At 44.2% G+C, this 135,980-nt stretch overlaps 1 protein-coding gene and 2 non-coding genes across 3 annotated transcripts; 2 read left to right on the top strand and 1 right to left on the bottom strand.

Annotated features, from left to right (window-relative positions):
* Window positions 1-30,435: 30,435 nt before the first annotated feature.
* On the top strand, window positions 30,436-30,576 carry LOC114816595. Its single transcript, XR_003764393.1, has one exon. It is a non-coding gene; the product is annotated as a small nucleolar RNA SNORA7 (small nucleolar RNA).
* An 11,138-nt stretch (window positions 30,577-41,714) lies between these two features.
* Window positions 41,715-41,853, bottom strand: LOC114817687. Its single transcript, XR_003765542.1, has one exon. It is a non-coding gene; the product is annotated as a small nucleolar RNA SNORA7 (small nucleolar RNA).
* Window positions 41,854-46,717: 4,864 nt separating this feature from the next.
* Window positions 46,718-108,129, top strand: NCEH1 (neutral cholesterol ester hydrolase 1). Its single transcript, XM_029069993.2, has 5 exons — window positions 46,718-46,897; window positions 87,176-87,404; window positions 88,250-88,319; window positions 99,880-100,051; window positions 106,512-108,129. Exons 1-5 carry the CDS (start codon window positions 46,760-46,762, stop codon window positions 107,127-107,129), a joined length of 1,227 nt encoding a protein of 408 aa, XP_028925826.1. The 5' UTR covers window positions 46,718-46,759; the 3' UTR covers window positions 107,130-108,129.
* The last annotated feature ends 27,851 nt before the right edge of the window (window positions 108,130-135,980 follow it).

The following is a 135,980-nucleotide window of genomic DNA, read 5'->3' as shown; positions in this document are numbered from 1 at the left end:
GGCCGCACGCTCCCCGCTCATTGGTCGGCGCCGCCGTTCGAACGAGCCCAACGGCTCCGTTTGTAAAACGCCGGAGGACCAAGTCCCCGGATGGGCCCAGAGCAACGCCTGCTCTGTCCTGCCAAGCCCGGCCACAGGGCAGCCGGGCATTCAGCCATTCGTTCGGGCGCTCGTTCCTTCGTTTCTTCCTTCCTTCGTGCGTTCATTCGTGCGTTCATTCATTCATTCGTTCCTTCATGCGTTCGTTCATTCATGCGTTCATTCGTTCATTCATGCATGCATGCATGCATTCATTCGTCCATTCATTCATTCATGCATGCATGCATTCATTCATTCATTCTCCCTACTACCCTTCCTTTCCAAAATCCTAGAACGAGTCGTCTACAATCGATGCTTAGAATTCCTTAACTCCCATTCTCTCCTAGACCCCCTCCGATCTGGCTTCCGTCCCCTCCGCTCTACCGAGACTGCTCTCTCTAAGGTCACCCATGACCTCCTTCTTGCCAAATCCAATGGCTCCTACTCCATTCTGATCCTCCTTGACCTCTCTGCTGCCTTTGACACTGTCGACCATCCCCTCCTCCTCCATACCTTATCTCACCTTGGCTTCACGGACTCTGTCCTCTCCCGGTTCTCCTCTTACCTCTCTGGCCGGTCATTCTCGGTCTCCTTCGCTGGAGCCTCCTCCTCCTCCCATCCTTTAACTGTTGGAGTTCCTCAAGGGTCAGTTCTTGGCCCTCTTCTGTTCTCCATTTTCACTCACTCCCTCGGTGAACTCATTCACTCTCACGGCTTTGACTACCATCTCTACGCAGATGACACGTAGATCTACATCTCCGCCCCTGTCCTCCCCCGCTCCCTTCGGGCTCGCATCTCCTCCCGCCTCCGGGACGTCTCCACCTGGATGTCGGCCCGCCACCTAAAACTCAACATGAGCGAGACTGAGCTCCTCATCTTCCCTCCCAAACCCAGTCCTCTCCCGGACTTCTCTATCACCGTCGATGGCACGACCATCCTTCCCGTCTCTCAGGCCCGCGATCTCGGTGTCATCCTTGACTCGTCCCTCTCGTTCACCCCACACATCCTTTCCGTTACCGACACCTGCCGGTTTCACCTCTACGATATCGCCAAGATCCGCCCTTTCCTCTCCACCCAAACGGCTACCTTACTATTACGGGCTCTCGTTATATCCCGGCTAGACTACTGTGTCGGCCTTCTCTCTGACCTCCCTTCCTCCTCTCTCGCCCCGCTCCGGTCTATTCTTCACTCCGCTGCCCGGCTCATCTTCCTGCAGAAACGATCTGGGCATGTCACTCCCCTTCTTAAACAACTCCAATGGTTGCCTATCGACCTCCGCTCCAAACAAAAACTCCTCACTCTAGGCTTCAAGGCTCTACTTCACCTTGCCCCTTCCTACCTCTCCTCCCTTCTCTCTTTCTACCGCCCACCCCGCACGCTCCGCTCCTCCGCCGCCCACCTCCTCACCGTCCCCCGGTCTCGCCCATCCCGCCGTCGACCCCCGAGCCACGTCCTCCCGCGGTCCCGGAACGCCCTCCCTCCTCACCTCCGCCAAACTGATTCTCTTCCCCTCTTCAAAACCTTACTTAAAACTCACCTCCTCCAAGAGGCCTTCCCAGACTGAGCTCCTCTTCTCCCTCTACTCCCTCTGCCATCCTCCTTTTACCTCTCCGCAGCTAAACCCTCTTTTTCCCCTTTTCCCTCTGCTCCTCCACCTCTCCCTTCCCATCCCCACAGCACTGTACTCGTCCGCTCAACTGTATATATTTCCATTACCCTATTTATTTTGTTAATGAATTGTACATCGCCTTGATTCTATTTAGTTGCCATTGTTTTTACGAGATGTTCTTCCCCTTGACTCCATTTATTGCCATCTCCCCCGATTAGACTGTAAACCCGTCAAACGGCAGGGACACTCTCTATCTGTTGCCGACTTGTTCATCCCAAGCGCTTAGTACAGTGCTCTGCACATAGTAAGCGCTTAATAAATACTGTTGAATGAATGAATTCATCGTTCATTCATTCGTTCATTCATGCATGCATTCATTCGTTCATTCATTCATCGTTCATTCATTCGTTCGTTCATTCATTCAATAGTATTTATTGAGCACTTACTATGTTCAGAGCACTGTACTGAGCGCTTGGAATGAACAAGTCGGCAACAGATAGAGACCAGAGCCCACTGACGGGCTCACAGTCTAATTGGGGGAGACGGGCAGACAAGAACAATGGCAATAAATAGAGTCGAGGGGAAGAACATCTCACAAAAACAATGGCAACTAAATAGAATCAGGGTGATGTACATCTCATTAAACAAAATAAATACATTCATTCGTTCGTTCATTCGTTCGTTCAATCATTCGTTCATTCGTTCGTTCATTCATTCGTTCGTTCATTCATTCGTTCATTCATTCATTCCTATCATCCCCTCAGCACTGTACTCGTCTGCTCAACTGTATATATCTTCATTACCCTATTTATTTTGTTAATAAAATGTACATCGCCTTGATTCTATTTAGTTGCCATTGTTTTAATGAGATGTTCATCCTCTTGATTCTATTTATTGCCATTGTTCTTGTCTGTCTCCCCCGATTAGACTGTAAGCCCATCAAAGGGCAGGGATTGTTTCTATCTGTTACCAATTTGTACATTCCAAGAGCTTAGTACAGTGCTCTGCACATAGTAAGCGCTCAATAAATACTATTGAATGAATGAATGAATGAATAATAATGTTGGTACTTGTTAAGCACTTACTATGTGCAGAGCACTGTTCTAAGCACTGGGGTAGATGCAGGGTCATCAGGTTGTCCCATGTGAGGCTCACAGTCTTCATCCCCATTTTACAGATGAGGTCACTGAGGCCCAGAGAAGTGAAGTGACTTGCCCACAGTCACCCAGCTGACAAGTGGCAGAGCTGGGATTTGAACCCATGACCTCTGACTCCCCAGCCCAGGCTTTTTCCACTGAGCCATGCTGCTTCTCTAATTAGTGAGTGCTTACTATGTGCAGAGCACTGGGCTAAGCACTTGGAATGGACAACTCAGCAACAGACAGAGGCAATCCCTGCCCAATGATGGGCTCACAGTCTAAGCAGGGGAGACAGACAGCAGAGCAAAATAGACCAAAACAAAACAAAACATCATCATCTAGATAAATAGAATCATAAAGATATACACCTCATTAACAAAATAAATAGGGTAATAATATATACAAATGAGAACAGTGCTGAGGGGAGGGGAAGGGGGAGGAGCAGAGGGAAAGGGGTAGCTCAGTCTGGGAAGGCCTCCTGGAGGAGGTGAGCTCTCAGTAGGGCTTTGAAGAGGGGAAGAGAGTTAGTTTTGTGTGGGATACCAAGACCCTTATTCAAAATAAATGCTCGGAGTCGTCTCAAGGTAACAATCAAAAGAGTTTTATTACGGTTCTTGCAAGAAGCGGGGACAGTCCCGGCTCCGACAAATCGGAACAAGGAGTGCCCATTTTACAGAAGCAGAGCAGCTAGTTAAATCGAGAAAAGACAAAGAACCCCCCCATCTCCTGTTGGTTTTTGTTTTCATTGGTTGGGCGAAATTCCTTTCCTGATTAGGGAATTTTTGCCTAGTTTGTGTTTCCAATGGTCAGGTGGTCTCAGGGGGGGGGAATGTAACCTTAGTCTAGTATTTCACCATTTTCAGCTAACTGAGGATACCTCAGCACTATGGTCAGCCATTTTATCCCACTCAGTTTGGCGAAGGAGAAATCCCCAACTGTGGCCATAGCAACACCTGGTTTCCTGTTCCCGGAGTGCTTGTCGCTCTCCCTTCATTCATTCAGTCAGTCACTCGTATTTATTGAATGCTTACTGTGTGCAGAAGACTGTACTAAGCGCTTGGGAGACTACAATACAGCAATTAAGAAAGACAATCCCTGCCCCTCCATCCCTCCCATCTATCAGAAGCAACACAATCAGGACCTAGATCCTGAGGAAAATTCCCCTAGACACAACCTGGCCCTGTTGATTCCAAGTTGCTATTGTTAATAATTATGGCCTTTGTTAATAATAATCATGATGATGTTTAAGTGCTTACTATGTGTGGGCAGTCATCCATTGATTCCTTCGATCTTACTGTATGCAGAGCACAGTACTAAGTGCTTGGAAAGTACAACTGAGCAATAAAGAGAGACAATGGCTCTCATACTGTTACAGGCTCTCATAATAATATCCCGGCTGGATTATTGTGTCAGCCTTCTCTCTGATCTCCCTTCCTCCTCTCTCGCCCCGCTCCAGTCTATTCTTCACTCCACTGCCCGGCTCATCTTCCTGCAGAAACGCTGTGGGCCTGTCACTCCCCTCCTTAAAAACCTCCAGTGGTTGCCTATCGACCTCTGCACGAAACAAAAACTCCTCACTCTAGGCTTCAAGGCTCTCCATCCCCTTGCCCCCTCCTACCTCTCCTCCCTTCTCTCTTTCCACTGCCCACCCTGCACGCTCTGCTCCTCTGCAGTCCACCTCCTCACCGTCCCCCGTTCTCGCCTATCCCGCCTTCGACCCCTGGCCTACGTCCTCCCGCTGTCCTGGAATGCCCTCCCTCCTCACCTCCGCCGAACTAACTCTCTTCCCCTCTTCAAAGCCCTACCGAGAGCTCACCTCCTCCAAGAGGCCTTCCCACACTGAGCTTCCCCTTTTCCTCTGCTCCCCCTCTGGCCCCCCCACCTCCCCTCAGCTAAGCCCTCTTTTCCCCCTTTCCCTCTGCTCCTCCCCCTCTGCCTTCCCCTCCCCTCAGCACTGTGCTTGTCCGCTCACATGTATATATTTTTATTACCCTATTTATTTTGTTAATGAGATGTACATCCCCTTGATTCTATTTATTGCTATTGTTTTGGTCTGTCTGTCTCCCCCATTTAGACTGTAAGCCCATCAATGGGCAGGGACTGTCTTTATCTGTTGCCGATTTGTCCAATCCAAGCACTTAGTACAGTGCCCTGCACATAATGAGCGCTCAATGTTGCTATTGTTTTTGTCTGTCCGTCTCCCCCGATTAGACTGTAAGCCCGTCAGAGGGCAGGGACTGTCTCTATCTGTTACCGATTTGTCCATTCCAAGCGCTTAGTACAGTGCTCTGCACATAGTAAGCGCTCAATAAATACTATTGAATGAATGAATGAATAAATAAATAAATACTATTGAATGAATGAATGAATGAATCCCTGCCCACACAAGGTTTACAGTCTAGAAGGGGAGAGACAGACATTAAAACAAGAAAAACAGGTATCGATATAAATAAATAGAATTATAAATATATGCACAACGAAACAAGTAAACAGTCATCGATATAAATAAATGTAATTAAAGATATACACATATCAATAAGTGCTATGGGATGGGGGGAGAATAAAGGGAGCAAGTTGTGGTGACAAGGAGGGGAAGGGGAGCTGATGAAGAGGCGGCTCAGCCTGGGAAGGCCTCCTGGAGGAGGTGAGCTCTCAGTAGGCTTCAAAGGGGGCAAGAGAGTTAGTTTGGCAGATGTGAGGAGGAAGGGCATTCCAGGACAGTGGTAGGACATGGGCCAGGGGTCGACGGCGGGACAGGCGGGAACGAGGCCCAGTGAGCAGGTTAGCAACAGAGGAGCAACAGAGGAGCGGAGTGTGCGGGCTGGGCTGTAGAAGGAGAGAAGGGAGGTGAGGTAGAGCGGGCAAGGTGATGGAGACCCCTGAGGTCCGTGCTCTATCCACTATGCCATGCTGCTTCTCTAATCGCTTACTGGGTGCCAAGCACGCATTCATTCATTCAATCATATTGTTGAGCACTTACTGCGTGCAGAACACTGTACTAAGAGCTTGGGAGAGTACGATATAACAACAATAACCAGACAATTCCCTGTCCACAGTGAGTTCACAGTCTAGAGGGGGAGGCAGACATTAATATAAGTAAATAAATAATTTACAGATATATGCATAAGTGTTGTGGGGGGGGGGGTTAAATAAAGAGAGGAAGTCAGGGTGATGAAGAAGGGAGTGAGAGAAGAGGAAAGTGGGGCTGAGTCAGGGAAGGCCTCTTGGAGGATATGTGCCTTCAATAAGGCTTTGAAGGAGGGAGAGTCACTGTCAGGTATGAAGAGGGAGGGTGGGCGAGATGCCGGCAGCTAGATAGACGAGACTGAGCCATGTGAATTAATGAATTCTCTAAGGAAGTGGGTGTAGATGGAGAATAGAAGGGGACCCAGAACCAAACCTTGAGGGACCCCACCGTTGGGGGTTGGGAGGGGGAGGAGGAGCCCATGGAAGGAGACTGAGAATAAGCAGCCAGAGAGATAAGAAGAGAACAAGGAAAGAACAGTGTCAGTGAAGCTCAGATAAGGTAATGTTTCCAGGAGAAGGAGGGGGTTGACAGTGTCAAAGACAACTGAGATGTCAAGGCAGAGTAAATAATAATAAAAAATAAATGATGGCATTTGTTAAGCACTTACTATGTGCAAAGCACTGTTCTAAGCGCTGGAGAGGATACAGGGTGATCAGCTTGTCCCACGTGGGACTCACAGTCTTAATCCCCATTTTAGAGATGAGGTAACTGAGGCACAGAGAAGTTAAGTGACTTGCCCAAAGTGACACAGCTGATAAGCGGCTGATCCGGGATTTGAACCCATAACTTCTGACTCCCAAGCCCGTGCTCTTTCCACTGAGCCACGCTGCTTCTCAATTAGGATAGGATGGAGTGCCTTAGTACGGGCATTGTACTAAGCGCTGGGGTAGAGACAAGCAAATGGTGTTGGTCACAGTCCCCGTCCCATTTAAGGCTCATAGTCTTAATCTCCATTTTACAGATGAGGTAACTGAGGCACAGAGAAGTTAAATGACTTGCCCAGTGCTTGCAGTAAATGACTTTCTTCTCTATTATTCATCACTAAATGCCGCTGGGTACATTCATGTTGGGTAGGGATTATCTCCTTGTGTTGCCGAATTGTACTTTCCAAGTGCTTAGTACAGTGCTCTGCAAACAGTAAGCGCTCAGTAAATATGATTGAATGAATGCATGAAAATCGTATTTATTAAGCCCTTACCGTGTGGAGAGCATTGTACTAAACCATTGGGAAAAGACAATACAACAATAAAGAGTGACGATCCCCACCCACACAGAGCTTGCAGTCTAGAGAGGAGGAGACAGACATCAATGCAAATAAATAAAATTACAGATATATATTCATTCATTCATTCATTCAATAGTATTTATTGAGCGCTTACTATGTGCAGAGCACTGTACTAAGTGCTTGGAATGAACAAGTCGGCAACAGATAGAGACAGTCCCTGCCGTTTGACGGGTTTTCGGTCTAATCGGGGGAGATATACACATATAGACATATACACACATTTACAAATATATGCACATATATATTTATATATGTGCTGTGGGGCTGGGAATCAGGGGGAAGAGCAAAGGGAGCAAGTTAATGTGACACAGAAGGGAGAGGGAGATGAAGAAAGGTGGGACACAATGAGTGCTCAGAACACTGCTTGACACATAGTAGGTGCTTACCAAATGCCATAACAGGTATAACATATATTATATAACATATAAAATATAAAAATAACCTGTCTACCTATCTTATACACATAGTATCTTATATTAGGATATAGCTTGGCTCAGTGGAAAGAGCCCCGGCTTGGGAGTCAGCAGTCATGGGTTTTAATCCCAGCTCCGCCACTTGTCAGCTGGGTGACTTTGGGCAAGTCGCTTCACTTCTCTGTGCCTCAGCTACCTCATCTGGAAAATGGGGCCCCACGTGGGACAACCTGATCACCTTGTATCCTCCCCAGCGCTTAGAACAGTGTTTCGCACATAGTAAGTGCTTAATAAATACCATCATTATTATTATGCCTGTATATGTATATATGTGTGTATTATATATCCATTGTTGAGTAGGGATTTTTCTCTATCTGTTGCCGAATTGTACTTTCCAAGCGCTTAGTACAGTGTTCTGCACACAGCAAGCGCTCAATAAATATGATTGAATGAAGATAAATATACCTATCCTAGTCCCACGCTGACAAATAATACGGAGAAAGAGGGCATTCTACTCAGTATGAGACTTGTGAGCAGAAGCTGTAGATACCAGAGCCTCTCATTAGCACAAGTTACTTTGAAATTCCTCCATGATTATCTGCTCCTCTCTCTGGAGAGATTTATTTTTAAAGCAAACTCACCTTTGCCCTACAGTCATATCCTGCAACTCCTTTGGGTGGAGAATGAGGTGAGAGGGCTGTTCTGTGCCCTTGTAGTGGAATTGGTATTTTTTAAGAGCTTACTCCTCCAAGCACGCGGGTACAAGGTAAACAGATTGGACCCAAGGCCAGGCCGGCAAAGAGCTCACAGTCTAATTGAGAGTAAGCAGATTCGTGGAACCGTAGGTGAAGAACAACGTTAACAGTGCAAAGAAATATAAAATAAATCAGCTAAACACAGTTCTTGGAGGGAGTCCTCGAGCTCCAGGCATAATATGAAACTGCCGCAGACTTCCCAGCTTTCCATCATATCCGGAGATTTCTTCTTTGCTGGATCACAGTAATACTAACATTTAAGCATTTATTCTATAGCAGGCCCTACGTTATGCATAAGGGTACACAAAAAATAATCAGCTTTTTAAGGTATGACTTACAGGAGCTCCAGGGCCTGCCCATCACATACATGGATGACATCCCACCATTAGCAGCAACGTGTTGGAATATGAATGACAACTAGAAGCAGCAGCGTGCCTCAGTGGAAAGAGCTCAGTCTTGGGAGTCAGAAGTCATGGGTTCAAATCCTGGTTCTGCCGCTTGTCTGCTGTGTGACTTTGAGCGATTCACTTAACTTCTCCATGCCAGAGTTACCTCATCTGTAAAATGGGGTTGAAGACTGAGAGCCCTACGTGGGACAACCTGATCACCTTGTATCCTCTCCAGCACTTAGAACAGTACTTTGCACATAGTAAGTGCTTAACAAATGCCACCAATATCATTATTTATTAACTAATTTTTTTGCCAAATAATTTTTCATAGTAATAATAATAATAATTGTAGTTCTTATTAAGTGCTTACTCTGTGTGAGGCACCATACTAAGCTCTGGGCTAGACTGAGATAATCGGGTTGGAGACAGTCTTAATTTTATTAGTGATGTGTGTGTATATATATATATCTATAATTCTATGTATTTATATTGATGCTATTGATGCCTGTCTACTTGCTTTGTTTTGTTTTGTTGTCTGTCTCCCCCCTTCTAGACTGTGAGCCCGTTGTTGGTTAGGGATTGTCTCTATCTGTTGCCGAATTGTACTTTCTAAGCACTAGTACAGTGCTCTGCACACAGTAAGTACTCAATAAATATGATTGAATGAATGGAGGCCAGTAGCCCCAGTGTCCCTGTCAGTCACACTATATCGAGCTGATTATTTTGTCACTTGGGTTTCCTCTCTGGTACTGTCCGTGCTTGTCCCTGCAAACACTACTCCATTCAAATGAACTAGTTTTTGTTCATGGGTTTGGAAAATATGCTGGAAGAGGGAAAGGGTGTGAAGAGAGAATCTCTGAGTGGGACCCTTCCAGGAAAGATTCCTGTCAGAAAGAGTTTCATTAGCCCAGAAATGCAGTTTTGCTTTTATTTTCAACCTTGTCTTTCCTTTTCTCTATTTTAAATCTTTCAGTTCCCCTGATTTTTAACTACCCCATTCCTAATACTTCTAACTCTGCTTGGCCCAAATTTGTATCATACTCACTGATCACCTCTAAAACAGTGACAGCAAAATAACTACTATTGGGCTACTGCTGGTCCTGAAAAGGCACCTTAGAGGTCAATTGTTCTATGGCTACACACTGCACCTGCTACCCATGATGGACATCTTAAACTGGGCATCCCTCTAGTCTGTAAACTCCTCCCTCTAGTCTATAAAATCATCTTTCTGGTTTGGAAACTCCTTATTTTATGGTATTTATTAAACACTTACCGTGTATCAAGTGGAAAAGATGCGTGGCTTAGTGGATAGAGCACAGGCCTGGGCGTCAGAAAGTCATAGGTTCTAATCCCAGCTCTGCCACTTGTCTGCTCTGTGACCTTTAGGCAAGTCACTTCACTTCTCTGTGTCTCAGTTACCTCATCTGTAAAATGGGGATTTAGCCTGTGAGCCCCACATGGGACAGGGACTGTGTCCAACTCAATTTGCTTGTAACCACCACGGTGCTTAGTACAGCGCCTGGCACACAGTAAATGCTTAACATATACCAAAGTTATTATTATTGTTCTAAGCACTGGGGTAGATACAAATTAATTAGGTTTATCATAGTCCCTGTCTCACGTCGGGCTCACAGTCTAAGTAGGAGGAAAAACAGGAGAACTGAGGCACAGAGAAGTTAAATTATTTGCCCAAGGTCACAGAGCAAGTAATTGACAGAGCTGGGAATAGAACCCAGGTCTTCTGACTCCCATAACAATGCTCTTTCCAATAGGCCTCACTGCTTCTCTCCTTCTCCCTGTGGGAAGGATCATCTATACCAACTGTGTTGAATTTGTACTGATGCAGGTGTTTAGTATACAGTGCTTGGCACACAGTAAGCACTTAGCAAATATTGATTCATTCAGTAGTATTTATTAAGTGCTTACTGTGTGCAGAGCACTGAACTAGCACTTGGGAAAGTACCATACAACAATAACTAGTGACATTCCCTGACCACAATGAGCTCACAGTCTAGAGCGGGGGGAAACGTACAGCAATGCAAATAAATAAAATTACAGATATATACATAAGTGCTGTGGGGTTGGGAGGGCAGGGAAAGAGCAAAGGGAGCAAGTCAGGGCGATGCAGAAGGGAGTAGGAGAGGAGGAAAAGTGGGGCTTAGTCAGGGAAGTCTTGGAGGCGATGTGCCTTCAATAAGACTTTGAAACGGTGTAGAGTAATTGCCTGGTGGATTTGAGGAGGGAGGGCATTCCAGGACAAAGGCAGGACGTGAGCCGGGGGTCAGCGGCAAGACAGGCAAGATTGGGGTACAGTGAAAAGGTTAGTGCTAGAGGAGCAGAGTGTGTGGGCTGGGTTGTAGGAGAGAAGCAAGGTGAGGTAGGAGAGGGCAAGATGGTGGAGTGCTTTAAAGTCAGTGGTAAGGAGTTTTTATTTGCTATGGAGGTGGAGAGACATAATAATAATAATATGGGAAACAGGTGATAGAGGGCTTGATGATTTTGTGAAAAACATCACCATTATTAAAATATCCCAAGTGAATTTCCTACTAGCAATAGGATATTTTTTCTCCTAAAGGTCTAGAGAATCAATCGATCTTTTTTTAATCAATCATATTTTTTGAGCACTTACTGTGTGCAGAGCACTGTACTAAGTGCTTGGAAAGTACAATGCAACAGAGTTGGGAATGGGCACTACCATGATGGCATTCTAATTGAAGAGACTGAAGTATCATTTAACAAAATCCTTAGTGACTGCTCTACCCAACTAAGAGTTAGTTGATAAGGGATTAGAAAATGGCCTGCTATATTTTCATGTGCTCAGTGTGGGACAAATTACTCATCACTACCACTCACAAGGATCAATCAATTAAGAGTATTTACCAGTGCTTAGAACAGTCCTTGGCTCGTAGTAAGCACTTAACCAATGCTATTATTATTATTATGTATTTACTGTGTGTAGAGCACTGTACTAAGTGGTTAGAAGAATACAGTAAATTGGTTTGGTAGACTCATTCCCTGCCAACAACAAGCTTACATTCTTGAGGAGGCCACAGACGATAATATAAATAATTAAACTATGAGTATCTACTTAAGTGCTGTGTGACAGAGGGAAGGGTGAACAAAGGGTGCAAATACACATGCAAATGCGAAACAGAAGTGAGTGGGAGAAGAAGAAATGAGGGCTTAGTCTGGTATCTCCTCCTGCCTCCAGGACTTCTCCACCTGGATGTCTGCCTACCACCTAAAACTCAACATGTCCAAAACTGAGCTCCTCATCTTCCCTCCCAAGCCCTGTCCTCTTCCTGACTTCCCTATCACCGTGGATGGTACGACCATCCTTCCTGTCTCTCAGGCCTGCAACCTCGGTGCCATCTTTGACTCGGCTCTCTCGTTCACTCCACACATCCAATCCGTCACCAAGACCTGCCGGTCTCACCTTTATAAAATAGCCAAGATCCACCCTTTCCTCTCCACCCAAACGGCTATCTTACTGGTACAGGCTCTCGTAATATCCTGGCTGGATTATTCTGCCAGCCTTCTCTCTGATCTCCCTTCCTCCTCTCTCTCCCCGCTCCAGTCTATTCTTCACTCCGCTGCCCAGCTCATCTTCCTGCAGAAATGCTCTGGGCATGTCACTCCTCATCTCAAAAACCTCCAGTGGTTGCCTATCAATCTTTGCAAGAAACAAAAACTCCTCACTCTTGGCTTCAAAGCTCTACATCACCTTGCCTTCTCCTACCTCACCTCCCTTCTCTCCTTCTCCAGGCCACCCCGCGCACTCCACTCCTCTGCCTCCCACCTCCTCACCGTCCCCTGTTCTCGCCTATCCCACCGTTGACCCCTGGCCCACGTCCTCCCGCGGTCCTGGAATGCCCTCCCTCTTCACCTCCGCCAAACTAACCCTCTTCCCCTCTTCAAAGCCCTACTGAAAGCTCACCTCCTCCAGGAGGCCTTCCCAGACTGAGCCCCCCATTTCCCTCTGCTCCCCCTTCCCTTCCATCCCCCCATCCTCTGCTCTTCCCCCTTCCCTTCCTCTCAGCACTGTGCTAATTTGTATATATTATTTATTACCCTATTTATTTTGTTAATGAGGTGAACATCCCCTTGATTCTATTTATCTTGATGAATATTTGTCCTGTTTTTGTTTTGTTCTGTTTTGCTTTGCTGTCTATCTCCCCTGTTTAGACTGTGAACCCTTCACTGGGCAGGGATTGTCTCTATCTATTGCCGAATTGTCTATTCCAAGTGCTTAGTACAGTGCTCTGCACATAGTAAGCGCTCAATAAATACTATTGAATGAATGAATGAATGAATGAATGAATGAATGAAAAGCATAAGAATGACAACCAAATTTTTTCCCTGTAAAGTTTTTCAATGTCTCACTGTTTTTGGCTTAGGGAAGCAGCATAGCCTAGTGAATAGAGTCCAGGGCTGCAAGTCAGAGGGACCTGGGTTCTGATACTGGCTCCACCACTGGCTGTGTGGCCTTGGGCAAGTCATTTCACTTCTCTGGGGGCTCACTTCATCTGTAAAATGGGGATTAAGACTGTTAGCCCAGTGTGTGACAGGAACTGTGTCCAACCTGATTAGTTTGTATCTATTCCAGCACTTAGAACAGTGCTTGACACATAGTAAGCACTTAAAAAGTACTATTATTAGTAGTATTACTATTATTATTAGTACAGAGCACAGTACACCGAAGGCTACTTAGACATTTCAACATGGATGGGGTGGATAGAGCAACTTTTAAAAATTGAAGAAATACAAAAATAACAGACAATGAATCTTGAAAGAGTGAATGTATTGATTCAGTAAGTGCAATAGCATATTATATCACTTTTAATATACTGTCATAAATTTACAGGAACTTGTGGCATGTATTAATAAATTGGCTCATTCCAGTCATGGGAAGCAGTGCAGCCTAGTGGATAAAGCATGGCCCTGGGAGTCAGGACCTGTGTTCTAATCCCAGCTCCACCATTAGCCTGCTGTGTGGCCTTGGGCAAGTCACTTAACTTCTCTGTGCCTCGGTTTTCTCAACTGCAAAATGGGGATTCAATACCTTCTTAGACTATGAGCCCCATGTGGGACAGGGACTGTGTGAGACCTTGTTGACTTGCATCTACCCCAGTGCTTAGAATAGAGCTTGACACATAGTAAGCGCTTAACAAATACTATGAAAAAAGGTGCAAACCCCCCCCACCCCCATCTCACTGGCCTGTTAGAAAAGGAATTCTCTAAGTCAGACTGAAAGGTTTTCAATTCTTCAATAATACATGCCTATAATTACTCAGGTACTTTATATTAAGGCCTGCCACCAAACATGGCTTTTAGACAAGGACAAAATCCAGGAAAAAAGGAAGCTTCGTAGCTCAGCACTTTTGAAACACTTACAGAATGTACAGCAGAGAATGATAATGATAGTAAAACTCATTTGGAATATCCACTCTTCCACAGTTGCATCTACGTTTGCAACTCCCTGCAGCTCAAAATTCATTTAAGACTTCTTATTTGTACTTTTGCCCAGAATCAGCTACAGCTCATTCTCAAATTCTGATGCTTACATCTGCCACTGTTAGTCCTTAAGAGCCATGTGACAGTTGAAATGTTATTAATCAATCAACCAATGGAACTAGAACACTGTACAATAGAAAAGAGTTGGTAGACATTTCCTTCTCATGAGGAGCTTATAGTGTAGAGGGGAAGACAGACTTTGATATGAATATATAGATCACATATGTGGAAGTAAGTGCTGTGGGGCTGAGGGTGGGGTGAATATAAAGGGCTTAAAGGGTATAGATCCAAGTGCTTAAGGTGACACAGAAGGGAGTGGGAGAAGAGCAAAAGAGAATTTAATCAGGAAAGTCTTCTTAGAGGAAATGTGATTTTAATAAGACTTTGAAGGTAGGGAGAGTGGTGATCTTTTTGTATATTAGGGAGGAGTGCCAGGCCAGTGGGACAACGTGGGCAAGGGGTTGGCACGAGATAGACGAGATCAAGGTACAATAAGTTGGCGTAAGAGGAGCAAAATGTGCAGATTAGGTTGAGGTAGGGGATTAGTGAGGTAAAATATGAGGGGGTGAGCTGACTGAGTCCTTTAAAACTGATGATAAGGAGTTTCTGTTTGATGCGGAGGTAGATGGATAACTGCTGGAGGAGTAGGGAAACATGGACTGAACAGTTTATTAGAAAAATGATCCAGGCAGTAGAGTAAAGAAGGGACTGATGTGGAGAAAGACAGGAGGCAGGAAGTTCAGTGAAGATGCTGATGCAATAGTCGAGGTGAGATGTGATGAATCCTTGGATCGGTGGAGAAGCAGTTTGGATTGAGAAGAAAGGGTGGATTTTATTTATATTATCAAGATAGAACCAATAGGAATCGGTGACAGATTGAATATGTGGGTCGAATGAGAGAGATGAGTCAAGGATAACACTAAGGTTACAAATTTGTGAGCTAGGGAGAATAGTGGTGTTTATAGTCTGCAGTAAAGATGGGGGAATTCAGGATGTGGGTAGGAAGATGAGGTGTTCAGCTTTTGACATGTTTAATTTGAGGTAGCCATGGGACTCGTGAGTAATAATAATAATAATGATAATGACGGTATTTGTTAGGCGGTTACTATGTGCCGAGAACTATTCTAGGCAACAAGATAATTAGGTTGTCCCACGTGGGCTCACAGTCTTAATCCCCATTTTACAGATGCGGTAACTGAGGCACAGAGAAGTTAAATGACTTGCCCAAAATCACACAGCTGACAAGTGGCGGAGCCAGGATTAGAACCCATGACCTCTGACTCCCAAGCCTGTGCTCTTTCCACTGAGCCACACTGCTTCTCATTAGGCAGGAGAAAATGCAAGACTCCAGAGAAGGACAAAAGTCAGGACTGGAGAAGTAGATTTGGGAATCATCCACATAGAGGTGGTAGTTGAAGCTATGGGAGAGAATCAGTTCTCCAAGGGAGTGTGTGTAAATAGAGAATAGAAGGGGACCCAGAACTAGCCTTGAGGGACTCCCACAGCTGGGGGAAAGGTAGAGGGGGCAGAGAAGGAGACTATGAAAGAGATTGAGAAGGGGAAGTCAGAGATATAGGAGGAGAACCAGGAGTGAAATCATGGTGGAATGATGTTTCCAGGAGAAGGGAGTGGTCCACAATATCAAAGAGAGGTCAGAGAAGATTAGGGTGGAGTAGAGACATAGTAAGTGCTTAACGAATAACATAATTATTATTATTACTGATAGATTTGGCAAGAAGAATGCCACTGTTGATCTTAGAGAAGACAGTTTCTGAGGCATGAAATGGTTGGAAACCTGATTGGAGGGGATACAGAAGAGAATTGGAGGAGGGGTAGTGATACGACAGGTGTAGGCAACTTGTTAGAGAAGGTTGGAGAAAAATGATAGGAAGGAGATGGGGCAACAATTGGAGGAAGCTGGAGGTCATTAAGGAGTTTTTTATAAAGTAGGGGATGCATCCATCACTAAATCCTATCAGTCCCACCTTCACAACATTCCTGAAATCCTCCTTTCCTCTCCAATGAAATAATAATAATTACATCATTTAAGTGCTTACTCTATGACAATAATAATGATAATGGTATTTAAGTGCTTACTATATGCCAAGCACTGTTCTAAACACTGAGGTAGATTCAAGGTAATCAGGTTGTCCCACATGGGGCTCACAATCTTCATTCCCATTTTACTGATGAGGTGACCGAGGCACAGAGAAGTAAAGTAGCTTGCCCAAGGTCACACAACTGACAAGGGGTGGAGCTGGGATTAGAACCCACGTCCTCTGACTCCCAATCCCATGCTCCTTCCACTAAACCATACTGCATCCAAACTGCTATCATGTTAATACAATCACTCATCCCATCCCACCCGATTTACTGCATCAGCCTCCTTGCTGGCCACCCAGGCTCCTGTCTCTCCTCATTCCAGTCCATACTTCACTCTGCTGCCCAGATCATTTTTCTACAGAAACCTTCAGAACATGTCATCCCGCTCCTCAAAAAACTTCAGTGTTTGCCCATCCACCTCCTCACTCCTCACCCATTGGCTTTAAAGCACTCAATCTCCTTGACCCTTCCTACCTCACCTCACTATTCTCCCACTACAACCCAGCCCTCACACTTCACTCCTCTAATGCTAACCTTCTCACTGTACCTCGATCTCATCTATCTCACCGCCAATCCCTCGTTCACGTCCTGCCTCTGACCTGGAATGCCCTCCCTCCTCAAATCTGACAGACAATGACTCTCCTCACCTTCAGAGCCTTATTGAAGGACCATCTCCTCCAAGAGGTCTTCCCTGATTTAAGCCCCCCTTTCCCCTTCTCCCACTCCCATCTGCCCTTTATCTCCCCTCCCAGCCCCAAAGCACTTATGTACTTATACGTAATTTATTTATTTATATTAATGGCTGACTCTCCCCGACTAGACTGTAACCTCCCTGTGGGCAGGGAATGTCTCTGTTTATTGTTGTAATTTACTCTCCCAAGTGCTTAGTACAGTGCCCTGCACACAGTAAGCACTTAAAATCGATTGACTTGAATTGAATTGAACGATGAGCCAATGAGGGGGCAGGAGGAGGAAGGGAGGAAGGGGAGGAGCAGGGGAGATTTTAGGGAGATCATGCCTGAAAGTACATGGATAGATGTAGTGGAGTTTGTGGAATAATTTTTTACGGTCTGAAGGTATATGATGGGAAAGAGGGCCTGAAGGACCCCCAGGCCCAGGCAGAGGTCTTTTCTAGTTGCCCTAGATGACCCCTAGATTCTTTACAATGGTATTACGCCTAATCAAACAGAACCAATATATTCCTGGAAGGAATGCCCCTGATAAAGAATAACCACATCCCTGCACTGGTGCAGAATGGCCCAACTTCAGGAATGTAGTTCTTATCACATAAAGCAAGGCATGGGGGAGGTTAGACATCACAAAGCAAGAACAAACCCAAATATCTGGACTGTGGGAAAACGCTGGACTTGATCGGGAGGATACTTCACAAGGCAGTAACACGCCCATAGCCTCCCTCACTCTACTGTTGTGCATGCAAAATTCAAGGCCAAGCCACTTTCTGGGGTAAACCGACATGGCTTCTAAAATGTGCTGTTTACCCCTTGCTATTGAGAATCACCATGAAGCTTTCGGTGCCTCGTTTTCCCCTCTCGGCCTCCTTGTAGAGCCTTTGCACTTACTAAGTGCCAGGCACTGTAATAATGTTGGTATTTGTTAAGCGCTTACTATGTGCAGAGCACTGCTCTAAGCACTGGGATACATACAGGGTAATCAGGTTGTCCTATGTGAGGCTCACAGTCTTAATCCCCATTTTACAGAAGAGGTAACTGAGGCACAGAGAAGTTAAGTGACTTGCCCACAGTCACACAGCTGCCAAGTGGCAGAGCTGGGATTCGAACGCTTGACCTCTGACTCCCAAACCCGGGCTCTTTCCACCGAGCCACGCTGAGATGGATATGCAGTGTCTAGGAATCAGTGTGAAGTATGTAATGGAGAAGGGAGAGTCTGGAAGCAAGGAGGCCAGTGAGGAGGCCAATGCAGTAGCCAAGCCAGGAGATTATAAATGCTTGGATCAGTATGGTTGTCATTTGGATGGAGGTGAAGGGGCAGATCCTGAAACTGTTTCAGAGGAAGAGCCGATGGGATTTGGCCACAGCTTGAATGGGGTACTAGAGGAGAGTGAAGAGTGAGGATAATATCAAGAATGCAGGATTGAGCGACCAGAAGGATAGTGATGCATGATGGAGTGGATAAAGCACAAGCCTGGGAGTCAGAAATTCTAATCCCAGCCACTACTTGTCTGCTGTGTGACCTCGGGCAAGTCACTTCACTTCTCAGTGTCTCAGTTCCCTCATCTGTAAAATGGGGATTATAATTGTGAACCCCATGTGGGACAGGGACTGTGTCCAATCTGATTACCTTGTATCTACCTCAGCGCTTAGAACAGTGCTTGGCACATAGTAAGCATTTAACAAATACCAGCGTTATTATTATTATTATAATCAGCAAGAATCACCAATTCTGATTGGTTTACTTTGATGAATACGATTTTACCTTAAGAAATAAACTAACCCCCAGATATTTTGCAAGGCCATATTACACCTTAGCCTCACCCCATTTATGTAACGTGATAATCACTCATCAATATTGACCTCAGCAAGTCTTACTGTTGAAGAATAGTGAAGTATTCCCACATAATATCACATTATCGAAAAAAAACTACGTTAACTAAAATGATTGTGCAAGTGTAATTACTAACAGATACTTTACTAAGTTATAGTTTTCTTAGTCTCACTGACTAACCACATTTTGGACACTTCAGACACTTTCGTTTTCTACCATTAATACGTATGGTCAGTTCTACCACAAATGCAGCAGGCAGTGAATCCTGACTCCTATCCAAAAGCTACTGCAAAACACTCGAGGAATGTTTAGTAAACAATAACCTAACTATAAACAGATTTTCTCCCAGAGAAAAAATACAGCTGAATTTTTCATAAACAACTTCCAGGCATCAGTGTTTCAACAAATTTGCAAAAACTTCAAACCTTTGGAATACTTTAATCTTGAAATAAACTAATCTTTTTGAATATAACCTTATAGTATGACCCTATAACCTCAAAACAACATTAAGTGCCCTAGAATTATGGCAAATCAATTAAAGCATTTATCACCTTGCTTGCTAGTTCTGTTGTATTATACTCTCCCAAGAGCTTACTACAATGCTTTGCTGTAATAGGCACTCCATACCATTTATTGACTGAATTACAATACAGTAATTACTGAATTACAGTAAGTGTTGATAAAAACCAAACAAGGAGGAAATCATCCATTGTGTTATGTAAACAATACCGCACACAATGCTACAAACTACGAAGAGGAAAAAAGCACAGGAGAGGTTGCATGGACATCAAAGGAGTGAGGGATTTGATTCTATTTCTGTCTCTGCCAGCTATCTATGCTGTGCAACCTCAGGTGATTCACTTTGCTTGATTTTCTTTTCTTTATTGATCTAAAAATGGGATGAATAACCATAACCTGCACAGTTTGAGCTGCTTAGATGGAAATGTTCTTATAATCCGCTAAGGGAGGTAATTGGCCTCTGCATGGGGTGGGTGTTCCACCGAGCCCCCATTTCTGGAGTTAATAGGCCACAATAAGTTCCGCAGGCTCAGGTCATCAATCAATATTAATTATTGAGCGCTTACTGTGCGCTAAGCACTGCATCAAGCTCTTGGGAGAGTGCACTATCAGAGATGGTAGACGTGTTCCCTACCCACAATGAATCAATGGCATTTACTGAGCTCTTCCTGCATGCAGAGGACTGTGCTAAGCGCTTGGGAAAGTGCAATGTAAAGAGTTGGTTGACACGTTTCCTGCCTAAAACGAATCAATGCTACTGAGCGCTTACTGCGTGCAGAGCACTGTGCTAAGCGCTTGGAAGAGTGCACTATAACAAGAGTTTGTAGGCATGTTCCCTATCCACAACGAATCAGTGCTGCTTATTGCGTGCAAAGCACTGTGCTAAGCACTTGGAAGAGTGCACTATAAAGAATTGGTAGGTTCTCTGTCCACAGCAAATCAATGCTACTTACTGGGGGCTTACTGCATGAAGAGCACTGCACCAAGCTCTTGTGAGAGTGCAGTAATAATAATAATATTGTTGGCATTTGTTAAGCTTTTACTATGTGCAGAGCACTGTTCTAAGTGCTGGGGTAGATACAGGGTAATCAGGCTCACAGTCGTAATCCCCATTTTACAGATGAGGGAATTGAGGCTCAGAGAAATGAAGTGACTTGCCCACAGTCACACAGCTGACAAGTGGCAGATCTGGGATTCGAACCCATGACCTCTGACTCCCAAGCCCGGGCTCTTTCCACTGAGCCATGCTGCTTCCCAGTATAACCAGTATAACAGTATAACCAGTGCACACAGTGAGCACTCAATGAATACAAGTGATCTTTTGATTAATCGAGTTCCATGAGGAACCCAGCCCAAAGGAATTAATGATTAGGACTTGTGGTTTGCTCACACTCTTGTCTCTGCCAGTCACGTTTCCCCTGCGACACGCCGTGCAGTGAACGAGTGGGTGGTAGGATGGCAGCATTTTGTGAAGTGCTCGCCAAAGTAATTTGACACGTAGGCCGGCGTGACCACAGCCTGGATTGACAGGACTTGGAAGAGAGTTGCCTTGGTAACTGCTGCGGTGTTTGCTGTCCACGTTTGCTTGCTGTTTTTCAGGATGCCGACTAAGCCCCTCCACCTCACAGAAACCGACCCCCAACAGGGGTTTCTTTGCTCAGAAACCTTCACTGTTGTTGGCTTAACTCAACAAGCAGAACCGGTGCTAATAATAATATAATAATGATGGCATTTTTTAAGCACTTACTCTCTGCTAAGCACTGTTTTAAGCGCTAGGGGAGACACCAGGTAATCAGGTTGTCCCCCGTGGGGCTCACAGTCTTAATCCCCATTTTACAGATGAGGTAAGTGAGGCACAGGGAAGTTAAGTGACTTGCCTGAAGTCACACAGCTGACAAGTGGCGAAGCCAGGATTAGAACCCTTGACCTCTGACTCCCAAGCCTGTGCTCTTTCCACTGAGCCACTCTGCTTCTCTACCCACATCTCCTGATTCCCAGAACAGGAATATTTCCTGCTAAACTGTCAACTCCTTGTGGGCAGGGATCATGTCTACTAACTCTAGAGTACTGTACTTTTCCGAGCACTTAGTATAATGCTCTGCGCACACTCATGCTCGATGAATATTACTGAGCCAACAACAGGGTTATTTTGAAAAGGATAAGCTAGAATATTCATAATCCTGCGTTATTGCTTTACTACAATTCTTGAAAAACAATTTTATCAACCTAACCAATCACATAATTTCTATTATATGATGACTTCTATTCAAAATTTACACAGATGGAGTTAAGGATAATTATTATGGTACTTAACTGCTTATTATGTGCCAAGTACTGTTCTAAGCATTGGGGTAGATACAAGTTAATTGTTCTGGATGCCATTTTATAGTCCCAATCTTGATCACAACCTTCCTCTATCTCAGGACTGCTCCGCCACTCGGGATGATGCCAAAGAGTCACTTTCCTTTATTGTGAGCAAACAACCAACGTCTGAGCCGTCTACTTGCATGTATATCCAGTTCTGTCAGTATGCGTGTTTTCAATATATGTTTTGGCTGTAATATTGTTAGGGAATTACAGAATGTTCATCCAAACAAAGTGAGCCTGTTTACATATAGAATGCTCCACAAGGAACATCAGACACCATGAGTTCTAAAAATGATGATAATAATAATAGTGCTATTTGTTAAGCACTTACTAGGTCCGAATCCCGGTTCTGCCACTTGTCAGCTGTGTGACTGTGGGCAAGTCACTTAACTTCTCTGTGCCTCAGTTACCTCATCTGTAAAATGGGGATTAACTGTGAGCCTCACGTGGGACAACCTGATTACCCTGTCTCTACCTCAGCGCTTAGAACAGTGCTCTGCACCTAGTAAGCGCTTAACAAATACCAACATTATTATGTGTCAAGCACAGTGCTGAGTGCTAGGGTAAATACAAGCTAAACAGATCCCACATAAGCTCGTCCTCTAGACTGTAAGCTTGTTGTGGGCAGGGAATGCCTCCGTTATATTGTTATATTGTACTCTCCCAATTGTTTAATACGGTGCTCAGCACACAGTAAGCGGTCAATTAATATGATTGACTGACTGACATGGGCCTTGCAGCCTAAGTAGGAAGGAAGACAGGGTGTTGAATCCCCATTTTGCAGATGAAACAACTGAAACACAGAGAAGTGAAGTATCTTGCCCAAGGTTGACCAGCAGACAGTATGATTTTTTTTAATATGGAGTTTTATGAGAGCACAAATTGTGGATTTAGAAGTGAATGAATTATATTTAATTATATATTCGATTTATATCTCTAATGATCCCGGAGCCATTTTTACTCTTCAATTAACACTGCAGGCTGTTCTGATGGAGAATGGGCATATGGATTTGTGTGTATGTTATTGTGCTTGGAAAAGACATTTTGCTCTTTATATAAGAATGCTTACTTTACTATGCAGCTACTGTAGTTTCAAGCAGTCTTTTAAGGTTACTGGAAGTTTTCCTGTCAGAAGCAAGCTTCGAGTTAGCAAATACCAAATGGGTGAGCAGAAACACTTGTCAATAAAATAGTGTATGTGTATTGAGAAGCAGTGTTGCTCAGTGGAAAGAGCGTGGGCTGGGGAGTCAGAGGTCATGGGTTCAAATCCAGGCTCAGCCGCTTGTCAGCTGTGTGACTTTGGGCAAGTCACTTATCTTCTCTGTGCTTCAGTTACCTCTCTGTAAAATGGGCATTAGGACTGTGAGCCCCACATGGGACAACCTGATCACCTTGCATCCTCCCCAGCACTTAAAACAGTGCTTTGCACATAGTAAGCGCTTAACAAATGCTATTATTATTATATAGATCAGAATAGTACCTAAAACTGTCCTCAGAGTTAAACTTTGAAAGTTGGATATTGATTCATGTTGATAGACAAATGAATGTTTATTACTGATTATGAGATTGATGTGGTAATTCTTGAACATCGGATTCACAAATTGTTGTAATTTGTTACAATTTATAAGGTGTGCATATTTCAACAGCCGGACTAATATCTTTGAGGCAAAAAGGAAAAAAATAACTTTTGACCAAGGGACAGAATCTTGAAAGAGGTCATCTGTATTTCAAATTACTTGTTTGTGGAAGCAGTGTTTCCTGCTAAACAGTGTTCGCATGATCAAATTACAACCATCATTAATTTAAGCAACGTGTCAATTTATATGTTGGCCTTGTCTAATGCTGCTGAATTTAGGATGGTTTTGTTTCAGTACAAAGTTATACTGTTCAATTTATTGTTTTGGGGGATTTTTTTTCATTTCTATTCTCTCCTTTCCCATAAAGGTTGGCACAAACATTCACTGTCCTGAGCCCAGAGAAGAAGGGGAAACTCTCCCCCCACTTTCTTTCTATTTTGGATGACTTTTCCCCATGTCCAAAGTAGAATGGTCATTTCTGAAACAAAATGAAATCACATTGCATTTGAAATTGTCCTCTGCTAGCCCCTCTTCTCCCTCCTACTTAGGCTGTTAGCCCCATGTGAGGCCTAATTATCTTGTAACTACCCCAGAGCTTAGAACAGTGCTTGGCACATAGTAAGTACTTAAAAAATACCACAGTCATCATCATACAAAGACAGCGTTGCTGATGGCGAGGATGTCTTCATGAGCATGATTCTCTCACACCCTGTGTCCATGAAAATATAGCCATGAAAATATGGCTTTTTAATAATCATATTAATAACAGTAATAATGGTACTTGTTAAGCACTTACTATATGCCAAGCATTGTTCTAAGTGCTGGGGTAGATACAACTTAATCATGTTGGATACAATCCCTCTCCCACATGGAGCTCACCGTCCTAATCCTCATTTTACAGATGAAGTCATTGAGTCACAGAGAAGTTAAGTGATTTGCCCAAGCTCACACAGCAGACATGTGGCAGAGATGGGATTAGAACCCAGGTCCATCTGACTTCCAGGCCCGTGCTCTATCCACTAAACAATACTGCTTCTTTACCCTCAGGGTGAGCATTGCTCAGACATCAAGAGAGTTGTCAAATGGCACTGCTGTCTCTCCTTCAGCAAGAGGTCAAGACTGGGATTAAACTTGTTTCATAAGATTTTAGTTTAAGGTGGGAAGGAGCATCCAGGACATAAACTGGTGAGTCTCTTTTTCTCAGTAGTGGTAATGGTTTGTGGTCAATCAGCCATGTTCTTTTCCCCGTCCCTCCTGTATTCAGTGACACACATTTCAATCGATCAATTGCATTTATTGAGCACTGTACTCAGTGCTTGAGACAGTGCAATATAACAACGAAACAGACACATTCCCTGCCCACAATGAGCTTGCAGTCTACACTGTACAGTGTACTGCCTACATTGTGAGACAGCTGGAGAGGAGGATGGGTGTGCCATCTGCGACCTGGAACACAAATCCCCTGAAACCACAGCAACAGAAGCAGCAGAAACAACATCAACCTCCATTGTGCAACCGGGGTGTCTGTTTGGTGATTCATGGCCAAGGATTTCGTTCTGAGTGGCTTAATTAGATTCTGGTGGCTCCCTGGTAAGCATATAACAAATGCACACCATAGCCCTCAAGCCTCTATTGCCTTCTCACCTGCTGGATTTCCCTCCTGGGTTTCAGGAAATCCTGGTTCTTCTCTGCTCCACTTAAAGCAGAGGTTGGAATCCCACAGATGCCCGAATAATTTTTTTACACCCAACCCACTGAATCTCTCATTTGAACTCAGATCCTTTTATATTTTTTATGATATTTGTTAAGTGCTTATTTTGTGCCAAGCACTGTAGTAAGCCCTGGCACTTGGATTTGCCCTCTTTATTCACCCTTCCCTGAGCCCCACAGCACTTACGTACATTACCGTAATTTATTTATTTCCATTAATGCCTGTAGCCAGCTTTAGACTTTAAGTTCTTTAAAACTTTGTATATATTTGTATATATTATTTATTACTCTATTTTATTAATGATATGTATATATCTATGAGTCTATTTATCTATTTTGATGGTATTGATGCCTGACTACTTGTTTTGTTTTGTTGTCTCCCCCTTTTAGACTGTGAGCCCATTGGTGGGCAGGGATTGTCTCTATCTGTTGCCAAATTGTACATTCCAAGCGCTGAGTACAGTGCTCTGCACACAGTAAGTGCTCAATAAATACAACTGAATGAATGGATAAGCTTAATGATATTAATGGTGGTATTTGTTAAGCATTTACTATGTGCCAAGCACTGTTCTCAGTGTGGGTAGGGATCATGTCTACCAACTCTATTATGTTGTACTCACCCAAGTGCTTAGTATAGTGTTTTGTACACAGTAAGTGCTCAACAAATACCACTGATTGATACAAGGTAATTGGGTAGGACACAGTCCATGTCCCACATGGGGCTCACAGTTTTAATCCTCATTTTACAGATGAAGTAACTGAGACATAAAGAAGTTAAATAATAATAATGATGGCATTTGTTAAGCACTTACTATGTGCCAAGCATTGTTCTAAGTGCTCGGGGGGTACAAGGTAATCAGGTTGCCCCACATGGGAGTCACAGTCTTAATCCCCGTTTTACAGATGAGGTAACTGAGGCCCATAGAAGTTAAGTGACTTGCCCAAAGTCACACAGCTGACAAGAGTCGCCTAAGGTCATACAGCAGACAAGCAGTGGAGCCCAAATTAGAACCTAGGTCCTGGAGTCAGAGGACTCCATGTCCATGCTCTTTCTACTAGGCTACTGTGCTTCTTTCCGCATTCATTCACTCATTCAGTAGCATTTATTGAGCGCTTACTATGTGCAGAGCACTGTACTAAGCGCTTGGAATGTATAATTCGGCAACAGATAGAGACAATCCCTGCCCAATGACAGGCTCACAGTCTAATCACATGTTTAACCTCTCTAGACTGTAAGTTCCTTGGGGGCAGGGAACATGTCTACCAACTCTGTTTTATTGTACTGTCCCAAGTGCTTGGTACGGCACAGAGAAGTCTCTCAATAAATGCCATTGCTTGATCAATTAATTAAACTTCCACAAACTCTAAGACATACTATGTACTCCATAGGTCTCTAGTTAAGCCCTAGCTTCCTGTCTTCATTAAAATTCTGAACAAGGCCCTCAGAGCTTTCCCGAGACCCTGGGTTTCTGAATCCCAAATATCCATAGAACTCATTATTTTTCATAGTTAAAATGCAGTTGTAATAATCAATTCTTCAACATTTAAATCCAAGTTGAATATTTCCATTTCCTCAAAATTTGACCCCAGTTAATTTGTCTGAATGTTCAAATGACATCCTTTGACGTTTAAAAAATTATCCGGGTGACCTTTTATATATTGAAGGAAGCTGACAAGTCAAATAATTCAAATGCTTGGCTTATCATGGGCAAAGGAATCAGATGCTTAAAATCTGACCACTCTCAGAGAGTAAAATGCATGATAAAATCAGTATATTTCTTATCCAGTCCACTAGACTTTGATGAGTTCTTAATATAATCTTATTTTAATTTTATTCTCACAAACTTTCTTAACAATTTTGCATAAATCTTCAATTTTTCCCCAATTCGACTTCACCAGGAGTCCAGTGCTATGGCCTCATCTGACCTAACTACTAATTTGATCAACTGAAGAAATACATGCAGTAGGCACAAAACTATGGAGAATTGGTATTGTTTTGCTGCCTTTAAAGTACAATAGGTTCAAATTCCTGTTTTTAATTGAATAGTGTGTGAATTAACAAGATAAGTTAGAAGGAATCACAAATTCATTCTTTGTTACATTTTTGGGTAACAAGGTAGCCAGTGATTCAGATTCTGATTTTCCATCCAAATTCTTGGATTTTTGATTTTGAAAAGGAAGGGTAAAGTGACCTTTTTTTTTTCATCACAGGAATAGGAACCAAGAGAAGCAGCATGGCTTAGTGGAAAGAGCAAAGGTTTGGGAGTCAGAAGACATGGGTTCTAATGCTGCTTCTGCCACTTGTCTGCTGTATGACTTTGGGCACGTCACTCAACTTCTCTGTGCCAGTTACCTCATCTGTGAAATGGGGATTAAAAGTGTGAGCCCCAAGTGGGACAACCTGATTACCCCGTATCTATCCCAGTGCTTAGAACAGTGCTTAGCACGTAGTATTTATTTATATTATTTTGTTAATGAGGTGTATATCTCCTTGATTCTATTTATCTTGATGATGTTGTCTTGTTCTCTTTTGCTTTGCTGTCTCCCCTGCTTAGACTGTGAGCCCATCACTGGGCAGGGATTGTCTACCTGTTGCTGAATTGTACATTTCAAGCACTTAGTACAGTGCTCTGCACATAGTAAGTGCTCAATAAATACTATTGAATGAATAGTAAGCGCTTAAATACCATTTTAAAAAAAAGCTTTGAAATCATGTAATAAAATAGTTTGTTTGCAAGTATGCATATTTGTTCAATCAATAAATCAATCAGTGGTATTCATTAAGTGCTTACTTTATGCAGAGCTCTGTACTAAGCACTCGGGAGCATACAATACAATGGCATTTTTCAGTAAAAAGTGTGTTGTCCATCCATGCACTGAAATCTGTACCCTTTGGGCACTTGGAATTCACTTGGTGTTCTCCCCTAATTGAGCACCCCAGCGCTAATGTAAAAATACCCTCTAGACTGTATACTCTTTAGGGGCAGGGGACCTTGTCTGATAATTCTGTTGTATTGTACTCTCCCAAGTACAGTCATCTGCATATAGTAAGTGCTCAATAAATACCACTGGTTAGTTGTTTGATTAATTGATACCTAGCTTCCAGTGATTCCTAGGTGATAATAAACCCCACTTTTCTTCATCTCCCACTCCCGTCTGCATCACACTGATTTGCTCCTTTTGCTTTTCCCCCAGCCCCATCCCAGCCCCACAGCACTTAATTATATATGTCATTTTATTGATTGGTATTGATGTCTGTCTCCCCCACCCCCCAACCCCAATCTGTGAGCTTGTTGTGGGCAGGGAATGTCACTGTCTATTGTTGTATTATATTTTCCCAAGCACTTAATAAAGTGATCTTGGCACAGTAAGCGCTCAGCAAATATGATTGACTGAATGAGTAATAATAACAATGTCACTTTTTAAGTGCTTACTATGTTCTTTTTAAGGGCTTACTATGTTCCGAGCTCTCAGGTAGAAATAGTTAATCAGGATGGACACAGTCCCTGTCCCTCATGGGGCTCACACTCTTATCCCCATTTTACAAATACGGAAACTGAGGCTCAGAGAAGTGAAGTGACTGGCCCAAGGTCACACAGGAGACACGTGGCAGAGCCGGAATGAAAACCCAGGTCCCTCCGAGTCCCAGGCTGGTGTTCTATCCGCTAAATTGGGCTGCTTCTCCAGCCCCAGGTAGTGGTGATGGGGATGGCAGAGGAGCAGAGAACAGAAGATCTGCTCTTCCTTCCCCTCCTCTTTAGCAGCACCAATCCTTGTTGCCTCTGCCCCTGCTCCTGTGGTGACTAAACAGTTCCCTGCTTGGGGCATGCCTGACTAGGATTTTCTGGCATGGGCAGACCTATGTGGGCAAGTACTTTTCCTTCACAACTTCATCAAAAACAACTGCTGTCCTTCCTACTTGCTGTTTGTGGCTGTGGCACTTGTAAAGTGGCCTCAGGTGTGCTAGAAGCAGCGTGGCTCAGTGGAACGAGCACAGGCTTTGGAGTCAGGGCTCATGAGTTCGAATCCCAGCTCTGCCACTTGTCGGCTGTGTGACTGTGGGCAAGTCACTTAACTTCTCTGTGCCTCAGTTCCCTCATCTGTAAAATGGGGATTAAGACTGTGAGCCCCATGTGGGACAACCTGATTCCCCTATGTCTACCCCAGCGCTTAGAACAGTGCTCGGCACATAGTAAGCGCTTAACAAATACCAACATTATTATTATTATTAGAATCATCAACAGTGACATTTATTGAGCACTTAGTATGTACAGGGCAGCATAATAGGGGCTTAAGAGAACACAGTGTAACAGAATTAGCAGAATTTGTACAGGGCAAAAGGTCGTTGTAGAAGAGGAAGTGGGGGCAGTCAGTAAATACAACCTGTTCACGGACTTGGGATAGGAGCTTGGAAATGGAGTGATAACTTGAGGGTGTGGTGGTTTCCTGCTGCTGTTCAGTGAGAAGCAGTGTGGGCTACTGGATAGGGCACAGGCCTGGAAGTCAGAAGGACTTGGGTTCTTATTCTGGCTCCATCATTTGTCTGCTATGTGACCTTGGGCAAGACACTTCACTGGGCCTCAAATTCCTCATCTATAAAATAGGGATTAAGACTGTGAGACCCATGTGGGACAGGGACTGTGTCCAACCCGATTTATCTGTATCTACCCCAAAGCCTAGTACAATGGCGGGAGCTAGTAAGCACTTAACAAATACACCCATAACAAGCCCCCGGTTCATACCAAGCAGGACTCTCCTGGAGCAGGGTAGCCTCAGTGACTCATAGAGAGTCAGACCACACCACCAACAGTCAAGGTTATTGTGGAAAGTATTTTATTTAGCTTTACCAACATGCAAGGGAGTGATACAAACACACGCTCACTCACTCCACCAAATGTGCAGTACCAGTTTTCCGGTCAAAGGAGCCCAGTCTGCCAATCCCACAGCAGATGGTTGGGAGAAGTTCCTGGTGACACGGGCTGGCGCTGCAGGCCTCCTCCTTCGCACGCTGCTTCCCTCTCTGTTTTTGAGTGCCGCTGCTTTCTCCTGCTTCTTTTCTCTGCTGCTCCTTCTCTCGAGTGCTTTCTCACGTTTCAAAATAACCACTCTTTCAGAATGACCACCTTTTATCTGCCTTAGGGGACGCAGTTGTGGCTCTACATGGCAGTCATTGATTGGTCCAGGCCCGTTAGTGGGTAGATCAGAGAGAGAAGGTCAAAGCTTCCTCCATGCTCAACCTGCAATCACCTGTCTTCTGGTAGAGCTCATCAGTGCCTCTGTGCGTCTCTTTGTTGTTGCCTGTGGGATCACAAACAGTCACTAGTAAAGCAACTTGTTGCGGGCTCACCACAACCACAACTATTGTTACTATTATCACTCCTGTTGGTTCTAATCTGATCTGAATATCTCATATCTAGCCAGCACTTCCCCTCGCAGGATGGCACCTGGAGAGTTTCCAGTCCTCTACCAATCTCGGCTACGGGAGGGAGAGTCGTCAAGCAGAGACCTGTCCATTCCATTCCTATCTTGGCCAGTGGCTAGTGAGTGGAAGGCAATCTGCAACAAGAGAAGCAGCGTGGCTCAGTGGAAAGAGCACAGGCTTTGGAGTCAGAGATCATGGGTTTGAATCCTGGCCCTGCCACTTGTCAGCTGTGTGACTGTGGGCAAGTCACTTAACTTCTCTGTGCCTGTTACCTCATCTGTAAAATGGGGATTAAGACTGTGAGCCCCACATGGGACAACCTGATTCCCTTGTGTCTACCCCAGCACTTAGAACTGTGCTCTGCACATAGTAAGTGCTTAACAAATACCAACATTATTATTATTATTGTTATTAAAACTCACCCGTGCTGGGCAGCAGCGACGTGGGAGAGAGTTAAGGGTGGAGATTCAAGTTTACTGTGCAGAAGACTACTTCCAAATTTTTATGAAGAAAACTCTATGGATACCCTACCGGAATTGTTACAAATGGAGGTGGGGCTCCAGAGTATAGAACAGTGCTTGGCACCTAGTAAGTGCTTAACAAATGCCATTATTATTATTATTGTTCTGGGAGAGATGTGTCCATGGTATCGCTACGGGTCAGAGACGATTCGACAGCCCAAGACAGTACTTAGCAAACACACCCCTGATCTGTGCCTCTGACCCCTTCCCTTCTCACGTCTTAATATTATTTGTCTCTACTTTTCTTCCCTCCTTGGGTGCCATTTTCAAAAATTCACTCTCTAATGGCTCCTTCCCCTCTGTCTTCAAACATGCTCAAGTCTCCCCTATCCTAAAGAAGTTCTCTAGGGAAACCACCACACCCTCAAGTTATCACTCCATTTCCAAGCTCCTATCCCTATCCTAAGTCCTTGAACAGGTTGTATTTACTGACTGCCCCTACTTCCTCTTCTACAACGACCTTTTGCCCTCTACAATCTGGTTTCTCCCATCTTCACTCACTGTCCATCATCACTGAGGTCACCAATGACCTTCTCTTTGTCAAATCCAACAGTCTACTCAATCTTAATCTTCCTCCACCTGGTATTTGTTAAGTGCTTACTATGTGACAGACACCATACTAAGCACTGGGGTAAATATGAGATAATCAAGTTGAACACAGTCCTCCCATGTGGGGCTCACAGTGTTAATCCCCATTTTACAGATGAGGCAACTGAGGCACAGAGAGTTGAAGTGACTTGCCCAAGGTCACATAGTAGACAAGTGGCAGTTCCAGAGTTAATAATAATAGTAATAAATGATAATATTGGTATTTGTTAAGCACTTACTATGTGCCAAGCACTGTTCTAGGCCCTGGGGTAGATACAGTAATAATAATAATAAATAATGTTGGTATTTGTTAAGCGCTTACTATGTGCTGAGCACTGTTCTAAGCACTGGGGTAGATACAGGGTAATCAGGTTGTCCCCTGTGGGGCTCACACTTTTAATCCTCATTTTACAGATGAGGTAACTGAGGCACCAAGAAGTTAAGTGACTTGCCCAAAGTCACACAACTGACAGGTGGCGGAGTCAGGATTAGAACTCACATCCTCTGACTCTCAAGCCCGTGCTCTTGCTACTTAGCCACACTGCTTTCTCTTACAAGTACAAGGATGACAAAGAAGGGAATGGAAGAAAAGGAGTTGGGAAACATGGACTGAATGTTTTTGTACGGCACGAACCACACCAACAACTATCAATAGTCGATTCCGTCCCGTAGGTCTTCAGTTTCAAACTTTTAGGACCAAGACTCAGCCGTCATTCCCAGCAGGAAACTCCATGGGTAGAATGGAATGGGCCACTCCCAAACCACTGCTTCCACTCAGTAATGTGACCACCTGGGACCACATTTGACTCCTTAAGCAATTCCACCAGTGTCATTTGTGGGCCTTAAATGGCAACCTTGAAGTTCTGGAACAGAAGTTTTTGGGAACGTACAATATTATAGAATTGGTAGCTGTGACTCCTGCCACCAGGAGCTTACATTTTAGACTATAAAGCCTGAGAGAAGAGCTCTTTTTTATGTTGGTATTTGTTAAGCACTTACTATGTGCAGAGCACTGTTCTAAGCACTGGGGTAGACACAGGGTAATCAGGTTGTCCCACTTGAGGCTCACAGTCTTAATCCCCATTTTACAGATGAGGTAAATGAGGCACAGAAAAGTGAAGTGACTTGCCCACAGTCACACAGCTGACAAGTGGCAAAGCTGGGATTAAGTAGATGCTTCAAAAAACTCAAGAAACAAGAGGGCTAAAGCAAAAACCGCACCCAAAACATTAAACCTCAAACATGAGAGCCAACCTGAGCTACGATTTTTTGCTCTACATGATGCAGGGAGTCTTCTCCAGAGGCCTCCTCCATCTTCCACATATCCAGCGTGGTTTAGTGGAAAGAGCACGGGCTTTGGAGTCAGAGGTCAAGAGTTCTAATTCCGGCTCCACCACTTGTCAGCTACGTGACTTTGGGCAAGTCACTTAACTTCTCTCAAGCAGCGTGGCTCAGTGCAAAGAGCCCGGGCTTGGGAGTCAGAGGTCATGGGTTCAAATCCCAGCTCTGCCACTTGGCAGCTGTGTGACTGTGGGCAAGTCACTTAACTTCTCTGTACTTCAGTTACCTCATCTGTAAAATGGGGATTAAGACTCTGAGCCTTATGTGGGACAACCTGATTACCCTGTATACCCCAGTGCTTAGAACAGTGCTCTGCACATAGTAAGAGCTTAATAAATACCAATATTATTATTATTATTATTCTCCGTGTCTTACTTACATCATCTGTAAAATGGGGATTAAGACTGTGAGTCCCAAGTGGGACAACCTGATTATCTTGTATTTATTCCAGTGCTTAGAACAGTGCTTGACACATCGTAAGCGCTTAACAAAATACCATCATTTTTATATCCTTAGGTGAAATCACCATCAGAGATATGTTCTTGGAGCTCCAGCGACAACTTAATATGATTAAACTTAATGTCAATGGAGTACAGATAGTTGTTGAAATGAGGTTTTAATCTCTTTTCAAGTTAGAGTGTTTCAGAAGGTTAAGGTTGTGTAACGAGAGGGATGTTTCAATCAATCAATCAATCAATCAATCAATCACATTTATTGAGTGTTTATTGTGTACAGAGACTGTACTAAGTGCTTGGGAGAGCACAGAATAACAGAGTTGGTAGACAAGTTCCCTGCCAACAAAGAGCTTGCGGTCTAGAGGGAGGGAGGTGGTTGGAATAAGATAAAGTCCACACACTGCAGAACCAAACATCACCAAGTGAGACAGAGTATGAAGCAAAAAAGGCAATAAAATTCAATCGTGCTGTTGAAAACGAGACAAAATGAAGACCCTTATATAAGGAGATTCCCGTATTTAGGTCAACCTTGCTAAACCTTGCTAAGAGAACAGCATGGCCTAACGGGTAGAGTATTGGCCTGGGAGTAAAAAGGACTTGGGTTTTAATCTTGGCTTTGCCACTTGTCTGCTGTGTGACCTTGGGCAAGTCACTTCACTTCTCTGTGCATCAGTTACCTCATCTGTAAAAAGGGGATTAAGACTGTGATTCCCAAGTGGGGCAAGGACTGTGTCTTTTATCTATCCCAGTGCTCAGTAATAATGATAATATTTATGATATTTGTTAAGTGCTTACTAAGTTCCAGACACTGTATTGACCACTGGGATAGATATAAGATAATCAAGTTAGGTACAGTGCCTGGCACAAAGTAAGCACTTAACAAATAGCACAGCTGTTATTAAACTAGTCAGCCTTCCTTGAACCATCCTCAGCTCTATATAGTCATAGTCCACCACCAGAAAATGCTTAGTAAATCTGGCTCTGCCACTTCCCACTGTATGACCTTGGAAAAGTCATTAACTTCTCTGTACCTCAGTTTCCTCATCTGTAAAATGGGGATTCAGTACTTGCTCTTCTGCTTTAATCTGTGAGCCTCGCATGTGATAGAGATGATGTCTGACCTGATCATCTTGTATCTAACGCAGCAGTTAGTACAGTAGCTGGTACATAGCTAGTGATTAAAATATGCCACAATTATTATTATTATTATTACTGTTACTACTACTGCAAGCTCAGTTGAGTTCCCACACCATTCCTGGACTCGCTGTATGATTATCCCAAATGTTACAACTTCAGTGACCAGATTTCCCTTCTCCCCCTGGTCTGACCGTCACTGAAGAAAAAGAACAAGGCTCACAGGCTGCTGTCCTGATTTCTATCAGAAAATAATATAGCCAACTCAACAAATGTAGTTTTATGATGAAATGAAACTGTAATTGTAACTTGCTCAACTACCTGTGGAAATAGTTCAAGAAATAGTCTTTAATTAATGACACAGAGTTAAAGAACCTGAAACCACTGGTTCACAAGGCAGCTTTCCATGTGAAAACCTTCTTATTATTTTACTGTTTTATGTGCCCATATTTAAATGAAAATTTTTTCTTAAGAACTTGGGTTTTCATAGGTTTTGCTATCTCTTCCCTTAACACTGTTAAATTCCTACATAGATTCTCAGAGGCTCTCTCAAGAGATACTACATTTCTCAAGGGGCAGTATAAAGGATCAACCTTACATACTTAACATAACCATAATATAAATGTAGAAAAACAGTTTGTGTAGGTAACAGAACCCTCACACACCCTGAACAGAAAAAAAATCCTAAATTCAGACTCAAAACTCAAAGCTGACATTATTATTATTAATAATAATAATAATAAATGTGATATTGTTAAGCAATCACTACCTTCCAGGCACTGTACTAAGCACTGGGTTGGATACAAGCAAATTGGGTTGGACATGGTCCCTGTCCCACATCCGCAATCTCAAGCTCCATTTTATAGATGAGGCGACTGAGGCACAAAGAAGTGAAGTGATTTTCCCAAGGTTGCACAACTGACAAGTGGAGGAACCAGGGTTTGAACCCATGACCTCCTGATTCCCAGGCCCATGTTCTATCCACTATGCCATGCTGCTTCTCTATTAGAAATTCTATTACATTATTTCATGCACAATACTAAGTTCTTGCTTACTGATATCACTTGTAAATCAAGCTAGTAATTCATAGTCCACCACTTTTCCCATAAGTTCTTTTAATAGCCTATTAGGATTTATTTTTTTTGCTCAAGGCTACAGTGCTTTTGGATGTCATCATTTAACTCTTATGTTGGGCATAAATCCCAAGTAAATTCAATGGGAATGATTTGGTAGGAGTCTGTAAAGTCACTTCCTGCATCAGAAATTTCCCAGAAGGTCATTTTTCTTCCTGAAGAACTTCCACAAGAAGCTTGAATCCCAGTGGTCAACCTAACATTATAGTTTGTCACATGTTTAAATTTGTAGTCATGTAGTTATAGCTTAGTTAATACTAATTTGGCCTGGTTGTGTTCTCAAACCAGTCTACTGTAGTTGATGATGTGATGCAGAATCACCACACATTTAACAGTTTCATAAGCAAAAGCCATTATAAAAACATGTCTTGGTCCTAAACTCTTAGGACTGAGGAACTGCCAGAGGAATGGATTGTCATAGAACTGTAGCGCATAAGAAAGTGGATAAGGGTGCAAAATATCAAGAAGTGCTTGTGAGGTCTTCCTCTCCATTGATCAGCTACAGGCAGGACTAGGAATGGACCTAGGTCTCCTGAATTCCAAAATAATGATTTTACTGCTAGATCTAAAGCAGGGATACCAGTCAAGTTATTGAAATTTTATCAACCAATCATTCATTTCTACTGAGTGCTTACTCTGAATACAGCACTGTTCTAAGCACTTGGGAGAGTACAATATAACAGAGTCAGTAGATATGTTTCCTGTCCACATCAATCTTACAGGCTAGAGGGAAAGACATACATTAATATAAATGAATTATGGATATGTACATAAGTGCTGGGGGGTTGAGGGAGGGTGAATAAAGGGTGTAAATCCAACTAAAAGGATGATGCAGAAGGTAGTGGGATAAGAGGAAATGAAGGTTTAGCTGGGGAAGGCCTCTTGAAGAAGATGTGCTTTTAATAAGGCTTTGAAGGTGGGGAGAGTGATTGTAAGATATGAACAGAGAAGGCTTTCCAGGCAAGAGGCAGAACGTAGGTGAGGGGTCAGCGGCGAGATACATGAAATCGAGGTCCTGGGAGTGAAATGAGAATATAGGAGTGAAGGGTTTGGGCTGGGTTGTAGTAGGAAATCAGAGAGGTACGATAGGAGGGGGCAAGGTGATTGAGCATTTCTGTAAGGAATTTCTGTTTGATGTGGAGATGGATGGACAACCACTGGAGGTTCTTGAGGAGTGGGGAAATATGGACTGAATGTTTTTGTAGAAAAATAATCTAGGCAGAAGGGTGAAGTATGAACTGGAGTGGGGAGAGACAGGAGGATTGGAGGTCAGCAGGGAGGCTGTACTGCAGTAAACTCTAGTGCACTGAAACTGCTCCCACCAAGGTTGTCAACGATCGCTTTCTTGTCAAATCTAACGGACTTTACTTCATCATACTCCTACTTGACCTTTCAGCTGCCTTCGACTCTGTGGTCCACCCTTTTCTCCTGGAATCATTATCCAGCTTGGCTTGTGCAATAATCACAGCGAGATTGGAGAAGGACTTGGATTAATGTGTAGCAGTTTGGATGGAGAGGAAAGCGTGGATTTTATCAATTTTGTGAGGTTTGAACAGACAGGATTTAGCGACAGATTGAATAGGTGGGTTGAATAAGAGAAACGAGTGGAAGATAATGCCAGTGTTATGAATTTGTGAAACAAGGAGGATGGTGGTGCTCTCTACAGTGATGGGAAATTCAGGTTTGGGTGGGAAGATGAGGAGTTCTGTTTTGGTCATGTTTAGTTTGAGGTGTCAGAGGGACATCCAAGTAGAGATGTCCTGAAGGCAGGAGGAAATAGATGGCAGAGAAGGAAAGAAAACAGGGCTGGAGATGTAGATTTGGGAATCTTCTGCATAGAAATGGTAGTTGAAGCCTTGGGAGCGAAGAAGTTATTCTAGGGAGTGGGTGGCAGTGGAAAATAGAAAGGGACCCAGAACTGAATCTTTTGGGATTCCCACAGTTAGCGGGTGGGAGGCAGAGGAGGAGCCTGTGAAAGAGACTGAGAATGAGCAGCCAGGGAGAGAGGAGGAAAACCAGGAGAAAACAGTGTCAGCGACAGGGTAGAAGGCATCTGAGAGATTGAGGAGGATTAGGATGGAGTAGAGGCCATTGGATTTGGCAAGAAGGCGATCACTGATAACTTTGGAGAGGAACAGTTTCAGTGAAAGGGATGAAAGCCAGATTGGAAGAGGTCAAGGAGAGTATTGGAGGAGAGGAAATAGAGGCAGCGGGTGTAGTTAATTCACTCCAGGAGTTTTGAGAGGAATAATAGGTGGCAGATGGATCAATAACAAGGCCGGACTGTGCTCAAGGGACTTTTTTTAAGGTTAGGGAAAACATGAGCATATTTGAAAGCACTGAGGAAGAAATCATTGGAAAGTGAATGGTTGCAGTTGGTGGTCAGAGAGGGAAGAAGTGAGGGTGCAAGCATTTTGATAAGGATGGGGTCAAAGGTGTACATGGTGGGGGTGGATTTTGAGAAGAGGCCAGAGACTGTCTTTTGAGATACTGCTAGGAAAGATGGGAGAGTTGAAGAAGGGTCGGGAGGAGAGAGAGGGACTAGAGAAGAGCAGGGGATAGTTTAGGGAGATCACCACTGATGGTTTCAATCTTCTCAAAAAAGTACGTGACCAGGTCATTAGGGGCAAGAGATGGATGAGGCAAGGGAGAAAGGGTTGTAATCAATCCATTGGTCATTAGCAGTGTGTGAATTCAATCTCCCATTAGAATCTCCCATTACAGAGAATGTGTCACTTGGTTATTCTCTATTTCCTTAATAATATAATAATGCTATTGAATGAGATACAGTGCACCACATCAACTGGGCTCTCAATAAAGGCTACTAATAACAGGTATTCGTTAAGCACTTACTGTGTGTCAGGCACTGTACTAAGCGCTGGGGTGGATATAAGCAAATTGGGTTCGGTCCCTGTCCTATATGGAGCTCACAGTCTCAATCCCCATTTTACACATGAGGTAACTGAGGCTCAGAGAATGATGATGATGATGAGAATGATGATGATGATGAGAATGATGATGATGATGGTATTTGTTAAGCACTTACTATGTGCCAAGCACTGTTCTAAGTGTTGGGTAGATAGAAGGGCATCAATTTGTCCCATGTGGGACTCACAGTCTTAATCCCCCTTTTACAGATGAGGTAACTGAGGCACAGAGAAGTAAAGTGACTTGCCCAAGGTCACTCAGCAGAGTGGCAGAGCCAGGATTAGAATTCATGACCTTCTGACTCCCAGGCCCCTGATCTATCCGCTACAACATCATGGCTCAGTGGAAAGAGCCCGGGCTTGGGAGTTAGAGGTCATGAGTTCAAATCCCCACTCTGCCACTTGTCAGCTGTGTGACTGTGGTTAAGTCACTTCACTTCTCTGTGCCTCAGTTACCTCATTGTAAAATGGGGATTAACTGTGAGCCTCATGTGGGACAACCTGATTACCCTGTATCTATCCCAGTGCTTAGAACAGTGCTCTGCACATAGCGCTTAACAAATACCAACATTATTACAACATGCTGCTTCTCTACCACTATCGTGTGGTCTCAAACTCTTCCACTGCCTCTGAAAAAAGGCACTGTGGTAACCACCGCCTTCCCTCACACCACTGGGGGTCCCCATTCCAGGCACACTTGTCATGGGCAGGGAATGTGTCTACCTACTTTGTTATATGGTATTCTCCCAAGCGCTTAGTATGTTGCTTTGCATTGTAATCCCTCAATAAATATGATTGATTAATTGATTGATGCGCCATTCATGCTGACTTGGGAATGAAAGCTGCTCCCACATGCTTTCAGGATGCGTCTAACACCACCAAGAAAAACATAGTAGTAATTGCCACCTTTCTTCTCACCTCAAATGATGTCTGCATCCAGCATGCTCCCTGTGCTCCTGGATTACTCCATCACTGCTGAGACTTTGAGCTTACTTCGTGTATTTGTATTGTGTTTTTATATTTCATAATAATAAAAATAAATAAATGGTGGTATTTGTTAAGCGCTTACTATGTGCAAAGCACTGTTCTAAGCGCTGGATACAAGGTGATCAGGTTGTCCCATGTGGGGCTCACAGTTTTAATCTCCATTTTACAGATGAGGTAACTGAGACACAGAGAAGTTAAGTGACTTGCCCAAAGTCACACAGCTGGCAAGTGGCAGAGCTGGGATTAGAACCCACGACCTCTGACTCCCAAGCCCTTGTTCTTTCCACTGAGTCAGGCCATAATTGTAGTATTTGTTAAGAGCTTACTATGTGCCAGGCATTCATTCTTTCAGTCGCATTTATTGAGCACTTACTGCCTGCAGAGCACTGTACTAAGCACTTTTGTACTAAGAATTGGGGTAATTGGGTTGGACATGGTCCTTGTCCCACACTGGGTTCACAGTCTTAATCCCCATTTTCCAGATGTGGGCACTGAGGCAGAGAGAAGTTAAGTGACTTGCTCTGAGGTCACACAGCATTCATTCATTCAATTGCAATTATTGAGCGCTTACTATGTGCAGAGCACTATACTAAGCGCTTGGAATGTAACAATTTGGCAATATTTAGATAGAGACAATCCCTGCCCAATAACAGGCTCACAGTCTAAACGGGGGAAATTTAGCGCTGGGGTAGAGCCAAGGTAATCAAGTTGTTGCACGTGGGGCTCACAGTCTTAATCCCCATTTTACTGATGAGGTAACTGAGGCACAGAGAAGTTAAGTGACTTGCCCAGAGTCACACAGCTGACAAGTGGCATAGCTGGGATTAGAACCCACGACCTCTGACTCCCAAGCCCAGGCTCTTGCCACCAGGCCCATGCTCTATCCACTAAACCTGGAAGCAGCAGCGCGGCTCAGTGGAAAGAGCCCGAGCTTGGGAGTCAGAGGTCATGGGTCTGAATCCTGGCTCCACCACTTGTCAGCTATGTTTGGGCAAGTCACTTAACTTCTCCGGGCCTCAGTTACCTCATCTGTAAAATGGGGATGAAGACTGTGAGCCCCATGTGGGACAACCTGATTACCCTATATCTACCCCAGCGCTTAGAAAAGTGCTTTACACATAGTAAGAGCTTAACAAATACCAACATTATTATTAAACCACGTTGCTTCATCACTCCAGATGTGTCTGTCTTCAATCCCTTCTCCCCACTTGAACTCTTAGATTGTAAGCCCTTGGAGGCATAGTGACACTGTATAATTTTCACCCATTTATTGTTTATTATTATTACCCATTTAATATTCTCACCCAGTGGTCTGCAGAATGTAAGCCTTTAATAAATACTATTATAGCAGTACTGGTATTACTGTAACCTTCTGATGGAGATTTTTGTCCACTGTACTTTCCACCCTCTCTTCCACAAGCTCTTACCCAATTAATTTTTCTTCTTTCTGGACCATTTCCAGAAAGATAGACCACCACAGACCACCATTTTTTTTAAAAAAAAACCCAAAACTGTTCAATCTATGTCTCCCCACTCCTCTATTATCATTATTTATGGCATTTGTTAAGTGCTTAACTATGTGCCAGGCACTGTACTAAGCGCTGGGGCAGATACAAGCAGGTCGGGTTGGACACAGTCCCTGTCCTACATGGGGCTCACAGTCTCAATTCCCATTTTACAGATGAGGTAACTGAGGCCCAGAGAAGTGAAGTGACTTGCCCAAAGTCACACAGCTGACAAGTGGCGGAGTCGGGATTAGGACCCATGACCTCTGACTCCCAAGCCCAGGCTCTTTCCACTGAGCCACGCTGCTTCTCCTAAAGTAATTATCCATCCACCTCCACATCAAACAGAAATTACTATCAGCTTTAAAGCCCTCAATCAGCTGACCCCCTCATATCTCATGCACTAATTTAATTCATTCATTCATTCAATCATATTTACTGAGCATTTCTCGTGTTCAGATCACTGTCTTGTCTTATGCTGTCAAGTCATTACCGACCCATAGCGACTCCATGGAAACATCTCTTCCAGAACACCCCAGTCTCCATCTACCATAGTTCTGGTAGTGTATTCACAGAGTATTCTTGGTAAAAATATGAAAGTGGATTGTCACTGCCTTCTTCCGAACGGTAAACTTGAGTGTCTGCCCTTGACTCTCTCCCATGCTGCTGCTGCCCAGCACGGGTGAGTTTTGATTTGTAGAGATTGTCTTCCACTCGCTAGCCACTGCCCAAGCCAGGAATGGAATGGGTGTATGCCTCTGCTTGACTCTCCCTCCTGTAGCCAAGACTGGTAGAGTCCTGGAAACTCTCCAGGTGACGTCCTGAGAGGGAGAAGAGCACTGTCCTAAGTGCTAGCTAAGTACTAACTGCAACCCAGTCCACCAACTCCCTCGCTATATCTTGATCTTGCCTATCTCGCCTTATCATTTAATGAAATCCATCATTTACTGGATGCAGAGCATCATACTAACCACTTGGGAGAACACACAGAGCTGATAGAAATGTTCCCCGCCCACAGTGAACTTACAGTCTAGAGAGGGAGACAGACACTAACATAATAATAATAATGTTGGTATTTGTTAAGCGCTTACTATGTGCCAAGCACTGTTCTAAGTGCTGGGGTAGACACAGGGGAATCAGGTTGTCCCACATGGGGCTCACAGTCTTAATCCCCATTTTACAGATGAGGTAACTGAGGCACAGAGAAGTTAAGTGACTTGCCCATAGTCACACAGCTGACAAGTGGCTGAGCCAGGATTCGAACCCATGAACTCTGACTCCAAAGCCCGTGCTCTTTCCACTGAGCCACGCTGCTTCTCTATAAATTTCTAGACTGTGAGCCCGTTATTGGGTAGGAATTGTCTCCATCTGTTGCCGAATCATACTTTCCAAGCGCTTAGGACAGTGCTCTGCACACAGTAAGCGCTCAATAAATGCGGCTGAATGAATGAATGAATAAATTTAAAAAGATCCAGTTTCACAGATGAAGCAGCACAGAGAGGGAGTCAGAGAAAAGAGGACTTAATGGGGGAAGGCCTCTTGGAGGAGATACAACCTTAATAAGGTTTTGAAGGTGTGTACGAAGGGGAGGGAGTTTCAAACCAGAAGGAAGACATGGGAAAGAAATCAGCAGTGAGCTAGTTGACATCGGGACACCATGAACGAGTTGGTCCTAGAGGAGCCAAGTGTGCCGGCTGGGCTTTCGTAAATCAGTGCGGTAAAGTAGGAGAGAGCAAACTAATTAAATGCTTTACAGGCAATGGTAAGGAGTTTCTGTTTGGTGTGGGGGTGGATGGGCAACTACTGGGAAGTTCCTGAGGAGCTGCGGGATGCGGACTGAACTTTTTTTAGAAAAATCATCCAGGCAGCAGAGTGACGTATGAACTTGAGTGGGGAGGGACATGAGAAGGAAGGTCAGTGAGAAGGATGATGCAGTAGTGGTTGAATCGACGTAGTAGTGCTTTGGATGGAGAGGAAAAGGGCAGATTTTAGCAAAGATGTGAAGGCGGAACTTTTACAATTTGGTGGGAGAGACGAGACGAGGATAACACGGGTACCCCGGCCTCTGCTGCCACCACGGCTGCCAGAATCTGCCCCAGTGCATAGGCGTGGAGGACCTCTCTGTCCCCACCCCGCCACCATTCTTCTCATCCTATTGCCCCTGCTAAAGTACCTGCAGCCACGGAGGAGGTGTGCGTTGTGTAGATGTGTGTGTATGTGGAAGTGCGTGTGTGCATTCGTGTTTATTTTTCCAGGAAGTTTTGGAGCTGAGGAGAGCTGAGGTCTGGGGGTTTGAAGGGAGATGAGTTACCATATCGATGGAGAAATACATCACACTTAGTTGAGCAATCTCTTCACGTGATGGATGATGTCACCGTGCGGCAATGTGAATGATGTCATCTGTATCAGAGGTCAAAAGGAAGTCCTTGGCGAGCTCTGGGCCTCAACTTCGAGATCTGGCTCTGAGTTACATATCTTATTATTTAAGCACTTTGTCAACCACACATCAATTTTTCCTTTCTTTTATACCTGTATTTTTTTTTACATGGCACCAGTACTAAGTTCTGGGATAGATATAATTTAATCAGGTTGGACAATGTCCATGTCCCATGTGGGACTCTCAGTTTAATCCCCATTTTACAAAGGAGATAAGTGACTTGCTCAAGGTTATCAGATCACCCAGTAGACAAGTGGCAGAGCTGGGATTAGAACCCAGGTCCTCTGACTCCCAGGCCTATGCTCTTTCCTCAAGATCACTAGACCACACTGCTTCTCTACCCTGTTGGGTAGAACCTCTGTGACCTCACTCCTTTGGGTCCCTCTGTTTTTTTCATGGTATTTATTAAGCGCTTACTCTGTGCCAGGCACTGTTCTAAGCCCTGGGATAGAAACAAGGTAATTAAATTGGCCACAGTCCATATCTCACATGGAGCTCACAGTCTTAATCCCCATTTCACTGATGAGGTAACTTACACACAGAGAAGTGAAGTGACTCACCCAAGGTCACACAACAGATAAGTGAGTAAGCTAGGATTTGAACTCAGGTCCCCGATTCCCAGACCTGTGTTGTATCTATCTAGGCCAGCACTGTTCTAAGTTCTAAGAACTAAGTTCTAAGTTCTTAGAACACCGTTCTAAGCGCTGGGTAGAGATGAGCTAATCAGGCTGTTACAAAGTCCATGTCCCACATGGGGCTCACAGTCTTCATCCCCATTTTACAGGTGAGGAAACTGAGGCTCAGCAAGTAGCAGAGCCAGAATTAGAACTCAGGTCCTTCTGACTCCCAGGCCTCTGCTCTATATAAAGCAGCATGGTGTAGTGGCTAGAGAGTGGGCCTGGGTGACAGACGTCATAAATTCGAATCCCGGCTCCACCACTCGTCTACTGTGTTATGAATAGAAACTATAACGATGAGAACGGAAGAACTGTGAGCAAGGTTACAGATTATGGCAGAAGCTAGGACGTTCTGGAGAAAATGTGTCCATAAAGTCTCTGTTAATTGGAAAGGACCCGACAGCATTTGATATATCTACTCCTCCCCTCCTCCCCGCAACCCCTGCTGACCTGGCCTTTCCTCTTCTCCCATTCTCTTCTGTGTAACCCTGTCTTGCACCCTTTGTTTGCTTTGCACCCGCCACCCCCCCCGACCCATCCAAAACTTAGGTACATATCTGTAATGATGTCTGTCTCCCGCTTCAAGACTCTAAGTTTGTTTATTGTATATCATTTGTTGTTAGTGTGTCTGTTTATTGTTGTACTTTCCCAAGTGTTTAGTAAAGTGCTCTGCACACCATAAATGCCTCAATAATTACAGTTGAAATGACTCGACTGCATTTGCTATATATATATATATACACATCTCTCTCTCTTTGTCTCTCTCTCTATAAATACATCTCTCTCTCTCTCTCTCTCTCTATATATATATATATACATATCTCATCTCCCACTGCCTTCTGCGTCACCCTGATTTGCTCCCTTTGCTCTTCGCCCCTCCCAGCCCCACAGCACTTATGTCCATAGCTGTCATTTTATTTATTTGTTTTGATGTCTGTCTTCCCTCACTGTCCCCCAGACTGCGAGCTCATTTTGGACAGGGAATGTCTTTGTTTATTGTTGTATTGCGCTTTCCCATGCACTTAGTACAGTGCTCTGCACACAGTAAGCACTCCATAAATATGATTGAATGCATATATATCAGATAGGGAGAGAGAGAACGAAATAGGGAGAGGGAGAGGAAGAGGACAGAAAGAGGGAGAAGAAGGGGGAGACAGAGAGAGAGGGAGAGAGAAGTAGAGGGAAAGAGACTGGAGAGAGAGAGAGGGAAGGAGAGAGGGTGAAGGAGGAGAGAGAGGGAAAAAGAAGAAGAGAGAGGGCAGGGAGCAAGAAGGGAGTGACAGAGGAGAGGGAGAGAGAGTGGAGAGAGGGAGAGAGAGAGGACAGAAAAAGGGAGAGAGAAGGAAAAAGGGAGAAACAGGAGAGAGAGAAGGAGAGAGTGGAGGGAGAGGGAGAAAGAAGGAGAAAGGGAGAGGGGGGAGTGAGAGAGAAAGAGAGAGAGGGAGAGGGAGAAAGAGGAGAGAAGGAGAAAAGGGGAGAGAGAGGAGAGAGAGAAGGAGAGGGAGAGAGAGTGGAGAGAGGGAGAGAGAAGGAGGGAGAGAGAGGACAGAGAGAGAGGGAGGGAGAGGGAGAAGGAAAAAAGGGGAGAGAGGGAGAGAGAGAACAGAGAGAGGGAGTGAGAGAGGAGAGAGAGGGAGTGAGAGAGGAGAGAGAGAGAGGACAGAGAGGGAGAGAAAGGACAGAGAGAGGGATAGAGAGAGGAGAACGAGAAGGAGAAAAGGGGAGAGAGAGGGAGTGAGAGAGGAGAGGGAGAGAGAGAAGAAGGGAGAGGGAGAGAGAGGGAGAGAGGGAGAGAAAGGACACAGAGAGGGAGTGAGAGAGGAGAGGGAGAGAGAGGACAGAGAGGACAGAGAGGGAGAGAGAAAGGAAGGGAGAGAGAGAAGGAAAGAAAGGGAGAGAAAGGACAGAGAGAGGGAGTGAGAGAGGAGAGGGAGAGAGAAAGGGAGAGAGAGGGAGAAAGAGAAGGAGAGAGAAAGGATGAGAGAGGGAGAGAGAGAAGGAGAGAGAGGATAGAGAGGGAGTGAGAGAGAAGGAGAGGGAAAGAGAGTGGAGAGAGGGAGAGAAAGTGAGGAGAGAGAAAGAGGAGAGAGAAGGAAAGAGAGGAATGGGAGAGGAGAGGGAGAGAGTGAGAAAGGGGGAGAGAGAAGGAAAGAGAGAGGACAGGGGGAGAAAGGGAGTGAGAGAGGAGGAGAGGGAGAGAGGGAGGGAGAAAGAGGGGAGAGAGAAGGAAAGAGAGGACAGAGGGAAAAAGGGAGGGAGAGAGGAGGAGAGAGGGAGAGAGAAGGAGAGAGAGAGAGGGAGGGAGGGAGAGAGAGCGCTGAGCTCTGTGGTCTGCGGCGTTGCAGGAGCGTGTTGGGCCGGCAGGGGCCGCTGTTCCGCGGCGGTCGGCCGTCCGCAGTGGCGGCCTCCGTCGGAGCCAATGGCGAAGCGGCCTGAGCGTGGGGGGGGAGGCGGTTGGCGCCCATTGGCCGGAGCCCGACGGCCCCGCCCCGCCCCCGGCCCCGCCTCCATCCCCGCCTCCGGCCCCGCCTCCATCCCCGCCCCCGGCCCGGCCCAACCCCGCCCCCCAGCGGTGAGAGGCGGCTCCAGCCCCTGGGGGAGCGGGGAGCGGGGAGCAGGGAGCATGCGGGCCTCCTGCGTGGCGCTGACCGCCGCCCTGCTTCTGGTCGCCTACTACATCTACATCCCCTTGCCCAGCACCATCTCCAACCCCTGGAAGCTGATGCTGCTCGATGCCACTTTCAGGACCGCGCAGCAACTGGTAAGCTGACGCTCGGCCCCTTCTCATCCCTCCTGTTTTAGCAGCAGCAGCAGCAGCAGCAGCAGCAGCAGCAGCAGCAGCAGCCCGGCCATCCCCGGGGCGATTTCTGCAGCAGCCGCCGTCCCGAGGCTCCGCGGAAAAAGCCCGGGCTGGAGAGTCAGAGGTCTTGGGTTCTAATCCCGCCTGCGCCGCCTGCCAGCTGGGTGACTTGGGGCCAGTCACTTCTCTGGGCCTCGGTTCCCTCCTCTGGAAAATGGGGATGAAAACGGTGAGCCCCTCGTGGGACAATCTGATCGCCTTGTCTCCCCCAGCGCTTAGAACAGGGCTTCGCACAGAGTGAGCGCTTAACAGATACCAACGTTATTATGATTACTATCCGCTGAGCCCCTACTCTGTGCAGAACACCGCTCCCGGTGCAGGGGGAGGTGACCGGCGTCGATCTCTATAATAATAATGTTGGTATTTGTTAAGCGCTTACTATGTGCAGAGCGCTGTTCTAAGCGCTGGGGGAGGTACAGGGTCATCAGGTTGTCCCACGGGAGGCGCCCAGTCTTCATCCCCATTTTACAGATGAGGGAACTGAGGCCCAGAGAAGTGAAGTGAGCCGCCCACAGTCACGCAGCTGACAAGGAGCAGAGCCGGGATTCGAACCCGTGACCTCTGACTCCCAAGCCCGGGCTCTGGCCACTGAGCCACGCTGTAATTCTCTTTATTTACATTGAGGCGTTTATTTGTGTCTCTTTACTTCATCCCATGGTCATGTCCCCCCCCCCTTTGAGATTGGGAGCCCGTTGTGGGTGGGTCTGTGTTGCTGAATGGCACTTGCCCAGCCCTTAGCCCAGTGCTTCGCGCACAGTAAGGGCCCGGTACACGCGATTGGACGAATGGGAAGATCCTGGGTTGAATTCCCAGCCGAAGGACTGGCTCTTTTATTTAGCATTCCCTTTTTCACCCCCAAGCCTTCCTTTAGGAGGCTGGGGGAGGTTGACGTTGGCCTCCTTTCATCTCCAGGCCAGGGGAGATTTTAGCGGCCCAGGGGATTTCCGGAGATATGTATTTTGTTAAAAAAGAGAGCTCTGTCAAGCTTATTTTTCTTTTTCTTCCCGCAGCCATTTTCTAGCTCTGAAAAAGAACGTGTCTGGGTGTATTTTCTCTGACACTCTTTTTCTCCATGGACGATTTGGCTGCATGATGAATAAATGAAAACGATCTCCCCTTCTAGTCTTCCGAGTTCATTGTGGACAGGGATTGTCACTATTTATTGTGGCCTTGCACTTTCCCAAGCGCTTAGTACAGCGCTCTGCGCACAGTCAGCGCTCAGTGGATTGAAGGAATGAATCCTAAGCCTCGCTGTCCCGACCTGATGGATCAGGAAGGGGAGGAGTGCTGTGGCATTCGGTCTTTCTTAAAAGCGGAATTGGATTTGGTGGGTAGCTTTTCTGCCGCTTTGGCTTCTCAAACCCTCAGGGTCTGCCAAACTGTACTTTCCAAGCGCTTAGCGCAGTGCTCTGCACACAGTAAGCGCTCAGTGAATATTAACAATGGTATTTGTTCAGCGCTTACTATGTGCCAAGGACTGTTCCAAACGCTGGGGAGAGATGCAATGTTTTAAGGTTGTCTCACGTGGGGCTCACAAGTCTTAATCCCCCTTTTGCAGATGAGGGAACTGAGGCCCAGTGAAGTGACTTGCCCAAAGTCACACAGCTGGCAAGCGGCAGAGTCGGGATTAGAACCCATGACCTCTGACTTCCAAGCCCGGGCTCATTCTGCTAAGCCACGCTCCTTCAAATACAACTGAATGAATGAAGGTGGCTCTTTGCAGTTCTGCAGTTGCAATCTGCAGGTCTTTGACTTGCTCTTCCCAAAGCACGGGCCCTTTAGTAGTCGGGCTTTGTTTTGCATGATTTGTCAAGGAAACAGCTTCTCCCTCACCCTTTGTCCTTTTCCTTGAAAGGGCTTTGTGGTCATTTCTCCAGCACCGCGGTGTGGGCTTTCAGCTAGGGGTGGGTTTGCCCATGACTGCTGGACTCTTTGAACTGGAATCTTTCATCCTGCAGGTGTAAACAGAAGACAGCCCTAACTTGCATTCCGGAGATTTATTTTATTTTCAGTGAACACATTCTTACTGAATGGCAAAGCAAAGAGAGGAGGCAATGACCACTTGGGCTGAAATTCTAACCTCTAGTTGCCCATTAACCCTGAATTATTCCATGGCCCAGGGCCATTCTTCCGCCTCTGGCTCCAATCCAAGCCTCACTCATATCCTTTTACAATTACACCAGTGAAGCTTGGTCTTTTTTCCTTTATTTTTATATTTTTACATTAAGCGTGATATTTGATCCTTCCCTATCCCAGACCTCTCTGTTGAGGTAATCCCGTGCACTCTTTGCTAGTCGAGCCTGTAAGCGTTTATCAGGAACCCACTAGGATCAAAGCACTGTACTGTATGTTCTATTTGACTTCATTGTACAAGGCACTAGTTATTGTGCGCTCTGGAGTTGCCATGGTGGAATACAACCCCATTTTTTGTTCAAGATAATTACAGTATCAATTAGAGCCCTCCCAATGTACCCCCCCCCCCCCCAAAAGTGAGGCTCTGTGCTCCTCCCTCGGATGAAATTATGCAAACTGGGTGTGATACCCTGCTGGTTATGTGGCACAGATATCTATCCCAACCCAACCATATGCCAGAGATTACCAGCAGCTTTCAGTTTTCTAAGTGTCCCAGCATCGGGGTTGTAGGGTTAAGAAGTGGTATAGCCAAGTAAGAAGAGCTTAGGCCTGGGAGTCAAGGGATCTGGAGTCCTCTAAAAGTAATTATGGTATTTGTTAATAATTATGGTGTTGGTTAAGCACTTATTATGTGCCAGGCACTGTACCGAGTGCTGGGGTGGATACAAGCAACTAGAATTGGACACAGTCCCTGTCCCAAGTGGTGCTCACAGTCTCAATCCCCATTTTATAGATGAGGTAACTGAGGCACATAGAAGTGAAGTGACTTGCCCAGGGTCACACAGCAGACAAGTCACGGAGCTGGGTTTAGAACCCATGACCCTAGAACTCCCAGGCCCCTGCACTATCCACAACACCATGCTCTGGACTCTGTACTCGTTGTGGGCAGAGAATGTGTGTGTTTTACTGTTATATTCTACTCTCCCAAGTGCTTATTAGAGTGCCCTGCACTTGGTAAGCACTTAGTAAATATGAATGAATGAATGATTCTAATCCCAACTCTTTGACACCTGTCTTCCAGGCCATTTTAGACAAGTCATTCAACTCTTCTGGGCCTCAGTTTCCTCACTTTAAAGTTTGGATTTAAGTACTTGTCTTTATCAGTGTCTGATATCTGCCTCAGGATTTAGTACAGTGCTTGGCGCATAGTAAGTGCCTGGGAGTCGGAAGGTCATGTAATCTAATGCCGGCTCCACCACTTGTCTCCTGTGTGCCTTTGGGCAAGACACTTCATTTCTCTGGCCTCAGTGACCTCATCTGTAAAATGGGGATTGAGATTGTGAGCACCACAAAGGACAGGGACTGTGCCCAACCCAATTTGCTTGTGTCCAACTCAGAGTTTAGTACAGTGCCTGCCATATAGTAAGTGCTTAACAAATGCTCCAAATTATTATTATTATTGTTAACAATTACCATTATGATGTGATTATTATTATTGAAGAGGTAACTATCTTCCTTAGAGATGCTGCTTGCAGACTGAGGATGGGTCATTGGTGTGGGAGTGGGTACAGGAAGAGGGATGGGATTCTCTCTTTGTTCTGTTAGTACGGTGAAATCCCCTCCTCATCGCCCCTACTCCCTCCGTCTGCTCTACTCCCTTCCCCGCCCCACAGCACATGTGTATATTTGTACATATTTATTATTCTATTTATTTTATTAATGTGTATATATCTATAATTCTGTTTATTTTGATGCTATTGATTGATGCCTACATGTTTTGTTTTGTTGTCTGTCTCCCCCTTCTAGACTGTGAGCCTGTTGTTGGGTAGGGATGGTCTCTATCTGTTGCCGAACTGTACTTTCCAAGCGCTTAGTACAATGCTCTGCACACAGTAAGCGTTCAATAAATACAATTGAATGAATGAATGAAACCATCTTACACAGTAAATCCTCTTCAGGAGGTAGCATTGGAATGGGTAGTTTCTCCTGGCTATAGAGTTCGCATCCCCTCCAACCCCCCCTTAGAAAGGGTGTTTGCTCTCCCAGTTTTTTTACAGATTTATTCATTCAATCGTATTTATTGAGCACTTACTATGTGCAGAGCACTGTACTAAGCCTTTGGAATGTACAGTTCGGCAACAGAAAGAGACAATCCTTGCCCAACAACGGGCTCACAGTCTGAACATGTCAGAAAGAGATCAGTCTGATGCTATTTCATCAGGCTACCTGTATAAAGTTCAGTTCTGAGAGGTGCTCAGAAAGACCTTTCAAACCCTGTGTAACCTGGGTCTACTGACACTCCAAATTATGTTTGAGAGGCTTGGTCCACTGTGAGCGCACCCTACTCCTGAAGATATGCAGAGGTGTCAGTTTTTCATTCTGAGCATAGCAGTTGGGAATAAGGACTGGGAAGGATAAGGACTGTCTCCCCTTCTAGACTGTGAGCTCATTAGGGGTAGGAATTGTACTCTCCCAAGCGCTCAGTACGGTGCTTTGCAGGCAGTAAGAGCTCCATAAATACAATTGAATGAATGAAAAGGAGGGGACAGACTTCGAAGGACTAAACGGCCAAAACGCAACCACTTGAGGTCTTTTCAGCCCGGATCAGAATCTCCCAGGTCCTGATGAGGAAGATAAGAAACCCAGCCCCAAAAGCTGTTGGGGGTGGGGGCAACCAGCATCTATGATGTGTCTGTGGGATATTGCGTTACGTAGATTTTTTTTGCTCAACTTGTGTTAGGCCAATATAAAATCAAAATAGCTCGCCTTCTGAAATCTTTGTGTGGAGTCATCAAAAATCTTCCCGGTGGAACATTTACAGCCCAAACAGTTTTATGATTTGTTACATCAAAGCGGCTACTACTATCATTAATTTGTTTGCCCTACTAGGAAGGCCGCCATTAATCATTAAGTTTAATACAATTAGGTCAAGAACTCTGTTGGGAAGCAGTGTTGCTGAGTGGAAAGATCATAGGCCTGGCAGTCAGAGGACCTGGGTTCTAATTCCAGTTCTGCCACCTGGCTGCTGTGTGACCTTGGGTAGTCACATAACCACTCTGTGCCTCCATTTCCTTACTGGTAATGCCTGTTCTCCCTCCTGTTTAGACCGTGAGCCTCATGCGGGATAGGGACTGTGTCCAACCTGATTATTCTAAATCGACCCCAGCTTTTAATACAGAGTTTGGCACATAGTAAGCACTTCAATACCATAATTATTATATTAAGTCCTGGGGACAAGCAGGAAGATATGCAGTGAAAATTAGCAGACAGGATCTATGCCCCCAGAGCTCATAATCGCTCATAATCTAGTCGGGAGGAGGTCTACCCTCCTTAAATGCACACAAAGAAAATGGCAATTGTAAAATGTAGTACTAAAAATGATAAGATGAGTAATCTCTCCAGTACAACTACTTCCTTTGGGACAACTGGAGAAACTGAGGTTCTAATGTGCTAACCCAGATGAAGAACCAACTCTACAGCACATACTCCACAATCTTAGGTGATGTGCACAGTTGCTTTCACTCAGCCAGCAGTAAAAAGACCGAAATGTTATGCGCATCTAAATCAGAATTGTAAATTAATCCCTACCGCTGGTGAGTCACTTGGAGATATGATGGATGGACTACTTAAATCCTCTTTTTCTGAGCCTCTGCTTGATTTCAATCTCACAGTAATCTTGGGGAAATTGGTCAAATTACTGTCATGGTTGATAGAGTATTTCTGAAAAACACCCGGTGTGTCAAATACTGGAAAGCCAACCACCCACCTTTTTGCAGTCTCAAGGTTTTTCAGAAAATGCAGCTGAGGGGACTGTGAAGTGGTCATTCATTCAATAGTATTTATTGAGCACTTCCTGTGTGCAAAACGCTGTAGTAAGTGCCTGGGAGAGTACAATATAAAAATCAAGACACCTTTCCTGCCCACAACGGAATTACACTTTAGAGGGGGAGCTTGACATTAATAGAAATAAGTCCACAGAGAGCCCTTCTGTCCTCAGTGATAGTGGGAAGACTGAGAAAAGGCATCGAGGCCAAGGCTTCCCTCCTCTTCCCCCTCAAACTGCCACCTGGCAGGAGAGTAACAGCTATGGCGAGCACAAAGCAGATCATTTGTTCATGATGTTTGGAATTTTATGAAAGAATCGGCTCACTCAGGATTCCTGGGTCAAGCTGTTCTTGACAGTTTGTACTGTTCAGAGTGTTTAGGGGGATTCCTGTCTTTGTTTCCTGCAGAGTGGGAGAAATTCCTATTTTTTCCCCTCTCCTGGCGATTAATTAAATAGTCTCAGTTGCTTGTTTATTCATTCATTCAATCGTATTTACTGAGTGCTTACGGTGTGCAGAGCACTGTAGTAAGCTCTTGGAATGTACAATTGGGCAACAGAGACAATCCTTGCCCAACAACAGGCTCACTGTCTAACCGGGGGAGAGAGACAACAAAGCAAAACAAGTAGTCAGGCATCAATACTATCAAGATAAATAGAATCGTAGATATAGACATATCATTAATAAAATTAATAGTCATAAATAATATATGCAAATATGCACAGTGCTGTAGGAAGGGGAAAGGGGAAGAGCAGAGGGAAGGAGTATGGGGAGGGGAGGCAGATGGAAAGGGAGGGCTCAGTCTGGGAAGGCCTCTTGGAAGAGGTGAGCTCTCAGTAGGGCTTTGAAGAGGGGAAGAGAGTTAGTTTGGCGGATGTGAAGAGGGAGGGCGTTCCAGGACAGCGGTAGGATGTGGGCCAGGGGTTGACAGTGGGACAGGCGTGAACGGGGGACCGTGAGGAGGTGAGTGGCAGAGGAGCGGGGTGTACGGGCTGGGCAGTAGGAGAGAAGGGAGGTAAGGTAGGAGGGGGCAAGGGGATGGAGAGTTTTGCAGCCAAGAGTGAGGAGTTTTTGTTTCATGCAAAGGTTGATAGGCAACCACTGGAGGTTTTTGAGGAGGGGAGTGACATGCCCAGACTGTCTCTGTAGGAAGATGGTCCAGGCAGCGAATGAAGTATAGGCTGGAGCGGGAAGAGACAGGAGGATGGGAGATCAGAGAGGAGGGTGATGCAGTAATCCATTCGGGATATTATGAGAGCTTTTACCAGCAAGGTAGCAGTTTGGATGGAGAGGAAAGGGCAGATCATGATGATGTTGTGAAGGTAAGACCGACAGGTTTTGGTGACGGATTGGATGTGTGGGGTGAATGACAGAGCAGAGTCGAGGATGACACCAAGGTTGCCAAGGTTGCGGGCCTGTGAGGGGAAGGATGGTCGTGCAGTACACCGTGATAAGAAATTCAGGGGGAGGCCAGGGTTTGAGAGGAAAGATAAGGAGCTCAGTTTTAGACATGTTGAGTTTTAGGTGGCGGGCAGACATCCAGGTGGAGACGACCTGGAGGCAGGAAGAGATAGGAGCCTGGAGGGGGGGAAGAGAATGGGGAGGAGGTGTAGATTTGGGTGTCATCTGCATAGAAATGATAGTTGAAGCCATGGTGAGAAGGCCAGGTACTTAAAGGCTGAGAGAGTACACCCAGACAGAAAATCTGAAGTTATTGTTACCTCCTCCCAAGACCATTTACTCTCTAAAGAAGCAGTGTGGAAAGAGCCCGGGCTCAGGAGTCAAAGGTTATGTGTTCTAATGCCGACTCCGCCACTTGTCAACTATGTGACTTTGGGCAAGTCACTTCACTTCTCTGTGCCTCAGTTATCTCATCTTTAAAATGGGGATTAAGACAGTGAGCACCATGTAGGACAACCTGATCACCTTGTATCCCCGCGCTTAGAACAGTTCTTTGCACATAGTAAGCACTTAACAAATACCATCATCATTATTGTTATAAGTAAAATTCCTGCCGTAAAAAGGGTGCCACACATGCAGGTTGTTCATTATGTGCAGGCAAGGAAGTTGAACACTTATTTCTACTTTTGGGCTTCAGGGTGGGACACCCCCCGACCCTAGATGGGTCATCCTCCCTGGTCCTCAAGATAGATCGTCTTGTCTGTATGTTTCTTCGGGGTGGGGAATATGTCAGTTTATTGTTATATTGTACTCTCCCAAGCACTCAGTACAGTGCTTTGCACCCAGTAAGTACTCAATAAATATGATTGAATGAATTGAATGAATTCTCCTACAAAGTGGAAGGGTTGCTTGGCCTAGTGAAAAAAGAACGGGCTCGGATACCACTGATTGATAATGAAATTTAAGGCTCAAAATTCTTTCGAGCCATGTGAGGGTGGTATTTGAAGTTCATTATATTAAACTAAGTCATTCCACATGGGTTCACATAATATGGAAGTTTAATTTATTGCCACATTTTCTACATTTCTTTGAATGATAATCTAGAAAAGAGGTGGTAAAAATACCAATGGCATTTTTTTCCCCTAATCTTTTTTTGACATACCAGTTCGGGTAGAGGTTTTGAACTAGCTGATAAGGTTTTTAGAGAGCCAGTCCAAGCAGATTTGACATTAGCATGACCCCTTTTTTGTGGGATGTGGGGGTGGGGAAATTGGATGACAAATGCATTACAACTGGGCAACAGCCCATCCTTGTTGTTATTCTTGCACTGACACAGTTTCTGGCCAAGTTGGGTGTGGACCAGCTATACCTGAAAAGCTTCCAAATTTGAACAAGCCTTAGCCTCACTGTGGTGATTAAGGTACCGGAATAAAGCTCTGAAGGAATCTTTGAAGAAGCAAGTAGGAAGCATTAAAAAAAAAAATATCTGTCCCAGATTAATTCTTTTTTTCCTCCTGACCTGGAGGCAGGGCACCTCCAGCTTTATTATTCTAAAATCTGTCATTTACTGTAGGAAAACCGAGTTTATGTTCTTATGCACATAAAAATAATGTTGGCATTTGTTAAGCACTTACTATGTGCAGAGCACTGTTCTAAGTGCTGGGGGAGATACAGGGTCATCAGGTTGTCCCACGTGAGGCTCACAGTTAATCCCCATTTTACTGATGAGGTAACTGAGGCACAGAGAAGTTGTGACTTGCCCACAGTCACACAGCTGAAAAGTGGCAGAGCAGGGAGTCGAACCCATGACCTCTGACTCCGAAGCCCAAGCTCTTTCCACTGAGCCACGCTGCTTCCCCTAAATACTATTGAATGAATGAATGAATGAATGTGGATGAGATTACTTTTTTCCCCTCCAGATTTCTATTCTACTTGAAAATTTTTTTCTTTTTGCTCTGCTCTGCTTAATAATACATGTTGAGTACAGGGTACTGTTCACCTGTAAATAATCGTTTGAGAATTGCTGGGTTGCCCCAGTTTCAAAGCCATATCTCTTAGGGAAATATGAAATCCATAAATAACTCCCTAATAAACTGTAATTAAGTGAGCCTGTGTCCACCCTTGTTGCCAGATGGATAATGGGAAGTGCCCTCTTTTATAGGGTGGGTAAGTAAACAAATGAGATAGGTGAAGTGAAGCAATTGACTTTCCAAGTGACACAGAAATATCCTAAATCTCTACCCAATACCGACCTCACTTTGCTAGCTGTAATGCGGTTTTTATTGATTCGATTCCCCACCCTTGAAATTTTAAGTAAATCTCACCTAGACTTCCCCCTTTCAGGGACACATCAGCAGAGTTTCCAGTGCTCTACCAGTCTAGGCTATGGGACGGATAGTCAAGCAGAGGTCTACCTCTTCCATTTCTAGCTTGGCCAGTGGCTAGCAGGTGGGAGGCAATCTTCTGTAAGTCAAAATTCACCCTTGCTGGACAGCAGCAACATGGGAGAGAGTCAAGGGCGGATACTCGAATTTACTGCACAGATTTACCAAGAAAACTCTATGGATCCATTACCAGAACAATTGCAGATGGAGAGCGGGGCGTTCTGGGAGAAGTGTGTCCGTGGTGTCGCTATGGGTCGGAAATGACTCGACATAAGACAAGACAAACCTAGCCTTCAAAATAATTATAGAGAAAACATCTGAAAGATTTAGAGCTGCATAGAGCCCAGGCCTGACTCTGAAAGAATTTTAAAACTCAGACAGTACTGTACTTCTGAAGGTTGCTAATGCTTAGAAGCATAACATGTAGCATGGGTAAAATAGATGTGTGAAATTCTGAGAGAATTTTGCAAGTGGTAAAAATTTCTCATCTAATAGACTTTTGATTGTCTAATGGGCTAATCTATAACGTGGCTGCAACAGAGATTGTAATAATAATTATGGCATTTATTAAGCGCATACTATGTGTCAGGAACTGTACTAAGGACTGAAGTGAATACAAGCAAATTGGGTTGGACACAGTCCCTTTCCCACGTGGGGCTCACAGTCTATATCTTCATTTTATAGATGAGGTTACCGATGCCCAGAGAAGTGAAGTGACTTGCCCAGGATTACACAAGTGGTGGAGCTGGAATTAGAACCCATGACTTTCTGACTCCCCGGCCCATGCTCTATCCACTATGCTTCTTCTTCTTCAATATTATTGAGGAACATTCATGTAATGTTATAAGGTATGCCTCTCTTGGCTGCCACAGTTTTTTGGGTTTTTTTTTAAGAAAATGTCACGGGTCACTTTAAATCTCATTCATGTCGTAAAAAGACACCCACAGTTAATACTTCTAGAAGATAATGTGGGAAACATTTCTTCTAGTCCCCTGGAAAAGAGAAATAAACCAAGTTCTGTTTACATTTCTCATTGTCTGTTTAAGGCTTTGTCTTTGTTTTTCTAAATAATGATAAAACTTCTTATGGAGAAAATAGTTGAAATCAGATAAGATATCTGTTGGCTGCGTTATGAACTCAGTGATTTACTCGCTTGAGATTGTTGGATGGATTTTCTAAATATCAAATTATTGAACAATTTCATGCAAAAGCAAATTTGGGTCTCTGAGTTTTATCCCCATTTATCTGACCCAAAACCTTATTTAGAGCACAACTATATACACTATTTTATTTCATCAGTGATGTTTGTATCATGCTTGCTCAACTCAATTGCGAGTTGGTCCTATGTGTAATTAGTAACAGGAGGTGTCCAGAAAAATGTGGCATTTGACTTGGGCACTGCCAACCTTTTCAGGGAGAGAAGTTCTGGGACTTTCCAACAGGAACTTTAAACTGGGTTTGAGACTAGTATTTTCTGTGACTGTGTTGGCTGATGGCAAATCAATCAATAAATGACATTTATGGAGCACTGTGTACAAAGCACTGTAATAAGCACTTGGTAAAGCATTCATTCGTATTTTTGAGAGCTTACTGTGCAGGGCTCTGTACTAAGTGCTTGGAAAGTACAATTCAGCAACAAATAGAAACAATCCCTAAAATACAGTAGAGTTGGAAGAGACAGTGCCTGTCCATAAGGAGTTTATAGTATACAGGAGAGCTTTTTAGAAATAAATTACCTCCCTGTCCCCCCACCCCCCACTGACCCAGTCTTCCACATAGATAGCTGGAATCAAATATACCTGCCCTAAAACCCATTTTTATTTACTTTAAAAAAGTAAATGGAGTCGGGAGGTCATTGACATTTTGCCTTCAATAAAGGATCTAACTTTGAAATAAAATTTTAAGTTCTTCTGAAATATTGAAATGGTCAATCACTCTATGGCATTTATTGCATGCTCACTGTGTGCTAAACAGTGTATTCAATGTCTTCTATAAGAATGTAATCATTACAAGTAAGTTGCCGTTTCAGGGAAGAGCAATTTTATGTTACTCGCAGGAAGATGGTTGAACTTCCATCTACTTCTAACTGGTTTTTCTTCCTGGCACTAGCCTGGCTTCGGGTATCCTGTATCCACCACAACCGTATTTGGCTCTGCCTGAATCCTAGTGAATGAGTAAAGACAAGTTTCCTCATTTATGTCTTATCCTTTCATGTTGAGGACACTCCTGAAACAATCCATGGTAGTTACTGAACGCTTACTATGTGAAAGTTTTCCACGTGACTGAAAAGACACGTGCAAATTGTGTACCCACAAAGATCGTCCTTTTGTCCTCGTGCACCTGCTGTTTGCAGTGATTGAAACTGTTTTAAGGCCTTTTAGTAAAGCCTCACGAGTTTCCCCCAAACCTCTCCTTTCCAATTGCCATCTGGGATTTTTCTGGGTTACCGGTATTATTATTACTGTATCATTGTATTAAGTGCTTTTTAGATGCTAAGTACTGGGGTAGTTGCAAGATAATCCAATCAGATAGATCTGTCCCAAGGGGCTCACAGTCTAAAAAAGGAGAAAATGACGATATCACCTTTTGATTTTACAGATGAGAAAACTGAGGCCCAGAGAGGTTGTAACTTTAGCAAAGTCACACAGAAGGCCTGTGGCAGAGCTGGGATTAGAAATCTGGTCTCTCCACTCCAGCTCCGTACTCATTTTTTTCCAAGTCACATTTCCTTTCAACTTGTCAAGAACAGCAAACTACAACCTCCTAGAATTGCAGTGTGGCTTTAGCCCACATGATCTCTGGTCCGTGACAGAGGGGAAGTACCAAGAAGAACACCACAGTGTCTGTGCTATTTTTGTAGACCTTTGTAGAAAATTGTGACACTCAGAAGACCTCAGCCCTGGCGGCGATGAGCAAATTTGCCAACCCTATGAAGTCTCCCATTATTCTGAAGTTACTTTGCAGTGGTGTGGCTAACTGGGTCAGAGTTCAAGTGCTTGGCCAGTTTCCTGTTGCAGTAGTTTAAGGAGAGTCCATTTATTTATTCAGTCGTATTTATTGAGTTCTTACTGCATGCACAGCAGTTCCACTTGCTCTTTGGAGCATTCTGGAGCACCTAAACCTGACCTGAGGGCCAGTATTGTTTTTTTCTTATTGAAAGTCCTTGGTACAGTCATTAGGGGTTCTTCTGTGCAGATAACTATGACACAAATGCAGGGAGTATCTCTAGGGACATGGCTTCATGGTCAGATGATCGGATTGACAAAGACAAGATAAAATCAGTAATCAGTCAGTGGTATTTATTGAGTGCTTACTGTACTCTGAGCACTGTACTAAGCACTTGGGAGGGTACAGTACAAGAGAATTAGCAAATATGTTCCCTGCCCATAACAAGCTTACAGTCTAGAGGGAACACACCAGGCCCAACCCCCAAAATGGGTAAGCTTCAAAATCCGTCAACTTTGAGCATCAATAGCTTCTGGTGGTCCCAGCTAAAATATGGGAGGGGGTTATGGTAGCTGAGGTATTTGTTAAGCAATCAATGGTATTACTTTGTCCCCTTACTGTGTACAAAGCACTGTACTAAATCTTTGGGAGAGTACCGTACAAGAGAGTTGTAGACACATTCCCTGCCCACAGTGAGCTTACAGTGTAGTGGGGGAAAGCATTTAGTATGTTATGTGTTTACCATAATGTTGGTATTTGTTAAGCGCTTACTTTGTGCTGAGCACTGTTCTAAGCGCTGGGGGAGATACAGGGTAATCAGGTTGTCCCACGTGAGGCTCACAGTTAATCCCCATTTTACAGATGAGGGAACTGAGGCACAGAGAAGTTAAGTGACTTGCCCACAGTCACACAGCTGACAAGTGGCAGAGCCAGGAGTCGAACTCATGACCTCTGACTCCGAAGCCCAGGCTCTTTTCCACTGAGCCACGCTGCTTCCCATGTACCTAGCACTGTATTAAGCACTGAGGTAGATACCGTATATGCAGATCGGGCACATGTGGGGCTCACAATCTAAGTAGGAAGGAGAACTGGTATTTAATTCCAAGTGTAAAGATGAGGAAACAAAGAAAAGTGAGTTGATTTGCCCAAGGTCACCCAGCAGACAAGTGGCAGAGGTGGCTTTAGAATCCAGATTCCCTGACTCCCAGGCCTGTGCTGTTTCTACTAGACCGTGCTACTGCGAATGTTCCTGATAAATCCTGTGCTAAGGGAAACTAACATTATCTTCTGCCCAGATAGATGCACACTGTCAGGAGAACAGTTCCACTTCCACGTCTAAAAGCATCCTATCCAAAACACATATTTTGTGGAAGAGCTAGGAGCAAGTACACATTTGCCGTACATGTTCATGTTTGATCTATAAAACATTTTTATTTTGCAGTGAAGAACTCCCTGTCCACTGTCATTTTCCAACACTCAAATTCAGTTGCTCTTTTCCCACCTCTTCCAAGTCTTACTGAAGGCACATATCCTCCAGCAGGCCTTCCCTGACTAAGCCCTCCTTTCCTCTTCTCCCACTCCCTTCTGAGTCACCCTGACTTGCTCCTTTTATTCAATCCCCCCTCCCAGCCCCACAGCAACTTATATCCATATCTGCAATTTATGTATTTATATTGATGTCTGTCTCCTCCCTCTTTTAGACTGTAATCTCCTATGGGCAGGGAATGTGTCAGATTATTGTTATATTGTACTATCCCAAGCACCTAGTGCAGTGTGCTGCACACAGTAAGTGCTCAATAAATATGATTGGCTGGCTGAATTCATTCATTTATTCATTCAGTTGTATTTATTGAGCATTTACTATGTGCAGAGCACTGTACTAAGTGCTTGGAATGTACAATTGGGCAACAGATAGAGATGATCCCTGCCCAGTGACAGGCTCACAGTCTAAACGAGGGAGACAGACAGCAAAGCAAAACAGAACAAAACAAGACATCAAGATAAATAGAGTCAAGGAGATATACAAAATAAAATAAAAACAAAATAGGGTAATAAATAATATATTCAAATGAGCACAGTGCTGGGGGGAGGGGGAGGGAGGGGGAGCAGAGGAAAAGTGGGGGGCTCCGTCTGGGAAAGCCTCCTGGAGGAAGTGAGCTCTCAGTAGGGCTTTGAAGAGGGGAAGAGAATTAGTTTGGTGGAGGTGAGGAGGAAGGGCATTCAGGTTAGTGGTAGGACGTGGGCCAGAGGTCTACGGTGGGATAGGTGTGAATGGGGTCGGTGAGGAAGTGAGCGGCAGAGGAGCAGAGTGTACGGGGTGGGCAGGAGAAAGAGAGAAGAGAGGTGAGGTAGGAGGGGACAAGGTGATGGGGAGTTTTGAAGCCAAGAGTGAGGAGTTTTTTTTTTTTTTTCATGCGAAGGTTAATAGGCAACCACTGGAGGTTTTTGAGGAGGGGAGTGACATGCCCAGAGCTTTTTTATAGGAAGATAATCGGGGCAGCGGAATGAAGAATAGATTGGAGTGGGGAGAGACGGGGGAAGGGAGATCAGAGAGGAAGCTGACACAATAATCCAGTTGGATATAATTATAGCAGAGCATGATCATCATAGGTGGGGCTCAGTAAGGTATTTTGGCCAGCCAGTAGGGACGTGGATTTCAGGAAGCTGTAGATTTCAGTTACAAAGGCCTCCAGACTGACATCAAGCTTCCCTGTTGCAGTGGTACCCAATCTGTCCGACGGTGTCCGGTGTCCAGGTGAATCTGAGCATCTCTTATCTTAAACCAGTGGAGATGGTCCTGAGTCCTAAGGGGAGTCTTCATGCAGGATCCCCAAGATATGAATGAGCCCTCTGCTTCTTTGACCTGTTCCTTATGGCTTTCTGGACTCTGTCTGGATCCCGTGCTGCCTCTGGAATGTTCCCCAGGTGCCAGTAGAGGCTTTTATGACTGTTTGAGGTTGGGTTTCCAGGTCCTTAGCCGCCCACAGTGAAAACACCTCAAAGGTCATTTCTTTGTCTTCGTCTTAAAGGGCAACTAGCCTCTTCCCTAAACATGACACGCATGTGCACGCACACACACACACAAAGAAACACCCCAAACCCCATCCATCCTTAGTCTAGGCAGTTTACACTCACTTCTTAGAGTTTTAAGAGTTTAAGCCAAGGTCAGAGGGCTCTGATGTGCCAGAGACAATGGAAACCTGGATCCTCCCTAGGCCAAAATTCAGCTCCACCTGCCCTCCTCATACGATAAATAGGTCTCTCCTTGATACAAGGGGGAGACTTTTCATCCAGAACATTAACTGTGGCAGAGGTAAGAACTAGGGGAAAGAGAGGATGAGACACTGAGCTGATTGTATTATATCAGTACAGGAAGCAGCATGGCGTAGTGGATAGAGCCCGGGACAGGGAGTCAGAAGGACCCGGGTTCTGTTACCGGCCCCCCCACTTGTCTGTTGTGACTTTGGCCAAGTCACTTCGCTTCTGTCTGTCTCAGTTAACTCATCTGCAAAATGGGGATTAAGACTGTGAGCCCAATGTGGGACAGGGACCTTGTGTCTACCCTAGCGCTCAGTACAGTGACTGGCATATAGTAAATGCTTAACAAATGTACCACAATTATTATTATTATTACCCCAGCACTTTGCACAATACTTGGCATATAGTAAGTGCTTAACAAATACCATTCTTTTCATCATTACAACTGTTGTTATTACCTGCCTGAGGGAATGGATTCTAGTTCTGGTGATGCAGTACCACTCACTCTCCCTCTTCCCTTTCAGTCATATTTCCGCTGGGGTACAGAGGGCAGTGAGCATGTAGGAGGAGAGGGTGGCAGAGCACTTGGGATAAGTCCACAACAGGTATTTGTTGAGAAGCATTCATTCATTCATTTAACAGTATTTATTGAGTGCTTATTAGGTGCAGAGCACTGTACTAAGTGCTTGGAATGTACAATTTGGCAACAGATAGAGACAATCCCTGCCCATCGACAGGCTTACAGTCTGATTGGGGGAGACAGACGGACAAAAACAAGACAACTTAATCGCAATTAATAGAATCAAGGGGATGTACACCTCACTAACAAAATGAATAGGGTAATTAAATAGGGTAATAAAAATATATACAAATGAGCACAGTGCTGAGGGGAGGGGAAGGGAAAGGGGGAAAAGCAGAGGGAAAGGGGGGAAAGGGGACTTAGCTGAGGTGAGGTGAAGGGGGAGCAGAGAAGAAGCAGAGGGAGCAGAGGGAAAAGGGGAAGCTCAGTCTGGAAGGCCTCTTGGAGGAGGTGAGCTCTCAGTAGGGCTTTGAAGAGGGGAAGAGAATTAGTTTGGCGGAGGTGAGAAGGGAGGGCATTCCAGGACAGCAGGAGGATGTGGGTCAGGGGTCGACGGCGGGACAGGTGAGAACGGGGGACGGTGAGGAGGTGGGTGGCAGAGGAGTGGAGCATGTGGGGTGGGCAGTAGAAAGAGAGAAGGGAGGAGAGGTAGGAGGGGGCAAGGGGATGGAGAGCCAAGGTGATGGGAGCAGCATGGAGTACTGGATAGAGCAGGGGTCTGGGAGTCACAAGGTCATGGGTTCTAATCCCAGCTCCCCCCACTCGTCTGCTGTGTGTGGCTCAGTGGAAAGAGCCCGGGCTTTGGAGTCAGAGGTCATGGGTTTGAATCCCGGTTCTGCCACTTGTCAGCTGTGTGACTGTGGGCAAGTCACTTAACTTCTCTGTGCCTCAGTTACCTCATCTGTGAGCCCCACGTGGGACAACCTGATTCCCCTGTGCTTACCCCAGCGCTTAGAACAGTGCTGTGCATGCTGTGCACATAGTAAGTGCTTAACAAATACCAACATTATTATTCTCTGTGCCTCAGTTACCTCATCTGTAAAATGGGGATTAAGACTGTGAGCCCCATGTGGGACAACCGGATTATTTTGCTTCTCCCCCTGTGCTTAGAACAGTGCTTGACACATAGTAAGCGCTTAACAAATGCCATCATTATTATTATTATCCAGCGCTTAGAATAGTGCTTAGCACATAATAAGCACTTAATAAATATTATTATGATGATGATGATTTTTGGTGTGTTTGTTTGAGAAGCAGCAAGGCCTAGTGAAAACAGCCTGGGTCTGGGAGTCAGAGGACCCGAGTCCTGATCCCAGCCCCATCACTTGCCGTCATTTTGGTCAGGAAATGTGTCTGTTTTATTGCTGTGTTGTACTCTCCCAAGCACTTAGTAGAGTGCTTTGCACACAGTACAATGCTCAACAAATCTGATTGATTCTCTGTGAGCATGGGTGACTCACTTATGGGTCTGTTTCCTCATCAGTAAATCAGCATTCATAACCCTGGGAGTCAGAAGATAATGGGTTCTAATACTGGCTCCACCACTTGTCTGCTGTGTGACTTTGGGCAAGTCACTTCACTTCTCTGTGCCTCAGTTACCTCATCTGCAAAATGGGGATTAAGACTGTGAGCCCCACATGGGACAGGGACTGTGTCCAACCCTATTTGCGTGTATCTACCCCAGCACTTAGTACAGTGTGTGGCACATAATAAGTACTTAACAAATAACATAATGATGATGATGATAATAATAATAGTCTTTCCCCTCTTTCTCTCCCCCACCTCCACCCCATTTACACTGAGAACCCCACCTGGAACAGGGACTTGTGTCCAAGCTGATTACCTTGTACCTATCCAAGTGCTAAAAATAATGCCTGACACATAGTAAACACTTAACAAATGCTATTACTATTATTGTTTTTCTTATGTATGGTATTTATTAAGTGCTTACTATGTGTCAAGTACTGTTCTAAATACTGGGATAGATACAAATCAATCAGGTCAGACACAGATCCTGTTCTACCTGAGGTTCGCAATCTAATAGGAAGGAGAACCAGCATTGAATCCCCATTTTGCAGATGAGGACATTGGGGCACAGAGAAGTTAATAATAATGATAATTATGGTATTTGTTAAACACTTACTATGTGCTAAGCAGTGTTCTAAGCACTGGGGTAGTTACAAGGTAATCAGGTTGTGCCATGTGGGGATCACAGTCTTAATTCCCATTTTACAGATGAGATAACTGAGGCCCAGAGAAGTTAAGTGACCTGCCCAAGGTCACACAGCAGGAACCTGACAGAATCGGGATTAGAACCCGGGTCCTCTGTTTCCCAGGACTGTGCTTTTTCCACTAGGCCAAGCTTCTTCGAGATTATTATTATTACTATCACTATGCGCAGGACCCTATTGATGATATTCTGGGAATTTAGGAGGGCATTTGCCACCCTTTCCCAATTTTCCAAGCTGCTGTGGTTAGTCATAAGTATGAACCATTAAAGAAAGCATTACTAAGCTTTATCACTACTTTTCACCATCCTGAGGTCATGGGATCCACCTTATGCAAACAGTAGTCCATTCACCTTTGACATTTTTTTATGGTCTTCATTAAGCACTTACTGTGTGCCAAGGTTGTACTAAACACTGGGGTAGATTTAAGTCCAGGTTGGACACAGTCCATGTCCCACACGGGGCTCACAGTCTTAACCTCCATTTTACAGATGAAGTAACTGAGGCACAGAAAAGTAAAATAACTTGCCCAAGGTCCCACAAGCAGACAAGTGGGGGAGCTGGGATTGGAACTCAGATCCTCTGACTCCTAGGACCATGCTGTATCCCCTGGGCTGTACTGATTCTCATAAAGATTTCATAGGCAGGTGAACCTGGGTTTCAACCAGTCCAAAATGCATGCATCCAGGAGGTTCTTCATGCAGTTTTTTTTAATAAGGAATAGCTACATACAAGCCAATTCCTCTCCCTTCTCACCCCCTTTCCAGTCTCTCCTGTTCTGAACATTTTTTCCTGCTTTGCTGGTCCCTCTTCCCATTCTTATTTTCTTTTCCATCTCAAAACAAGTAAAGTGCCTGGCATCTCTCTTAGCCGCACACATGCCCAACTGCCACCTCCAGCCACATGTAGGAAAAGGGTTTGCAGGTACCCCAAACGTAGGAGTGGAGCAGAGAGAAATTAGCTGGGACCCTCCTGGTCACCTGAGTCTCCCCACTCTACAAAATCTTCCAGTGGTTGCCCATTCATCTCCGCATCAGATCAATCAATGATATTTATTGAGTGCTTACCATGTGCAGAGTAGTACTGTACTAAACACTTGGGAAAGTATAGTAAGACAGAGTTGGTAGACGTATGCCCTACCTATGATGAGCCTACAGTCTAGAGACAGAAACAAACTCAGTAGAAACTTCTTATCGTGGGCTTTAATAATAATAATAATAATGATGATGATGATGATGGTATTTAAGTGCTTACTATGTGGCAGGCACTGTACTGGATACAAGCAAATCGAGTTGGACACAGTCCCTGTCCCATATGGGGCTCACAGTCTCAATCCCCATTTTCCAGATGAGACCCAGAAAAGTTGTCACACAGCAGACAAGTGAAAGAGCTGGGTTTAGAACCCATGACTTTCTGTCTCCCAGGCCCATGCCCTACCTACTATGCCATGCTGCTTCCCCTAGAGCCCTCAATCATCTCTCCTCCTCCTATCTTACTTTACGTATCTCCTACTACAACCCAACCCACACTCTCTGCTCCTATAACACCAGCCTACTCACTCTGCTGCCCCTACTGCCTTAAATGACGAGAAGCCAAATCGTTTAGTCCCCAGCTCTTCTCAGAAGCCAGCTCTGAGAAGCAGCATGGTTTAGTCGATAAAGCACCGGCCTGGGAGTAAAAAGGATCTGGGTTCTAATCCCAACCCCTCCACTTGTCTCCTGGGTGACCTCGGGCAAGTCACTTAACTTCTCTGTGCCTCAGTTTCCTCATCTGGAAAATAGGGATTAAGACTGTGAGCCCCATGTGGGATAGGGACCGTGTCCAACCTGATTAACCTGTATCTCCCCCAATGCTTAAAACACTGCTTGGTACATAGTAAATGCATAACAAGTACCAAAATTATTATTATTATTTCCTGGCCTCCCCCCCTGGACTCCCTGATGTCTGCAGTCTCCTCGGGGGCCTTGCTTGAGCCGCTTTGGCTGGTCTGTTCACAGGCTGCTGGCTCTGGGTTTGTTGACTAGGTGGGTCCGATTGGCATCGCCACCCTCCTCCACAGCGACAGGGCTGGTTGCCCTCCTGGAGTCGTAGGCACCGGCTCTGCCACTTGTCAGCTGTGTGATTTTGGGCAAGTCACTTAACTTCTCTGTGACTCATCTGTAAAATGGGGATTAAGACTGTGAGCGCCACATGGGACAACCTGATTACCTTGCATCAACCCCAGCGCTTAGAACAGTGCTTGGCACATAGTAAGCGCTTAACAAATACCATCATTATTGTTATTATTACCAGAGGCTGCCCGGATCCTCGCTGGAGTATCAGGGAGGGAGGGATTCACGGGACGGTGGGCCGAAGGTCACAGCAGCCTGAAGTGGCAACCGATGGGGAAGTGAATGCGTGAGTGTGCAGTGATTGAATTGCAAACCACAAAAATTCTGGAGAGACAGAGGGGAGGGAGCTGAGTTCAGTGAGCAGGGGATGGTCAGAAAAGCCTGCGGAAATAACCTGCCCTTTCCCCTCCATCCAAACTGCTAACATGCCTATCCAAGCACTTATCACATCCTGCCCTGACTGATGCATAAGCCTCCTTGCTGACCTCCTTGCCTTCTGTCTCTCCCCACTCCAGGCCTCGCTTCACTCTGCTACCCAGATTATTAATTTAAAAAAACGTTCAGTCTACATCTCCTAAATCCTCAAAATCCTCCAATGGTTGCTCATCCCTCTCAAATCAATCACTGGTGTGTATTGAGAGCTTACCATGTGTAGAGAATGTACTAAACACTTGGTAGAGTACAATACAACAGAGTTGGTATATATGTTATATATGTTGGTATTTTTTAAGCGCTTACTATGTGCAGAGCACTGTTCCAAGCGCTGGGGTAAACACAGGGGAATCAGGTTGTCCCACGTGGGGCTCACAGTCTTAATCCCCATTTTACAGATGAGGGAACTGAGGCACAGAGAAGTTAAGTGACTTGCCCACAGTCACACAGCTGACAAGTGGCAGAGCTGGGATTCGAACTCATGAGCCCTGACTCCAAAGCCCGTGCTCTTTCCACTGCGCCACACTGCTTCTCTAGATATGTTCCCTACCTACCATGAACTTAGAGTCTAGAGACAGAAATAAACTCAACATGAACTCCTTACTGTGGGCTTTAAAGTGCTCAATCATCTCTCCACCTACCTCCTTACCATATTGATCTCCTTCTACAACACAACCCACATACTTCACTTCTGTAACATCAACCTATTCTCTCTCCCTCAATCTCTTCTCTCTCACCACTGACCCCTTGTCCATGTCCTTCCTCTGGCCTGGACGTCCTTCAATCTTCAAAGCTGAGAGACCGCTAATCTTCCAACCTTCAGAGCCCTCCTAAAATCATATCTCCCTATCTTTCCTGATTAAGCCCCTCATTTTTGCTATTCAGCCCCTGTGCTGGGTCGCCTATGCACCTGGATCCAGCGCTTATTACAGTGCCTGGCACGTAGTAAGTGCTTAATACATACCATCATCATTATTATCTCTACCCCTTAAGCGTTTGATATTCATCTCAGCCTCACAACACTTACGTAAAGTCTTATACCCTGCCATTGCCATTTTTCCTACCTATAATTTATTTCAGTGTTTGTCTCCCTCTCTAGACTCAACTCCTTGTGGGTAGTAATTGTGTTTACCAACTCTATTATACTGTGCCCCATGGGAGGGGTAGGAGGATACATAGAGTTATTATTATTTTTTTTACTTAACCAGTAGGGCTTGTCCATTACATCAAGGCTAGTTCTGGAACAGAACATAAGTTGCATGCAAGCCTATAGAAAAATGCCACCGATATAGCCACCGTTCCCAAGAACCTAGCCTGGCTAGGTCATGGGGTATGCCTTAATTGAAAGCCCCATTAACCTTCTTAGTCAGCTCCAGGTAAATAGTGTTGAGCAAAAGAGTTCTGAACTAGAATAGTTTCCCATAGAATCACCGTCAAGTGCAGTCAAAGCGATATAAATATTTGTTTAAGGTGATAATAAAAACAAAGATAGTAAACACTGTTAACTTTACATGATCATGATAACAGTGTCAATATGTCCTAACAATAATAGATTGTGAATTTAAAGGAATAATATGTGTACACACCTTACATAGTCCTCACAAAGTTTTGCATCGTCAATTTGAAGCTCATCTGCATTCTGGCACTACCAGATTTAAATGATTATGTTTGCTTCCTTCATAAGCGATGCTTAACTACATGTCCTTGTTGCTTCTCAGCCTTACATTATTTGAGATGTCCTTTGAGGTAATGATATATGGTATCTATTTGAAGGATAATGTCAATACAGCGTGTGTGTAATGCACATGGCTGTATGGTGGACCCATCATCACTGGTTTTTATTGAGCACTTACTGTGTACAGAGTATTGTACTATGCACTTGGGAGACTGAGGTACAACAGACACATTCCCTGCCCACAATGAGCTTACAGGCTAGATGGGGACACAGACATTAATTGAAATATATAATTCATGTCCCACTAACAGAATGCACATGTAGGACAAAAGCAGAGCGCAAAGGCCTTGTTAGGAATACTGACATTAAAATCCATTAGTACAGTTACCAAAAAGAGCACCATACTAAGTGTTTGGGAGACTACATTAGAGCTAGTGGATCTGATCCCTGAAATATTTTTCTTTAAAGTTCAGTCCACGTCTCCCTACTCCTCGAGAACTTCCAGTGGTTGCCCTTCCACCTCTGCATCAAACAGAAACTCCTCACCATTGGCTTTAAAACATTTAGTCAGCTCACCCCTTCTTTCTTTACCTGGCTAATTTTATAATTTTACCCAGCCCACAGACTTCTCTTCCTGGGGCTCAATCTTGTCTGTCTCACCACTGACCCCTTTCCCACAATCTTCCCTTTGGCTTAAAACATCCTCCCTCTCTATATACCTCATATCACCCCTCTTCCCACCTTCAAAGCCGTATTAAAATCACATCTCCAAGGGGCCTTCCCTTATTGAGTCCTCTTTTTCCTCCACCCCCACTCCTTTCTGCATCACCCGATGCACTTGTATTTGTATTTGGTATTTGTTAAGCGCTTACTATGTGCCGAGCACTGTTCTAAGCGCTGGGGTAGACACAGGGGAATTAGGTTGTCCCACGTGGGGCTCACAGTCTTAATCCCCATTTTACAGATGAGGGAACTGAGGCACAGAGAAGTTAAGTGACTTGCCCACAGTCACACAGCCGACAAGTGGCAGAGCTGGGATTCGAACTCATGAGCCCTGACTCCAAAGCCCATGCTCTTTCCACTGAGCCACGCTGCTTCTCTTTACCCTCCAAGCATTTGATATTGCCTCCCCCGCCCCGCAGGACAATTGTGCTTATCTGTAATTTATTTATTTTTAGCAATGTATGTCTCTCCCCTCTAGACTGTAAGCTCCCTGTGGGCAGGGAATATGTCTACTAGCTCTGTTGTATTGTACTCTCCCAAGTGCTTAGTACAGTGATCTGTACTGCTCTGTACACAGTAAATGCTTAATGAATACCACTGATTTATTTTAGAGAAGCAGTGTGGCTCAGTGGAAAGAGCCCAGGCTTGGGAGTCAGAGGTCATGGGTTCAAATCCCAGCTCTGCCACTTGTCAGCTGTGTGACTGTGGGCAAGTCACTTCACTTCTCTGTGCCTCAGTTACCTCATCTGTGAAATGGGGATTAAGACTGTGAGCCTCACGTGGGACAACCCGATGACCCTGTATCTACCCCAGCGCTTAGAACAGTGCTCTGCACATAGTAAGCACTTAACAAATACCAACATTATTATTATTATTATTGATTATATATACAGTATTCCTTATTCCTGTGAAATATTTTACTGCTGTGATCCACTAAGCATATTCTGAATCTTTAGTTTCAAACACCTAAGAAATGTAAGAAAGAGAAGCAGCAGGGTCAGTGGATAGAGCACTGGCCTGAAAGAGGGACCTGGGTCTTAATCCCAGCTCCTCCACTTGTTTGCTGTTTGGCCCTGGGCAAGTCACTTCACTTTTCTAGGCCTCAGTGACCTCATCTGTAAAATGAGGATTGTGAGCCATACATGGCATAGGGACTATGTCCAAATTGATTTGCTTGTATTCATTCATTCAGTCATATTTATTGAGAGCTTACTATGTGCAGAGCACTGTACTAAGCGCTTGGAATGTACAATTCAGCAACAGATAGAGACAATCCCTGCCCAACACCGGGCTATCCACCCCAGCATTTACCATAATGCCTGGCACATTGTAAGCGCTTAATGACAATTACCACAATTATTGTTATTACTGGGACACTGAACAATCTTAGAATTCATTCAGTCTTCAGTCGTATTTATTAAACACTTACTATTGCCCTTTCATTTTTAATGTATTTTTTTTTTGAAGGAAAAGTTTAACTCTGCTGGTTGTTCTCGAGCTACCAATTCAGAATTCTGGGTTTATCTTTGTGCCAGCTCGATTCCAGCCTGGCATATCAGGCCAGCCAGGAACAGGTACCATAGGCCACCTCAGGCGTAACCTGTGTGCCTTTGTAGTAACTGAGGGTTCATCAGTTGTGCTGGGATTTTTAGTGAGAAGGAAAGGGATTTTTCCTTTGCCTGGTAATGACAACTGGGGCAAGTGGCTTGGCCATGATTTGCTTAACCTGCCTTTGCTGACTTTTAAAAAATTATTTTGGGGTATTTAAGTGCTTACTCCTTATCAAACACCGTTCTATTTGCTGGAATAGATACTAGTCAACCAAACTGGATACAGTCCCTGTCCCACATGTGGCTCGCAGTCCAAGTTGGAGGGAGAAAAGGTATTGAATCCCCATTTTACAGTTGAGGAAACTGTGAGTTGCCCAAAGTCCCACAGCAGGCAAGTGGTGGAGGCAGGATTAGAACCCGGGTCTTCCAGCTCCTTGGCCCAGGCTTTATTAACTAGACCACACTGCTTTGTATTCTGGCACACCTGGGAGGAGCATTGAACCACTGGACTGTTATTCCAAGAAAGGATGAAGAATCATATCCTCTGGTAGGCTAGGTAATTATCTGACAGGACTGATTTAGATGTGATCCAAATGAATACAAGTAGTAAATTTAAAATATAAACCCGGGATAATACAAGGCTCCACACTCATAAAATTATGTTGCTTGTTTGCACAGAAGTGGTTGAAAAAATGCTATGCAGCTAATAGTCCATGTTCCTTATGTCTACATACGGGTTTTTGGGAGGTTTTTCCCTTGCCACTTACAGAGCTTCTCATGCTAACTGGAATTGCTTTTTTTGCATTGTGTTCTTTCTGATTCCTCTATTGATTGCAGTCAGTGGTATTTATTGAGTACTTACCACGTGGTGAGCCCTTGGCAGAATACAGTAATGTTGTAAGACTAAGCCCCCGCTTCCCTCCCCATTGCCCCAACTCGTTCCCTTTGCTCTATATCCCCACCCCACTGCACTTGTGTATATATGTATTCATTCAATAGTATTTATTGAGCGCTTACTATGTGCAGAGCACTGTACTAAGCACTTGGGATGAACAAGTTGGCAACAGATAGAGACGGTCCCTGCCGTTTGAGGGGCTTACAGTCTAATCGGGGGAGATGGACAGACAAGAACAATGGCAATACATAGAGTCAAGGGGAAGAACATCTCCTAAAAGCAATGGCAACTAAATAGAATTGAGGCGATGTACAATTCATTAACAAAATAAATAGGGCAATGGAAATATATACAGTTGAGCGGATGAGTACAGTGCTGTGGGGAAGGGAAGGGAGAGGTGGAGGAGCAGAGGGAAAAGGGGAAAAAAGAGGGTTTAACTGCAGAGAGGTAAAGCGGGGGTGGCAGAGGGAGTAGAGGGAGAAGAGGAGCTCAGTCTGGGAAGGCCTCTTGGAGGAGGTGAGTTTTAAGTAGGGTTTTGAAGAGGGGAAGAGAATCAGTTTGGCGGAGGTGAGGAGGGAGGGCGTTCTAGGACCGCGGGAGGACGTGGCCCAGGGGTCAACGGCGGGATAGGTGAGACCGAGGGACGGTGAGGAGGTGGGCGGCGGAGGAGCGGAGCGTGCGGGGTGGGTGGTAGAAAGAGAGAAGGGAGGAGAGTTAGGAAGGGGCAAGGTGATGTAGAGCCTTGAAGATCTAGAATTATTTTTATTTATATTGATTCCTGTTTACTTGTTTTGATATGTATATATCTATAATTCTATTTATATTGATGCTATTATCTCTTGTTTACTTGTTTTGATGTCTGTCCCGTCTCCCCCTCCTCCTAGACTGTGAGCCCGCTGTGGGCAGGGATTGTCTCTCTTTGTTGCTGAAATGTCCTTTCCAAGCACTTAGTACAGTACTCTGTACACAGTAAGTGCTCAGGAAAAACGATTGAATGAATGAATGAATAAATGATGTTGGGTAGACACCATCCCTGCCCTCAAGGAATTTACAATTTAGTGGATTGTATTATTCCAGGTTCTTTTTTTCTGCTATCATAGTCTCTCAGCACCCCTTTCCCACTATTTGAGTTTCATTATGCTCAAAACATTTGTCTGCATTACTTGTTTATGTGCTTCTGCCTTGTTCCTCCACACAGCAGCTGTGTGGGTAGTACAGCTATCATCCCATAATCACACCTCCTCCTAGAGGCCTTTGCATACTAAGCCTCTCATTTCCCTGATTCACCTTCCCCTCTGCATCGTCTTCACTTGGCTGGGTACCCCTTAACCACTCTGATACTCACCCCAGCCCCACAGCACTTATTTACTATCTTTAAACTCTGCTCTCTCCCCCTGCATTAATCTACTTTAATATTTCTCTCCCTTCTCTCCCTTTCTCTCTCCTTTAATATTTCTCTAGGATCCTGAGAAATCTGCATACTTCCTTAAAAAGCCACCCATGATATCACATTATGCCCCGTGTCTGGGCCACATTATGCCACTTGAGGGAGGAAGGCATAATGTCTGGCATAATGTGACATCATGGGTGGCTTTTTAAGGAAGTATGCAGATTTCTCAGGATCCTAGAGCGGTTCTCCATGGGAATCCCAAAATCCCTTCCTCCCTCAGGACGGGGATGGACACATACATGTGTTTGTGCTCTCTCTCTCTCGCTTACTCTTGCTCTCTTTCCATAACCTTTATATTCCCCTCCTAGAGCAGTGTGAAGGTTAGTGCTATGGAGGGTAGTTTGGTGTTAAAAATAAAAAGTGGCTAATTATTAATGACAATAATAATACTAATAATTGAGGTATTTAAGTGCTTACTATCTGCCAAGCATGGTACTAAGCTCTGGGGAAGATACAAGATAATCAGGTCCCACATAGGGCTCACTGTCTAAGTAGGAGAGAGAACAGGTATTGACTCTCGATTTTGGAGATGATAGATAAATATATGGTTGGTGCAAAGAACTGGGTTGGTAATGGACGGGGGATGCGGGACAGTAATTTATTTAATCAAATTTTTCGCTGTGTGCAAAACACTGTTACTAAGCAGTTGGAAGAATAAAATATAATAAAAATAGACGCATTCCTGCCCACAACGAGCTCACAGTCCAGAGACTGTATCTAAGCCGTGTATGTTGTTTCTACCCCCAACATTTTAATACAGTGTCTAGCACATAGCATACAGTTAACAAATATCATAAACATTATTGTTCGAGTAGTGAAATACATTATGGATTGGAGAGGGGGGTGATTAGACTGTAAGATGGTTGTGGGCAGGGAATGTGTGTGCCATCTCTGCTGCATTGTACTCTCCCAAACACATAGTACGGTGCTTAACACGTGACAATCTAAGCGCTCAATAAATACCATTGAGTGATGGATTGAACAGGCTGATGCCTGAGTTAAACTGGTTTATGACAGGTGCCTGAATCAGAGTGGTGGCTGTCTGACTGAAGAAGAAGGGGTGGATTCTGGAAACTGGTGGAAGAGCACACAGGCCGAAAACGAGTCAGGCCCATAAATCGCAATTCATCTGTTTATGTGTGAGGAAGCAGCTTTTGTCCCATTCTGTTAAATTCACCCTCTAAAAGCCCTCACTTAAACTCATTTTGGCATTCTCCCTTACTATGCCATTCTAGCCTAAGGAGAGGTGCCAAGCCTGACTTGAATAACTGATGTTATAGGTCAGATGCTGATGAAGGACGGGGAGAGGGAGAGGGATCTTGGGGAAACTCCCAGCTGCAATCTCAAGAGAGGAAGTGTTGTTCCCTTTTTCATTCGTCTCCTGTTCCCTCTCTCTGCTTTTCCCTGAAATGCATTTTTGAGGCCTCAGCAACAGTAGTAATAACCGTGGTATTTGTTAAGCCCTTACTATATGTCAGTCACTGTACTAAACGCTGGGGTGGATGAAAGCAGATCGGGTCGGACCCATCTAAACCACAACCACATTAGTACAATCACTCATCCTATCCCAACTGGATTACTGCATCAGCCTCCTTTCTGACCTCCCAACCTCCTGTCTTTCCCCACTTCAATCCATACTTCTCTCAGCTGCCCAGATTACCTTTCTACAGAAAGGTTCAGGGCATGCCACCCCCCCTTCAGAAGTCTCAAGTGGTTGCCAGTAAACCTCCATATCAAACAAAAACTCCTAACTTTTGGCTTCAGAGCTCTTCATCACCTTGCCTCTTCTTACCTCACCTCCCTTCTCTCCTTCTACAGCCCAGCCCACACACTCCACTCCCCTGGTGCTAACCTTCTCACTGTGCCTCATTCTCACCCGTCCCGCTGTCGACCCCTGGCCCCACGTCCTACTTCTGGCCTTGAATGCTCTCCCTCCTCAACTTTGCCAAACAATCACTCTTCCCCCCCCACCCTTTAAAGCCCTACTGAAGGCTCACGTCCTCCAAGAGGCCTTCCCAGACTAAGCTCCCCTTTTTCTCATCTCGCCCTCCCTTCTGCATCACCTCGACTTGCTCCTCACCCCCTCCCCATCCCACCCCACTGGATTTATATGTATATATATATATATATATATATATATATATAATATATGTATACATCTATAATGCTATTTATATTGATGCCTGTTTACTTGTTTTGATGTCTGTCTTCCCTCTTGTAGACTGTAAACCCAGTGAGGGCAGGGATTGCCTCTCTTTATTGCTGAATTTTACTTTCCAAGTGCTTAGTGCCCACAGAAAGTGCTCAATAAATACAATTTGAATGAATGAATGAATCTCAGTCTTTGCACTTTCCTACATCAAGCAGGAAATCTGGACCAGTTACTGCTTCTTATAGTGCAGTGGATAGAGCACTGGCCTGGGATTCAGAAGGTCATGAGTTCTAATCCCAGCTCTGCCAACTTGTCTGATGTGTGACCTTGGGCAAGTCACTTTACTTCTCTGTGCCTCAGTCACCTCATCTGTAAAATGAGGATTGAGACTGTGAGTCCTACATGGGACAGGGACTGTTTGCTTGTATCCACCCCAGTGCTTAGTACAGTGCCTAGCACATAGTAAGCGCTTAACAAATACCATCATTATTATTGTTACTGTTTTTATTATTCAAAGCACTGCAGCTTTCTCCCTCCTCCTTATCCCTTCTTTTCCCACAGCTCCCTTTCTCTGTATTCTTCTCAAGCTAACTTACTCTTGTCTCCCCCGTGGCCAACTCTTACTCCCTACAGACCGCTGCTGTTCCCATCTTTAGAGTTTCTGTGAAATCACATCTCCAGAAAGCCTTTCCAGAATAATGGTTCATCTCTCAAGCATCTGTGGATTTCATTTGTCCATACACTTTTATTTATTCTTTTAATGGTATTTTGTTAAGTACTTACTATGTGCCAGATGTTGTCAACTGTATATTTCCTCAACTCCCATGTCTGCATTTATGTGCCACCCAAGCCTGGTACCCTCCTATAGGGCTTATGTAAATATCTTTTATACTATATTGCTTCCTCCAAGCCTTGATATACTTCAGTGGCTGTCTCCATCACTAAACTGTGAGCTCCTAGTCTGTCTCCCCCGCGTATTTGGGGTAGTCTCTAGCCTTTAAGCTCCTTGTAGGCGGGGGACATGTCTACCAACTCTGTTATATTGAACTCTCTCAAATGCTTAGTACAGTGCACAGTAAGCTCTCAGTAAACGCAATTTATTGATTAAATTGTGAGCTCCTTGTTTGTCTCCTTTGCTAAATTGTAAGCTCCTTGTGGGCAGGGATTGTATCTACCTATTCTCCTAAACACTTAAGTGCTCGGCACTCAATAAATGCCATTCTTTTTTAAAAAGGTGGGATCATGTCATCTCTCAAGTATCTAGTAGAGAATTCTACCCCAAATTAGCAATTGTGCTTTCCAAGTGCTTAGTACAGTGCTCTGCACACAGTAAGCACTCAGTAAATATGATTGAATAAATGACTGCCTGAATTTAATAAATCCATTTTTGTTTTTGTCCTGATTGTCTGCAAGGGAACCATATTTTGATTGTGCTCACTGACCTTGCTGAAGTTAATTAGGCCTTGCCTTTCCTGCAGCTTGTGTCCCTGCCCCTCTGGCTGGGTGGGCTTCACAGAGCAACAGGAAAGTGGCTCAGACGCAAGTCCGCCATCACAATGAGGCAGATGTGCACGGTACATGCAACGACCAGATTTTCCCTGCAGCTGTCTCCGTCCCAAGCTAAGAAATGTTTCCCGCAGAGGGGGAGCAAAAAAAAAAAAAAAAAAATAGGACTGCAATGAAGATGGTTTTATTGTTTCAAAGCGGGGCTGAGAAATTGCTGAATTCTTTTTTTCTGGGTAATAGCGTCAGGGTTTGGAGCCGCTATATAGCACAACGTGGTCATTGTGTTACCTCATTTTGAAAGACATTTGGACTGCTATTTCCCAGGCCTTGAGCATCATTTTTATCTAGATTTTTTTTTTACTGTACTTTCACAGTTTCTTAATTTTGCCTGAAGATTACTTACTATGTGCCAGGCATTGTCAACTGTATATTTCCCCATCTCCCATGTCTGCATTTATGTGCCATCCAAGCCTGGTACCCTCCTGTAGGATTTCTGTAAATATCTTTTACAGAAAAATCTTTGCAGATTTGGCTTTCCTGACAGATGTTTGCATAATGCAGAGAAGCGGTATATATCCTTGAAAAAGTGTTTCTAATTCAGTGTGTAGGAAGCACCAATTTCCATAACTATTTTGTCCTCATAAGAGCCGATGATTTGATTTTTTTGGGTGTACATGGTAGTTATGAGTTCAAATACCTGTTTTCAGGTAGGTTTTGGAGACTTGCAGGTATGCCTGTTTTACTTTCTGCTTCAGGTTAATTACAAGCCCAGCTATTGCCTCAGTCCCTGAAGCGTTATTCCTAAACAGAACATAATAGTTATAACAGAAAAAACCCAGTGAATTGAATGGCTAACACACAAATGGTTTGGCATTTCCACAGGTTAACAACTCTATGGTCTTGTTAAATTAGATACTGATAAAGATAACAAATATTATGATAAAAGCATTCATTCCTATTAAGCATCTTATCTTGTAATACCATATCCACAGCTGAGTGTGTCAGATTGGTGCACTGATGTCAGATTGGTGCACTGATCAACTTGCTGCCTTCAGCTGGACTTCTTTCATAAAGAACTCTTGGTTTTCCTGAAAATTGAGACCTAGGGGAAATTACTTTTCTTTGGAAAAAAAAATCCAATAAACTGAATTTAAGTTAAATAATTAGAGCATCCTGAGGTGCCAGTGTACAATCTCAAAAATAGTGATCCTAGGACAGTAAAGGAGCTGGAAGATCACAGAGACTGTATTTACTAGGTGGAGCTTTTGGCCCTTTTATGCCAGCGGGAGACCAAATTCTGGCACCACATCACTGGCTGTAATCCCTATTAGACATATTCTGTTAAGCACTAAACAAGTTGGTTTGATCACTCCTTATAGCTCTGGATCTTGCCAAACTCAGAAACATTGCAGTGCAGACTGACTCTTAACATGATTTCAGCCTGAAGTGGCCATGCACTTCCAAGAAAACTGGTCATTTTCATGAAAGGTTCGCAAGCGCCATCTTTAACCCAGATTTCATTAACATAATTGGTGTGTGAATTAAAGTAACTAACTTTTCTATTTTGAACTCCCTCCAAGTTTTCATGCCAGGAATCTACTGAGCTGGCACAGATGGTCTGTCATTAATTTGAAACTAGTGGATGTGGAGAGACTCAGGACTGTAAAGGTACCAGTGTTCTTGTAGACCTTAATTTTCCTTTTATTTACCTGAGTCCGGTGTACACGTACAGATATACACAAACACACGCATGTAAAACAAATATGAAAACTACTTCTATCAATGAGTTCTCCTCGACCTGCAGATAGAAGCTATAGCATACTACCAGAGTAGCACATAATGTGGAAATTAACTGTTCCCCAAAGTTTCTTATTTTTCTCACTCTTTCTTTTGCTGTGTTTTGCTTGGAGAGTTTGGACAATCAGATGCAGAAGATTTTTGGAGAGAATCAGATTTTTGAGGAGTTCCAGCATTATGGCAGTACTGTTACCATAATACTGAAGTTTAATAATATATCCTTACTTATCAGCTCTCCCCCTCCTACCTTACCTTGCAGATCTCCTCCTTCCACCCAACCCATACATTTCATGGCTCTAATGCCAAACTACTCTCTGCAACCATTCATTTAATCATATTTATTGAGCACTTACTGTGCGCAGAGCACTGTACTAAGCACTTGGGAGGGTACAGCACAACAATATACAGAGATGTTCCCTGCCCACAATGAGTTTACAGTCTAAATGGGGGGAGACAGACATCAATACAAATAAATGACAGCAAGTCAGGGTGATGCAGAAGGGAGTGGGAGATGAGGGAAAAGTGGGACTTACTCTGGGAAGGCCTCTTGGAGGAGATGTGCCTTCATTATGGCTTTGAAGTGGTGGAGAGTAATTGTCTGTCTGCACACAATAAATGCTCAGTAAGTATGACTGAGGCCTTCCCTGCCTAAGGCTCATTTATTCTACCTGCCCTCCCCTCTGCTTAGGCTAAGCAGTCAGGTTTGTACCTCTTAAGCAATTGATATTCATCCCACCCTCACTCCCACAGCACTTATGGACATATCCATCAGTGGCATTTGAGTGTGTATTGTGTTTAGGGCTCTGTATTGAGCACTGAGAGTACGATACAACAGAGTTGGTATACACTTCCCTGCCCATAAGGAGCTTACATATCCTTAAGTTCTACCATTTCCGCCTTCTGTAATTTATTTTAATGTCTGACTCTCCCTCTAGACTGTAATCTCAGTGATGGCAGGGATTGTATTGTACTTTCCCAACCACTTAGTAGATTGCTCTGCATTCATTCATTCAATCATATTTATTGAGTGCTTAGTGTGTACAGAGACTGCTTGGAAAGTACACTTCAGCAACAGAGTCAATCCTTGCCCACAAGGGACTCACAGTTTAGAAGGGGACTGCACACAAGTGTTCAATGAATCCCACTGTTTACTTGTGAGAGGATTTTTTTCTTGTTTTATTGCCCTTTGAGCAATTAAATTAATTGTAAGCACAATATTGGACTTGCTACTCTGCATCATAATTAACGTGGAAGTTTCACTTATTGCTGCAATAGCAGCTGCCATCGAATGCTTTTGAAGTCAGGCATGTCCTATAGTCAAATGGTATGGTTAGGAGTTTCATCTTTTTTTTAATGGTATTTGTTAAGCACTCACTGTGTGCCAGGCATTGCACTCAGGTTGGACACAGGCCATGTTCCACATAGGGCTCACAGCTTTAATCCCCATTTTACAGATGGAATAACTGAGGCACAGAGAAGTAAAGCAACTTGCCTAAGATCATACACCAAAGAAGCGGTGGAGTTGGAATTAATAATAATGACAATTGACATTTGTTAAGTGCTTACTATGTGGCAAGCACTGTTCTAAGCGCTGGGTAGATACAAGTAATCAGGTTGTCCCACGTGAGGCTCACAGTCTTCATCCCCATTTTACAGATAAGGTAACTGAGGCACAGAGAAGTTAAGTGACTTACCCAAAGTCACACAGCTGACAAGCAGCGGAGCTGGGATTAGAACCCATGACCTCTGACTCTCAAGCCCGGGCTCTTTCCACTGAGCCATGCTGGTCCTTTGATCCCCACTTCTGGATGGACCCCTGCTTGTCAGCTTGGACCAGCTTCGCTGGCTTGTTCATAAATGGTTTCCCCAAACTGAAGATATTCTACCACTGAGTAATTTTGAAGTAGGGCTTGGAAGCTGGAAGGGAAAGACTGCCTTATTTTTTAGAATAATTCCATGCCTGAAAAACCATTGTAATGAGACCTTTGTTTTTCCAGCATAGGGTAGTGAGTTGAGATGCACTGTAGAATGAATCATTGGAGACACAGCAATTCAGGAGCCTATAAACCAGTGTCTAACCATAGGCCAGGCAAATCTTATTTTTTGCTATTAAAAAGGAATCCTGCTCTTTCAATGGAATTATCTTTGATAATTCAGATTTGAGTACTGTCCTAAGCAAATCCCTTCCTTATTTTATTAAAAAAAGCCAAAATTGGTACACAAACATAGAGAACTGGAGGAATTTTTTTTTGACAGATATTGATGTATTTCCCTGGCTTTACCTTAATTCAATGGTTAATGGAATGTCTAGAAGATTGCAAATGAATTTTGGAATATTCACCTTAGAAATGCAGTATTATGTGAAAAAAGCCCTGGTTTGTTTTTAGATTGCCACCCCCCTGAGATAAATATTTATTGATATTTTCTTGCTATTTTGGATGAGTATTATAAACTACAATGATTTCCTAATAGCCAGAGCCCTAAAATATTCATTTCAATGTATTTTTTTCCTTTCAACAGTACTATTTCAAAAAAAGACAGAGTAGATGACTTTTCCCCCCACAGCCTTTCTTTTCTAGACTATGAGTTCATTTTGGTCAGGGAATATATCTACCAACTCTCTTACATTGTACTCCCCCAAGCACTTAGTACAGTGCTCGGTACACAGTAAGTGCTCAATAAATATCATTGATCTAAGATACATATATTACTTCATGTAATACTTTGCCAGACAAAATTTTTTATCACTTTGGAATTTTACTTGATTCTGTTCCACATGAGGAGCAGCATGGCTTAGTGGCAAAAGCACGGCTTGGGAGTTAAAGGTTGTGGGTTCTAATCCTGGCTTTGCCACTTGTCTGCTGTGTGACCTTGGGCAAGTCACTTAACTTCTCTGTGCCTCAATTATCTCATCTGTAAAATGGGGATTGAGACTGTGAGCCCCATGTGGGACAACCTGATTACCTTGTATTTATTCTAGTGCTTAGAACAGTGCTTGGCACATAGTAAGTGCTTAACAAATACCATCATTATTATTATTACCATTACTACTAATAATAATAATCAGTTATAAGTGGCAATAACAGCTTGGATTCAGTTTTGTTTAAATTAACTCTTAAAAAGAAAATGTGCTTCATCCTGGTGTGCAGAAGTCAGGTAGGCTGCTCTTTATTTCCAGCAAAGAGAAAAAAGACATTACCTTGTCCCTTTTCCCTCTACACAAGTGACGGTAGGGGAAGTGGGGAATGGCTTTTATAAGGATTTAGTACCGTAGGGAGTTTTACAGAGTTTGCCGTTCCTGGTCTGCGGATTAGAGAGGGAAAAAAAGGTTTGACATTTAAAAGTCAGTGTTTTTTAGTACTTCTCTCTAGGCTGTCAATTTTTTGTGGGTGGGAACTTTCTTCAATTTATGTCTTTTTGTAAATTTCCAAGAACCTAATAGAGTGTTAGGCACAAAGGCGGGTCTCAGCAAACACTATGATTACTTAATAATATTGGAAAGACTGCCCTAACCACACTCTCTCCGTGGCAGTTTACTGGTGCGTGAATTCTGAGTCATCCCCCTGTCATCTCGAAACCCGCAAAACAATCCTGCTGTCGGTTCAGATTAGCGTGCATAGCCATCATGAAACTTGCTCTCAGTTTTTGATTTTCTTTCTCTTGGAAGTTCAAAAGAAACCTATAGTTTATAGATCAGCATACTTTAGAATTGTAACAAATGAAGACTGTTCATTATTACCCATCCATTTTCATTATTTTTAAGTGTCTTCTCTTTGGAAATGAAGAGCAGCCTACCAGACTTTTGCACACCAGGATGAAGCACATATTCTTTTTGAGTTAATTTAAACAAAACTCAATCCAAGCTGTTATTGCCATTTATAACTGATTATTGTGGAATACTATCAAGTAAAATTCCTAAGTGATAAAAAAAATTTTGCCTGGCAGAGTGTTATATGAAGTAATGTATGTATCGTTGATCTCTGTTGCTTTTCCATATGTAATTTGTTTTAATGTCTTCCTTCCAGACAGGATTGTAAACTCATTAAGGTCAGGGATCATATCTACTACTAACTTCATTGTATTGTCCCGAAGACTTAATAAAATCTAGCCCATAGGTGATGTTAAGATTTAAACAAAATTTAATCAATCTAGGGTTGAACCACCCCAGGGTTTAGACCCATACTCTTTTTGTTTGATGCGGAAGGATTTCCATATTGTGTAAAGGACCTTGTAACATGAACTTAAGCCATGTCACTGGCCTTGGGCCCTGCTCTCTATATTCCCATCTGTGTATTCTTTCCTAGAGCTTGTGTAGCGCTTTGCACACAGTAGCTGTTTAATAAATGCTACTACTGCTTTGCCTGTATCCACATCCCAACCCCACTGAATCAATCAGTCGTATTTGCTTACTGTGTGCAGAGCACTGTATTAAGTTCATTCAATAGTATTTATTGAGTGCTTACTATGTGCAGAGCACTGTACTAAGTGCTTGGGAGAGTACAGTATAACAGAGTTGGTAGGCGCATTCCCTGTCCACAACGAACTCAGAGTGTAGAGGCAGAGACAGACATAAACATAAAGAAATTTTGGAAATGTACATAAGTGCTGTGGGGCTGAAGAAGGGGTGAATAAAGGGTACAGATCCAAGTGCAAGAGCGACACAGGAGTGGGCGAAGATGAAATGAGGGCTTAGTCAGGAAAGGCCTCTTCAAGACATGCCTTCACTAAGGCTTTGAAGGCGAAGAGAGTGATATGTTAGATATGAAGAGGGAGGATGTTCCAGGCCAGAGGTAGGATGTGGGTGAGTGGTCGGCGTCGAAATAGACGAGATTGAGGAACATTGAGTTTGTTGGCATTAAAGTGAAATGTGTGGGCTGGTTTATAGTAGGAAATAGAGGGGGTGTGGTAGGAGGGGGTAAGGTGATTGACGATAAGGAGTTTCTGTTTGAAGTGGTGGGTGAGCAATTACTAGAGGTTCTTGAGGAGTAGGGAAACATGGATTGTACATTTCTGCAGAGAAATGATCCAGGCAGCAGAGTGAAGTATGGACTGGAATGGGGAGAGACAAGATGCAGGGAGATCAGCAAGGAGGCTGATGCAGTAATGGAAGCAGGGTAGGAGAAGTGCTTGGTTTAATACAGTAGCAGTTTGATGGAGAGGAAAGGGTGGATTTGAGCAATATCGTGAAAGTTGAATCGATAGAATTTGGTGACAGGTTAGATATGTGGGTTGAATGAGAGAGATGAGTCGAGTATATCGCCAAGGTTAAGAGACGAGGTTGACCAGCCAGAGAGATGAGGAGAACCAGGAGAGGACAGGGTTAGCGAAGCCAAGGTTGGACAGTGTTTCCAGGAGAAGGGGGTGGTTCACCATGTTGAAAGCCATGGGGAAGCAGCATGGCTCAGTGGAAAGAGCCTGGGCTTCGGAGTCAGAGGTCATGGGTTCGACTCCTGGCTCTGCCATGTGTCAGCTGTGTGACTGTGGGCAAGTCACTTCACTTCTCTTTGCCTCATTTACCTCATCTGTAAAATGGGGATTAACTGTGAGCCTCACGTGGGACAACCTGATTACCCTGTATCTACCCCAGCCCTTAGAACAGTGCTCTGCACATAGTAAGTGCTTAACAAATACCAACATTATTAAAGCATTTGAGGGATCGAGGGGGACTAAAATGGAGTAGAGGCCATTGGATTTGGCAAGAAGGAGATCACTTAAGGTCTCTTGGCATCATTGGGAACCTCCCAGATGGTAGATGGGGGCACTCCCAGCATGCACCAGCTGTGTGACTTTGGGCAAGTCACTTAACTTCTCTGTGCCTCAGTTACCTCATATGTAAAATGGGGATTAAGACTGTGAGCCTCACGTGGGACAACCTGATTACCCTGTATCTACCCCAGCGCTTATAACAGTGCTCTGCACATAGTAAGTGCTTAACAAATACCAACATTATTGTTATTATTATTAACAACAGCCCCATCCAATCATCCCAAAATGCTGGGAGCACACAGAGAGTTTTGCCCTTCTCTTTACTCATCAAGATGAAGTTAGATATGAAGATTAGTGCAATATGATGGAAAAATGCTTTTCAGCTCCACACAAGAAAAGGAACCATCAGTTTACCTATAACACAGAGGTTGCTTTTCTTTGCATGAAGAAAAACTCCTGTTTTTGGTCTGGGAGGACCCGGGTTCAAAGACCGGCTCTGTTACTTGCCTGTACTGTGACCTTGGGCAGATCACGTAACTTCCCTGTGCCTCAGCTACCTCATCTGTAAAATGGGGATTAAATCCTCCTCCCTCCACCTCAGACTGTAAGACCCATTTAGACTGTAAGTTCATTGTGTGCAGGGAGTGTGTCTGTTTATTGTTATGGTACTCTCCCAAGTGCTTAGAATAATGTTGTACAGTAAGTCCTCAGTAAATAACTGACATGGACTATGTCAAACCTGATTATCTGGTATCTATCCCCACGCTTAGCACAGTGCCTGGCACATAGTAAGCACTTAGCAAGTACCAATTAAAAAAAAAGGTACTCAATCAGTATCTGACACCCACTGTGTGGATAGAAAACTGTTTCTCACATCACCGTCCCATGTTTTATTCAGACAGATATGGATTGTTGGAAGAACATATTTTAGCTTTGTTGCCGGATTCGATCCAAAATGTGTATTTGGCTGATCTGACTGTATTGCCATTTTTAGTATGAGAGTTGCCCATTGCCAAATTTGGCTCTCATTCATGGAAAAAGGAGTAGCAAGCTGAAAGGGAAACAGCTATTTTGTTTTCAGTAACTTATCTTCTCAAAGAAACTCTTTATATCTTCTCAAAGAAACTCTTTAGAGTTTGGTGGAGGAAATTTCTTTTATTTATACTGGCCTTTGACTAGGTTTCCTTTGCATTACTAGCTGGATACGTATTGAACAAGTTTATTGTCAAGGAGTTTGTTTGCTTTTTTCCCCACTTTAATGATTTTTCCCTCTTTAGCCAATCAATACAAAAGAAATTTGATTCTGTTAATTTACAAGGGACAGACAAACTGAAAATAATTAGAATGAGATTAAGTAAATTATTTTTTGCAGTGAGATTGTACTCTGGTGCCAGATTGTGTGAGGTTTACCATTTTTCAGGGCCAGTTTGATTTAGACTTTCTTGTTTCTATTTTTTTTTTGTTTATTTAATCTTTGTTACTTCGCAGAGCAACTGGATTCACTTTATAGGACTCAGCCATCATCTACTGGCTTTGAATTTTATAATCACTTCCTTTGGCAACAAAAATGCTTGGTCTTCCACACATCTTAAAGTTACTGATACAGTCTTTGATGGAGTAGAAGTCAGAGTCTTTGAAGCTTCTCCAAAGCCCGGCGAGACACTAAAGCGTGGTGTAATTTTCATCCATGGAGGAGGATGGGCCTTGGCAAGTGCAAGTATGTTCTGAGAACTTCCAAATTCAATCTTCTGGGCTCCTTCGTCCTTGGACACTTGGATTGTGATTTTTTTTCCCCCACTGTCACTGAGTCTTTTCTTCCCTTCCTGGGGTATGGGCCAGGCTATGTATAGATTATTCTTATGTTTTAGAGCCCAAAGGTTTCCCTGTGAAATGAGTTACTCAGGTTCTAATGAAGAGGCGAACCATCTCCAATTAGTTCAACTTATCTTAATTGACCAAATTTGCATTCTAAATTATGATGGCTCCTAATGGGATGTAAGGATAAAAATCAAAGCAATTGACTCTGAGGTGTACTCAGTACAGAAGGCCTTTCCTAAGTAGGTTCTGGAGAAGGAATGGTTTTGCTATTTTCTTGATCAGGAAGTAATTTCAACATGCCCAAGCCACCAGCAGTGAATCGAATGTTCAAGAAACTTCCTAATTCAGATTTCAGTCATACACTGGTTTGAATTACTTCTGTACATTCCTTTTTTAAAAATAAAAGAATGCTTTATTTGATTCAGGTCACATATATGACAGAGAAACTCATTACTGTGATCAGCAGGAGTGTGATTTTTGTGTTCTATGTATTAAAGGTTTGAACTTTATAGACGAGGCTGTCCCATTACATATGTATAAGTAGTAAAAAAAATTCATTTTATTTCTTGTACAAACAACTAATTTTTGCATCTCTTATCTAGAAGAGTATTATTAATCTTTGGGGAGATGATTATACTATGCTCATGAATTTAAATTGAGTTTTTAAATTATTTATAGAGTTTTAAAAGAGCATTTTAAAATACTGTTCCTTTGCCGTGACTGACTCCATTTTCCCTTCTCTAGAAATTCGATATTATGATCAGCTGTGTGCAACAATGGCAGAAGAACTGAATGCTGTAATCGTCTCAATTGAGTGAGTATCTCATGAAGGGAATTCTAACATTTTTTAATTTAATTTTTAATCTGTGGTCACTGGGCTGTTTTTTGTTTTTTCCCTAAAGGATTATCTAAAAGAAAAAGAATCAATGGTATGTATTAAGTGCTCACTGTGTTCAGACCACAGTATTAAGCCCTTATGATATCATAAATTTCATCACTGCAAATTTTCATCAGAAAGGTTTTTCAGGCATGCATCTTCCTTTCTTCCAGCCAGTAATAACAATAGTAATGATAATGGTACTTAGGTGCTTACTATGTGCCAACCACTGTTCTTATTAGCACTGGGATAGATCCAAAGTTATCAGTTTGGGCACATCCCTGTCTCACATGGAACTCACAGTGTCTAGATAGGTGGGAGTAGAATTTAATCCCCTTTTTACAGATGAGGAAACTGAGGCACAGAGAAGTTAAGTGATTTACCCAAGATCACCAAGCAAATAAGTGGCAGGTCCTGAATTAGAACCCAGGTCCTATGACTCCCAGGCCCAGTCTACCTCCCTTAGGCCAGTCGCTTTTTTTTTTACTATTTTAAAATCAAATAAATACACTCCCTGACTTCCTCCACCAAGTTTGGCATTTCTCTTCTTCCTCACCTTTTGCTCCACTTATCTACTGTCTAAATTGAAGAAAAAAGGTAGAACTAGTCAACCCATAGAATCTCCTTTGCCTGAGTGTGTGGTAACTGCAGCAGACCTAGGAAGGAAAGGAGAACTCATGGAGCCAAGAGCGGGACCAAGCAGAGTTGGTCCCCTTCTATTCTCCATCTACACCCATTCCCTTCCACTGCTTCAACTGCCACCTCTGTGTGGATGATTCCTAAATTTACATCTCCAGCTCTGACCTCTCTCCATCTCTGCAGTCTCACATTTCCTCCTGCCTTCAGGATGTCGCTACTCGGGTGTTCTGCTAAAACTTCAAATTTAGCATGTCCAAAACGGAACTCCTTATCTTCCCACCCAAACCGTGCCCTGACTTTCCAATCACTGTAGACAGCAGCCTCATCCTCCCTGCCTCACAAGCCCTTCATTTTGAAATTATCCTTGACTCATCACTGTCATTCAACCCACAAATTCAATCTATTACCAAATCCTGTCAATTCAACCCTCACAGCTAAAATCCAGCCATTCCTCTCCATCCAAAGTATTACCACATTAATCCCACCATGAATAAATCATCAGCCTCCTTGCTGACCTCCTTGCCTCTTGTTTCTCCCCACTCCAGTCCATACTTCACTCCGCTACCTGGATCATTTTCCTACAAAAATGTTCAGCCCATGTTTCCCCACTCCTCAGGAACCTCCAGTAGTTGCCCATCCACCTCCGCGTCAAATGGAAACTCCTCACCATTGGCTTTAAAGCACTCAGTCACCTTGCTCCCTCCTCCCTGATTTTTCTACTACAAACCAACCTTCTCACTGTACCTCGATCTCGTCTATCTTGCTGCCAACCTCTAACCAACGCCCTGTCTCTGGCCTGGGATGCCCTCCTCTTTCATATTCATATCGATCACTCTTCCAACCTTCAAAGCCTTATTAAAAGCGCATCTCCTTCAAACGCCTTCCCCAGCTAAACCCTCGTTTCCTTTTCTCCCACTCCCTTCTGCATTGCCTTTGCACTTGGATTTTCACCCTTTATTCACCCCTTCCTTAGTCTGACAGCACTTATGTACATAGCTGCAATTTATTTATATTAATGTCTGTCTCTCCCCACCAGCTCATTGTTTGCAAGGAACATGTCTATCAATCCTTTTATATTATACTCCCCCAAGTGCTTAGTACAGTTCTGGGCACACAGTAAGGGGTCAATAAATACAGTGAATTGGTTGAGACTGATATAGGAAGGATAGGTTGGTCCCCAGGAATGTTGGGTCCAGTGGACAGGGTCAGCGATGGAAAGTTATAATATAATAATAAATGCTATGTGCTAAGCTCCAGGGGAAATGGAAGGTAATCAGATACAGTGCCTATCTCACATGGAGCTCAAAGCCTAAGGGGAAGAGAGAACAGGTGTGGAAACTGAGGCACAGAGAAGTTAAGTGACTGGTTTAAGGTTAACACAGGAGGAAAGTGACAGAGCTGAAATTAGAAGGGTTAAAAAAAAAATAGGCAGGAAGCAGCATGGACTGGTAGAAAGAACATGGGCATATAGGGGTCAGAAGACCTGGGTTTAATACCAGTCTGTATGTATCACTCTGGGCAAGTCACTTAACTTCTCTGGGCCTCAAGTTTCCTCAACTGTGAAATGGGGATAAAAATCCTACTTTCTCCTCATTAGACTGTGGGACAAGAAATGTGTTCAACTGGATTATCTTATATCCACCCCAGTGCCTAGTACAATGCTTGGGGTATACCATATACCTTATACCATAGGCTGCTACTGCAGCAATAATCAAAGTTGCAGGTTAACGATGAAAACTTTGTGACCTATCTCTCCTAATGCTGGAAACAAGGTCACTTTTTAAGCAGAAATCCAGCTACTGCCAAATTCTCCTAGGCAACTCTTTGATGTGGGAGTAAGGCAGCTCTATATAACAATTAAACCTTTTTACAAATAGAAGGGACCTGAACCTAAGCCAAGGCATTTAATGGTTACAGTGGCAATTCCTTTCCTTTCCCCGAGAGCTCATTGCTTTCCTTTTGGGCTAGTACAAGCCAGTTTGGAATTATGGAACACTGTGGTCCTCACACACCTGCAGTGATCCAATTGGGACCAAATTTTGGACATTAGGGAGTGAGCCTCTTCATTCATTCATTCATTCATTTAATAGTATTTATTGAGTGCACACAGAGCACTGTACTTAGTGCTTAGAAAGTACAGTTTGGCAACAGATAGAGACAATCCCTACCCAACAACGGGCTCACAGTCTAGAAGGGGGAGACAGACAACAAAACAAAACAAGTAGACAGGCATCACTACCTTCAAATAGATAAATGGAATTATAAATATATACACATCATTAATAAAATAAATAGAATAATAAATATGTACAAGTATACACAAGTGCTGTGGGGCAGGGAAGGGGGTAGAGCAGAGGGAGGGAGTAGGGGCGATGGGAAGGGGAGGAGCAGCAGAGGAAAAGTGCGGGGGGGTGTCTCAGACTCCTTTCCCGCCTCACTTAAACCTGGCTTGGACCTGTCAATCAATCAGGCATACTTATCGAGCACTTACAATGTGCAGAGCTCTGCACTAAGCCATTGGGAGAGTACATTCTAACAGAGTTGGTAGACACATTCCCAGTTCACAATGTGCTTACATCTTAGAGGAGGAGACGGACATTGATATGAATAAATGAATTGTGGATAATAATAATAATAATGATGGTATTTGTTAAGCGCTTACTCTGTGCCAAGCACTGTTCTAAGCACTGGGGAAGATACAGGGTAATCAGGTTGTCCCACATGGGACTCACAATCATAATTCCCATTTTACAGATGAGGGAACTGAGATATGAAGTGACTTGCCTATGGTCAGGCAGCGGACAAGCGGCAGAGCCAGGAATAGAACCCACAACCTCTGACTCCCAAGCCCGGGCTCTTGTCACCAGGCCATGCTGCTTCCCATACTATGCACATAAGTGCTGTGGGGCTGGGAGGTGGGGGATGAATAAAGGAAGCAAATCAGAGTGATAAAGAAGGGAGTGGGGGAAGAGGAAATGAGGACTTTAGTCATGGAAGCCCTCTTGGATGTGATGTGCCTTCAGTAAGGCTTAGAAATTGGGAGAGTAATTGTCTGTTGGATTTGTGGAGGGAGGCAGAGGCACGATGTGGACTGAGAGGTTGGCAGTGAGCTAGACAAGACGGAGGCATGTTGAGAGGTTGGCATCAGAGGAGCAAAGTGTGTACGGGCTGGGCTGTGGTCGGAGAGGTGAGACATTCATTCATTCATTCAAAAGTATTTATTGAGCGCTTACTATGTGCAGAGCACTGTACTAACCGCTTGGAATGCACAAATCGGCAACAGATAGAGACAATCCCTGCCCATTGACGGGCTTAGAGATGGTAGGAGGCAAGGAGATTGATTTGGGACCTGATCCCAGGCCCAGCCAAACAGGACCAGGGGTACATACAAGGATTAATAATAATGGTAATAATAATGGTATCTGCTAAGCCCTTACTATATCCAGGCACTCTACTAAGCACTGGGGTGGGTATAACCAAATTGGGTTGGACACTTCCTTTCTCTCAAGGGGCTCACAGTCTTAATCCCCAATTTACAGATGAGGTAACTGAGGCACAGGGAAGTGAGGTGACTTGGCCAAGGTCACACAGCAGATATGTGGCAGAGCTGGGATTAGAACCCATGACCTTTTGACTCCCAAGCCCCTGCTCTGTCTACTACACTAGGCTGATTCATGGCTCTGCAGGGTTCTTCCACCTTGAACTTGCAGAAAGCTGCCAGCTTGTACTCTCCCAACCACTTAGGACAGGGCTCTGCCCAAGGTAAGTGCTCAATAAATATCTTGATTGACTGATGGATTGGGTTGGTATGAATGGTTCCCACAATCATTCATTCACTCGTATTTATTGAGCACCTACAGTGTGCAAAGCACTGAACTAAGTGCTCGGAGGAGTACAATATAACAATTAGCAGACACATTCCCTGCCCACAATGAGCTCACAGTCTAGAGGGGGAGATAGATATTATTATAAATAAGTTACAGATGTAAATAAATTACAGATGTGTCACGGTGGGGAGGCAACAAAAGGGAAAATTGTGCTACAGTCTCATGTTGGACCAGGCAAATAGTAGAAAAGTTACTCATTCAGAAGGCATTTAAAAGAGTGAAGGGAGAGCTGTTAAATTATCAAGACTTACCAAGCCGAAAAGCAACCAGGCCTAGTGGAAAGAGTACGGGTCTGGGAGTCATAGGGCCTGGGTTCTAACCCTGGCTCTGCCAAATGCTTGTTGTGTCACCTTGGGCAAGTCACTTAACTCCTCCATGCCTCAGTTCTGCTGTTCTCCCTTCTTCTGAGAAGCATCACGGCCCAGTGGAAAGAGCACGGGCTTGGGAGTCAGAGGTCGTGGGTTCTAATTCCGCCTCCTCCACTTACCAGCTGTGTGACTTTGGGCAAGCCACTTACCTTCTCTGTGCCTCAGTTACCTCATCTGTAAAATGGGCATTAAGACTGTGAACCCCACATGGGGCAACCCGATTACCTTGTACCTACCCCAATGCTTAGAACAGTGCTTGGCACACAGTCAGCACTTAACAAATACCATCATTATTATTATTATTTTTATTATTATTATTACTTGGACTGTGAGCCCCATGTGGAACAGGGACTGTGTCCAACCCAAATCACTTGTATCTATTCCAGCGTTTAGGACAGTGTTTGACACATAGTAAGCACTTAACAAATACCATAAAAAGCCTTTATTCACTTGAACTGGGAGGAACATGGAAGAATTTTTCCAATTTTCTCATCCTTCTTCCTCAAGGAACTAAACTAGTTCTTCCAAAGGAACCAGTATCCCTGGAGGATGCCAACAGTCTTCTCCCTAGCAATCACTCACTCCTCAACCCTTAAAGTACCACAATTGCACATGCCGGAACTCGATCTGTAGCCATGTATGGCTTTTAGTATCCTCTAGGACTAGAGTGAAGAATAAGTGGAATAGTATCTGAACCAAGTATAGACTAATACAGGCTTGGATTTAAACAGAGTGCCAAGAAACCATTCAAAAAGTGAAAATGCGCAACCATCTACAGCAGAAGACGACATTAAAATATATGCGATCAAACTCCGGAAAAACCCCTAAATGAATAACCGATTCAGAAAATATTGAGCAATTAAATCAGTGAGACATTAAATTAGACTCTGATATAACTCTGTATCAGAAGCTTTCTAAAGAGACATAATGGTTGTTGAGATAAAGAAAACAAGAACAGTTTATGCAACAAGAGATGATATTGTTTAACAGGATACCAAGAGAATGTTGATTGTTGTGATTGTGTTTATGTATATGTCAGACCTTCAAAGCCTCCTCACTCTCCTCACCTTCAAAGCCTTATTAAGGTCACATCTCCTTTAAGAGGGCTTCTCCAATACCACCCTCTTTTCCCTGACTCCCTCTCCCTTCTGTGTCATTACCCTTTGGGCAATTAGTATATATCCCACCTTCAGCCCCACAGCATTTATAAAAATATCCATAATTTGTTTATATTAATGTCTATCACCCCCTCTAGGCTATGAGCTCCTTGTCTGCAGGGAATTTGCCTACCAACTCTCTGGCATTGTAGGAGAAATAGCATGGCTCAATGGAAAGAGCCTGGGCTTGGGAGTCAGAGGTCATGGGTTCGAATCCCAGCTCTGCCACTTCTCAGCTGTGTGACTTTGGGCAAGTCACTTAACTTCTCTGTGCCTCAGTTACCTCATCTGTAAAATGGGAATGAAGACTCTGGGCCTCATGTGGGACAATCTGATTACCCTGTATCTACCCCAGTGCTTAGAACAGTGCTGTGCACATAATAAACACTTAACAAATACCATCATTATTATTATTACTTTCCCAAGTGCTTACTACAATGCTCAGCACATAGTAAGTGCTCAATAAATATCATTGATTTTTTTTAAGTTTGGGCTTTAAAATCAATCAATTAGTGATATTTATTGAATGCCTATAGTGTGCAGAGCACTCTACTGAACACTTGGGAGAGTACAGTGAAATTGGTTGGCAAGATACCCGCCCTTAGCAGCTGGTAATATAGTGGAGGATGAGGGGATTTGAATCGTCAGGTCTTAGAGAAAGTTATTATTTTGTTTGAATGAAGGCTTCTTCTATGTATCTGAGTTGATAGGGAAGGACCTTGAAGATGATGAAGAAATTGAACTCTTGAATTTTCAGATATTTTTAAGTGCGTCCCTCTCTAAACGATGTACTAAAAATTCAAATATGTAAGGGCACCACCTAGTGGAAAGACTAGACTTGTAAAACATTTTGCTTTTCCCTGTAACCTCTCATTGACAGCTGGCCGCCAAACTTTCATTCGTTCACTCATTTGTATTTGAGTGCTTAGTGTGTGTAGAACACCGTATTAAGCACGTGGGAGAGTACAATACAACAATAAACAGACACATTCCATGCCAACAGTGAGTTTGCAGTCTAGGCGGGGCTGGGGGGTAGGGGCAGATACTAAAATAAATACATAAGTTACAGACATGTATATAAGTGCTGTGGGGCTGGGAGGGGGGAAGAACAAAGGGATCAAGCCAGGGTGATGCAGAAGGAAATTGTATGGATCACTGCAATCAAGCTATAGGCTAAGTATGTTTGTGTAGTGGTTTTGTTAAGTGCTTACTATATGCCAGGCACTGTACTAAACTCTGGGGTAGATTCAAGATAATATTACTAATAATGATGGTGGTATTTGTTAAGCGCTTACTATGTGCCGAGCACTGTTCTAAGCGCTGGGCTAGATACAGGGTAATCAGGTTGTCCCACGTGAGGCTCACAGTCTTAATCCCCATTTTACAGATGAGGGAACTGAGGCACAGAGAAGTAAAGTGACTTGCCCACAGTCACACAGCTGCCAAGTGGCAGAGTCGGGAATCAAACCCATGACCTCTGACTCCCAAGCCTGTGCTCTTTCCACTGAGCCACGCTGCTTCAGGTTGGACAGCAGCCCCTGTCCCACAGAAGGCTCACTGTCATAATCTCCATTTTACATGGGCATTAAGACTGTGAACCCCATGTGGGGCAACTAAATGTCTTGCCCAAGGTCAGCCAACAAGAAGGTGGCGGAGCCGGAATTAGAATCGAGCTCCTCTGACTCCCAAGTCTGTGCTCTTTTTTTTTGACCACATAGCCAATGCCCTGTCCACTAGACCACACTGCTTCTCACTGTACTAGATTATCCTATGATAGGCTCCAAACCCAAGCTTGCAGCAAAACCAAAGTATCCAAGTCAGCGCTAAGCACTTTGTACAGTGCTCTGCACGCAGTAAGCGCTCAATAAATATGTTTGAATGAATGAATGAAGTCGCATCTGCATCAGAAAGTCAGCTAATGTGTCATACTCCTGAACTGTCAGGGAGACCACTAAGAAAATATTACAGCAATTTTACTGGAACAAGAAACTCCAGTTACAAGTATCAGCATGAATGCAGAATAGGCGTGTCTTCAAACCGACTATGTCAGGCAATTTATTAGGATTGTAAAGGTGGCAAGGTATCACCTATGTGGGTTTGATGCAACCGTCCGATTAAAAAGCTATTTGCTGTTAGGAAATGCATTTAAGTGGAACCTGAGACATGATATGCAGATGAAGTTAAAGGATGCACTTGACCAAAAGTGGAGTGCCTAGACTGGAAGAGATCCAGAGTTTTGCTGATCATTTATTCCTCATTAAAGATGTATTCTCCCAAGTACTTAGGACAGTGCTCCGCACACAGTAATCCATAGATCCCATTGATCGCTGTATGGCCCTGCACATACTACGCCATTGACATAAACAGATTCCTTCACCCTTATCTGTCAATCAATCAGTGGTATTTATTGAACGCTTACTGTGTGCAGAGCAATGGAATCTCCAATTTTTAAGGAATTTACTAACAGAGAAACCCATGAAAATGGTAAAGCAGAACTCTACAAGCTAGGGAAGGGATTTGAGGGGGATTTTTTAAATGGTATTTATGTGCTTATTACGTGCCAAGCACTGTTCTGAGTACTGCAGTGGATGCAAGATCATCAGGTTTTGACATTCCTCAAACTATGGAACAGAAGAAATGCAGCCAGACTTCCGATGCCAACACTCAGCTAGTACATGTTGCGTTGCTGACAAAGTGCAAATAAATGTGCGTTCCAGCAAAATAATTTTAACAATATAACATCCTTAACCTGAAATGTGGAAATATCACCATCCAGAGATCTCCAAATGTTTGGGTTTCTACATTTGTTTTTTGCAGAGAGGCTAAGGTGAAATATTTAGATGGAAAAAAACAAAGCTATCTTCACTGTCTTTCTTAAACCAGCAACCTGCATCCTTAGTCACCAAATCCTTCATTCATTCATATTTATTGAGCACTTACTGTGTGCAAAGCACTGTACTAAGCACTTGAGATAAGATAGTGTAACAACAGACACATTCTTGCCCACTACACGGTCACACTCTAGAGGGGAGACTGTTGGTTCTGTTTTCCTAACACCTCCAGGATCTGTTCATACCCTCCCTCCAGCCTGGAACTTCCTCACCACTCATATCTGACAGACCAGATCATCACTTTTCCATCTTTGAAGACCTACTAAAATCATATCTCCTCCAGGAACCTTTCCCTGACTAATCTCATCTCCCCAACTCATTTTCCCTCCCCCTTGAGTCTGTACCCCCCACGTAGGTACTCACCTCAGCCCCTGACAGATGTCTTCTGTATGACCTTGGGCAAGTCACATCTTTGGGCCTCAGTTTCCTCAACTGGAAAATGGAGATTCAGTAACTGTTCTCCCTCCTGGTTAAGACTGTAAGCCCCTTGCTGGACAGGGACTGTGTGCGACCTAATTGACTTGTATCTCCCCCAGTGCTTAGAACATTGTTTGACACCTAAGCACTTCACAGGGGACGTGTCTGCTAATTCTTTACTCCCCGAATCGCTTTGTACAGTGCTCTGCACATAGTAAGCACTCAAAAATAAGACTGATTGATGTCCATTCCTTTATACATGGTTGTGTCCCCTATCTGTAATTTATTTTAATATCTATCACCACTGCTTGATTTTTAAGTTCCTTGAGGGCAGGGATCATCACTACTTACTCTATTATACTCTCCCAAGCTTTTACTACAGTGTTTACTCAATTTAAATGAACCTAATTTAAATGAATAAATATAATTCCAAAATCTCCTTGTCATGTTAGTTGGTAGTTGGTAGCACAGAAAAATCTATCATCAGTGGCAGGAAGATGAAGGCACAGGGAGAGTATATGGTAAATGGTTGGAGCAAGATTTTTTTTTCTATTTCCTTTCCTTCCATGGCTAAAGCTTCCACCCCTCTCCTGGCCATGGCTTTTCCTCTGACATTAGTGCCTCCTCTTTCACTGTTCCCACCTATTTTCCTCTGCATTTCTTTCTTTTTTTTAAAAAAAGTAAGTATTAAGTGCTTACTATGTAGTAAGTGCTGGGATAGATTCAAGATAATCAGATTGTACATAGCCTCTCTCTCACAAGGGGCTCACAGGCCAAATCACAGGGAGGAGGATTTAATACTCACGTTAGAGATGAGAAAACTGAGGTACAGAGAAGTTAAGTGACTAGCCCAAGGTCACACAGCAGACAAGTGAGAAGCAGCATGTGTCACTGGAATAATCATGGACCCATAAGTCCGAGGACCTGGGTTTTAATCCTGGCTCCAGCAACTGGGCAAGTTGCTTAACTTCACAGTGCCTCAGAGGATTAAGACTATGAGTACCTTGGGGACATGGACTGGATCTAACCTATCTGGTACCACCTCACCTCTCAGTGCAGTGCCTGATACATAAACAAATGTATTAGAAAAAAAAAACCCTGAGTGGAGACTGGATCTCTTCCTGGTCATTTTGTGGGTCATATGAAGCCCCCAGAAAAAAATACATAGGAAGCTCAGGCTGCGCCTGGACAGAAAAGAGCAGGACCAGTGGAAACCACTTCAGCAAAATAAGAGCAAAGCTGTTGTGGCTTAGTCAGGAGCAGAAGCAGCAATAATGACCATCCCCCTCTCATTTCTTCATCTCTTCCCAAAGAAGAAAAAGGGGCCAAGAGGACAAGTCAGTTTGGTATTAGGTGGAGGGGAAACCACCAGCCCAGTGGGCAGAGGAAACTGTGGAAACTGAGGTAGCTTTAGCAGCAGCAGTTCATAAAACAGTTAAAATGGCCACACAATCCCAACGGTTTGACTTTAGATGTATCGAGTTTAACTTTTTGACTCATTGACACTTGTATTTCACAATTTGACTTGGGTTTTTCTATTTCATTCGGGTTCATTTTGGAATTCAAGAAGGTAATAGAAAACAGTGCAAACGTTCTATACTTTACACTGCCCTGGAGATTACTAAAAGAAAAATGCTCAGGCACCATAACAGTTTTCTCTTTTTAATTCCCCATTGCTGCAGAAGTGTACATTTCAAAATTACAATAGCTTCCTCTTGAACTTTTGTTACCTTGGAGTGAGAGCTTAATAACTGTAACTAGATGAGAAGCAGCGTGGCTTAGTGGATGGAACATGGGCCTGGGAGTCAGAATTTCACACTCATCTGCTTTGTGACCTTAGGCAGGTTAATTTATCTGTACCTCAATTACCTCATCTGTAAAATAGGGATTAAGACGGTGAGCCCCAGGTGGGACATGGACTGTGTCCAACCTGATTAGCTTGTATCTATCCCAACATTTGCACGGTGCCTGGCACCTAGTAAGTACTTAAGAATAATAATGATGGCATTTGTTAAGTGCTTACTATGTGCCAAGCAGTGTTCTCTGAATGCCATTAAAAAACTATTTAAATATTGAATTGAATTAAATATTAATTCATTAATTAATTGAATTTAAATATTGAATCTTTGTTTTCTCAGATACAGACTAGTCCCTGAGGTTCATTTCCCGGAGCAAGTCTATGATGTAGAACGTGCAACAAAATACTTCCTGGGGTCAGATGTCCTGGAGAAGTATTCTGCTGATCCACAGAGAATTGCGGTTTCTGGTGATAGTGCGGGAGGAAATTTGGCTGCCGCGTTGTGTCAACAGGTAACATGCACTCTCTTGAGCCCAGACTGTAAGCTCCCCACCTAAACTGTAAGCTCCTTGTGGGCAAGGAACATGTCTACCATCTCTATTATATTGTACTTTCCAAAGTCCTTAGTAAACGCTCAATAGATATCATTGATTGAGGGGTTTTAAGGGAGATTCTTCATTACTTCTGAGTCCATATAACATTCTCAGGTTTTGTGGGAAAACAGTAAAATGAGTTGTTGTTTAAAATACTCTTTCAAGCTCTGGAATGAGGAAAAGAACTAAATTTGGGAAGATGAACTATTTGACTACTTTTTTTCCCCCTGTAAATATTCTTTATGGGGAAAAATGTAACATGAGAAGCAGTGTAACCAAATGATAAGCAGTGTGGCTTAATGGCAAAAGTATGGGTCTGGAAGTCAGAGAACCTGGGTTCTATTCCCAACTCCACCACTTGTTTGCTGTCTGACCTTGGGTAAGTTACTTACTCTTCTCGGTGCCATGGTAACTTCATCCGTAAAATGAGGATTAAGCCCGTGACCCCAAGTGGGTCCTGGTTATCTTATATCTACCCCAGCACTTAATACAGTGCCTGGCACAATTACCATTAAATAAAAAATAAATACCCATGTAGCGAGTACTCCCATTTCCAATTTTTAGAGGGCTCCATTTTTCATTAACTGGTTTAGCAAACAGTTTGCTAAACTGTATTGCTATATTGCCAATTGAAAAATAATTAATTACTGGTATTTATTGAGCACTTACAATGTGCAGAGCACTGTACTAAGCACTTGGGAGAGTACAGTATAACAGTTTGTAGACACTTTCTGTGCCCACAAAGAGTTTAAAGTCTACAGGGGATAACCTACTGCCTTGTAATTTTGAAGTTTACAATTAGTGACAGATATTTCTTATAAGTTCATATCAAATCAGTGGCATCTATTCATTCAATCATATTTATTGAGCACTTACTCTGTGCAAAGCACTGTACTAAGTGCTTAATAACTTAGTAGCAGAAGTGGATCTGATTGAAAATAGTGCTTAAGAAATTGTTTTCAATAGAAGTCACCTTATAATTGAATGTGAGTCATGCATTATTGAATGCTTACAAAACAAGAACAGCTTATTTCCCAATTCAGAAAATTTTCTCTGACAGTTGAAATTATAATGAGATATGTTTCTCTCCCCCATCCCCCATCTTGAGGCAAATCCCTTTAACAACATGGAGGAAAGTAGTATCTAATATCCTAAATTCTATCTTTGTGTGTGCCAAACCTAAGGTAAATTGGAAATTTGGATGCTGCATTGGCATTATACGCTTCAATTCACATATTCTTATTCATTCATGTATTAATTCACAAATATAATTGATTGATATCCTGCTATGAGTTAAAGCTTTTAGTCTCCTCTTTGTGCTGAGAAGAGTGAATGAGGAAAATATTTTTCTCCCACTCCTATATTCCCTATTGCCACTAGCCATGGCTCTCCCTTTAGCCTTTACCTCCCACCTAGCTTCAAAGGATCCAGTGATCTTTTCATTCACTCAGTCACATTTACTGAGCTCCTACTGTGTGCAAAGCACGGTACTAAGCACTTGGAAAGTACAATTCAACAAAGAAGAGAGACAATCCCTGTCCACACCAGGCTTACAGTCTAAAAGGGGGGAGACAGACATCAAAACAAGTAAACAGGCAAATTTCACACACTTCCAAGGTCCAGCCACTTCCTGATCTGAGCAGCTCTCCATTCATTCATTCAATCATATTTATTGAGCGTTTACTGTGTGCAAAGCACTGTACTAAGCGCTTTGGTTGTTTATGCAGCCAGGGCTCATACTAGATGGGGTGCCACTATACAAAACCACTTCACCTGCGTGACAGTGAGGGTGATTATAAGCTGTGGATTTACCCCCTCCTTCCCTGCAACCCTTGATGACCTCACCAACTACTTTACTGGTAACAGCAGAATCCACTGGACGTGGATTCTCCATTTTGTCAGTCAGTTGTATTTATTGAGCACTTACTGTGTGCAGAGCATTGTACTGAACGCTTGGGAGAGTACAATATAAGAGACACATTCCTACTCTTCTACCCCCTGTTTGTCTTGGTCCTCCTCAGTTTCTCTCGAGGCAGGTTCCCCACCTGTTCTCTAAATTGAACTCATTTCCCTGTGCCTCTGACCCCGTTTTACCTTAGCATCTTTAAAATGCTTCCACTCCCATCCCCTTCTCAGGACTATCTTCATCCTTCATTCTCGTATGTCGCCTTTCCCTCTGCCTTCAAACATGCTCAAGTCTCTCAGTTAAAATGCCTTCTGTGGTCTTACATCCCCTCCAGGTATCACTCTGAATTCCTGCTCCTATTCCCATCCAAACATCTGAATGGGTTGTATATAATAATAATGATATTTGTTAAGCACTTACTATGTGCCAAGCACTGTTCTAAGTGCTGGGGTAAATTCAAGGTAATCAGGTTGGAGACAGTCCATGTCCCACATGGGGCTCACATTCTTCACCCCCATATTACAGATGAGGTAACTGAGGCACAGAGAAGTGAAGTGACTTGCTCGAGGTCACACGGCAGACAAGTGGCGGAGCCGGGATTAGAATCCGCGTCCACTGACTCTCAAGCCTGTACTCTTGCCACTAGACCATGCCGCTTCTCACTGCCCACTGCCTTCATTCCTCGCCACTAATTTTATTCTTGACAGTAATAATGTTATCAAGCACTTACTACATGCCAAGCATCATACTAAGTGGAGGGGAAGGTGCAGTCCAATCAGATCAGATTCTGACTCTGTCCCACGTGGAGCTCGCCGGCTAAGGTGGAGGATGAACAAGTGCTTCCTCCTCAGTATACAGATGAGGAACCTGAGGCACCCAGAGATCAAGTGACTTGCCCAAGTTCACTCAGCAGCCAAGTGGTAGAGCTGGGTCTAATACAGGGTCTCTGTAATTGATTTATTTATATTCATGTCTGTCTTCCCTATTGACTGTAAGCTCATGGTGGGCAGGGAATGTGTCTGTTATGTTGTATCCTCCCAGGTGCTTAGTACAGTGCTTTGCACACAGTTAAGCACTCAGTAAATATTGAAGAGCTTGGACTCGGGAATAGAAGGCCCTGGTTTCTAATCCCAGCTCCGCTATATGTCTGCTGTGAGACCTCGGCGAGTCACTTTGCTTCTTGGTGCCTCAGTCACCTCATCTGTAAAATGGGGATTAAGACTTTGAGCCAGGTGTGGGACAGGGATTGTGTCCAGTCTAATTACTTTAAGCACTCCAGTGCTTAGTACAGTGCCAGTCACAGAGTAAGCACTTAACAAAAACCACGTGAGATTGTTGAGTGAGTGAATGAATGCATGAATGGTAGTCTCTTTCCACACAATTAGGTTTTCAAACCCTTTATACCCCTGAGGCAGCACTGGCCAGCACCACTAATGACATCCTCATAACAAAGCCCACTGGGCCCTTCTCTATTATTATCCTCCTGTACCCCTCAGCTGCCTATGACCAGCTTCTCCTCATTTTGAAACACTTTCAGACTTTGATTTCAGTGTCACAGTCCTCATCTGGTTTTCTCCTGTATCGCTGACCGTTCCTTCGCAGTGCCATTTCCTGGCTCCTCTTTCACCTCTCACCCCCTACCTGGGGGTGTCTTGAAAGTCTCTGTTCTGAGTCTCAATCAGTCATTCAGTGGTATTTATTGAGCCCTTACTCTCCGCAGAACACTGGGAGAATACAGACACAGCAGCGTGGCTCAGTGGAAAGAGTATGGGCTTGGGGGTCAGAGGTCGTGGGTTCTAATCCCGGCTCGGCTACCTGTCAGCTGTGTGAGTTTGGGCAAGTCAGTTGACTTCTCGGTGCCTCAGTTACCTCATCTGTAAAATGGGGATTGAGACTGTGAGCCTCACGTGGGACAACCTGATTACCCTGTATCTACTCCAGCGCTTAGAACAGTGCATGGCACATAGAAAGCGCTTAACACATACCAACAATATCATTATTATTATTAATACAGTATAATAGAGTGTCTTATGCTCTTCTCACTTTACATGACCTCAGTGAGCTCATCCACTTGCGTGGCTTCAGCTGCCACTCACTCTTATGAAAGTGGCTCCCAAATTTACCTCTCCAGTCTTGGTCTCTTACCTCATCAAAAGGCCACGTTTCTCCTTCCTGCCAAGACCTGTCCATTTGGTTGTCCTGTTGGCACCTCGAACTCCACATGTCTAAACCTGAATTTCTCATCTTCCCACCTAAGGTGCCCTCCCTCTACCATCCTCCCTACTGCCAAGAGCTCACAGCTATGGTGCGATCCTTAACGCCTCATTGTCTTTCAGCCTTCTGCCAGTTTTTGCTTCCCGACACTTCTCTGATCTATCCCTTCCTCTCCCGCCCTGGTCCAGACTCTTGTCATGTCATAGTTGGGCTGCGTATCAACTTCCTCAGGGTCTCCGTGCTTCTCCCCTCACCCTCTAGGTCTGTTTTACACACCGCTTGACACACATTAATTGTTGCTCGGCCCACATCTCTCAGTTCCTTTTAAAAAACACCTTCAATCAGGTATTTGAGTGCTTTCTGTGTGCAGAGCAGTGTACTAAGTGCTTGGGAGTGTACAATTTAGCAGTTGGTAGACCCGTACAGTCTCTCTCCCTTTGCATCAAGCACAAGCTCTTCCCAATTAGCCTTAAGGTTCTTCCCCCCATGTTACACACTGCCTATCTTTTTTCCATTTGCCTTTTAACTCTTCCTTGCCCTCAACTCTCCCACCTCTGACCCCTCTCTCATGCTGTTCCTCAGATCTGGAATTTCCTAGCCCCACAATTCACCAGAACACAACTTTCCCCATCTTCAAAATCCACCTCCTTCAGGAAGCTTTTCCCAGTTAATTCTCAACACTAAACAACTCCAGTGGTTGCCTATCGACCTCCGCTCCAAACAAAAACTTCTCACTCTAGGCTTCAAGGCTCTCCATCACCTTGCCCCTTCCTACCTCTCCTCCCTTCTCTCTTTCTACCGCCCACCCCGCACGCTCCGCTCCTCTGCCGCCCACCTCCTCACCGTCCCTCGGTCTCGCCTATCCCGCCGTCGACCCCTGGGCCACGTCCTCCCACGGTCCCGGAAGGCCCTCCCTCCTCACCTCCACCAAACTGATTCTCTTTCCCTCTTCAAAACCCTACTTAAAAATCACCTCCTCCAAGAGGCGTTCCCAGACTGAGCTCCTCTTCCCCCTCTACTCCCTCTGCCATCCCCCCTTTACCTCTCCGCAGCTAAAGCCTCATTTTCCCCTTTTCCCTCTGCTCCTCCACCTCTCCCTTCCCATCCCCACAGCACTGTACTCGTCCGCTCAACTGTATATATTTTCGTTACCCTATTTATTTTGTTAATGAATTGTACATCGCCTCGATTCTATTTAGTTGCCATTGTTTTTACGAGATGTTCTTCCCCTTGACGCTGTTTATTGCCATTGTTCTCGTCTGTCCATCTCCCCCGATTAGACTGTAAGCCCGTCAAACGGCAGGGACTGTCTCTATCTGTTGCCGACTTGTTCATCCCAAGCACTTAGTACAGTGCTCTGCACATAGTAAGTGCTCAATAAATACTATTGAATGAAAAGTTAATAATAATAATAATTATGGTATTTGTTAAGCACTTACTATGTGCCAGGACCTGTACTAAGCACTGGGGTAGATACAAGGAAATCAGGTTGGGGGCAGGGACTGTCCCGGTCCCACGTGGGGCTCACATTCTCAATCCTAATTTTACAGGTAAGGTAACTGAGGCACAGAGAAATAAAGTGACATGCCCAAGGTCACACAGCAGACAAGTGGCAGAGCCAGGACTAGAACCCATGACGTCCTGACTCCCAGGCCTGTGCTCTAGCCACTACACCATGCTACTTCTCAGTTGTCAGTACAGAAGTCAGCCATAGTTTGTGCGTGGTTTATTCCTGTCCTCAGCTCTCTTGTATCTATGCACATCTTTACTTGTATATGTAAGCTCGTTGTGGACAGATGAATGTGTCTATTGTATTGTTCTCTCCCAAGCACATAGTACAGTGCTCTGCACACAGTAAGAGCTCAATAAATATGATTGAATGAATATTCAGTAATTCAGCCCTTTCATTCTGTTATAGTTGAACCACATTTCTGTCCTCATTTCTTCCTCCTGTTCCCTCTAACAATAAAAAATTTAATCTGTCAGTTTGTGTATTAGATTACAAAGTAATCCTTGAAGGCAGGGAATCTGTATCTTACTTCTGTCGTTCTCTCCCAAACACTCACTGCAGTGAGTGCTTCACTCTCAGTTGGCGCTTGATAAATAACACTGTTTGATTTTTTGCAACAACTGGATCTATGCTACCTAGAAGAGTAGATTCTACCCAGAAGGTTGTCCTCCCCAGTCACCAGTATGATGTTTGGGGGTACAGGTTGTATGAAAGATGGCATAATAAAATTGTTTTTTGCCCTTCCACAGTTCAATCGAGATGAGAGCTTACGAAACAAAATCAAGCTACAGGCTCTAATTTATCCAGTGCTCCAGGCCTTAGACTTTAACACCCCCTCATACCAAGAAAATGCAAATGTCCCCATCCTGCCTCGCTTTGTCATGGTGAAGTATTGGTTAGACTACTTCAATGGTAATCAGAACTTTGCCCAGGCCATGATGGTCAACAATCACACTTCCCTAGACGTGGCACAGGCTGCTTCTTTCAGAGCCCGTCTCAACTGGACTTCTCTTTTGCCTCCAACAATTACAAAGAACTACAAACCTGTGACGCCAACGGTGGGAAACCCCCAGGTCACTGAGGCGATACCCCAGTTGCTGGATCCTCGCTCCGCTCCCCTCATAGCAGAAGAAGAAGTCCTGCAGCACCTGCCGAAGACTTACATCCTGACGTGTGAATTTGATGTCCTCAGAGATGATGGGATCATGTATGCGAAACGCTTAGAGAGGGCAGGCGTTGATGTGACGCTGGACCACTTTGAGGATGGCTTCCACGGCTGCATGATTTTCACCACCTGGCCCACTGATTTTTCAGTGGGAATTAGGACTAGGAATAGTTATCTGAAGTGGCTCAACCAAAACCTGTAGTGAGAAATGAGTCTCTGGAGGAACAAATAAGTCCAAACTACAGCAACATCATGCCCTTCTATGCAATCTAACTTTTTTTTCTTCCCCCGTCCCTTAAAGTTGTGTGGCTTATTTGCTAGAGGCTTTGTGTTTACTGATTTGCTCAGTGAGCCTGACTAAACTTATTCAGTACAGACATTTGCGCACCTCATACAACTGTGCTGGGTCATCTTCCTTTGACATGCTACACAAATTGACTCCAAGGTCCTAAAGTGCTAAGTGATCTTTTAAAAGCACTGAATTATTTTTCGCAATTCAGTTATCAAGAGTAGTAAGTCAGAGCCAAACCCTACACCTGAAAATACCATGTTTATGTCTTAGAACTTTAAAAGAAAATCAAGTCACTTAGTGTAACTTATCGTCAAATGCAAAGGAACTAGAAGGTGCCCCTGAAATTTCAACCTTGCACCCCAAAATGCATGCCTGAACAGTTTGTGTTCCTAAAGGTGTCAGGCAAAGGCATGCGGGTAAGCACTGGTTCGCAAAAGGGCCTCACTACCATGGCACAGCTACTACTCTGAAGTAATTAAAGTCTATTAAAACCACTGTTTAAGAAAATATGAAAACTACTAAAACTTGCAGTAGACACTTGTTCATAGCACTACAAATTTTGTTGTTCATTGTGTGTTACCGTAGAGGCAGGTTATCTTGTTTTTGTTTTTTGGATTCTGGGATTTTTTTTTTGTTCTTTTTATTATTTTAGAATAAATCTATTTCGTTTCAGAATAGACAATCCCCCTCTTGGAAAAATTAATTTCAGGCCTACCCTAAAATGTATAATGTCATTTATATATATGTATATACAAATTAGATATATATATATATATACACACACACATTAGATACAGATAGATGACTAATGCGCATTTAGTTTAAATTTATGACAGTATAAGATTAAATGATAATTGCTCTTTAAATGAGATGTTTTTGGTATTGAGCTAAAAAAACTTATAGACTATTATTATGTATCCATTTAACTTATTTTGAGCCATTTCGGTCTTTTAAAATTCCACACTGGGGAATACCATGAAGAAGTAAATCCAGCTCCCCCATTATGAGGCGTGAGAGTTCTTGTTAAACTCTGCAGTAAGGAAAACCTGCATTGCCATACTTTGTCCAACACCACACATGCAAAAATGCACACAAGCTGTATCTTCCAATGCCACAGCAGCTAGATCCAAAAAGGCTCATGTTGCAATAATAATAATAATAATGGCATTTGTTAAGCACGTACTATGTGCCAAGCACTGTTCTAAGCACTGGGGTAGATACAAGGTAATCAGGTTGTCCCATGTGGGGCTCACAACCTTAATCCCCATTTTACAGATGAGATAACTGAGGCACAGAGAAGTTAAAGACTTGCCCAAAGTCAGCTGACAAGTGGCAGAGGCAGGATTAGAATCCACGACCTCTGACTCCCAACCCCGTGCTCCTTCCACCAAACCACACTGCTTGGTTTCCCCAACAGCATTCTAGTCGAATTGCTCAGGGAAAAAAGACTGGGAGAGAATTGAGTCCTTGACCATGAAACTCACCCACTTAGATTTCTAAACTCCTTGAGGTTAGGGACCATGACCTCTGCTTCCACTGTGCTCTGTAAGTGTTTCTGTAATGATGTAACTTCATAAACCTGCCAGAAAAGAGCCTTCGGGAGACTGTCCGTAACAAAAATCTTCCTCTTTTGCTACTTATATGCAAATTTAAAGTTATGAGCCACAGTTACTGGATAATGCTCCGGCACAATTTCAAGTTTTTGTGATAAAAGCACATTCTGCATTCACTCTTTTGTGGATTTGAGGGCTCTAGCTATCCTTGCCTGACTAGGCATAAGAAATAGTTATCGCAGTGAGATTTGTCCCCAAAGGAAAAGGGAGGAAAGCATATATATGTATATATGTGTGGGTGGGTGTGTGTATAAAACTATATTGTGATTAGGAATAGCTTGGCCCTGGGCTTCAGGCCTGGCTGGTCCAGGTCTTAATTACAGCTGAGGAAGCCAAGGAGATTGGGACAGTATTGGTGGATTGGGATCACTCGTCCCTATGCCTAAAAGTGCTCAAGAATTCCTCGATCCCAATTCCTGGAAACAGTTATTTGGAACTTACGAGGACCCCCAAATGGACCAATCACCCAGATCACCTAAAACCATTCTGGGCTCCTGCCTACTCTGAATGCGGAAGGACTCGAAAAGGTGCCCTCAACCATGCCTTCCTCACTAAACCCACAAAGGTGTTTTGTTTTTTCTGCTGTGTGATAAACTCGTGGGCATGAGTAAGATCTCATCATCTATACTACCATCTTCACAAATGAAGACTTGGTGAAGACAACTGGAAAGCCAAGGGTTAGTAAGCTTCTATCCCAAACTAAGTTTGACTACTTAACGTTTTCCCACAGAGAGGGAAACAGTGAGCCAGTAATTTATTAGCCTGCTTTCCAGCTCCCTGTAATATAAAGAATGCTATCTCCCTTTCTGGACATGACACCTCCTCTCCCACTATTGTCCCCTCTTTCCAGGATGACTCCTGGAATACCAGGACAGTCACAGCAAGCCGTGCAGTGCAGGATATTAAGAGAGAGACTGCAGTGACCAGCCAGAAGAAATTCATTAACAACCAAGCATTAGTAATAATAATAATAATTGTGGTATTTGTTCAGTGCTTATGTGTCAGGCACTGTACTAAGCACTGGAAGGCAAATTGGGTTGGACAAAGCACCTTGTCCCTCATGGGGCTCACAGTCTCAATCCCCGTTTTACAGATGAGGTAACAGTCACAGAGAAGTGAAGTGACTTGCCCTAGGTCACACAGCAGACAAGTGGTGGAGCCGGGATTAGGACTTTCTGACTCCCGGGCCCTTGCGCTATCCGCTACACCATTCAGACCCTCACCTCCATTCTCATCTTCTCTGAGGTCATCTTCCCTTCTGGACCTGCACAACACATCAGCTTGGTGACCCTGACCTGGGAAGAAACAATCCCCTCCACTGACATAAAGATATCCTTTTAACAACCTGCTTCCCCGGCCTTTGGCGAAGAATTGGGCAGAAGAAGTAAATAAAAAACCTCGTAATTATATTTAATTCACACTATGAGCCAGAGGCCACTAACATTTAACTAATAAAAACACTCACAACATTAAAACACAACCAAACACCACACATCCCTAATCGGGCTACAAATGATATATTATCCTCGAGTTTAGGTCAGAGCCCCCATGTAAAATCTTAGAATGATATCCTACTGCCTGTTTGTCCCTGTAGACTCATGCTCTCAGCAACTTTAAAGGGAGTTCCAAGAAGAGCTACATTTGAAAAGTTACTTCTGACCTAACAGACTTTATGATTTTTAAAAGTCATTTTTAACTTGCTTTATATCCTTGAAGTATTTGGAGAAGATGGACTTTATCCTCTTTCCTGGAACGATAGCAGTTAGAGAGTAGGAACAAACTGGAAGTTCAACCAAAGGCCCCAAAAGAATTTAACAGGTCAATCCTCTCAAATGTTCACTTTACAAGCTAGGTCTTTGCTTTCTTTTCTTTTTTTTTTTTGTCAGCGTTGTTCATATTTTTGAGGTTCTGCAAATTTTCAAGGCAGTTTTGATGATGCTTTGGATTAGGTTTATTGCTTTCCTGAAATAGTGTGAATTATTATATCACTTATCTTTTCCTAAAATGGTTGTTGCCTGTGAAATAGAACGCGAACAATATGAAGAAAAAAGCTTGAATAAATAAGTGCTGCAAATAACAAAATCTAATAATATATTTTTACGTTTTTGTTTTATTTTTGTGAAGCGGTTAATGTGTTTGGCTTGATGGATGTAATATGCTACGCATGGTTTTTTCGTTTTGTTTTTTCTCCTATTTATCCCACTAAGGGGAAAGGCCTAGTTAAAAAAAAAAAAAACTTGAATAGAAAGTGTGTCCCAAGTGTGTTTTATGAAATGAAAAGCCAATAAACACATTAAATGTTAATAGTTGTGCTATTTGTTAAGTTCTTACTATGTGTCAAGCACTGTTCTAAGTGTTGGGGTGGTTACAAGGTAATCAGGTCAGACATAGTCCCTGTCCCAGTGGGGCTCGCAGTCTAAGTAGGAGAGAGAACAAGTATTGAATCCTCATTTTGCAGATGAGGAAACTGAGGCACCAAGCAGTTAAGTGACTTGTCCAAGGTCACCCAGCAAACTGGCAGTGCCAGGATTGAAACCCAGTCTTCTGACTCCCAGGTCCGTCCTCTTTCCATCAAACCACACTGCTTCTACAGGGTCAGGCTGTTTCTTAACTAATATTTACTTTACCTTAACATGATAATATGAAGCCACTTACTTTTTCCTTTGTTCATTGGCCACTCTTAGCTGGGGTTGTTTCAACAAATTGAGCTAAGAGTCAACCACCAGCCCACCTCAGGCTCACTCCAGGATTCTTTGAGCGATCCAATGGAAAACCACAACCTTGATTTCTTATCTCAGAACCCCAAGTTAGAGCAATTTCACTTGTGGGAACTATATCCCCTCTCTTGTTTCATAATCATCTACAAAATGTCATATTGAGTCAAGCCATTGTTCCTTGCCAGTACATCGGTCAATCATATTTATTGAGTGCTTACTGTGCAGAGCATTGGACTAAGCGCTGGGGAGAGTGCAATACCCTGTCTCCAAAAGAGACATTAAAGGATGCTTGGATGCCCTCCTTGATAGCCAACCACATCCCCACAGAGATTGTAGACACGCTTCCTGCCCACAACAAGCTTACAGTCTAGAGGGAGAGACTTGCTAACCATGAATATATTTAAACCATAGTTTTCCCCATTAACACCCTCGGTTTTTCCTTTTGTTAGCCAGTCCCTTCATTCATTCAATGTATTTATTCATTCAATAGTATTTATTGAGCCACTTACTATGTGCAGAGCACTGTACTATGCGCTTGGAATGTACAGTTCGGCAACAGATAGAGACAATCCCTGCCCAGTGACAGGCTCACAGTCTAACCGGGTGAGACAGACAGCAAAGCAAAACAGAACAAAACAAAACAGAACAAAACCAAGACATTGTCAAGATAAATAGAATCAAGGGTGTACACCTCATTAACAAAATAAATAGGGTAATAAATAATATATACAAATGAGCACAGTGCTGAGGGGAGGGGAAGGGAGAGGAACAGAGGGTGGGGGGAAGGGGACGGGAGGGGGAGCAGAGGGGAAGGGGGGCTCAGTGTGGGAAGGCCTCTTGGAGGAGGTGAGATCTCAGTAGGGCTTTGAAGAGGGGAAGATAATTAGTTTGGCAGAGGTGAGGAGGGAGGGCATTCCAGGACAGCGGTAGGATGTGGGCCAGGATCGACAGCGGGATAGGCGTGAAGGGGGGAAATCTACATCTCCTCCCCTGTTCTCTCCTCCTCCCTTCAGGCTAGTATCTCCTCCTGCCTCCAGAACGTCACCACCTGGATGTCTGCCTGCCACCTAAAACTCAACATGTCCAAAACTGAGCTCCTTATCTTCTCTCCCAAACCCTGCCCTCTCCCTGACTTCCCTGTCCCTGTGGACGGCACCACCATCCTTCCTGTCTCACAGGCCCGCAAACCTTGGTGTCATCCTTTACTCCGTTCTCTCATTCAACCCACACATCCAATCCGTCACCAACGCCTGCTGGTCTCACCTTTACAATATCACCAAGATCCGCCCTTTCCTCTCCATCCAAACGGCTATCGTGCTGGTACAAGCTCTCATAATATCCCGACTGGATTACTGTGTCAGCCTCCTCTCTGATCTCCCTTCCTCCTGTCTCTCCCCACTCCAGGCTATTCTTCATTCTGCTTCCCGGATCATCTTCCTGCACAAATGCTCTGGGCATGTCACTCCCCTCCTAAAAAGCTTCCAGTGGTTGCCTATCAACCTATGCACGAAACAAAAACTCTTCACTCTTGGCTTCAAAGCTCTCCATCACCTTGCCCCCTCCTACCTCACTTCCCTTCTCTCTTTTTACTGCCCACCCCGCACACTCCGCTCCTCTGCCGCTCACCTCCCCATTGTCCACCATTCACGCCTATCCCGCCGTCAACCCGACCCACGTCCTACCCTTGACCCACGTCCTACCGCTGTCCTGGAATGCCCTCCCTCCCGACTTCTGCCAAACTCTCTTCCCCTCTTCAAACCCTACTGAGAACTCTACTCCTCCAAGAGGCCTTCCTGGAGTTAGCTACCCCTTTTCCCTCTGCTCCCTCTGCTCCCCCTTCACCCTCCTCCCTCCCCCTTCACCTTCCCTCAGCTAAGCCCCCTTACCCTTTGCTCCTCCTGCCTCCCTTCCCCTCCCCTCAGCACTGTGCTCATTTGTATATATTTTTATTATCCTATTTATTTTGTTAATGAGGTGTACATCCCCTTGATTCTATTTATCGTATGTTGTCTTGTTTTTGTCTGTCTCCCCCGATTAGACTGTGAGGCTGCCATTGGGCAGGGATTGTCTCTATCTATTGCCGAATTGTACATTCCAATCGCTTAGTACAGTGCTTTGCACATAGTAAGGGCTCAATAAATACTATTGAATACCCACTGTCCAAGCTAAGAATGGGCTTTTTGACTCTTCCTCCCATAGTGGAGACTGGTGGAGTACTGGAAACTCCCCAGGTGTGACCCTAAGAGGGCTCAACCTGGGAGAGCACAATACAAAGGGGTAGGTATAGAAAATCCCTAAGCACAAAGGAGCTTACGGACTCCTTTTTATCTCCTACTCTAACTCCTTGTGGGCAGGGAACATATAATAATAACAATAATAAATAATTACAATGATTATGGTATTTGTTAAGCGCTTATTATGTGTGAAGCACTGTACTAAGTGCTGGGGTGGATATAAGCAAATTAGTTTGGATACAGTCCCTGACCTACGTGGGGCTCACAGTCTCAATCTCCATTTTATAGATGAGATTAACTGAGGCCCAGGGAAGTGAAGTGACTTGCTCAAGATCACAGAGCAGACAATAATAATAATGATGATGATGGTATTTAAGTAATTACTATGTGCCAAGCACTGTTCAAGCACTGGGGTAGATACAAGGCAATCAGGTTGTCCCATGTGGGGCTCACAGTCTTAATCCCTATTTTACCAATGAGGTAAGTGAGGTACAGAGAAGTTAAGTGACTTACCTAAGGTCACACAGCTGATAAGATGTGGAGCCGGGATTAGAACCCACGACCTCTGACTCCCAAGTCCGTGCTCTTTCCACTAACCTAGGCCCATGCTTTATCTACTACGCCATGCTGTTTCCCATCTACCAACTCTGCCATATTATACTCTCCCAAGTGCTTAGTACAGTGCTCTGCCCACAGTAAGCCCTCAACAAATATCATGGATTTTTCTTTATGGTATTCGTTAAGCACTTACTACATGACAAACACTTGTTCTTAGCACTGGGGTCGATACAAGGTAATCAGTTGTCCCACAGTCTTAATCCCCATTTTACAGATGAGGTAACTGGGGCCCAGAGAAGTTAAGTGGCTTGCCCAAGGTCACACAGCAGACAAGTGGTGGAGTCGGGATTAGAACCCACATCCTTTGACTACCAAGCCCGTGCTCTTTTCACTAAGCCATGCTGCTTCTTTGATTGATTGATTCTATCACTGTACTAATCTCCCTATAAAGAAATAATAATGGTATTTGTTAAATGCTTACTATGTGCCAGGCAATCACTAACTCAGGCACACATGCCTTTTTCATGAATACCCTACTAGATTGTAAATTCTATGAGAGCAGACATCTCTTCTACTAATTTTATTGTAGTGCTTAGTACAATGGTCTGCACACTATAGACACTTAATAAATATTACTGATTGGTTGATTTCCTACATTTCATTCAAATGATAATAGAATCATGGGCAAGAGTTAATCCAAAGGTCCTGAAAGAATTTAGGCTAATGCTAAAAGAAGATAGGCAGTAGAAAATAATTAATTCTAACTAAAATTTGAAAATTGGTAGGCAGCTGGGTCTAGAGTATAAAGCAGGGGCCTGGGAATCAGAGGACCTGGGTTCTTTCATTCATTCGATAGTGTTTATCAAGCTCTTATTGTGTGCAGAGCACTGTACTAAGCAGTTGGAAAGTAAAAAATCAGCAACAGTCTAATAGTGTTGATATTTGTTAAGCGCTTACTATGTGCAGAGCACTGTTCTAAGCGCTGGGGTAGATACAGGGTAATCAGGTTGTCCCACGTGAGGCTCACAGTCTTAATCCCCATTTTACAGATGAGGTAACTGGGCACAGAGAAGTGAAGTGACTTGCCCACAGTCACACAGCTGCCAAGTGGCAGAGCTGGGATTCGAACCCATGACCTCTGGCTCCCTAGCCTGGGCTCTTTCCATTGAGCCACGCTGCTTCTCTAATGGGGGGAGACAGACATTGAAACAAGTAAACAGGCAACAGGATAAGCAGGGTTCTATTCCTCATTCTGCCACTTGCCTGCTGTGTGACCTTGGGCAAGTTACTTCACTTCTCTGTGCCTTGGTTACCTCAACTCCAAAATGGAGAATCAAGACTTCCGTGCTCTGCACACAGTAAGCACTCAATAAATATGATTGAATGAATACCTTTACTCCCTCCTACTTAGACTGTGAGCCCCATGTGGGATAGGGACAGTGCCCAACCTGATGAACTTGTATCTACTTCTATGCTTAGAAAAGTGCTTGGCACATAATAAGTGCTTAACCATAAAATTTTTTTTAAAATAAGTTGGCTCTTCTGAGGGGCAGCTCGTGCCAGTAAAAGGAGCAGTCGTTCAGTCAGGCAGTCGTATTTATTTAGGACTTACTATGTGCAGGGCACTGTACTGAGCACTTGGGAGAGTACAGTATGACATATTCCCTGCTGACGATGAGTTTAAACGTGTTTATTAACTCTGTTATATTGTACTCTCCCAAGTGCTTAGTACAGTGGTCTTTATTGCCATTGTTCTTGTCTGTCTGTCTCCCCCGATTAGACTGTAAACCCGTCAAACGGCAGGGACTGTCTCTATCTGTTGCCGACTTGTTCATCCCAAGCGCTTAGTACAGTGCTATGCACATAGTAAGCGCTCAATAAATACTACTGAATGAATAAATACCACTGATTGATTGATCAACTGTTCCTAGTAAGAATTCAAAGCCTTATAAAGAGACACTGCCTATAAACCAACCTAAGGATTAGCAGGCAGAAGCAGGGGACTCTCCGCTGACAGAAGAGGCCGTGTAGGGAGACTACAAGCTCTAGACTATAAAGCTCACTGTGGGCAGGGAATGTGTCTCTCAAACTGTTATATTGTAGTCTCCTAAGCACCTAGTACAGTGCTATGCACACAGAAAGCGCTCAATAAATACAATTGACTGACCGACATACCGAGGAGCAAGTGCGCCTAGCTTTTAATAATAGGGAGTCTGAGCGACCATTGCCTCCGACATGGCAGAAAAGACTGAGGGACTTCTACTGTTGCTGGCTGGGTATGGTCAGAGTTAAATACACAGTCTTACTGGTCTATTACCATCACTCATCAATGTGGACAAGTATAATATTTAATTACTTAGATGTGATGGATTCATATCCCCTGGTAAAATCTGCTGCTCATATCAAAGTAGGAAAGTCATATCATATCACAACTATTCCAAATTTCAGGCAAAGTTCCATTTATTTAATCATTCATAAGTAATATTCAGATACTACAAAATGTTTTGGGCAGCCTATGTTTGTAATAATTAATAATAATAACAATAATTATGGTATTTAAGTGCTTATTATGTGCCAGGCACTGTACTGAGCACTGGGGTGGATACAACCAAATCAGGTTGGATACAGTCCCTGTCCCACTTGGGACTCACAGTTTCAATCCCCATTTTACAGAGGAGGTAACTGAGTCACAGAGAAGTAAAGTGAGGTGCCCAAAGTTACAGAGCAGACAAGTGGCAGGGGTGGGATTAGAACCCATGACCTTCTGACTCCCAGGCCCGGGCTCTACCTATTAAGCCATGCTGCTGTCCTCTTACCCAACAAATGTCTTTGATTTCCATACTTTTCCTGGTGGTATAACAGCTGCTTTCATTTAGTGCTATTGCTGAAAGTCATCTGGAGTCTAAAATCCAAAACAGCAGTTTGCCTTCTGGAGATTTTAAAGCAAATTTGGCAAATTAAATTTCCTGGTACACAGAAGTCTAATAGTTGTGGGGAAAAAGTGCAATCTTCTACAAAACTTCAAATGAATTCATAATAATATAAGATGAGTATATCTCAAATCAGTTATGCAACTTGTTTTGGTTTCACTGGGTGTGCTCACCAATCAAACTATATTTGGTTTCTGCAGATGAAAACACTAACTGAAGTGAATACACTCAGTCCTCCTAAAACACTGGATGCATCAATTGAGCAATGGAATTTAATGAGCACTTACTGTGTGCAGAGCACTGTACTAAGTGCTTGGAAGAGTGCGATACAACAGAGTTGGCAGATACGTTCCCTGCCTATAGTGAACTAGAGGATGTTCTTGACAATCCCTCAAATAAAGAAACCTCAAGTTACAGCAGATTCACCTTGAAAGATATTATACCCATCCCTCTTTTTAAAAAATGGTATTTGTTAAGTCTCCCCTCTGAATCGATGCCTTATCGTGGCAGGAGAGTTTGCGTATGCAGCTGAAGCTTCGTGCTATGCCATATGGGGATACCCATAATGGAAAGGTCTAAGCCGAAGTGTCAGATAGAGTCGATTCACCTTTGCTGGGCTGCAGCGGCATGGGAAAGAGTCAAAGGTGGATGATCAAGTGATCAAAACGTTCATCAAAGACAATGGCAGAGTCTCAAGATTTACTGTGTGGAAGAAGGCGATGGTAAACCACTTTCATATCTTTACCAAAAAAACCCTACGGATACACATACCGGAACGAGAGAAGATGAGACGATCTGGAGAGGGTGTATCCATGGAGTCGCTATGGGTCAGAAACGACTTAATGGCATTTGAAGTTTCGTTAAGCACTTACTATGTGCCAGGCACTGTACTAAACGCTGGGGTAAATACAAGCTAATCAGGTTAGACACAGTCCATGTCCTACGTGGGGTGCCCAGTCTTAATCACTATTTTATAGATGAGGTAACTAAGGACCCAGAGAAGTGACTTGCCCAGGGTCACAGAGCAGATCGGAACAGAGCTGGGATTAGAACCCCGATCCTCTGATCCTAGTGGTTTTTCCTCTAGGCCAAGCTGCTTCTCACATTTCTCCAGACATTGTGCAGTGTTCTATCCAGATGGAAGTTCACTTTGGGAGGAATGTTCCCTACCTTCCTGAAAGCTGAAATGTGTAGTGAAAACATTTATATTGGAAGAACTAAGTGTACTTTTATAAGGCAAGACCAGATTGGGGGTTTGGATCCCACAATGGCCTTTCCAGCCCATACACTCAGAGATGAATTTCACAGTCAGGGGGCCTTCTTTGAATATGAAGGGCGTCTACATCTAGAACAGTGCACTGCATGGAATAAGCACTCTGTGAGGACATGGTTTCTTCTGCTGCTCTCCCCAGTGGAGGCCTCTCCTTCTCCCATTCCCCCAGATTCAACGGGAAAGGAGGTGTCGGCTTCCTTCTCGCACCACAATGCCGCTTCCGCACTATTCCCCCTCCCTCTTCCGTCTCCTTCCCCTCCTTTGAAGCCCATATTATTTGCGCCTACCACCCCCCGGTCCCACCTCCAACTTCTTTAACCACCTTGATCCCTTTCTCACCTTCCTTCTCTCCTTCTCCCTCCCCACTCTGATCCTCGGAGACTTCAACATCCACATGGATGTACCCGGTGACCCCTCTGCCACCCGCCTGCTAACATTCCTTGACTCTGCTGACCTCCTGCTCCACCACACCTCGCCCACTCACCAACTTGGTCACACCCTTGATCTCATCATCTCTCACCGCTGCACTATCTCCACCCTCACCAACTCTGAAATCCCTCTCTTTGACCATAACCTTCTCACCTGCCTCCTCTCTCACACTCCCTCCCCCTACAAATCTATATGACTCCCCCACAGAGACCTCCGCTCTCTTGACCCTATCTGTCTGTCCCAAAGCATCACACTCCACCTTGCCTCCCTATCGTCTCTTCCCACTCTCGATGAACAGATTACTCTCGACTCCACCCTCTCTACTCAGCTCAACTCGCTCGCTCCCCTTTCCCTCCTCCTCTCTCGCTCCACTAACCTGCAGCCCTGGATCTCTGCCTCTGTCCACCTCCCTCGCTCATATGCTTGAGCTGCTGAACGCTGCTGGCGAAAGTCTAAGTATCAAGCCAACCTTATTCACTTCAAACTTATCCTTTCCTGCCTTAACTCTGCCCTCTCCTCTGCCAGGCAAAACTATTTTTCTTTCCTCATTGACGTGCATGCCCATCACCCCCGCCAATTGTTCCAGACTTTTAACTCTCTCCTCAGGCCCCCTGTTCCTTCCCTGCCCCCATCCCTGACCCCCAACGATCTGGCCACCTACTGCATTATGAAACTTAACACCATCAGGTCTGAACTCCCCAAAGTCACCCCTCCTCCTTCCCCATACCACCCCCCCCCCCACTCCCAAACCTCTCCCCTACTTTCCCATCCTTCCCTGCAGTATCCTCAGAGGAGATCTCCTCCCTCCTCGCAAGTGCCACCCCCTCCACCTGGGCTTCAGACCCCATTCCCATTCACCTTATAAAAACTATCACCCCTTCCCTCCTCCCCTCCTTAACTTCTATCTTTAACCACTCACTCTCCAATGGCTTCTTCCCCTCTGCCTTCAAACATGCCCATGTCTCCCCCATCCTAAAAAAACCCTCTCTCGACCCACTTTCCCTTCCAGTTATCGTCCTATCTCCCTCCTACCCTTCCTTTCCAAAGTCCTAGAATGAGTCATCTACACTCACTGCCTTAATAATGTTGGTATTTGTTAAGCGCTTACTATGTGCTGAGCACTGTTCTAAGCGCTGGGGTAGACACAGGGGAATCAGGTTGTCCCACGTGGGGCTCACAGTCTTCATCCCCATTTTACAGATGAGGGAACTGAGGCACAGAGAAATGAAGTGACTCGCCCACAGTCACACAGCTGACAAGTGGCAGAGCTGGGATTCGAACTCATGACCTCTGACTCCAAAGCCCATGCTCTTTCCACTGAGCCACGCTGCTTCATTCCCTCCACTCCACTGAAACTGCCCTCTCCAAGGTCACCCGTGACCTCCTTCTTGCCAAATCCAATGGCTCCTACTCTATCCTAATCCTCCTCGACCTCTCAGCTGCCTTTGACACTGTCGACCATCCCATTCTCCTCCACACTTTATCTCACCTTAGCTTCATGGACTCCATCCTCTCCTGGTTCACCTCTTATCTCTCTGGCCACTCATTCTTGGTCTCCTTCGTGGGCTCCTCCTCCCCCTCCCATCTATTAACTGTAGGGGTTCCTCAAGGGTCAATTCTTGGCCCTCTTCTGTTCTCCATCTATACTCACTCCCATGGTGAACTCCTTCATTCCCACGGCTGTCTACACAGATGACACCCAAATCTATATCTCCTCCCCTGTTCTCTCACCCTCCCTCCAGGCTTGTATCTCCTCCTGCCTCCAGGACGTCTCCACCTGGATGTCTGCCTGCCACCTAAAACTCAACATGTCTAAAACTGAGCTCCTTATCTTCCTTACGATTAGACTGTAAGCCCGTCAAATGGCAGGGACTGTCTCTATCTGTTGCCGACTTGTTCATTCCAAGCGCTTAGTACAGTGCTCTGTACATAGTAAGCGCTCAATAACTACTATTGAATTGAATGAATTCCTTCCCAAACCCTGTCCTCTCCCTGACTTCCCTGTCACTGTGGATGGCACTACCATCCTTACATCTCACAGGCCCGCAACCTTGGTGTCATCCTTGACTGCTCTCTCATTCACCCCACACATCCAATCTGTCACCAATGCCTACCAGTCTCACCTTTACGATATCGCCAAGATCCGCCCTTTCCTCTCCAACCAAATGGCTATCGTGCTGGTACAAGCCCTCATAATATCCCGGCTGGATTATTGTGTCAGTCTCTGATCTCCGTTCCTCCTGTCTCTCCCCACTCCCATCTATTCTTCATTCCGCTGCCCAAATCATCTTCCGACAGAAATGTTTGGGCATGTCACTTCCCTCCTCAAAAACCTCCAGTGGTTGCCTATCGACCTGCGCATGAAACAAAAACTCCTCACTCTTGGCTTCAAAGCTCTCCATCACCTTGCCCCCTCCTACCTCACTCCCTTCTCTCTTCCTACTGCCCACTCAGCACACTCCGCTCCTCTGCCAGTCACCTCCTCACTGTCTCCTGTTCATGCCTATCCCGCCATTGACCCCTGGCCCACATCCTACCGCTGTCCTGGCAGGCCCTCCCTCCTCACATCCGCCAAACTCTCTTCCCCTCTTCAAAGCTCTACTGAGAACTCATCTCCTCCAGGAGGCCTTCCCAGACTGAGCTCCCCCCTTTCCCTCTGTTCTTCCTCCCCTCCCCATTCTCCCTACTCTTTCCCTCTGTTCTTCCACTTCCCCTCCCCTCAGCACTGTGCATATTTGAATATATTATTCATTACCTTATTTATTTTGTTAATGATGTGTATATCTCTGTGATTCTATTTATCTTGACAATGTTGTTTTGTTCTGTTTTGCTTTGCTGTCTGTCTCCCCGGTTAGACCGTGAGCCTGTTCCTGGGCAGGCATTGTCTATCTGTTGTCGAATTGTACATTCCAAGCACTTAGTACAGTGTTCTGCACATAGAAGCGATCAATGAATACTATTGAATGAATGAATGAATGAATGAAATACCACTTACTAAATGATTCCAGTTTTACAAAAGGAAGCTTTCCTGTCCATGACTTACTTGAAAACATGGCTGAAAAATTCTGTATTATCAAGATGTTTTCATGCTAACAATTTTATACCATATTTGTTTTCTTTGTTCACCCTTCTAAGCTTCATGTTTCAATGCCAACTGTCAGGAAAATACTGAATCACTACTTCAATTCTTTGCAAACAAAAGCTTAATACCCAGCAGAGGGCACCCTTGAAATAAATGTTGTTAAATCCAGTATTTAAGTATACTTGTTTATTTATTACTAGATATACTTTTAAAAAAATATTTGTCTTACTGAAATCTCCCAAATCAAGTAAGATGAGAAAAGATGAAACTAGATTTAGAAAGATCAAAGAAATTCTGGGGTTCTTGTAGATTCACAAGGGAAAATGGACAAGCTCAGAGAAAGCAGAGTCATCAGCCGAATTTGATACGTTATTAGAAACATATTTGATTGCAACTGGATCATTGTTCACCCATCTGAAAATTGGCAGCTGTAATAGCCCCATTTTGCCCTTATGAAATGCCATTTGGAGGGTTAGAAATTATAGGGGGGTTGGCTGCTTTTCCAAAACATCCAGCTACCTGGTAAACCTGTAATACTGACACTAATCATAATAATGATAATAATGATAATAATAAAAGATATATTTGCTGTGGGTTTATTATTAGGTCCTCTCTAGACTGTAAGCTCCTTGTAGGCAGGGAAATACCTATCAACTTTGTTGCATTGAACTCTGTACAGTGTTCTGCACAGAGTAAGCACTCAATGACTGACAGATATTATATGCCAACCACTGTGTTAATGCTGAAGCATAAACAAGATAATCAGGTTGGACAAAGTCTCTATCCCCCATGGAGCTCACTCTATAAGTAAGAAGGAGTAGGAGTCACAAGAGAGAGCATGGCCTTGGCCTTGGCAAGAGCACGGGCTTGGAAGTCAGAGGACATGGGTTCTAATCCTGGCTCTGCCATCGGTCTGCTGTGTGACCTTGGTCAAGTCAGTTCACTTCACTCTGGCTCAGTTACATCATCTGTAAAATGGGATTGAGACTGAGAGCCCCATGTGGGACAGTGACTGTGACTGACCTGATTAACTTGTAGCAACCCCAGCACTTAGAACAGTGCTTGGCATATACGAAGAACTTAACCATTACCATAATTATTATCATTATTACCTAGGCATGAGATGACCAGAGTTTGTACCTGATTGGAAACACTTCAGGTGAAGAGTAAGGGGCAGATCCCAGTACTTAGAACAGTGCTCTAGCTGTTTAGAACAGTGCTTGGCACATACTAAAAGCTTAACAAAAACCATCATTATTATTCTTATTACCTGGGGTCCAAGGTTCAATAAAGGTTATACACTGATAGCAATTCTCAGAGCCCACTTAACAATCCCTTTAAACAAATGCAGATGCTATGCATGTCAGACTGCAAATGACATGAGAAGCAGCGTGGCTCAGTGGAAAGAGCTTGGGCTTGGGACCCAGAGGTCATGGGTTCGAATCCCAGCTCTGCCACTTGTCAGCTGGGTGACTATGGGCAAGTCACTTCACTTCTCTGGGCCTCAGTTACCTCATCTGTAAAATGGGGATGATGATTGTGAGCCTCATGTGGGACAACCTGATTACCTTGTATACCCCAGTGCTTAGAACAGTGCTCTGCACATAGTAAGCGCTTAGCAAATACCAACATTATTAACATTATTACATGACATTAATGATGAAAATGCTGTAAGCAGAAAACACGAATATTTTATCCATGGATGGAGAATGCATGTTCTGTCCCTTCATTCTCATAGCTTGTCATCTTTCAAGAGTATGATGGATTTGGTAAAAAAAAAAAAATCAGGGCACTTCACAAGCAAAACAAATAGTAAAAGGATATAGTGAAGCAAAAAACAGAAGTAGAATTATTACAGTCATAAGAGTATTCTTAATTTGTTTTTTTCCCTTGTTTTAGGTTGCTCATGCAATGGTGATTGATAACAATCGATCAATCTTTGGTATTTATTGAGTGGTTCCTCTTTGGTATTTATTGATTGGTTCCTGTGTGCCGGACAATGTACTAAATGCTTGGGAGAGAAGAGTAGGTATGTTCCCTACTCATATCATGGGATGTTACAGTCTCCCATGACTGATCAATATGAGGGTTTTTTCTCACAGAGAAGCAGCGTGCTTTAATGGAAAGAGCACGGGTTTGCAAGTCAGAGGACGTGGTTTGCAAGTCAGAGGACGTGGGTTCTAATCGCGACTCCACCACTTGTCTGCTGTGTGACCTTGGGCAAGCCACTTAACTTCTCTATGCCTTGGTTACCTCATCTATACAATGGGGATTAAGACTGTGAGCCCCACGTGGGACAGCCTGAATAGCTTGTATCTGCCCCAGCACTTAGAACAGTGCCTGGCACATAGCAAGTGCTTAACAAATACCATTCTTCTTCTTCTTATATTTTTCAAGCATCATGTACTTGCAAAACAGTTCCCCTTGGCATTTTTTTCCATAAAAAAAACAGCTCCCAAGTTTAACTTCCAGGTCTAAGCATTACTAGGGTTGAAAATATTCCTCAGCAGGGAACGTGCTTAGCCACTCTGTTGTACTGTCATCTTTCCAGAATTCTCTATACATTGCAGGTTACACTGCAGGCAAGTGGCAGAGCTGGGATTGGGATCCAGGTCCTCTGAATCCCAGGCCCAGGATCTTTCTAGTCTGTGCTGCTTCCCTAATAGTGATCCTTTCACTTTTCTATTTTAAATTCCAGGTTTGGCCAGGTATTGGAGAAAAGGGGAGGCTAATAGGCATGGAAAATGAGGGATAAGAGGAATGAGGAAAGAAGGATTTATTTTCTAGCCAGGTGTAGAGAGGAACTCTAGGTATGAGGGAAAGACTCAGAAACAAAGATCTACATCTTTAGTTTGGGAGCAAAAAAATCACAAGCAACTTCTCATCTCATGAGAAGCATGTGGCTGATATTAAGAGCTCCCTCCTAGTTCCAAGCTGAGTGAGTTCCCCTGCCTCAAAATTTTTCTGTCAACATTCTTGGACTGTCACTGGAAAAGCACAATAATGCCCTTGAATGTATTTAATTGAGAGAAGCAATAATAATAATAATTGTGGTATTTGTTACCACTTGTAAGCCACGCACTTTTCTAAATGTTGGGATAGATACAAGATAAAGGGGTTGGATACAGTCCTTTTCTCACTTGTGGTTCACAATCTAAGGGGGAGGGAGAACAAGCATTGAATCCCCATTTTACAAGGGAGGAAACTGAGGCACAGAGAAGCACTGTGGGCTAGTGGTTAGGGCTTGGCCCTGGTAATAAGAAGGACCTGAGTTCTGATCCTGAATCTGCCACATGTCTGCTGTGTGACCTTGAGCAAGTCACTTAACTTCTTCGGGCATCAGTTACTTCACCTGCAAAATGGGGATTAAGATTGGGAGCCCCAAGTGGGATATGAATTGTGTCCAACCTGATTACCTTGTATCTACTCCAGTGCTTAGAACAGTGCCTGGCACATAGTAAGTGTTTAACAAATTAAACTGAAAAAAAAAAGCTAAGTAACTTTCCATGGTGACACAGCAGGCAACTGGCAGAGCTGGGATTAGAACTCAGATTCTCTGACTCCCAGGCCCATGAACTTTCCACTAAGCCACACGGCTTCTCCAGGAAGAGAAAACCGAATTAAAATGTTTTGTCATCGTCCCTGCCCAAAACAGACCTGGGATAACGAAGTGCATTCAATAATTAGTCACATGTATTGAGCACTTACTATGTGCAGAGCACTGTACTAAGCACTTGGGAGAGTACAATTAGCATATAGTACCAAGACTGAGCTACATGAGCAAGACTGAGCTCCTCATCTTCCCTCCCAAGCCCGGTCCTCTCCCAGACTTCCCTATCACCGTGGATGGCACGACCATCCTTCCCGTCTCTCGGGCCCGTAATCTCGGTGTCATCCTTGACTCTTCTCTCTCGTTCAACCCACGCATCCTATCCGTTACCGAGACCTGCCGGTCCCACCTTTACAATATCGCCAAGATCCGCCCTTTCCTCTCCACCCCAACGGCTACCTTACTGCTACGGGCTCTCGTTATATTCCGGCTAGACTACTGTGTCAGCCTTCTCTCTGATCTCCCTTCCTCCTCTCTCGCCCTGCTCCTGTCTATTCTTCACTCCGCTGCCCGGCTCATCTTCCTGCAGAAACGATCTGGGCATGTCACTCCCCTTCTTAAACACCTCCAGTGGTTGCCTATCGACCTCCGCTCCAAACAAAAACTCCTCACTCTAGGCTTCGAGGCTCTCCATCACCTTGCCCCTTCCTACCTCTCCTCCCTTCTCTCTTTCTACCGCCCACCCCGCACGCTCCGCTCCTCTGCCGCCCACCTCCTCGCCGTCCCTCGGTCTCGCCTATCCCGCCGTCGACCCCCGGGCCACGTCCTCCCGCGGTCCTGGAACGCCCTCCCTCCTCACCTCCGCCAAACTGATTCTCTTTCCCTCTTCAAAACCCTACTTAAAACTCACCTCCTCCAAGAGGCCTTCCCAGACTGAGCTCCCCTTCTCCCTCTACTCCCTCTACCACCGCCCCCTTCACTGCTCCACAGCGTAACCCTCTTTTCCCCCTATCTCCCTCTGCTCCTCCTCCTCTACCTTCCCCTCCCCTCAGCACTGTACTAGTCTGCTCAACTGCATATATTTTCATTACCCTATTTATTTTGTTAATGAAATGTACATCGCCTTGATTCTATTTAGTTGCCATTGTTTTTACGAGATGTTCTTCCCCTTGACTCTATTTATTGCCATTGTTCTTGTCTGTCTCCCCCCGATTAGACTGTAAACCCGTCAAACAGCAGGGACTGTCTCTATCTGTTGCCGACTTGTTCATTCCAAGCGCTTAGTGAGTGCTCTGCACATAGTAAGCGCTCAATAAATACTATTGAATGAATGAATATAGTAAGCACTTAACAAATACCATTATTATTACAATAGAGTTGGTAAACATGTTCCCCGCCCGCAGTGAGTTTACAGGCTAGAGGGGGAGACAGACATTAATATGAATAATTTATAATATATTTTGCAAAGATATCTACATAAGTGCTGTGAAATGTAGTCAGTGAAATAATAAACCAATTTGCTGGCTCTAAAAGGACACAGTTAAAATGTGATTTTTTTTTTCCTACACTGCCAAATTCCATGTTCTATTTACATAGTCAAATTGCTCAATCCTAATGGCTGAGAGACAGGACAGAGCTAATCCAAAATGTCAGTTAATCTCTCTTTTCAATTCAATCTCTGGTTTCATCCAGCTCAGCCTTTATTCGACTTCCTCCACTGAGCCTGAAAGGGAATTCTGATTTCACTTTTTGTTCATTCCCACATCTGTCCCACTGCTGGAGAGATTACTGATGGACTTCCCTGCTGTAAACAGCCATTGAGTCATGAAAACTTTAGGACCCAGATCTCATTCATTCAATTGTATTTACTGAGTGCTTACTGTGTGCAAAGCACTGTACTAAGTACTTGGAAGAGTACAATATAATAACAGACACATTCCTGCCTACAGTGAGCTCACAGTCTAGAGAACCTACATGAAGGAATTGATTATAGGATGTATACTACTGATTATGACATTTATTAAGCAGAGAATCAGAGAAGCAGCGTGGCTCAGTGGAAAGAGCCCGGGCTTGGGAGTCAGAGTTCATGGGTTCGAATCCCAGCTCTGCCACTTGTCAGCTGTGTGACTGTGGGCAAGTTACTTAACTTCTCTGTGCCTCAGTTCCCTCATCTGTAAAATGGGGATTAACTGTGAGCCTCACGTGGGACAACCTGATTACCCTATATCCACCCCAGGGCTTAGAACAGTGCTCTGCACATAGTAAGAGCTTAACAAATACCAACATTATTATTAAGTGCTTAATATCAAGTGCCAAGCACACATTATATTATACTCTCTCAAGCGCTCAGTACAGTGCTTTGCACAGAGTAATCACTCAATAAAAACAATTGACTGACTGACTGGGCTTGTGAGAAGCAGTGTAGCTTAGTGAAAAGAGCACAGGCTTGGGAGTCAGAGGACACATGTTCTAATCCCAGCTCTGCCACTTGTCTGCTGTGTGACCTTGGGCAAGCCACATAACTTCTCTGCACCTCAGTTACCTCATCTGTTAAACGGGAATTAAGACTGTGAGCCTCACGTGGGACAACCTGATTACCTTGTATCTACCCCAGTGTTTAGAACAGTGCTTGGCACATAATTATGGGATTTGTTAAGCACTTACTATTATTAATTATTATAGATAGAAGGTATTCAAATCAAATACATTACCTGCACCACAGGGGGCTCACTGCTTAAGAAGATGGAAGAATAAATACTTTATCCCTATTTTACAGATGAGGAAAGAAGCATAAAGAAGTTAAGTGACTGTAAACTCATCTTGGGCAGGGAATGTGCCTATAATAATAATAATAATGCAAAATAATTATTTGTTAAGCACTTACTATGTGCCAGGCACTGTACTAAGCACTGGGGTAAATACAAGCAAATAGGGTTGGACACAGTCCCTGTCCTAAATGGGGCTCACAGTCTTAATCACCATTTTACAGATGAGGTAACTGTGTCACAGAGAAATGAAGTGACTTCCCCAAGGTCACACAGCAGACATGTGGCAGAGCCAGGATTAGAACCCATGACCTTCTGACTCCGGGATTAGAACCCATGACCTTCTGACTCCCAGGCCCATGTTCTATCCACTTTGCCATGTGCTTAGTACAGGGCCCGGCACACAGTAAGTGCTCAATAAATATAATTAATTGATTAATTGATTGACTTGCCCAAAGGTCTCCCGGGAGCTCAATGAAGGAGCCAGGATTGAAACTTGGATCTCCTGACTCCCAGGCCTGTGCTCTATCCATTAGCCTTATGTGAGACAGGTATTGGGTCTCATCAACTTTAATCTACCTCAGTGCTTAGTACAGGACTTTACAGATATTTCAGAGAATGCCGGCTCTGCCACTTGTCAGCTGGGTGACTGTGGACAAGTCACTTAACTTCTCTGTGCCTCAGTTACCTCATCTGTAAAACGGGGATTAACTGTGAGCCTCACGTGGGACAACCTGATTACCCTGTACCTACCCCAGTGCTTAGAACAGTGTTCTGCACATAGTAAGCACTTAACAAATACTATTATTATTATTATTATCCCTAAAGCTACTCGGTGCTTTAAAGTACCCAGTGTACTTCGATGAGCTCTTAATAATTACCAAGTACCTTAACACTCCACCCAGCACCGTGGGGAATTCCAAGGCCCTGTTTTTAACTTCCTGCATGCCACTGGCTAGAGGTCATGCTGCTAAGGAGTCCAGCTTCTCCTCACATCACTTAGCCAGACCGAAAATGGTGTTCACCAGCATTCTATTTGCAATAAGATGGGTTTTGAGTTATTTTTGACATCAATCAACCAGTGGCATTTATTGAGCGCTTACAACATATAGAGCACTGTTCTAAGCGCTTGGGAGAGTACGGTACTAGAAAAATTAGCAGATACGTTCCCTGCCCATCACTTAGGACTTACATGAGCTTGACATTAATTAAGTTGCCACTCAGCTAAGACTGTCTGTCTTAAAGAGTAAAAGAATCCTGCTACAGTGGGTGGGAAAGGAGAAAAAAGTCTAACAACCAGCCAAAACTCAAAACCTGACCCCATCCCCGCCTGACCTGTAGGGCAATATTAAGCAAATATTGACCTCTCTGTCCCAGGTTGCCCTTTGCAAAAGGGAATACAATCAGTGTGGTTTTTTTCTGGTATGTGTTAAGCTCTTACTATGTGCCAGGCACTGTACTAAGCACTGGAGTAAAAGGTTACTTTTGACAACAAAACAAGTGGAGTCCTGCACTTCTGCCTGACCCAATGAAGTCAAAAGGTTGCTTCTCCAGTGAGAGTGCAACAACTGACTCTGGGATTGTGAAAGGCTCCAAAAGGTCAGAATGGAGCTCAGATTTACCTTGGAACAATTTCAAGGAATTGCAAATGAATAATATACATGCTTCATGATTCCACAATTTGTACATTGAAGCAGCGTGGCGCAGTGGAAAGAGCATGGGCTTTGGAGTCAGAGTTCATGGGTTCGAACCCCGGCTCTGCCACTTGTCAGCTGTGTGACTTTGGGCAAGTCACTTAACTTCTCGGTGCCTCAGTTACCTCATCTGTAAAATGGGGATTAAGCCTGTGAGCCCCACGTGGGACAACCTGATTCCCCTGTGTCTACCCCAGCGCTTAGAACAGTGCTCGGCACATAGTAAGCGCTTAACAAATACCAACATTATTTATTTATTATTATTTATTTGGAGTAGAGAAAAGTTAACCAGATTGGAAAACGTTCCATGTTCTGTGTTGGTCTCACAGTCTTAATCACCATTTTACAGATGAGATAACAGGTACAGGGCCTTGAGGTGACTTTCCCAAGGTCACTTAGCAGACAAGGGGCAGAGCTGGGATTAGAACACACTTCTTCTGACTCTCATGCCTGTGCTCTTTCCTCTAGGCATGCTGCTTCTAAATTCTCCCCTAGGACAATCATTTCATTCATTCAACAGTACTTATCGAGCACTTATTGTGTGCAGAACACTGTTCTAAACACTTGGGAAAGTACAATACAACACTAAACAGTCACATTCCCTGCCCATAACGAGCTTACAATCAACCGATCAATTGTATTTACTGAGCACTTCTTATGAGCAATCTACTAAAGTGCATGGGAGAGTACAATAAAACAGAATTAGCAGACATGTTCCCCGGGCCATTACGAGCTTAAAGCAGAAAACAAAACATGTCTCTTGCTGGAACTGTACTCTTTCAAGGACTTAGTACAGTGCCTAGCACTCAGTAAATGTTCAATAAACACCACCGATTGATTGATTGAAAGTGCAAATCCATACCTGGTCTGAAGCACTTTCCAGGCTCACTGAGATGCAAATCATAACCAAGCAGAGCTGGCTTCACACATAGTGTTATGTTATTCTCTCCCCGGCGCTTAGTACACTGCTCTGCACACAGTAGGTGCTCAAAAAAGAACACTGATTGATTGATTAATGTAGGGGCTTAAACCCAGAGTCCCAGGCTAAGACCTGCAGCTCCCAGAGTGCAGGACCTTTGTGGGAGCTTCAGTTTGGGGCTGCACAGGAGCTGCAATTCCCAGCTACATGGCAGCTGCATCACTTGCACAAAAGAGCCAGGCAGGAGCTGAAGCCCTGGCCAACCAGCTCAGAAGATTCCCATCAATCAATTAATCAATCAGTGGTATTCATTGAGCACTTACTGCAGGGCACTATACTAAGCACTTGGGAAAGTACAGTGCAACTATCTCAGCTTCTGGCTGGAGTTTTCAAACGTGAGTGCTAGGAAGCATCCTGGCCTAGTGGAAAGAGCATGGGTCTGGGAGTCAGAGCACCTGGGTTCTAATCCCAGCTTTGCCCCTTGCCCACTGTGTGACAATGGGCAAGTCACTTATCTGTGCCTCAATTATCTCATCTACAAAATGGGGATTAAGATTGTGAGTTCCACATGGAACATGGACGGTGTCCAACCTGATTAGCTTGTATCTATCCCAGAGCTTAGAACAGTGCCTACCATATAGCAAATGCTTAACAAATACCATTAAAAAAAAAAAACAAACTTCCCCGGGCCACCCAAACTCTTAATCAATCAATGAATGATATTGAGTATTTACTATGTGCAGAGCACTATACTAAGTGCTTGGGAGAGAGAGCTAGGGAAGCAGCATGGCATAATGGATAGAACAAAGGCCTGGAAGTCAGAAGGTTGTGGGTTCCAATTCTCACTCCACCACTTGTCCACTGTGTGACCTTGGGCAATTCTCTGTGCCTCACTTTCCTCATCTGAGTGAGACTGTGAGCTCCATGTGGGACAGGGATTGGGTCCAATCCAATTTTCTGTATCTACCCCAGTGCTTAGTAAAGTGCTTGGCACAGAGTAAGTGTTTAATAAATACCAGAATTATTATTACTATTATGATGCAGTACAGTTGGAAGATAATCCCTGTCCTCAAGAAGTTTATAATTCAGTGAGGGGAGTTGGACATAAATTAAATTCCAAGTATTAGGATATTTCCTGGGAAGTAGGGAAGAGGAGATAATCCCCAGACATGCAAGATGAGTAGGCTGGGGCAAGGATGATAATAATAATAACAATAACTTCAGTATTTGTTAACCCTCTCAGAGTTGCACCTGGAGAGTTTCTAGTACTTTACCAGTCTCAGCTACAGGAGGGAGAGTCAAGCAGAGGCCTATCCATTCCACTCCTAGCTTGGGCAGTGCCTCGTGAGTGAAAGGCAATCTACCACAAGGCAAAACTCACCTGTGTTGGGCAGCAGCAACACGGGAGAGAGTCGAGGGAGGACACTCAAGTTTACTGTGTGAAGAAGGCAAGGGTAAACCACTTTTTACCAAGTAAGTTTTACCAAGGAAACCCTATGGATCCACTACCAGATCGACTGCAGATGGAAGTGGGGAGTTCTGGGAGAGAGGTGTCCATGGAGTCGCTATAGATCAGAGACGACTTGACAGCATAAGACAAGATGAGTGTTTAAGTGCTTACTATGTGCCAGACACTATTACTAAGCGCTGGGGTAGAAAGAGGCAAATTGGGTTAGAAGCGGTCCCTATCCCACATGGGGCTCACAGATAAGCTCCTCACCTGTCCCCTCCGACCCTTCTCCCGACCCAAATATCCCTTGGCTGTGAGGAAAGCCTTGGCCTGGACAAGGTGGCATCCCTTCCTCTCCCTCAAATCCGTAAGTGGCCTGTTGGCTGGGGTTATATGGGATGACTAGCAGCTGGGGGAATTAGCTTGCTCTATGGCCATCAGCTGAGCTGATGCTAAAGGTGGACGAAACTATGAGGCCATAAACCACACCTCCAAGGGGTTGACCACAGAGTGGGTGGCCTCTAGTCCCTAACACTCATCCCGAACCCCATAGGAGTAGGTGACATCAGCAGGCCGTGCGATGGCTCGCTATGAGCCCATTAGGACCCTCAGGTCTGGGAGAGTGGGAGTGAGAAGAAGATGGTGTGGTAGACAGAGCGCCAACCTGAGAGTCAGAAGGTCATGGGTTCCAATCCCTACTCTGCCACTTGTCTTCTGTGTGACCTTGGGCAAGTCATTTTGCTTCTCTGGGCCTCGGTTACCTCATCTGTAAAAGGGGGATTAGAGTGTGAACTTTTTGGGGGCGAGGACTGTGTCCAAGCGGATATGCTTAGTACAGTGCTCTGCACATAGTAAGCGCTCAATAAATACGATTGAATGAATGAATATGCTTGTATGCACCCCAGTGCTTAGTACAGTGCCTGTTGCAGAGTAAGCATTTAATAAATACCATAAATACGAAAGTAGGGAACCAAGGTGCAAAGGGGGTAGGCTCCTTGCCAGGCACAGAACTTGAAGTCGTGGGAATGGTTGCTGACACGCAGACACATGCAGCCACACACGTACAAAGATATAGACATACACAAACACGCACCCCGGTCCTCGCCCCAAAACACACACACAACTCAAGACCATAGGTCTACCTGGTCGGGGAACTTCCCCAAGAGGTCAAGCGACAGAAGCAACATGGCCTAGTGGAAAGAGCCGGGGCCTGGGAGTCAGAGGATCTGAGTTCTAATCCCGATTCTGCCCATCACTTCATTCAAAAGTATTTATTGAGCACTTACTATGTGCAGGGCACTGTACTAAGCATTTGGATTGTACAATTTGGCAATCGATAGAGACAATCCCTGCCCAGTAAGGGGCTCACAGTCTTCTCTATGCCTCAGCTTCCTCAACTGTAAAATGGGGATTAAAAACTTGTTTTCCTTCCTACTTAGTCTGCAAGCCCTGTGTGGGACAGAGACCGTTTCCGACCTGATTAACGTGTATCTACCCTACCACTTATAACATTCATTCATTCAATCGTATTTATTGAGCACTTACTATGTGCAGAGCACTGTACTGAGAGCTTGGAATGGACAATTCGGCAACAGAGACAATCTCTGCCCAACAACGGGCTCACAGTCTAAGGAGGGGAGACAGACAACAAAACAAAACAGAACAAAACAAAACTGCTCTGCACACAGTAAGTGCTCAATAAACACAATTGAATGAATATCAGAGCGTAAGCACTTAACAAATACCATAAAAAAGAAAAGGAGTGTGTGTGTCTGTGCAGGTGGGCTTGGGAAGGACCTTGTCCCTGAGGCAAAAGGGTGATTTGGAGTGGAGGAAGGCAGGGTCATTGTGAAGCCAGAAGTCAGCTTCAATATCCTCCTACTCGGGATGGTGTAATGAGATCAGGCATCATGTGGGGAAGGTTCTACAGACCCCATTAACCCCAAGGCCCAGAGGATGTTCATCCAGCCCTATTCCGGCATGAAAACATTCTCCGGGCTTCCGGATGCGTGAGAAGCTGCAAACGTTATGCTAGAAATGCAGCATAACATGATGACAGCATACAGAATATTTTGCAGACCTCTGTCCAAACTGATGTCAAGAACATAATGATAGAAAAAAAAATAATGGATGACATCAACTAACAATTGTAACAACAGAGCTCAAAATTGCCATGCCTCCAAACATTTGAACAGAAAATCCTTGCAGAACTGCAAGACTGACCTGCTGTCACTCTCCCCGCCCTGGCTCCCCCACACTCTGTCCCTCTTTCCACTCCGACTAGAACTCCTTCTGAACAGCTCGACCCAAGGCAGCTGCCTCCTTGGTTTACCATCTAAAGCCGGACCTCTTTCCAAGGCAGGTGGGGACACTTCAGTTATGATGTTGCCCACAGGCACAGTTGTTCAAGTGAGGTGTTAGGATCGGTAGTTCCAGCATGGGAATTTAAACATCTACACAGTGTTTTCACACGGGCACAAATGCTTTTCCTCATTTCAGGAGAAAGTCTGGCTGTGAGCCCCTATAGAGACAGGTCTGGTCTTATGCTGTCGAGTCGTTTCCGACCCAGAGGGACACCACGGACACAACTCTCCAAGAAGGCCCCCCTCTCCATCTGCAATCGTCCTGGTAGTGGACCAATAGACTCCATAGCAGTCGGATCTTATTTCCAACTGTACATTCTCTCTCAGTGCTTAGTACAGTGTTCTGCACACGCTAAGTACAGTAAGAAAGAAACACACTGCAACGTGGCCTAGTGGATAGAGCAGGGGCCTGGGAGTCAGACGGAGCTGGGTTCTAATTCAGGCTCTGCCAAATGTCTGCTTAGTGTCCTTGGGCCGGTCATTTCACTTTTCTGTGCCTCAGCTACCTTATCTGTAAAAGAGTGGGGGTTAAGAGTGTGAGCCCAATGTGGGATTAGGACTGTGTCCAACCTGATTAACTTGTATCTACTCCAGTGGTTGGAACAGGGCTTGGCACATAGTAAGCACTTAACAAGTACTGTTATTATTATTATTGCTTAAACACTATTAAATAAATGTAAAAGAATTTTATAAACACTATATATTAAATAGTTTATACTAAATATATAAATTCTATTAAATACTAAATAAGTACTAAATAAAATCCTCTAGACTGCAAATTCATCGTGGGCACAGAATGTGTCTATGTTCTTATATTGTTCTCTCCCAAGTGCTTATTACAGTGCTCTACCCACAGTAAGCGCTCAATAAATACAATTGTCTGACTGACTATTACTACCACTACAACTATTAACAGTGTGGCTTAGTGGCAAAAACATGGGCTTGGAAGTCAGAGGTCATGGGTTCTAATCCAGGCTCTGCCACTCGTCAGCTCTGTGACTTTGGGCAAGTCACATAACTTCTCTGTGCCTCAGTTACCTCATATGTAAAATGGGAATTAAGTCTGTGGGCCCCACATGGGACAACCTGATAACCTACTATCTACCCCAGGGCTTAGAACTGTGCTTGACTCATAGTAAGCACTTAAAAAATACCACCATTATTATTATTATGCCCTGTCTGGG

Source organism: Ornithorhynchus anatinus, chromosome 1 (genome assembly GCF_004115215.2).
Source record: "Ornithorhynchus anatinus isolate Pmale09 chromosome 1, mOrnAna1.pri.v4, whole genome shotgun sequence".
Taxonomy (NCBI): Eukaryota; Metazoa; Chordata; class Mammalia; order Monotremata; family Ornithorhynchidae; genus Ornithorhynchus; species Ornithorhynchus anatinus.
This window is presented reverse-complemented; position numbering and strand designations above follow the sequence as displayed.

Bases quoted from the DNA above. Each gene is read 5' to 3' on its own strand.
- NCEH1 (XM_029069993.2), top strand. From the start codon at position 46,760: ATGCGGGCCTCCTGCGTGGCGCTGACCGCCGCCCTGCTTCTGGTCGCC. The intron at 46,898-87,175 runs GTAAGCTGACGC...GTTACTTCGCAG, and splicing joins TCAGGACCGCGCAGCAACTG to AGCAACTGGATTCACTTTAT. The intron at 100,052-106,511 runs GTAACATGCACT...GCCCTTCCACAG, and splicing joins CTGCCGCGTTGTGTCAACAG to TTCAATCGAGATGAGAGCTT.